A 109871-nucleotide genomic window follows, 5' to 3' on the forward strand; every position below is an offset into this window, starting at 1 on the left:
TTTACAATTATTCCTAAAATTCCTAAATTTAAATCGATCTCCAGAGAACAGCTCAGGAATAGGAATCTTAGGCTCTGACATAGGACTGCTAATAACAAAATCCTGAATGCCCTGCACACGAGCAGCAAGCTGATCCACACTAGTAATCAGAGTTTGCACATTCATGTCTGCAGCAGAGTTTCAAGCCATTCAGAGGTAAAGGGGAAGGAAGAAAAAAAACAAAAAAAACCTCAGAACTTCTTTTTCTTTTAATCCCACTTCTGCAATGCATTAACTATTCAGTGGCCTGGCATACTGTTGTGATCCTAATGGCAGAGGATCTCAGGGTCTTCAGCAAAGTCTGCAAACATAAAAACTAGCTCTTAGGGAGGTGGTAACTGAGCTGACCACATACCTGATCCTAGCCCACAACTAATAGCAGCCGGGGAACGTACCTACGTTGGTTCTAGACGTCTCGCGCCAGCCGGAGATCTAACTAACCCTTTCAGAGAAAATACAGACCTCACTTGCCTCCAGAGAAAGATACCCCAAAGTAGATACAGGCCCCCAACAAATAATAACGGTGAGGTAAGAGGAAAGGACAAACGTAAGTATGAACTAGATTCAGCAAAGAGAGGCCCACTAAATAATAGCAGAAATATAGAAAGCGGACTTATGTGGTCAGCGAAAAACCCTACAAAAATATCCACGCTGAATATCCAAGAACCCCCGTACCGACTAACGGTATGGGGGGAGAATATCAGCCCCCTAAGAGCTTCCAGCAAAAACAGGAATCACATTATGAACAAGCTGGACAAAAAACAGAATAATACAAATAAACAAAAAAACAAGAAAGCAGGACTTAGCTTATGTTGCAAAAATCAGGACCAGTAGACAAGAGCAACCAGACAAGGCCTGATTACATGGATGCCAGGCAATGGACTAAGACTCCAGTAAGTTTAAATAGAAACACCCAGAGTCTTAACGAACCAGGTGACTACCAACCTGGGGAAAGAGTATCCAAAAGCCATACCGCGAGTGACCACAAGAGGGAGCCCAAAAGTATAGTTCATAACAGTCAGCACAAGAAGCAGAACTTCAGGCTCTGTCTACTGCATGTGTTCCGGCCAAAGACAGGCGGGCTAATATATACACGGACTCACAGTATGCATTTGGTATTGCTCATGATTTCGGATTCTTATAGGCCAATCGAGGGTTTGTTACTACCGCCGGGACTCCAGTGGAGAATGCTGAAACTGTTAAAACCCTCATGGACTCAATCAAATTACCTACCCAGGTGGCCATTATCAAGGTCAAGGTGCACGGTCCTAGGAACAGTCCACAGACTGTTGGTAATGCCTTTGCGGATATGCAAGCAAAAGCTGCTGCTCTCCTACCCGTTGAACCGACCATACCAGCTATGGTGACCACACGCTTTCAGCGTAAACAGTTACGAGAAACACTGACTCTACAGGAACCTGATGATCCATGACAGACTAAAGTTTTCTGTCGGACTCCGCGAGACCACTTACTGACGATGCAGAGAATGTCCCCAAAGGAAGAGGTGAAGCAGTGGAAGGCTGATGGAGCACGTACGGACAATGGTCTCTGGAAAAATGACCAACTTGTGTGTCCCCGTAAGCGGATGTACCCTGCTATTGCCACATGGGCACATGGGACCACACATCAAGGAAAAAAAAAACCAGGCCCTAGCCCTGGTACAAAAATTCTACTGGGCTCCAGGTATTTCTACAGTCCTGACAGCACTCAACCGTGCATGTAATATCTGTCAGACCTGCAATCCCGGTCAACTTCAACATGTACCCCCGAAGCACCTTGCTAAGCCTGACTATCCTTTCCAAAGGCTCCAGGTGGAACACATCACGTTGCCTAAGTCTGGAAGGTATCAATATTGTCTGGTGGTTGTCGACATGTTCTCCAGTTGGCCAGAAGCATTTCCCGTTACCAACATGACTGCAAAGACCACAGCAAAAAAAATGGTGATGCAGATATGGTGTTCCAGAAGTCGTTGAAAGTGACCAAGGTCCGGCCTTTTCTTCTCATGTGTATCAGGAGGTTCTGACAATGCTTGGATCCACTGTAGCCCTCCATACTCCGTACCATCCACAATCCAGTGGGAAAGTTGAGAGGCTGAACGGCACACTGAAGGGACAATTGACCAAAATGATGCAGGAGACTACGGCTCCATGGCCAGAGCTCCTACCCATTGTACTGTACCACATTCGTACTACCCCTATTGCAAAACATGGCCTGTCCCCTTATGAGATATTGTTTGGTATCAGGCCCCCAGTTGCAAATTTCCAGCCTCAGCAGTTATCAGAGGAAACTGACTGTACTGTTCACTATGTTATTCAGCTTAGTAAAAATCTTGCTAACACCCATGCTCTAGTTTTTTCTTCCCTTCCAGATTCAGCAGAGACCGACACTTGTCACAACTTAAAGTCTGGTGATTTTGTGGTTGTGAAAAGGCATGTCAGAAAACACGGACTAGAACCCTTGTATGACGGTCCCTACCAAGGCCTCCTCATTACTCCTATGTCAGTAAAGCTGAAAGGAAGGTCGACGTGGATCCACACATCACACTGCAAGCTAGTTAAACAGACTAGCAGCAAATAAGGGGACATAATGTTTTGAGTTTTCGCATTTTCCATATTATTATTGTAAACCGCATGGTACAGGCTAAATTCCCCAACAAACCCTATGATTACACAATTGTGGGATAAATTGGTTAGGGCCACAGACTATCTAGATGATCAAATTTGGGATATATTGGATATACTTAATACTACTGTTGCTGTCCAAAACCAACTTATCATAGTCACTAATCAACATACTGTAGTACTGGATTACTTAACAGCAGCACAGGGTGGTACGTGTCAGGTTATTGGACCCGCTTGCTGTCATTATATAGATCCCAATAGCACTATGAAGTTAAAGTTAGAGGATATTCAAAGACTCAGAGATCAATATAATAAAGACAATGACCGTAATAAGGACAGTTGGTGGGCAGACACCTTCTCCTTTCTTAATCCAGCCATTTGGTTTAATGGACTTCGGGCTGGATAGCTGGAATCTTGCAAAGTTTGTTACACATCGCTGCCTTTATCCTTGTCATGTAAGTAATACTAAAATTTGTTCTTTATGTATTTCTATATGTATTAGGAAATTCTGCACTAAGACAACTAATGATGATATCAAAAGCGTTGCCACCCCTCTTCTCTACACCGATTTCATAAAGTTATCTGATGAAGATGTTGAAGCCAAGCACATGGCTACCTTCAAAAGATGTCCTCCACCGTCATCAAAAATTGTTATTCGTAAATTCTAGCATACAGGGGGGATGGGTATGCCGCAACAGCCATGGCTGGTAACATGGCACCAGCCATGTGAAGACCAGTACCCCTCGAGCTTATAGCTTGGGATAGTACCTCTGATGCTGGACATTAACAAAATTTATCTAGGGGGGAATGTGAAGGAACAAATAAAGAAAGATTCTCTATTTTGTGCTTTTGACTCCATTTTCTTGTTTAACCCCTTAACGACCGCCGATACGCCTTTTAACGGCGGCAGTTAAGGGTACTTAAACCACAGCGCCGTTGATTCGGGGTTTTTTTACCGACCCCCGAGTTGCGATCGCTGGTAATTAACCGTTTACCGGCGATCGCAAAAAAAACCAAAAACGCGATCTCCCTTTTAATTTCTCTGTCCTCCGATGTGATCGCACATCAGAGGACAGAGAAATGGGGTCCCCGATAGCCCCCCGATACTCATCTGTCTCCCCCAGTGCTCCTCGTGGCTCCCGATGGGCGCCGCCATCTTCTTCCGGCAAAAAAATGGCGGGCGCATGCGCAGTGTGCCCGCCGGCCGGCACCCGGAGGATCTTTTGGGTCTCGGCTGCCGGGGGTAGCCGAGACCCCAAAGAACATGATCGGGGTCGGTTCTTACCGACCCCTGTTTTGTGATCGCCGGTAATTAACTGTTTACCAGCGGTCGCTAAAAAAACCCAAAAAAAACGTGATCGCACATCAAAGGACAGAGAAATAGGGGGTTTCGGGGACCCTGCTATACTTACCGGTGTCCCTGGGTCCTCCTGCGTCCCCTCCTGCCCGCCGGCTTCTTCCTATGGTAAGAAAATGGCGGGTGCAGTGCGCCCGCTCTCTGCTGCCATCTGCCGGCCGGCAGGAGAGAGGAGTTGGGGCTAAATTTAGGGTTAGGGTTGGGGCTAAATTTAGGGTTAGGCTTCTTTCACACTTGCGTCGGTACGGGGCTGTCGCCATGCGTCGGCCCGACGTACCGACGCACGTGAAAATTGTGCACAACGTGGGCAGCGGATGCAGTTTTTCAACGCATCCGCTGCCCAGTCTATGTCCTGGGGAGGAGGGGGCAGAGTTACGGCCACGCATGAGCGGAAATGGCGGACGTGATGTACAAAAAAAAAGGTTACATTGAACTTTTTTTGTGACGGTCCGCCAAAACACAACGGATCCAGTGCACGACGGACGCCACGTGTGGCTATCCGTCGGCAATACAAGTCTATGGGCAAAAAAAGGCATCCTGCGGGCACATTTGCAGGATCCGTTTTTTGTCCAAAACGACGGACGCCACACGGCGCAAGTGTGAAAGTAGCCTTAGGGCTAGGGTTATGGTTGGGGCTAAAGTTAGGGCTAGGGTTAAATTTAGGGTTAGGGTTGGGGCTAAATTTAGGGATAGGGTTACGGCTAAAGTTAGGGTTAGGGCTAGGGTTGGGGCTAAAATTAGGGTTAGGGTTGGGGCTAAAGTTAGGGTTAGGGCTAGGGTTGGGGCTAAAGTTAGGGATAGGGCTAAAGTTAGGGCTAGGGTTGAGGCTAAAGTTAGGGTTAGAGTTGGGATTAGGGTTTGGATTAGGGTTGGCATTAGGGTTACGTTTGGGATTAGGGTTAGGTTTGGGATTAGGGTTAAGGTTAGGGTTGGGATTAGGGTTAGGGGTGTATTGGAATTAGGGTTAGGTTTGAGGTTAGGGTTGAGATTAGGATTAGGGGTGTGTTGGATTTAGGGTTTTGATTAGGGTTGAGATTAGAGTTGTTTTGGGGTTAGGGTTGTGATTATCGTTAGGGTTGTGATTAGGATTATGGATCGGGTTGGGATTAGGGTTAGGGGTGTGTTGGGGTTAGGGTTGGAGTTAGAATTGGGGGGTTTCCACTGATTAGGTACATCAGGGGGTCTCCAAACACGACAGCCAATTTTACGCTCAAAAAGTCAAATGGTGCTCCCTCCCTTCTGAGCTCTGCCGTGCGCCCAAACAGTGGTTTACCCCCACATATGGGGCATCAGCATACTCGGGATAAATTGGACAACAACTTTTGGGGTCCAATTTCTCCTGTTACCCTTGTGAAAATAAAAACTTGGGGGCTAAAAAATCTTTTTTGTGGAAAAAATATTTTTTATTTTCACGACTCTGCATTATAAACTTCTGTGAAGCTCTTGGGCATTCAAAGTTCTCACCACACATCTAGATAAGTTCCTTTGGGGGTCTAGTTTCCAAAATGGGGTCACTTGTGGGGGGTTTCTACGGTTTAGGTACATCAGGGGCTCTGCAAACGCAACATAACGCCCGCAGACCAATCTATCAAAGTCTGCATTCCAAAACGGCGCTCCTTCCCTTCTGAGCTCTGCCGTGCGCCCAAACAGTGGTTTACCCCCACATATGGGGTACCAGCATACTCAGGACAAATTGGACAACAAATTTTGGGGTCCAATTTCTCCTGTTACCTTTGTGAAAATAAAAACTTGAGGGCTAAAAAATCTTTTTTGTGGAAAAAAAAATATTTTTTATTTTCACGACTCTGCATTATAAACTTCTGTGAAGCTCTTGGGCATTCAAAGTTCTCACCACACATCTAGATAAGTTCCTTTGGGAGTCTAGTTTCCAAAATGGGGTCACTTGTGGGGGGTTTCTACTGTTTAGGTACATCAGGGGCTCTGCAAACGCAACATAACGCCCGCAGACCAATCTATCAAAGTCTGCATTCCAAAACGGCGCTCCTTCCCTTCTGAGCTCTGCCGTGCGCCCAAACAGTGGTTTACCCCCACATATGGGGTACCAGCATACTCAGGACAAATTGGACAACAAATTTTGGGGTCCAATTTCTCTTGTAACCTTTGTGAAAATAAAAACTTGGGGGCTAAAAAATCTTTTTTGTGGAAAAAAAAATATTTTTTATTTTCATGACTCTGCATTATAAACTTCTGTGAAGCACTTGGGCATTCAAAGTTCTCACCACATATCTTGATAAGTTCCTTGGGGGGTCTAGTTTCCAAAATGGGGTCACTTGTGGGGAGTTTCTACTGTTTAGGCACATCAGGGGCTCTCCAAACGCGACATGGCGTCCGATCTCAATTCCAGCCAATTCTACATTGAAAAAGTAAAACGGCACTCCTTTTCCAAGCTCTGCGGTGCGCCCAAACAGTGGTTTACCCCCACATGTTGGGTATCGACGTACTCAGGAGAAATTGCACAACTATTGTGGTCTAATTTCTCCTGTTACCCTTGTGAAAATAAAAATTTGGGGACAAAAAAATCATTTTTTGTAGAAAAAATGCAATTTTTTATTGTCACGGCTCTACGTTATAAACTTCTGTGAAGCACTTGGGAGTTCAAAGTGCTCACCACACATCTAGATAAGTTCCTTAAGGGGTCTAGTTTACAAAATGGTGTCACTTGTGGGGGGTTTCCACTGTTTAGGCACAGCAGGGGCTCTCTAAACGTGACATGGCATCCAATCTAAATTCCAGCCAATTCTGCGTTGAAAAAGTCAAACGGCGCTCCTTCACTTCCAAGCTCTGCGGTGCGCCCAAACAGTGGTTTACCCCCACATATGGGGTATCGGCGTATTCAGGAGAAATTGCACAACAAAATTTATGGTTAAGTGTCTGTTTTTACATTTGTGAAAATAAAAAAAAATTGTTCTGAAGTAAAATGTTTGCAAAAAAAAGTTAAATGTTAATTTTTTCCTTCCACATTGTTTCAGTTCCTGTGAGGCACGTAAAGGGTTAATAAACTTCTTGAATGTGGTTTTGAGCACCTTGAGGGGTGCAGTTTTTAGAATGGTGTCACACTTGGTTATTTTCTATCATATAGACCCCTCAAAATGACTTCAAATGTGATGTGGTCCCTAAAAAAAAAATGGTGTTGTAAAAATGAGAAATTGCTGGTCAACTTTTAACCCTTATAACTCCCTAACAAAAAAAAATGTGTTTCCAAAATTGTGCTGATGTAAAGTAGACATGTGGGAAATGTTATTTCTTAACTATTTTTCGTGACATTTCTCTGTGATTTAAGGACATAAAAATAAAAATTTTGAAAATTGCAAAATTTTTAAAATTTTCGCCATATTTCCGTTTTTTTCATAAATAATCGCAAGTAATATTGAAGAAATGTTACCACTAACATGAAGTACAATATGTCACGAAAAAACAATCTCAGAATCAGCGGGATCCATTAAAGCGTTCCAGAGTTATAACCTCATAAAGTGACAGTGGTCAGAATTGTAAAAATTGGCTCGGTCATTAAGTACCAAATTGGCTCTGTCACTAAGGGGTTAAAGATAAATTCTGTTATTTAATTAGGTAAAAGGTTATAGCTGTCATGAAGTAACTTTATCTTGTTGTTCACAAGTCTGTTATTCAACTAGGCTATTATGTTCTGCTACAAGGCCAGAGTGTTCTAACTTGAACCAGATAATGGACTCGGGGGTGTATCGCTATACAAGACTCTGAGGCACCTGTTGGTATGCTTTTTCTATGCCAAGAAGACACGACCATATATGTAGTTTCCGTTTTTTCTGTATCCTCATAGGTTAAGTTTTTCCTGCATTTTTATAGGTTAAGTGCTGAAAGTGTGTTCTTATGCTGATTGGTTGAAGTATAACTTCTATGATTATGAAAAGTGATACATAATAAACGGGGGCCAGAGATCTGCTCGATCTCCCCCAAACAGAGACACACGTCTCCGTCTGGTCATTTTCAGTTGCCGGCAACGCCCTGTAGATTAATTTGGAAATCACTGAGTCAACCGTGAATGATCACTTTAGATTCTCCCTCAACAAGAATATGAAGGGGAAGATCAGTGATGATGAGAAGAGGATAATCTCAGACAAGTGTAAGGAGACCATCCCCTGGATGGAAAACAACCAACTTGCTGAGAGACTATACCCATAAACAAAAGGAGCTGGAGAACGTGTGCCATCTCATCATCACCAAGATGTACCAGGGAGGTATGCCAGGGGGAATGCCCAGCTCGAGCTGTGGTGCACAGGCCAGAAAGAGTAGCAGCTCTGGGCCCATTACTGAGGTGAATTAAGAACTGTATTGTGAAGGTTCAAATATAAAGCGCAAATGCACACAGACTTGCTGCCGAGTGGTTGCCTGACTGATCTTTTAACTTAATTAAAAAATTTTTTTTTGACATAACAATTTAAAAAATTCATACATTGCAATATTGCTGGTTAGTGTGGAGGATACTATGCATTGTAAATTGTCATAACTAAATTGTAAACTGTGCTTTCATTAAATGTATTTCTTATGCCTGATGAGCGTTTTATTTGCACAGGAATACCGTTACTCAATGTGTAAATCGTAAAAGGCTTTTCGAGTATCAAGGGCTTTATCTATTGCAGTGATATCTTATCACAAGAAAATGTTAGACTGAAAAAAAACCAGACTAAAACAGAAAGGTACCCAGGGGTGAACCTCTTTTTCTGGCTTATGGTTCACATTGCAAAATTGATGCAATCTTAAAAGGGAGTATTAGTATGTAACGAATGTATAGCATGATGAAAGTATGGGGTTTAGGTACCAGTTTCACATCAGGGTCCATCTATTGGGGTCACCTTCTTCCACGTGCCTACTTCTGCAGGGAAGATACCATGCATGAGGCACTCTCCATAGTACAGTAAGGGATTTGCTGAAAGTTTCATTGTGTAATCTGCAAAGAAGATGGCCATCTTGTCTAATGTCTGGAGTACCACCCAAGAAGACCCCTATTGAGGCTATATAGGCTGTGGCCAGAGATTGAAACACAGTGCACACTGAGTATTTGCCCATCCCTTCTCCCACCCAACGTGACATTTCTCTGTGGCTTGGAAAATACCTGTTGGCAGCAACCACAAACATGAGACTGGATGGTTGGGGGATGAATACAATAACATCGGAGGCTGTGTATGGCTCCCAGAAATTCATTTGGACCTGCTAATTTTGTCAGAAGTGGCTAACCACGTAATGTGTAATAGGGGAGTGCCAAGACTCCTGGGCAACTTATGTTTTGGAGTAGGGAGGATAGGATATGTTGGATTCCAACATAGCTGATCCTTTGTTCTCAGGAAGATGGGACAGCCCATAGGTGCCTGGCACTGGGTTATTCCCCATGACCATGCATGTGCCTGGGGGAATAAAAAGGAATAGTTGTCAGCGGAACAACTGTTTTGCCAAGTCTGAAAGGGATAACCAAGCACTTCAAACTTCTACAGTGAGAAGAGAGCTGGACCATCCATTGACGTTTATGGAAAGTGGATTGCATGTGACCTAAACTATCTGAAAGTGTCACATTCATCACGCTAATCAAAGAGTAATTGAGGACATCATATGCAAAGATTAATTTGCAACGAGCAGCACGGTGGCTCAGTGGTTAGCACTGCAGCCTTGCAGCGCCGGTGTCCAAATCCCACCAAGGACAACATCTGCAAGGAGTTTGCGTGGGGTTCCTCCCACCCCCCAAAAGACATACTGATAGAGATTCTGGATTGTGAGCCCCAATGGGGACAGTGCCAATACTTTATGTAAAGCACTGTGGAGTTAATGGTGCTATATGAGTAAAATAAATAAATAAAACCTATCAAGTTGAATTCCTGTACAATTAGGCTGCCAAAACCCGGGATGTATAAAAAATCAGCTGCAAATTAGTTAAAACCGCAACTGTTTCCCTCACGGTTCTCGTTTGTAAAGAATACAACTGTACATTCAAGGAAAGAACATTCAAATGGATGTTTTAATAATTTCACAATCCTTATTAAATATTTATTTACATGGACGAAGTAACATTGTCACATAGAAATCGAGGGATTTACACGATTTCAATGTTTCTCAACGAAAATTGTCTTCACAGAAGGTGCCATAAGCAGCCCACAACTTTATCACAAGTGTCCTCGCAGGGGGCTTACAATTAATCTGCATTTTTGAACATATCAAATATAACCAAAGTTTTCCCCCTTAGTCCAGTTTGTGTGCGGCCGATGTCTGGGGGCCCAAGAGCTAGTATAAGTTTACACGGGGTACATTTACTCCATGCTGTGATCAGCACCTCGTGGCTAGTCGTCTTTGTCGTCATCCACATCATCAGCAAGCACAGTGGCTCCAAGGCTTTGCAGATTGGCGAGCATGCAGGATATAGACGCTATGTATATATATAAAAAAAAAAAAAAAGTTAAAATTGAAAAACAATCCCAAGATAAAAACTTCAAACACAGACAATCCACTTTGTCTTTGATTGAAAACACCAAGGTCTCAACCACATGGTCACTGCCTGCGTGTCTTTTTTTCAGCATTGTGCCTGCAGGCCTTTGTTCTGTACAGCAGCAACTATTATCCACATAGGAACTACCTATCATGGGTTGGTTTTTTTTCAAGTGCTACTGACCAGAGGGGTCCTGATTCTGAGACCCCAACCAATCGCTCATAAGTACGCACTGTACATTTACAGTGTATAGGCACAACCAAGTAAGGGTATGTGCACACGTCAGGATTTCTTGCAGAAATTTTCCTGACAAAAAACGGACAATTCTGCCAGAAAACCGCATGCGTTTTTGGCGCGTTTTTTTTCCAAATGCATAGAATTGCGGGAAAAACGCGGAAAATCCGCAAAATTAATGAACATGCTGCTTTTTTTACTGCGATGCGTTTTTTTGCGGAAAAAAACACACCATGTGCACAAAACATGCAGAATGCATTCTAAACGATAGGATGCATAATGTATGCGTTTTTAATGAGTTTTTATAGCGTTTTTATCGCGAAAAAACCTGAACGTGTGCACATAGCCTAAAGGTTTTTTTTCCCAGTAGTATTCTGCAGAAATATGAATCTAATTCACCTTTGACAGCTGGAGTACAACTGGATCTTGCATCCTCTTCCCGTCTCTGTACTTTCTCGTTTCCAATATCTATGGACTGGATGGCTGACGACCGGGTTTTCTGGTATGAGGCAAACAATCCTTCCTGCCGCAGAGTTGCCTGGAAGGACAAATGCACAAATTCCATTTTTTTAAATCTAGTTTTACAATGCATAATATACCGTCAAGAAAAACTACGGTAGTTAGCTTGGTACTAGTTGTGATTTTTGTTTCTCCAATTAGCAAAGTCATTTTGCAACCTGGTTTGACGAACCTCATGAATGTCAATAACACATCTACATTTATGAGGAGTTCCCAGTTTATTTTACAAGATGATTATCACAATAATACTCCAGATTTTTTTTCAATTGGTTTGGCAATGTTATTAGACTGATTTCTCTATCGCTTTAGTGGGAGACACAGGAAACCATGGGTGTATACTGCTGCCACCAGTAGTCTGACACTATGCATCAAAAATTAGCAGTGTACACCCCACCGACTGGCACTAAGTTAATATTCATTATGCAAACTAGGGGGCAGGTCAGTGAGGGATCAGTGACCTTTCAGCAGTCTGTATTATGAATATATAATCAGGTCATGACATACACCAACCCCACCCTGGAGCACGAGCATATCATTAACACACAACTTAAAATAAACATTAACAACCACAAGACGGATTTCATCAGCCCAGGTATCATTTTATTCAGTATAACAGCGCCAACCTGACTGTCTGTAGGTTACTATACACAATCCTGCTGACAGGATAAGACGACCCTGCTCGGAAAAGCTTACAATCTACAATGAGGTGGGGGAAGACACAAAGTACAGGTGCGTATTTACAATGATGATCCAGCCATCTTGAGGGAGTGGGGGATAAATAAAGTCTGCATGAGCTGGTCACCAGCCAGTATCTGTGGTGCTGTTGGGTGCGGTGAAGTTTGATGGAGGGTTATTCTCAGTGAATTTTCACACACACACACACACACACACACACACACTTACTTTGATTAGGGAACGTGGTAGGCCGCTCTGAACAGATGTGTTTTGAGCGAGCGCCTAAAACTGTGCAAGCTGTGGATAGCCCTAATTTCTTGGGGTAGAGCATTCCAGAGGATTGGCGCAAAGCAGGAGAAGTCTTGGAGCCGGGAGTGGGAGGTATGGATTAGTGCAGAGGTTAGTCGAAAGTAATTTGCAGAGCGTAACGAGCGGGTAGGCAGATAAACAAATGAGGGAGGAGATGTAGGGTGGTTACGCACTGTGGAGAGCTTGGTCAGTGAGAACAAGCAGTTTGAATTGGATCCTATAATGAACAGGTAGCCAGTGCAATGACTGGCGAAGAGCGGACGCATCAGAGTACCGAATAGTCAGATGGACGACCCAGGCTGCTGCATTAAGGATGGACTGGAGAGGGGAAAGTCAAGTGAGGGGGAGGACAATTAATAGAGCGTTACAGTAGTCCAGGCCGGAGAGGATCAGGGCAACAGTGAGGGTTTTTGTGGTTTCCATGGTGATCAAGCAGCGGATTCTAGACATGTTCTTTAGGTGTAAGCGGTTTGTAAGATTGTATATGGGAGGTGAAGTAAAGATTGGTGTCAAACATTACACCCAGACAGCGTGCCTGGGCGTTATTATGGTGTCACCCACGTGAAGGAGATGTCAGATTTAGGGAGCTTAAGGGTATGTTTCCACGGTCAGTAAACGCTGCATCCTCATCCACAGTGTCCAATCCGCAGCAGCCAGATGTTACAGCATAGTGGATGGGATTTTATGAAATCCCATCTCCACTATGCGTGCAGGGACGCCTCCGGCATCCCTGCGTAACCGGACATGTGGTGCGTCTTTCTAGACCGCAGCATGTCAATTTATCTTACGGAAATGCTCAGTCTCCGCAAGATAAATATCACCGTTCTATGTACAGGATGCGGTGATTCCGCATGGTTCAATAAACACATGCGGAATCACCGCACGTACAAAAACCGGCGGCACTTTGGACGGAGCTGGGTCCAAAGCGCTGCCAATTCGGACAGTGGAAGCATACCCTAATAGACGATGGGAGCAAACAAAGTTCAGTTTTGGAAAGGAGGAGTTTCAGATAGAGAGCGGACATGATTTTGGAGACTGCGGACAGACAGTCACTGGCGTTGTGTAGTACAGCGGGGGTAAGGTCAGGGGATGACGTGTATTAGTTGTATATCATCGGCATAAAGATGGTACCGAAAGCCAAATCTGCTGATGGTCTGTTCATTTGGGGCCATGTAGAGAGAGAAGGGGGCCAAGGACTGAGCCCTGAGGGACCCCAACAGTGAGAGGAAGAGGAGATGAAGTGGAACCAGTGATCGATACACTGAAGGAGCGGACAGAAATATAGGAAGAGAACCAGGAGAGACCAGTGTCCTTTATGCCTATTGACTGGAGCATAGAGAGTAGGAGATAGTGGTCAAGTGTCGAAAGCTGCAGAGAGGTAGAGAAGAATGAGCAGAGAGTGGTCACCGTTACATTTTGCTGTCAGAATGTCATCGGCCACTTTGATGGGTGCAGTTTCTGTAGAATGTAGGGGGCGGAAGCCAAACTGTGAAGGATCTAGGAGGAAGTGAGTGGAGAGGTAACGGGTAAGGCGGAAGTAGACCAGGCGCTCCCAAAGTTTAGAGATGAAGGGGGAGGTTGGAGACTAGTCTGTAGTTATTTGTGCAGGATGGATCAATAGACTTATTATTTTTTTTTAATAATGGAGTAATGATAGAGTGAAGGAGGAGGGGAAAATGCCAGAGGAGAAGGACAGATTAAAGATTGTAGTTAGGCGAGTAGTGATGACTGGAGGACATGTAAAGGAATCAGGTCGGTAGTGCATGTAGTCGGATGAGAAGAACAGAGGAGCCTGGAGACGACTTCTTCTGTGAGGGGATCAAATGTGGAGAGTGAGCGAGAGGAGATGCAGGGAGGAATGGGAATCACAACACTTAGTAGCTGGGAGCGGATTTCCTGACGGATGTTATCTATTTTCTCTATAAAGTGGGAGGCCAGGTCATCAGCACAAATGTCCGTGATAGGGGCCTGTGCTTTAGGACTGAGGAGGGAGTGAAAGGTGTCAAAAAGTTTTATGGGGTGTTAAGATACTAAGGAGATCAGGGTGGTGTAGTAGGTCCCTTTGGCGAGGTGAAGGGCAGAGTTATTGATCCTTAACATAAATTTGTAGTGGATGAAGTCTTCTGGTGTGCGAGTTTTCCTCCATAGGCGTTCAGCACTCCTAGAGCATCGGTGGAGAAATCAAGTTTGCGATGTGAGACAGGGCTGTTTTACTCTGTGCTTGGAGATTCTGAGGGTGAGGGGTGCTGCTTGGTCCAGGGTGCTTCTGAGAGTGTCATTGTAGTGGTGGAAAAATATTTAGAATTGAGAGTCCCCAGTGGTTGATACCTTTTAATGGCTAACTGAAAAGATGGTAACAAATTGCAAGCTTTCAAGACTACATACGTCTCTTCATCAGGCAAAGACTAAAACAAATTCTGAAGAATCACATATTTATGCACAACATAGTATAGAAGAAAAAAAAAAAAAAAAAAAAGGGGAAAAAAACCATGGATAAGCCAGGTGACATGAAGCAGAATTACCATGGGTGATAAACAGTTACGTCCATAAATATTGGACCAATTCTTAGATAAGGATTGTTTTATTGTCCTGTGATTAGGGTCTCTGTTGTGATGACCCCACATGGTCTGATGGGCAGGTTCCTTAGTTGATGTAAAAAGACATAAATCCGTGTGACACATTCATTCCTGCAGTTAAGAGTGTCAAAGGTCGTCATCAGTTTATATTCCCAGACTCTCCTGTCTTTCTGCGATTTGAAGTTGCCTTTTAACACAAGTAATTTCATGTCCATAATGTTATGATTTGGGAGACAGAAATGTATTGCCACAGGTATATCCATTCTTTTTTCTCTTATTGTATGGTGGTGAGAGTTCATCCTTGTTCTCAGTTTCTGCCCTGTCTCCCCTACATACAGACCCCAATTGGACATTTAGTACATATAATTAGGTACACCACATTAGATGTGATGCAGCTGAAAGAACCTGGGATCTTGTAGTGCTGATGTGAGTTGGGGATCTTTATCTTGTTCGTGGTCATTATAAATGGACAGGTTTTACATTTTTTCTGATTGCAAGGAAAGGTACCTGCAGCTGTTGGAGAGGACAGGGAGCTCATGACAATGATGCTTCTTACATTTGGGGGCTGCCTAAAACACAGTAGTGGGGGGTCTGGAAAAATTGATTGTAATCGGGCATCTTTTTGTAGTAAAGGTTGTAATTTCCATGCAGCTCCCCTTAGCGCCTCCAGATTTGGATTGTAGGTAACTACTAGAGGTACCCGGTTATTTTCTTCTTTAGTTTTGTAATGTAGCAGGTGATTGTAGTGGTGTACAGCCAGATCAGGACAGGAAAAATAGGATAATGAGGACAGTAATGAGTGTAGGGAATCTAAGTGAATGAATGTTAACAGCTTGTAAATTTCTGCAAGTGCGGTAGGTAGGAGTGTGGTGGAGTGGGCGAGGATTTGTGAGCGTTAAGTAGAGAATGTTGTGGTCAGAGAGGGGAAGCAGTGAGTTATCTAGGTAGGAGACTGAACAGAGCCGGACAAAGACCAGATCAAGGTGTCAGGACGAGCTACCTGACGGGCACTCACCAGCAACAGAGCAGGAGGCTAACCTGGACGTCTGGTACCAGGGACAGCCTGTGACTCCGAGGAGCTGTGAACGAGAGCGGTAGCAGCGGTACTGCAAGGGTTAGCCGTCCTCCAGAGCAGGCAGACAGGACCTGTAGTCACGTGACCGCGTGTCAGAGGGGTGGGTGGAGCTTAGCGTTGCTGTTTGAGCCTGCAGCGCGAGGGTGCAGCGGCTCTGGGAGAAAGTGTAAGAAGGAGAGGAATCTCCAAGGATGTTAAAAGGGATGACAGGAAAAAACGTAGTCACACAAGACAAAATCATACAGAGAGGTCGGAGCAGTACACAGGGGCAGTTAACCCTGCAACTACCTGACAAGAGAGCCCAGTAAACCATGACACAAGGGTGTTACGGTCTTTGTTTGTCTCAAAGGTTGAGAGCTGTGAGAGGCTGAGAGAAGTGGTTAGTGATAGAAGCTGGGATGCAGATGTAGAAATGGGGCCGTTGATGGGGGATGTTGAAGACTCCCAAGATCAGGGTTGGTAGTTCTGAGGACATGAAGTGTGAGCCTGAGGGCCGGTATATGACAGCTACTGTGAGGGAGAGGGGACAGAAGAGCCTGATGGTGTGGACCTCAAAAGAAGGGAATGAGAGTGATGGAACTGGGGGGGAGGGCGACCTGGAAAGTGCATTGTGGGGACAGGAGTATGCCACTCCACCACCAAGTCTGTTTGCGTGTCTCGGGTAATGAGAGAATTGTAAACCACCATGAGAAATGGCAACAGGGGAGACAGTGATCAGAATCCTGAATCCAGGTTTCAGTGAGGGCCAACAGATTAAGAGAGTTATTCAGAAAGTAATTGTGCAGGAAAGAAAGCTTATTGCATGCAGACCATGGATTCCAGGCCATCAGAGATTCATGCTGTTTGCGGTCTGGAAGGACTACTTTCAATTCATTGCCCTGCACTTCAGTCTCGCAACCGCTCCCAGGGTCTTCGCAAAGATAATGGCAGCTGTGATGGCCATCCTTCGGGTCATAGGGTCAAGGTACCTTCACACTAAACGACTTTGCAACGATAACGATAGCGATCCGTGACGTTGCAGCGTCCTGGATAGCGATATCGTTGTGTTTGACACGCAGCAGCGATCTGGATCCTGCTGTGATATCGCTGGTCGTTGCTGAAAGTCCAGAAATGTATTTGGTCGTCAGATCGGCGTGTATCGTCGTGTTTGACAGCAAAAGCAACGATGCCAGCAATGTTTTACAATGGTAACGTCACCGCTGTGCTCTGCTTTTACTTTACGGCCGGCCGGCGCTCACAGTCAGTGCGGGAAGCAGACGGCCAGGGACCTGACGGACATCAGAAGGGGAGTATGTACTTTTTTTTTTACATTTACAATGGTAACCGAGGTAAACATCGGGTTACTAAGCGCGGCCCTGCGCTTAGTAACCCGATGTTTACCCTGGTTACCCGGGGACTTCGGCATCATTGGTCACTGGAGAGCTGTCTGTGTGACAGCTCTCCAGCGACCACACAGCGACGCTGCAGCGATCGGCATCGTTGTCGATATCGCTGCAGCGTCGCTTAATGTGACGGTACCTTTAGTAGTCACACCTTATCTCGATGATATCCTCATCAAGACTCCCACCATTCGCCTAGCTCAGCAAAGTCTGTCCATCACTTGATACCATCTCGACTCGGCTCGATAATCAACAAGTCAAAATCCCGTCTAGTCCCTTCCCAGCGGCTTGAATTCCTGGGCATGTTTTTTGACACCCTTCGTGGGAGGGTCTTCCTCCCCGAGGAAAAGAGAGCAGCTCTCCAACGGGGAATTCATTCTCTTCAGGCACCGCAGTCTCCATCCCTCAGCTCGGCAATGGCGGTTCTGAGAGCAGCGGACCATCCTGTCCCAATGGAACAGATCTCTTCTTTCTCTGGACTGTCCAGTTTGGATCTAGTCTCAAATCAAGAGTCCCTAAACTAGTGGCTGTCCTTCCTCATTCTTCAGGGCCGATCCCTCCTCCCCACTCCCTGGTAAGCGGTTACAATGGTTGCCAGTTTCCTCGGCTGTGGAGCGGTTTTCCAACACCTCACGGTCCAGGGCAATTTGTCCCTGGAAGAGACTTCTCTGCCAATCAACATACTCAAGATCAGAAACATCCTTCTGTCCCTTCTACTTTGGCAGGACCTCCTCAAGGGCCTTCCAGTCAGCGTTCAGACAGACAACGCCACGGCAGTGGCATATGACAATCACCAGGGAGGAACCCAGAGTCCTTTGGCCTTGACAGAAGTATCGAATATCTTCCTCTAAGCAGAGAAGTCAGTTCCTCCAATATCTGCAGTGCATATTTCTGGCGTAGACAATTTGGCTGCCGACTTTCTCCCTCGTGATGGTCTCACAGTGGGAGAATGGTTCCCGCATCAGTACGTTTTCTGTCAGATCTGCCTACGGTGGGGCACTCTGGACGAGTATCTCATGGCGTTACGGTTGAGCAGAAAAGGTCACGCAATTGGTTTCCAGTACCCACAATCCCCTCACGGTGGGTGCTGATGCATTGGCAATATCCTGGTCACAGTTCGCTCTTCCCTATCTGTTCCATCCTCTTTCCCCTACTGCACAGGCTGTTGAAGATCAAGGCAGAAGGTGTACCAGTTATTCTCATAGCACCGGATTGGCCCAGCAGGGCCTGGTATGCAGAGTTAGTCAATCTCCTCGCAGACGTCCCCTGGAGACTCCCGTACAGACCTGATCTACCTTCTCAGGGTCCCATCTTCCACCAGAATTCTCAGTCCCTCAATTTGACGGTGTGGCTATTGAGACCAAAATTCTTAGAGAGTCCGGGTTCTCGGGGCCTGTGATTCAGACAATGATCTGGGCCCAGCAGCCAGCTTAGTCTCGAGTCTATTACCGGACTTGGAAAGCCTTCTTCCGTTGGTACAAAGCTGATCACTCCACACCTATGGTTTTCTACCTTCTATTTTAGCTTTCTTTCAAGCAGGGCTCGACTCAGGACTAGCCTTCAGTTTTCTGAAAGGCCAAGTTTCTGTGCTCTCGATTCTTTTTCGGAAGACCCCAGCTTCTCGTTCTTAGGTTAGAACTTTTCTTCAGGGAGTGGCTCAAGCAGTCCCTCCGTACCAAACTCCAGTAGATCCCTGGGATCTCAACTTAGTTCTGGAGGCTCTCACGAGTTCCCCCTTTGAACCGCTGCGAGAGGTCTCGCTAAATTTTCTTTTGTGGAAAGTGTTTTTTCTAGTGGCAATCGCTTCCATCACGTGTGTTTCAGAGCTGGTGGCTCTTTTTTGTCGCTCACTAGTGATGAGCGAGTATACTCGTTGCTCGGGTTTTCCCGAGCACGCTCGGGTGGTCTCCAAGTATTTGTGACTGCTCGGAGATTTCATTTTCCTTGCCACAGCTGCATGATTTGCTGCTACTAGACAGCTTGATTACATGTTGGGGTTGCCTGCTTGCTAGGGAATCCCCACATGTAATCAAGCTGTCTAGTAGCCGCAAATCATGCAGCTGTGTCAACAAAAACTAAATCTCCGAGCAGACACAAATACTCGGGAGACCACCCGAGCGTGCTCGGGAAAACCCGAGCGACGAGTATACTCGCTCATCACTATCGCTCACCTTTCTTGGTTCTTCACCAGGATAAGGTGGTCTTGTAGCCTATGCCTTCCTTTCTTCCTAAGGTAGTCACCGCCTTTCATCTCAATGAGGACATTGTCCTACCATCCTTTTACCCATCTCCGACTCACCCTCTGGAGCGTTCATTGAACAAGTTGGACCTAGTAAGGGCATTTTGCATTTACCTTGCTAGGGCCGCCCCCTTCCAGAGGACGGATTCTCTCTTTGTTATCCCTAAAGGTGCGCGTAGAGGTCTTCCGCCTTCTAAGGCTACAATTGCTCACTCCAGACATCAATCTTGTAGGCGTACTGGGTTAAGAACAGAACGCCTCCCCGTGAGGTTAAGGCTCACTCTACCCAAACGGTGGGAGCCTGCTGGGCAGTTCATCATTGGGCATTTGCCCTACAGCTTTGTAAAGCTGCACACTGCGACACAGCACCCTCCCATGTTTGCCATCTGTGTTTAATTGTGTTTTCTTGTTACAGCTTTCTGTGTTCTTCTTTCACATGTTGCTTCTCCTACTGCTTTCTCACTAAACTGATTAACTTGGTGCCAGTCGATGGGGTGTACACTGCTGAGGAGCTAATTTTTTTTTGCATAGTGTCAGCCTCCTTGTGACAACGGCATACACCCATGGTTTCCTGTGTCCTCTAATGAAGGCCCCGAGAAAACAGATTATATGGTGAGTAACTATAAATGCTGTTTTCCGGCTCATGGTCCTTGGAGGTATATTTCCAATATACAGATTAGATAATCTCACCATCATCAGATTTTTATCCCTTTCTGCCTCCCGTAGTTGGCGGGTAAGTTGTTCCTCTCGCACTCGAGCTGCGTCCTCTAATGTACTTATGGTTTCTTGGCTCCGGGTCTTCTCTCGCTGTATCTGGCGCTCAGTCTGTCTGAACGTCACAACTGGAAAGAGAAGCAGGAATTAAGGTCGTGGACGTAAAAGTACTCTGTTAATAAAGTGTTCTCTTACAGTGTTAACCTTGCGTACAATTCAGGCTGATCTGATTGGATGATGCAAGCATTAAAGGGGCATCCAGGAATTTTGTTTTCTTTTTTTTTTTTTAATTCTCTAAGTGCAGGAAATGTGTTAAAATAATTACCGGTATTACTCATCTATTCAATCCAGCTACTGTACGTCCCAGCCCAGGAGTTTAATGTCACATTCACTCCGCTGCTGCAGCCAATCACTGACCTGATGCCTGGATGTACGGCACGTGACGTCATAGTGGCCAAATGGGGGATACCACCAGTGCTGTAGTGGCAAGGGATTCAGTAGGGGAGTAACAATTATTTTTTTATTTTAGCACTTTTCCTGCTCTTAGTCTTTGCCCTTGTATGTGATTAAAAAAAAAAAGCCGCCTCTCCCAGAAATGGTGCGAATCTGGTCTGTGAAGCCTAGTCCCATTGACAAGGGCGTCATTAATGTGGGACAGACTTACCTGCTTTTGTGTGCTCTCTCCTGGCCTCATGTAGATGCTTCTCCATCCGCGCCAGCTGCTGTGTTGCCTTCTCCTCCACGGCTCTCACCTTGTCCTGTAGTTCTTAAAAAAAAAAAAAAAAAAACACACACATCACGCAGATGATTCTACCCTCGAACTACTCGCCATGCCCCAGTACCAAAGCTGCCCACATCGGACGTTTTCTACCTTTCTCATGTTCCTCCTTCTGATCGCACAGTTGTTCTTGCAGTCGTGTAGTGGTCTCACAAGCTTCTTGAAGTCTCCTCTCGAGATCCAAACTTTGCTCTCTCAGGGCGCGCTCCCGCTCTTCCGTCTCATGGAGTGAAGAGCGTAAAAGGGATGCCGTCTGGCGAGTGACCTCTATTTCCGCTTCCACTGCACAAAGAAACACAAAGATGGTCGTATTCATGGAAATACATTTTTATCTGGCACAAGTAGAAAAAAAACAGCCAAGCAACAAAACTCCACTGTCCGTCGTGTGCGGTGATTAACCCGTTATGTCCCAGACATATTCCTCACATATGCCACTGACCTGATAGGGGGCCAAAGGGATGTAAAGCGGAATTTTTCTACGCCACTGTCCTACTTACATTTCTCTCTGGTCTCAGTCACTCTTCCCTCGATGATTAGAGCGCTGCGCTTCAGTTCGCCGCTCAGACGGTCTCTTTCCTCATTTAGGAGGCTCACTTCAGCCATTAAATCCTCATATGATGGACGACATCTGCAGAAGGCATATGAAAGTTAATAAAAGGAGCAAATACGACACTTACCCCAGCCCTGGTTTTAGGACACATGCTCCAGGAAAAAAGCGCCACGTCGAGAATGACAGCTTTGTAGGGAAAATCTGCTTGATGAAGTGTAGCCAACTCATTCTAGGCCTTGTGGGGGTCCCCGCATTTACATCACAACAGTCAGTATTAATGTTATGTGCCTTCTATGCTTACACTAGGAAAACCCTTAGGCCCCATTCCTCCATATGGTTCTGACTCTAATCACTTACATGGTGTCATCTGTCACCGTGTCACTGGGCTGTTCTTCTTGTCTCAGCTTCACCAGCGCCAGCCTCTGGGCCATCAAACCTGACAAAAGGGTAGAATACAAAAAAATAAAAATAAAAAATAATCACAATGAGGTCTTGCACTCCTTTTCCTGTCGAGTTTTCTGATAATTCAGCTCTCATATAAGAGTATATTTTATTCCGCGCTTTCAGTTTTTGATTTATGGCATCAGCTTACTTTACTCATTTACTATAACCCCTTCTTACCCTGTATCGTGTCCACTCTTTTGGTAGCAAATGAGACCCTCTGTCCTAGGGTGACCAGTCGCTGCAGTGCCCCCCGGAAGGAGTTTTCCTGGGTGTAGAAAACCTGCACAAAACTGACGACACAATCAACTTTTAAAAGTCACTTTTAAGTAATGCAAAGTAATTGCTTATTAATAGGATACACCAGGACTCCGTTATCGGTAAAATAAAGCTGGGACCCTCAACGATCCTGAGAATGAAGGGGCTGCAGAGCTGTGGTCGATGCCCACCAGGCTATGCCGGGAACTGCAGCCGGCCCTGATCACTATGCTGCCTTCTCCTGCACTCCTGAGGTTGGCTCCCCACTGACCATTTAATAGCTATATGCCATTGTCTTAAGACAAGGAAATACCCTTTAAGAGCAGGTTGCAGCTTCCTTTGCATTAGTTCTTCGTCCCCTGGGATATTTCACAGCCCGGCTTCTGTGCAGTCATAATGAGAGGTGTTCATACCTGTCTATCATTTGCTTTAGTTGCAGCACAGTCTGTTCTGCTTTTTCCGCTCGGCCGGACAGAGAGGCGGCTGTGGCTTGGGCAGCAGTCATCTTGTCTTGTAAACACTAGAAAAGTGGATATCATAGCCAGAATAATGTATAAATAAAATTATTATATATATATATATATATATATATATATATATATATATATAACAATCAACTAACATTTCTTGCTCTCTTTCTAAAAAGTTTGCTAAAAAGTTTGGTATTTCAGGCATTTAAAAGGGGTTAAGGGGTTATCCCATGATTTTAATCATGAATGCATCATTCCTCCCAGCTTGCGGCATGCCCGGCAGCAACGTGCTCCTAAATGATTGACAGACTGGACCAGCGGCATGGTTGTGCGTCTGTCCCGCACTGTGCGATCGCCAATGCTGCGATCAGAGGTAGCTTTGCATCTGCAGTATCGGGGGGGGGGGGGAGCGCAGCTTCAGAGCAGCGCTTAAGGAATTTGTAAGAGCTGCACTCCTCGCCAAGAAGATCAGCCACCGCTGATATTCTGCAGTGGTGGCCAGTCATCTAAACAATGAGCAGTAAACAATAAAAGTCAATACTACATTTCAAAGTTGCTCATTTTACCAAGCATTTTGCAATGTTATCCAAATTATGAGAACTCCTTTAAGTCCTATAGAAAAGTTTATGGACAGAAAGCCAGAAAAAAGCTGTATCCAGGGCATGTGATGAGAACTCTGGACTGTCCGATATCTCGCTATAGACTGTAAAGTGACATCTGTCTTTGAAATGAGGAAACAGGAAAAAAGTTTTAGCCGAATGTGAACGATTCTATTGGTGACTTATCCCTCACAGAAGTGGAGGGGGGATGGGAAAACGACCACGTTAAAACCTAACATGCCCAAGCCTTCTTTCCCCTGACATCAGTATTCCACCTTCTTTAGCTTTTCTTACTTTGTTTCGGACCCTCTCCATCTCCACCTCTGCTGTGCGGTCTTGCATGGCGTGCGAGTAGAGCGCCAACTGCTGATTGCTTTCTTGAAGAGAATTTTCCAGAGCGCAGATCTGGTGACATATACAATGTGATTGAGAACTGCATGACTAAATGATTGATGACACATACCCCGCCGCAGTTCTGCGCCCACCTTGTCATGTATCTTCCTATCATCATTCTCCTTGTTGATATCTTCTGACTTGAGCTGAACCATCAAACTGAAGACCTTTTCCCTCCAGAGCTTCAGCAGCTGCTGCGTCTTCTGTCCATCCAAGTGCTTATCCTGAAAAATATCACATACCGTATTTTTCGGACTACAGGACGCACCGGACTATAAGGCGCACCCAGGTTTTAGAGGTGGAAAATAGGGAAAAAAATATTTGAAGCAAAAAAAAGTGGTAAAATATTTAATAACATAAATGACATACTATTATATGTGGTGGTGTTATTATATATAATAGTACGTTATTATGTTGGAAGCTGCGGAACCAGTGTGGTGTCTGTAAAGTACTATATGAAGACACTGGAGGGCGAGTATAAGAATGGGGGCACAGGGCTTATATTGAAAGCACCACTCCAGCACTGCAAAATAACACTGGAGTGCTGCTTTAAAATCCCATGGGAGAACTATAACTCCCAGCATGTCCTGCAGATCCTATGACATGCTGGGAGTTATAGTTCACCAAAGGAGTGGCAGAGTGCTTTATTGTGTTTTGTAAAGACTGACCTCTTAATTGTGGCAGCCAGCCACACTGTGGTGAGGTAAAAGCTGGAGCATCCCATGGCTGCACACACACAGAGCCCTCCCTGTTGTTGTTGCCTTTCCACAGCGCAGGACATAAGAGGAAGCTGCAGATTCTAGGTGGGAGTCTGAAGGACCTGTGATGATGTCAGAAGAGGGAGGGCTCTGAGCTGCCATGTGATGCTCCAGCCCGCCCACTTCTGACATCACACAGATCCTCCCTGTGCACCAGACAGCTCAGCGTCCAGCACAGGCAGGTATGCAGCGATCTCCTGGCCCCTGCTGCTGCCTCCTCCTCCCCCGGACACACAGATTCTCCCCAGAATCAGTGCTGGGGAAACTGTGTGTGGCTGCTTAAGTGCAGTATTCATTTGCTGCTCCCCGCTCAGCTGATTGGTGGGCGGGGAGCCGCTAATGAATATTCACTGAACTTAATCAGCGGTGCCATGTGCTTTCCCCAGCAGCTGATTCGGGCAGCGGGGACATCCTCAAGTGGAATATCATTGCGATCCCACTCGCTGCTGCCCCCCTCCCCACATGCTATATCCGTACTATAAGACGCACCCACACTTTCCTCCCAAATTTGGAGGAAAAAAAGTGCGTCTTCTAGTCGGAAAAATACGGTATACTGTATGAATAGTGTGGAAAAAATGACCGGCAATGAAAACCGCAATTACCACTTCCCTTCATGCAAGATTAAAGGGGTTTTAAAGCCTAAATTTAGGCATACACAACCTACTGCTAAACATAACGCCTCCTGACTGCAAAGGGGAGATGGTGGAGGAAACCCACCCCGACCAGAGATCACCCATTCAGTAGATGGATGGGCTGACAAATCCTTTAGGCTGGAATACCCCTTTATCAGTTATACTGATTATAACTAATAGATCGCGACGGACCCCCTTGAAACAGAAGTACTCGTTCTCCCATGGGAGCAAGATCACATCCAGGAATTGAATGAGGCATCAGATCGTGAATGCTTAAACTGCCAAGTTCCCTGTAGGAATAATATATATATATATATATATATATATATATATATATATATATATATATATATTTTTTTTTTTAATTAAAATCACCTCCTTTCTCTCAACCTCATCCCCTATATTGGTATATTCAATATCACTGTGCCTGTAAAAGTCTGATATATCAAAGTATAACCTTTATTAACCCATAAGATAAACACTGTAAAAGGGAAATAAAAAAGTGAAAATGTTGTCTCTCCTTAAAAAAAAAAAATTCAATAAAAAACTAAATGTATTATATACCCCACAATCGTGCACAGAAAACAATTCCCCATACAGCTCCATCAATAGAAAATTGTAATAAAAAAAAAAAAAATTGATAAAACGGAATGATGTTTGTACTTACTGCTTTTCTACAGAGATCAGTTTCCTGCAGGGATAAAATGTGCGTAAGTGATGACAACCGGGTCTGCAGGAGCGACATAGAAGTCTGCAGAGTGTCTCTCTCTCTCTCCAGAAGCTGAAAAGATCCAGAAGGACCAGATGTAAAGAGATCTGTGTGGTCAGACGTACATCCCGCAATCACATGCATGTCACCTGTATTGTCTTCTGCAGCTCCGTCCTCTCCCTCTTCTGCTCCTCCGCCTGTCGATTATCCGGCACGAGCTCCCCTATGTAAGTCCTCAGCTGCAGCACTAAGGCATTCTGAGATTCCAGCTTTACATGGGACTGACTAGAAATGACAGAACGACGGCACTAATGACTATTGTGACTATGGTAGGAGGCTACGTCACCTTCCAGGAACCATTATTGGGGCAAGTCGTACCTCAGCTCTGCTTCCGCGGCCGCTCTCTTCTCGTTAACCACCTGAAGTTCTTCTCTCAGACGCTTCACTTCCAGCGTTTTCTCTTCCCGTTCTTCTTGCAGCTGTGATTCCAGGGTGGAGGCCCGGACCGCCAGCTCGTCAGACTCCATCTTGTGACTCTCCGCCAACGTCTGCAGCTGAGAATGGGAGATTGCATACACGTTAAACACGAGGCTGATTCACGCTACACGTATGCAGATCAATTCATTAATTGATTAATAGGAGAAATAAATATAGGTTTGTGGTCCTGCCGGCGTGTGCTTACTCCCTGCACCAATCACTTGCTCGCTGCAGCCAATCGCTAGCATGTACAGCACATGACCACTGAGGCTGGCAATTGGCTATGTAATAGGATTGCAAAAAGTCAGCAGACGCCATCATAGAGGAGGCGATAGACGCCATCATAGAGGAGGCGGATAGACGCCATCATAGAGGCGGCGATAGACGCCATCATAGAGGAGGCGGATAGACGCCATGATAGAGGAGGCGGATAGACGCCATGATAGAGGAGGCGGATAGACGCCATCATAGAGGAGGCGCTTGGGAAAACGATGGATATATGTATTTCCTCAATTACGCATTTTTTTGTTCCATTTTAATGAATCCTGGATAACTTGAAGCACTTAGTAAAAGCAATCAGCATAAGGCCTCGTTTAGGCAGTCGCATGTTTGCACAAGTCTTGGCCCGGCGGCAGGTCTTATGCCTTAGGTCCCCATCACTTGCCTCCTGCATCTTCTGTATTTCTGCCTTTTTCTCTGCCTGCCTTTTCCTTTCTTCTTCTTGTCTTCTCCTCTCTTCTTCCTCCTTGGCTTCTCTACAGGCCAGCTTCAAAGCTTCAATCTCTTGTGCCATCCTCAGCATTTCCTCCTCCTTTTCTCGAGCAATGGCAACCTCCTTCTCCAGTTTCTGGATATCTTTCATCTGATGGGCAATAATTTCCAGAGCCTTGGACTCCGCTGGTGGAGCCTCAGATGGGTGACGATCCAGAGACCTGTAGGGAAAAGAAAAAGTGCTAACGGATAAGAATACCAATCAACCGGATGTATAATATAATGGCTTTGTATGTTCGGAGATGGTGTATTATATTGCCTTAAAGGGGTTATCCTGGCATCGCCAAAGCTAATGATCTCTGATTGGTGGGGGAGCTGGGTGTCACAACGATCTGTTCAGAATAAGCAGTCGCGTGTACATGAGGAATAACACTTTGTGACCATTATATGAGTTGTATCCTGCATTTTTCACCAGTTTTCCCCCTCGGCAGGTTCTCTCTGAGCTAGTGGGTGTACACAGCACACACAAACATGAGGGAATCCTGCTCTCCTCTCTATGTAGCACCTGCTCAGAAGCAGCAGCAGTCTGGTGGATATTATTCACCAATAAAGAGCAGTGTAGCTGTGAATCCAGATCAGGAATGAGATAAACACTTACTAGAAAGCAGAAGCACAATATCTCTGCTTCTCCATCCTCTTCCCCTCTCCATAGACTGGACGGGCAGCTGTAAACTGCAGTCAGCGCAGTAGCAGCTATAGGATCACAGCTATATACACCGATAGCTGCTACTGTGCATGCGCCATCTTATTGGAGAAGAAAAAAAAAATCCTCCTCCAAGATGAATAACATGTATTATTGGCACATAAAACATAAGATTATGCTGCAGAGCAGGTGACATGGCCGAGATGGCCACTAGACAAGTCCTTGAGGGGAAATATGTGTTATCACGGCTGTTAGCTGCGGTGATGTGAGCACGGAAGTATGCTCCAGAACCTATAGTGCTGAGAGTTATTTGGGACATTCCAGGGCCAGGTTTTACGAGCGGTCATAAGAGATGGGTGGGAATGACCGCTCACATATCCCAACCCCAGGGGCATGGTTTGGCAGATAAAATGGAGGCCGAGTATGTATTCATTATGCAAACTAGGGGGCAGGTCAGTGAGGGATCAGTGACCTGTCAGCACGCTGCATTATGAATACCTAATAGAAGCACCACATACCTTGCCCCGGAGCACGGGCATGTCATTAACACAAAACTGAAAATAAAGATTAAACAACAACCACAAGATGGATTTCATCACCAGGTATCATTGTAATCAGTATAACGGCACCGACCTGACAGTGTCTGTAGGTTACTCTGCACAATCCTGCTGACAGGGGCACTTTAAGTGACATCAAATCAAAAGAACTATACTACATTTCTAAGTGGAGGTATTTGCTAATATTATTCTTAGTACACCTACTACATATTGGGATAGGATTTCATCCACATTGTAAAAAAGCAAAAAGCAAACAGTGCTATAACATTAAGCCCCAATTGGCCCCAATCTTCTCCATCTCATGTCCCGATTCTGCTCTGAAGCATTACAATGAAACCCTGCAAAGTGCCCTGGATGAAGCTGCACCTCCTATACATAGAACAACTCAGCACAGACGGCGACAACCGTGGCACACGCTGCAAACACGTTTCCTGCAGCGGTGCTCCAGGTGCGCCGAACGTCTGTGGAGAAAATCTAATCTACCCGAAGATTTCCTCCATTATAAGTTCATGCTAAAAACATACAACTCTGCCCTTCACCTCTCCAAACAAACCTATTTCAACACCCTCATCACCTCACTGTCAAATAACCCTAAACGTCTCTTTGACACTTTCCAGTCCCTACTCAACCCAAGAGAGCAGGCCCCAACCATGGATCTCCGCGCTGACGATCTGGCCAATTACTTCAAAGAAAAAATTGACCACATTCGACAGGAAATCATCTTCCAATCTCTTCATACCATGCACTGTCCTCCCTCCCCCACTGCATCTAGTTCACTCTCTGACTTTGAACCAGTTACAGAAGAAGAAGTAATCAGGCTCCTTGCATCTTCTCGCCCGACCACTTGCACCAGTGACCCCATTCCGTCACATCTCCTCCAGTCCCTTTCCCCGGCTGTCACCTCTCACCTAACAAAAATATTCAACCTTTCTCTCACTTCCGGTATTTTTCCCTCTTCATTTAAGCATGCCATCATACATCCATTACTTAAAAAACCCTCCCTCGACCAAAATTGTGCCGCTAATTATAGACCTGTCTCTAATCTTCCCTTCATCTCTAAACTCCTTGAACGCCTGGTCCACTCCCGTCTTATCCGCTATCTCTCAGATAACTCTCTTCTCGACCCTCTTCAATCTGGCTTCCGCTCATTACACTCTACTGAAACTGCCCTCACTAAACTCTCTAATGACCTACTAACAGCTAAATCTAATGGTCACTATTCCATGCTAATTCTCTTGGATCTCTCCGCAGCATTCGACACTGTGGATCATCAGCTCCTCCTCACTATGCTCCGCTCCATCGGCCTCAAGGACACCGTTCTCTCTTGGTTCTTCCTCCTGTCTCTCTGACCGATCCTTCACTGTATGTTTTGCTGGTTCCTCCTCCTCTCACCTTCCCCTTACTGTTGGGGTTCCTCAAGGATCAGTCCTAGGCCCCCTCCTCTTCTCTTTGTATACTGCCCCTATTGGACAAACAATCAGTAGATTTGGTTTCCAGTACCATCTCTATGCTGACGACACCCAATTATACTCTTCTCCTGTTTTCACGCTGATCTTTTTAGAAAACATCAGTGATTGTCTTACCGCTGTCTCTAACATCATGTCCTCCCTCTATCTGAAACTAAACCTGTCAAAAACTGAACTCCTCGTGTTCTCTCCCTCTACTAACCTACCTTTGCCTGACATTGCCATCTCCGTGTGCGGTTCCATCATTACTCCAAAGCAACATGCCCGCTGTCTAGGGGTCATCCTTGATTCCGAGCTTTCATTCACCCCCCACATCCGATCACTGGCTCGCTCTTCTTATCTGCATCTCAAAAACATTTCTAGAATTCGCCCTTTTCTTACTTTCGACTCTGCAAAAACTCTTACTGTCTCACTTATTCATTCTCGTCTGGACTATTGTAACTCTCTACTAATCGGCCTCCCTCTTACCAAACTCTCCCCGCTCCTATCTGTCCTGAATGCTGCTGCCAGGATCATATTCCTCACCAACAATTACACCGATGCCTCTACCTTGTGCCAGTCATTACACTGGCTACCCATCCACTCCAGAATCCAGTACAAAACTACTACCCTCATCCACAAAGCACTCCATGGCTCAGCACCACCCTACATCTCCTCTCTGGTCTCAGTCTACCACCCTACCCGTGCCCTCCGCTCCGCTAATGACCTCAGGTTAGCATCCTCAATAATCAGAACCTCCCACTCCCGTCTCCAAGACTTTACACGTGCTGCGCCGATTCTTTGGAATGCACTACCCAGGTTAATACGATTAATCCCCAATCCCCACAGTTTTAAGCGTGCCCTAAAAACTCATTTGTTCAGATTGGCCTACCGCCTCAACGCATTAACCTAACTATCCCTGTGTGGCCTAATTAAAATTAAAAAAAAACAAAAAACAACAATCAGGTTCCTCGCATCGTGTTCTCATACACTTTATGCAGTTAATAGCACTCTGTGTCTGTACTGCTACATACTTAGGCAGTTAACCAGTTCATGCAGCTTTATATGAACACCCGAGCCTTACACTATGGCTGGTCCAAATAACTAAAGCAATTGTTACCATCCACCTCTCGTGTCTCCCCTTTTCCTCATAGTTTGTAAGCTTGCGAGCAGGGCCCTCATTCCTCCTGGTATCTGTTTTGAACTGTGATTTCTGTTATGCTGTAATGTCTATTGTCTGTACAAGTCCCTTCTATAAGTTGTAAAGCGCTGCGGAATATGTTGGCGCTATATAAATAAAAATTATTATTATCATTATAAGCCTTTAACGACAACCCATAATTGTGTAAGTGGTTATAGGCGAGGTAATTAGAGCCATTTCTTTAAGTACCTGGCCCTCGCGCCATCTCCTTTTTCTTGCTTTCTTTTCAGCAACTCATTTTCCTGCTTCAGCTTTGCCAGCTCTTTCGTCAGTTCTGCTACAACCTGGGGCTCAGTAGATGGCGGTGGTGGAACAGGTGGAGGAGCAGAGTGCTGGCGAGGGGTCTCGAAGTGAGAAGGTGGGATGAGTCCAGTGACACCTGCGCGGACAGCACACATAAGGATTTCAAAAAAACTGACTGTCACATCCAAACAGACTAAGTGTGAACAGGTGCTGAACCTTAGAGTCACCAACTCTTATACAGTCAAATAAATAAGGCAGCACTGAAACATACAAACATGAAACTTGAACTGCATTACTGCAATAGAAATATGAAAAAATGACAGCATTTGCCTTCTGACTGAGCACTCCTCCACCTCTTAGCCGCAGGTGTTTTAATCGCAACAGGTCCATTACTCCTCCACAGAGAGAGAGAATGTTAGTCTAAGAAGAGGTTTCACAGGTTCCCATTCAGATGAAGACGTTTATTCTCAGCGAGGAAAGGAAAGCGTAGGACCTGGTATACGAGAGATGCCTTAATGTGGCTACCAGGTACACATAAATTGGCCAACTTATGCGCTAAACGCTCTCATTTTTTCATATTTCTAGTGCAGTAATGCAGTTACATTTTCAGGTTTGCATGTTTTAGCGCCGCAGTGTGCTGCCTTATTTGCCAGCACACATAAGGATACTGGCAGATGGGAAATGGCGCAGCCACAGACAGAATTTCCTGACGTGACCGGGGGTGACAGCTATGACAGCAAGCGCATAAACTGTGGGAATGTGACATCACACATGGCATGGATGCGCAGACTGCCTGTCTATGGCCCTGCAGCACCCGGCCAGTGCAGTCACTACACAGATACTAAGAAAAGTAATACAATGCTTCATTCCTCCTGTGGTGGCGCTGCAGGGAAAGCGAACACTTCTCAGCAGGGCACCATGCCGCCGATTGCTGCCGGGACTATGATTAATCTTACCGGGTCCCCTGGATGTCAGGAACGCAGACGGCGGATTTAGGCTCCTCTTCTCCATCACTATCCAGGACACTGCAGGACCCAAGCACACAAGTGTTACACTCTGCGTAAATCATCACCCCCCATTTCTAAGTCATGGCACCCTGCCACATACCAGGGTCAATGACGAATGCCACTGACTAACAAAACAGGACAATCCCTTTAACCAGTTCAGGACCAAGCTCTTTCCTCCCTCCCATTCATATTCTAGACTGCTTTTCTACTTTTTTTCTCCTACTGTTACTTAGTTTTTTTTCATGATACGTGACATTTGTGTCATTTTTACATTCATGGTGTTTTTATTTCCCAGCATCAGGAGGAAATGTAAAGGAAAAAAAAAAAAAGATAGATAGCTGCGTGTCAGTTTTTCATATTTTTTTAGATTTTAAATTGTCTTCCTGTTCCCATAACAATTACTTTTATATTATCGGACACCATTTTTCTTTACTTTTGTTGAGCTGATGTCGCTTCTCGTGACGATACTGAAGTCGCTTCTTCACCTTTTTTCTGGACACCGTTCCAGACTTGTGTAACGCGCGTCACGGACATTGTGATTTCACCATTACGACACATGCGAACCACCTCCGATGCTGGGTTTGTCGCTCCAGAAGTGATAGACCTCGGGATGAGCCGACTTGTTCACTCCAATATCTTGCCTGGACGTTCACCTCTTGCCTTCTGAATGGACGGACTTCATTTCATATTCTTACAACAGTCATGGCGCTCACATGATGCAGTTTGGCGGAGAGACTGCTACCGATGAGCTGGATGATGCGCTTTGTCTTTTCTTGGGAAATCTTCTTCATGGCGGCTCCTCAATTCGAACCACTGACCTTTCATTTTGGAATCGACCTAATAACACACGGAGCTATTAGGGAATGTGAGAACAGGTTGTGTTTTGTAGTATTCAGGAAGGGAAAGATTTTTCCACCACCACAGTAACAATGTAGTGACATCACAGAAATCTGCATAACTAATCATATGCTAAATAGCTGCAAGTCACATTTATGTATGAGATAGCCAAGATGATTGTCTATCAAATGATGGTAATCGGACGTTCAAAGCTGTAGTGGACGGTGAGATATGGAACCTGAAAGTCAGAAGTTCAAAACATTATTACCCTTTTGCTCTTCACTGTATGTCAGCCCCAGATACAAGAAAACACCCCGAGGAAGCGATACTATCAATACGTGAAACGCGCGTCGGGGTACAAGGTCGAAGCCAAGGAGGGACCTAACGCTTATGGGTAATTATTCCCTATTACATTGATCTTATATTATGGGTGAATGAAGGTCATATAGGGGACACAGTACCTGATACAATATGGTGGTGTGACCTAAAGGTAACGTTTCTTTGCAGGGTGTGAACTTCATAATACCTCTAGGCACATGCAATTGTTATAAGTGAAGTTCGTTATCTGTAATCTCATTTTCATCCCTAACAGTTTTCATTCATACATTCTCCCCTACCTTCTCTTCGGCCTATACATCTATAGACTCCATCACTGATTTGTAAACCCATGTTACTATTGTTTATAATCTCTATTGAATTTGTTTTTCAAATAAAATGTTGTAATTTTTAGATAAGTTCTGACTATTTTTCTCATTATGCAATTATTCAAGAGTTATAAGTTTGGGTATTAGTTATTTGTTCTGGTACTTCTATAAATCCAGTTACAAGAAAAGTTCACTTTCCTGCCTGCACTGAAGAGCAGATTTGAATCTGCTAAGACTCGGCAGCTCTTGCTCCGTCCCCGCACCCGACCCGGCAGCTCTTGCTCCGTCCCCGCACCCGAACTGGCAGCTCTTGCTCCGTCCCCGCACCCGAACTGGCAGATCTTGCTCCGTCCCCGCACCCGACCCGGCAGCTCTTGCTCCGTCCCCGCACCCGACCCGGCAGCTCTTGCTCCGTCCCCGCACCCGACCCGGCAGCTCTTGCTCCGTCCCCGCACCCGACCCGGCAGCTCTTGCTCCGTCCCCGCACCCGACCCGGCAGCTCTTGCTCCGTCCCCGCACCCGACCCGGCAGCTCTTGCTCCGTCCCCGCACCCGACCCGGCAGCTCTTGCTCCGTCCCCGCACCCGACCCGGCAGCTCTTGCTCCGTCCCCGCACCCGACCCGGCAGCTCTTGCTCCGTCCCCGCACCCGACCCGGCAGCTCTTGCTCCGTCCCCGCACCCGACCCGGCAGCTCTTGCTCCGTCCCCGCACCCGACCCGGCAGCTCTTGCTCCGTCCCCGCACCCGACCCGGCAGCTCTTGCTCCGTCCCCGCACCCGACCCGGCAGCTCTTGCTCCGTCCCCGCACCCGACCCGGCAGCTCTTGCTCCGTCCCCGCACCCGACCCGGCAGCTCTTGCTCCGTCCCCGCACCCGACCCGGCAGCTCTTGCTCCGTCCCCGCACCCGACCCGGCAGCTCTTGCTCCGTCCCCGCACCCGACCCGGCAGCTCTTGCTCCGTCCCCGCACCCGACCCGGCAGCTCTTGCTCCGTCCCCGCACCCGACCCGGCAGCTCTTGCTCCGTCCCCGCACGTGACCCGGCAGCTCTTGCTCCGTTCCCGCACGTGACCCGGCAGCTCTTGCTCCGTCCCCGCACCCGATCCGGCAGCTCTTGCTCCGTCCCCGCACCCGACCCGGCAGCTCTTGCTCCGTCCCCGCACTCGACCCGGCAGCTCTTGCACCGTCCCCGCACCCGACCCGGCAGCTCTTGCTCCATCCCAGCACCCAACCCGGCAGCTCTTGCTCCGTCCCCGCACCTGACCCGGCAGCTCTTGCACCGTCCCTGCACCTGACCCGGCAGCTCTTGCACCGTTTTAATACAGCAGAAAAGGAACTGCAGTACTTACCTGCCCAGGTCTCCGAACAAATGCACTATCAGGATGCAGCAAACCCATGTAGTAAAGATGGCAGCAACACAGGTGCAAAATACTAATAGACAACTACTCACAGCCACTTTTGTGCAATCGTATACTGAGCAATCCCCCCTCCATGAGTTGGTAGGCTGGGAGTACTTGTCTTATTAGTATTTTGCACCTGTGTTGTCGCCATCTTTACTACATGGGTTTAATCCGTCCTGATCCTGCATTTGTTCGGAGACCTGGGCAGGTAAGCACTGCAGTCCCTTTTCTGTTGTATTAATTTTTTAGTCCTCTTTTTGTGGCTTTGCTATTAAGTTTAGTGTTAAGACTGGCAAGTGTGAGGACCCTTGGCGCGGGTTGTGAGCTTCATATCAACCAATACCTCACATATTTATATGTATTTTTTTGCACTTTATTTTTCAGGGTGCAGCCAAGCCCAGCACGTTAGGTCTTGTAACCTGGGGTGTCCACATGAGATGCATTTAGTGCTGGTCAGCCAACCTGATCTAATAGTATGGGCGTCACTAATAGGCTGAGAACCAGACACTGTGCACGTACCTGAATGTGAACAGCGCCCTATACAAGCCTCTTTCGTGCACTCATATAGTGAGCAATCCCCCCTCCATGAGTTGGTAGGCTGTGAGTGGTTGTCTTTGCACCTGCGTTGCCGCCATCTTTACTGCATAGGTTTGATGCATCCTGAGAGTGCACTAGTTCAGAGACCTGGACAGGTAAGCACTGCTGCCCCTTTTTAAGTTGTATGTATTCTTGATTTACTTTTTTTTGTGGCTTCGCTATTATGTTTAGTTCTTGCTCCTTCCCGGTGATCACTAAGGCTGGAGAGGCGCCATTATGGCGGCTTCCTAAACTGTATATTTGGGGCTCGTTCAGCGATCAGGAAGGCAGAGACGGTAATAAACCCCTTCTTGTTTCTACGAGGGATCTGCCGGCCGGCTCTTTGCTCCCAAAGGGATCGCCGTGCAGCTCCGGACTCTGGAATGACCTGTGTGATCCGCGAATAGTTACGTCAATGGAGAAAATCAATTTGGAGAGAGGAGATCGGAGCGTAACGGGAAGACTTGGTGATTTTTCACCCTTCCGGCTGCTTCTGTAGCTTCTTACGCATTTGTGCGCCACAATCCGGATGAGAGAACCTTGGATTTCTTGTTCCCCGCGCCGCCTCCTCGGTGTGCGTCATCCCAATGCCAATGTCTGTGCCGAACTACCAAAAACCAGTACCGTAAACTTGTGCAGCTTCATGGAGGGCGACAAGAACGCAAAGTCTCGGACTTTTTACAGCTATTGCATAATTCAGCCATTGGCCACCTACTAGTTCCCTACTTTACTGATCCAGTGTTGCATTAAGGCATGCTGGGACATGTAGTCCCCCAGCTGCTGAGATAATACCCTTACCTGCAGTATATCTCACCTTTTCCACTCTCAGTCCCGTCTCACTTGTTACATTTCATCCAGGCGGGCGGCTGACCCGGGGATCATAACTCAAACTGCCGCCATTACTATTACTTTTTTCTTTTCCACTCCCCTTAGCAACCAAGCTGCCAACATAGCAACGACACCGGCCATTTGTCAACAAAAGTGTTCATTGAGCAATAAAGTTTATTCAAAAGAACGTGTCAGCAGTGATAAAAAAAAAAGAGGACGGGGTTAAAATACGTCAACCAATGAGAGTGCCAAATAAAAGGCGTGGTTAACAAGACCAATCACTGAAAAGAGGGGCGGGGTTTCTCGAGCGAGTCAGAAAGTGTTCCGCCAATGGGGAAGCGTGGGAGTGTCCCACGCTGGAAACACGCGCCAAATTTCAAAGGCGCGCTTCCTTCCTCTGACTTTCCCGCCGTTATTCCCGGCGCTGGTGAGCGGCGGTGGCGGGGACGGTGGTTCCGTGGGCTCCGTGACGTCACAGTCCGGGATCCCCTCTCGCGCTCTCCAGTGTCCTCCCTCCTCCCCCCGCTGCCGGGCACAAGCTGAGGAGCTGGATTCCTGGAGGGAGAGGTTATAGGTAGAGCAGCTGGAGCAGCTGACGTCAGCAGTAGTGGAGGCCACGCCCATTCTGTATCTTTTGGGGTTCTTTTAAAGGGGTAGAGAATATGATGCTGTTTTAAAGGGATAGTGTGACCTGGAAACTTCTTAAAGGCAGTAGTTTTAGTTGGTTATGATATTGGTGGTGTAAGGTTAAAGGTCATTGCCAATAATTAGACGTCACTGTAACAGCCGCCATGGTGGGGTCAGATGTGTCGCGGGTGCAGCCCTGTTTTCAGCTGCTTCGCATGGGCTCTGACCACGGGGCGGTCCCGTCCTCCTCCTCGCAGGACCTGTACACCTTCCTGCCGGACTCCTCCCGCTGCACCTATCGGCTCGGGGCGCGGCCGGACCTGTGTGACGTCCCCCTGCCCGGGAAACCCGGCGTCCAGGTGGAACTCCACGCGGAGCGAGAACCCAGCGGAGACTGGCGGGTGAAGCTGGAGAGCTGCTCCAACTGCGGTGACTATCTCCGTGTGTCGTCTCGTCCTTCTTCTCTATTCTAGGCTTTGTGTAGACGGCGCCGCGCTGACGTGTTTCCAGACGTCCGATCCATCGCCGCATGCGGCAACCTGGGGAAAACCGACGGCAAGATCCTCACCGTGAAGGGCGACATCGTACATGGCCGCCGGCCATCAGGTCATGGCGTAGTCACACGGTGCCCCGGTCCAACATGGATGGTGACGGCAGCTGTAGAAATATGGCTACTTGCGGTACAACCACACGGCCTGCTAGAGGTGGGAGAATCGATTCTCAGGGCTTGGTCAGTCATCTGTGGGCCGGAGCCATGACAACCGCCTCCTACACCTGTCATTGGTCGGATCTTCTGGTGTGACGTCACACCAAGCCGGCCAATGAGAAGAGGAGCCACTGATGCCAGGAGGAGGGAGGCGGTTCTCAGGGGTCCAGTGGCCACCGGTTCACACCATGTGCCGACTCCTGATCTCACAGGTTTGCATGAGACTATAAGTTCGGGTCGAGAGACCCACAGGCCGTCCTAAGGCCACGTTCACACGATCAGTATTTGTAAGCCAAATCCAGTAGTGGAATGAATCATGGCATCACTTAAGTGAGGGGCCGACCTCTGAGCCGCGGTGCAGTGATCTGCCCCCTTCTAACTTTTCCTAGCACGGTGGCGCTCCTTTAAAACTACGTAACGACTGACTGTGAAAGGGGCAGGACACTGAATAGCCCTTTAAGTGTATGTTGTCGTCTTTGTAGATGGATATTGTCGTACAGTGGTCTTGAACACAAACACTTTTGCAATTACTGTTTGTTAAAATTAGTAGTCCTTCATGAGATATTAACACTATTATTTTCAGCTCGTCACCTAGGAGACCGACCACTGCTGCTAGAGGGCAGAACAAGTGCAGCACTTAGAAGCTCTATTGATCTTGTAAGCACTGTTTTGAAGCTGCGATTGTGCTCCGGTACCTTGTAATCTCTGCCAGCTTTATCGCAGCGCTTAAAAGCTAGATAGCAGCAGTGGTCGTTTCCTAGGTGATGGTGACGTGTAAAGAAAAGTGTTAATATCTGTAGAATGGCGAAAAGATTTCATAAACAGTAAATTAAGTGCTCTGTTTTCCAAACCACAATGATGATGGGAAAAGGCCTTTAAAGTTTTACACTTATGGGTGCTACCGCTTTACAGTAGAGATATCCAACCCGTCTGCTATAGTTGTATCCTAGGTGCTGCCTGTCTGTAGCAGTAATGTTATGGCACTTCTTCGTCTTTCTGAGCTTCCTATAAATGTATACAGGAAAGATATATATCTTGGTACCGTGTTAGCCAGTAGATAGAAAAAATGTTTAGTATTGAGAGTCCTCAGTGGTTGATACCTTTTAATGGTAACTGAAAAGATGATAACAAATTGCAGCTTTCGAGACTACACAGGTCCCTTCATCAGGCATAGACTAATACAAATTCTGAAAAAACACATTTATGCACAATACAGCCCAGAAAAAATGCCATAGATAAGACAGGTGACGTGAAGTAGAACTACTGGTATGTGAGAGTGCTAAAAAGTTTATGTCCATAACTACAGTTCATAGATAAGGAGTGAATGTTTTATTGTCCTCTGATTGGGGTCTGGTTATGTGTTATGATGACCCCACACGGTCTGAGGAGCAAATTCCTTAATTGATGTAAAAAGACATAATTCCATGCGACACATTCATTCCTGCACTGAGAATGTTAACCCCTTCCCGACCCATGACGCCACGTAGGCGTCATGAAAACCTGTGCCAATCCGACCCATGACGCCTATGTGGCGTCATGGAATGATCGCGTCCCTGCAGATTGGGTGAAAGGGTTAACTCCAATTTCACCCGATCTGCAGGGACAGGGGGAGTGGTACTTCAGCCCAGGGGGGGTGGCTTCACCCCCCCGTGGCTACGATCGCTCTGATTGATTGGCTGTTGAAAGTGAAACAGCCAGAGCGATTTGTAATATTTCACTATGAAAACTGGTGAAATATTACAATCCAGCCATGGCCGATGCTGCAATATCATCGGCCATGGCTGGAAAACCTAATCTGTCCCCCCCACACCCACCGATCGCCTCCCCAGTCCTCGGTTCTGTCCCGTGCTCCCCTCCGTCCTCCTGTCCGCTCCGATCCCACCCCCCCGTGCTCCGATTTCCCCCCCCCCCCCCCCCCCCCCCTCATACTTGCCGAACCTCCCGGTGTCAGTCCATCTTCTCCACGGGCGCCGCCATCTTCCAAAATGGCATGCGCAGTGCGCCCGCCGAATCTGCCGGCCGGCAGATTCGTTCCAGCTACATTTTGATCACTGTGATAAAACCTATCACAGTGATCAAAATAATAAAAAAAAATAGTAAATGAAACCCCCCCTTTATCACCCCCATAGGTAGGGACAATAATAAAATAAAGAAAATATTTTTTTTTTTTTACCACTAGGGGTAGGGTAAGGGTTAGGGGTAGGGTTAGAACTAGGGTTAGCGTTAGAATTAGGATATGTGCACACGGTGCGGATTTGGCTGCGGATCCGCAGCGGATTGGCCGCTGCGGATTCGTAGCAGTGTTCCATCAGGTTTACAGTACCATGTAAACCTATGGAAAACCAAATCCGCTGTGCCCATGGGCGGAAACGCTGCATTGTATTTTCCGCAGCATGTCAATTCTTTGTGCGGATTCCGCAGCGTTTTACACCTGCTCCATAATAGGAATCCGCAGGTGAAATCCACACAAAAAAACACTGTAAATCCGCAGGTAAAACGCAGTGCCTTTTACCTGCGGATTTTTCAAAAATGGTGCGGAAAAATCTCACACGAATCCGTAACGTGGGCACATAGCCTTAGGGTTGGAATTAGAGTTAGGGTTGGAATTAGGGCTAGAGTTGGAAATAGGGTTAAGAATAGGCTTGTGGTTAGGGTTATGGTTAGGGGTTTGTTGGGGTTAAAGTTGTGGTTAGGGTTGGGGTTAGAGTTAGGGTTGGGATTAGTGTTAGGGTTGGGATTAGTGTTAGGGTTGTGGTTAGGGGTGTGTTGGGATTAGGGTTGTGATTAGGGTCATGGTTAGAGTTGGGATTAGGGTTAGGGGTGTGTTGGGGTTAGTGTTGGAGTTAGAATTGAGGGGTTTCCACTGTTTAGGCACATCAGGGGTCTCCAAACGCAACATGGCGCCACCATTGATTCCAGCCAATCTTGCGTTCAAAAAGTCAAATGGTGCTCCCTCCCTTCCGAGCCCCGACGTGCGCCCAAACAGTGGTTTACCCCCACATATGGGGTACCAGCATACTCAGGATAATCTGGGCAACAATTGTTGGGGTCCAATTTCTCCTGTTACCCTTGCGAAAATAAAAAATTGCTTGCTAAAACATATTAGAGGAATTAAAAATTAATTTTTATTTTCACAGCTCTGCGTTATAAACTTCTGTGAAGCACTTGGGGGTTCTAAGTGCTCACTACACATCTAGATAAGTTCCTTGGGGGGTCTAGTTTCCAAAATGGGGTCACTTGTGGGCAGGGTGGATTGATTTAAATCACGCCGATTTAAATCATGATTTAAATCACGATTTAAATCAAAAGATTTTTTTCTATTTAAATCGGATCGATTTAAATCATGATTTTAATCATGATTTAAATCACTGATTTAAATCAAAAGGTTTTTTTAATATAAATCACGATTAAAATGAGAAGTGAGAGCAGTGCGCATGTGCGCCCATAGTTACACGGACGAAACTAGGGGCAACGATCTAACGCCAGGGTGAGGGGGGGACCCCAAAGTAAGTAAAAATCTTTTTTGTTTTACTATATGGCAATAGGTAGGTGTTTAAAAGCAGCATGTCTTAATTGTATAAACTATTAATAGCCTCCACATTTTGTTCATACTGCCCCTTTAATTCCACACTTCTAGCTTGGTTTCACTTTTGGTTTAGTTTCTTTTTCCATTCAGTTGACATGCCCAAACTTGTTGGATAGTCAGCATCCTACAGAAACCTCTGGAAGAGCATGGCATTGTGAATGTTACACATATACAGCCTTTATTCTACTGAGTTAAACAACTCAGCTTTATCTCATGATGGAAGAACCTTTGGATGGTAAAATATTTTCCTCAAAAAGCAGTTTATTGAAAAAAATCCGATTTAAATCAAAAAAATCCGATTTAAATCAAAAAAATCCGATTTTTTTGATTTTTTTAAAAAAACATTGATTTTTATCCACCCTGCTTGTGGGGGGTTTCCACTGTTTAGGCACATCAGGGGCTCTGCAAACGTAACGTGATGCCCGCAGACCATTCCATCAAAGTCTGCATTCCAAAACGTGACTACTTCACTTCCGAGCCCCAGAATGTGCCCAAACAGTGGTTTACCCCCACATATGGGGTATCAGCGTACTCAGGAAAAACTGGGCAACAAATTTTGGGGTCCAATTTCTCCAGTTACCCTTGGGAAAATAAAAAATTGTGGGCTAAAAAATCATTTTTGAGAAAAGAAAAATTATTTTTTATTTTCATGGCTCTGCGTTATAAACTTCTGTGAAGCACTTGGGGGTTCAAGGTGCTCACCACACATCTAGATAAGTTCCTTGGGGGGTCTAGTTACCAAAATGGGGTCACTTGTGGGGGAGCTCCAATGTTTAGGCACACAGGGCCTCTCCAAACGCGACATGGTGTCCGCTAATGATTGGAGCTAATTTTCCATTCAAAAAGCGTGCCTTCCCTTCCGAGCCCTGCCGTGCGCCCAAACAGTGGTTTACCCCCACATATGGGGTATCATCGTACTCAGGAAAAACTGGACAACAACATTTGGGGTCCAATTTCTCCTGTTACCCTTGGGAAAATAAAAAATTCCGGGCTAAAAATCATTTTTGAGGAAAGAAAAATTATTTTTTATTTTCACGGCTCTGCGTTATAAACTTCTGTGAAGCACCTGGGGGTTTTTCACTATGCATCTAGATAAGTTCCTTGAGGGGTCTAGTTTCCAAAATGGGGTCACTTGTGGGGGAGCTCCAATGTTTAGGCACACAGGGGCTCTCCAAACGCGACATGGTGTCCGCTAACGATTGGAGCTAATTTTTCATTCAAAAAGTCAAATGGCGCGCCTTCCCTTCCGAGCCTTGCCATGTACCCAAACAGTGGTTTACCCCCACATATGAGGTATCAGTGTACTCAGGAGAAATTGGACAACAACGTTCGTGGTCCAGTTTCTCCTTTTACCCTTGGGAAAGTTAATAAATTGTTGCTAAAAGATCATTTTTGTGACTAAAAAGTTAAATGTTCATTTTTTCCTTCCATGTTGCTTCTGCTGCTGTGAAACACCTGAAGGGTTAATAAACTTCTTGAATGTGGTTTTGAGCACCTTGAGGGGTGCAGTTTTTAGAATGGTGTCACTTTTGGGTATTTTCAGCCATATAGAACCCTCAAACTGACTTCAAATGTGAGGTGGTCCCTAAAAAAAAATGGTTTTGTAAATTTTGTTGTAAAAATGAGAAATCACTGGTCAAATTTTAACCCTTATAACTTCCTAGCAAAAAAAAAAATGTGTTTCCAAAATTGTGCTGATGTAAAGTAGACATGTGGGAAATGTTATTTATTAACTATTTTGTGTCACATAACTCTCTGGTTTAACAGAATAAAAATTCAAAATGTGAAAACTGCGAAATTTTCAAAATTTTCGCCAAATTTCCGTTTTTTTCACAAATAAACGCAGAAATTATCTACCTAAATTTACCACTAACATGAAGCCCATTATGTCACGAAAAAACAGTCTCAGAACCGCTAGGATCCATTGAAGCGTTCCTGAGTTATTACCTCATAAAGGGACACTGGTCAGAATTGCAAAAAACGGCCAGGTCATTAATGTCAAAATAGGCTGGGTCATGAAGGGGTTAAAGGTCATCATCAGCTTATATTCCCAGACTCTTCTGTCTCTCCTGAGATTTGAAGTTACCTTTTAATACAAGTAATTTCATGTCCATAATGCTATGATTGGGGAGACAAAAATGTATTGCCACAGGTAGATCCATTCTTTTATTTCTCTTATTGTGTGGCGATGAGAGTTCATCCTTGTTCTAAGCTTTTGCCCTGTCTCCCCTACATACAGACCCCCAGTTAGACATTTGGTACATATAATTAGGCACACCATTTTAGAAGTGTCGTAGCTGAACGTACCTGGGATCTTGTCCGTTTTTTTCCTGACACCCCCCCCCCCCCCAACTGCTGTGTTTTAGGCAGCCCCCAAATCTAAGAAGCATCATTGTCAGAAGCTCCCTGTCCTCTCCAATAGCTGCAGACACCCTTCTTTGCAACCAGAAAAAATGTAAAACCTGTCCATTTATAATTACCACGGACAAGATAAAGATCCCCAACTCACATCAGGACTACAAGATCCCAGGTTCTTTCAGCTGCATCACATCTAATGTGGCGTACCTAATTATTTGTACTAAATGTCCAATTGGGGTCTCTATGTTGGGGAGACAGGGCAAAAGCTTAGAACAAGGATGAATTCTCACCGCCACACAATAAGAGAAAAAAGAATGGATCTACCTGTGGCAATACATTTGTCTCCCAAATCATAGCATTATGGACATGAAATTACTTGTATTAAAAGGTAACTTCAAATCTCAGAGACAGAAGAGTTTGGGAATGTAAACTGATGATGACCTTTGACACACTCAGTGCAGGAACGAATGTGTCACATGGATTTATGTCTTTTTACATCAATTAAGGAATCTACTCCTCAGACCGTGTGGGGTCATCATAACACCAGACCGCAATCAGAGGACCATAAAACATTCACTCCTTATCTATGAACTGTTCCAATATTTATGGACATAAACATTTTAGCACTCTCACATACTGGTAGTTCTGCTTCACGTCACCTGTCTTATCTATGGCATTTTTCTGTGCTGTGTTGTGTATAAATGTGTTTTTTCAGAATTTGTATTAGTCTATGCCTGATGAAGGGACCTGCATAGTCTCAAAAGCTTGCAGTTTGTTACCTTTTAATGGCTAACTAAAAGGATGGTATCAACCACTGAGGACTCTCCATTCTAAATATTCTTCTGTAAGTGTATAGAAACTCTGACTTACAAAGGAGTCGGGGTTCTTACCGGATAGGTAAGGTGATCATTTGGTCTGACCGCTGGGACCCCCACTCACCCTAAGAAAGGGTCTCTGAAATGCCCCATCGGAAAGAAGGGAATGTCGCTCCTCGTTCCTGGGATGAGATCCATCCTAAAGAGAATGAATCCTTGTCACCGCTCTACTCCAACAGGGCATTTCGGTGTCCTTCTTGGCATCACTGGGGGTCCCAACGATTGGACTCCACCAGTATGCAAGTTAAGATTTTAAAATGACTTCTGTGCTAGAAGGGGTTGTCCAGCGCTGCTTCCTTCCACATCAGGAGGAGAGCTGCTGTGATAACGTTGCGGTTTCCTGCCAGGACGCGTGCGTGATCGGTGGATGTTGTGCCCATGTCCAATGAAGCGACTTCTCTTGAGTTTACTGTAGGTTCATCATGCGTTCTCACTAAAGATGTCACATTTGCTCCTTTTTTTTTTTTTACTTCATCTTTGCTGTCCTCTCACCTTTCCTTCCATTATCCCCCTGCATTCTTTTGCACTTAAAAGGGTTTTCCCAAGTTGGAAAACAATGGCTTCTTTCTTGCAAAAAAAAATAGCGCCACACCTGTCTGTAGGTTGTTTGTGGTACTGCTTCTTAGCCCCATTCAAATCAGGAGTGGAGTTGCAATAGCAAGCACAACTAGTCTCCTGACGATAATTTTTGGACTCAACTCGTGGTGATAATTTTTGGAGAAAGCAGCCGTGTTTTCCTAACCCTGGACAACCCCTATTGAAGACGTTGTATATTGATGTTCCCTTTTATATTTTATCCTAGGTATTTACATCAACGAGGTTCAGCTCCAGTGTCGTCAGAGGATAGAGCTGTGTGACGGAGACCTTCTCCGCTTCCAAGAGGGTCCTCCTTCACTATCGCCTCCTTCTGCATCCCCCGACACATACTTCCTGTTCCAGCGGGTTCACGTGCGTCCTTTGGACTTCTGCGCCATCACAGCTCCACGTGCCCAGGCCACCCCTTCCACTGGTTTCACCCCCGTACTAGGAACGCGGCGGCTCGGAGGGGAACGCGGGGTCTCTCCTCATTACACGTCCGGAGCCACGGTCATCCTCAACTCCATCGGTAGCATCAGCAAGATGAAGCGTGAGAGGATGCACAATGTCGGACTGACAGGAGGTACAGTAGAACTGACCAAGCCGCCAACTCCAGACTTACCACTGCCGTCTCGTACTGGTCTGGAAAGAAGGAGCAGTCGCAGGAAAGCGCAGCACAAGGTCCTCTGTGAACTGGAGGAAGATGAGGAGGAGCGGCAGGTGCAAGATGAAGATGGAAAGAGGAAGAAAAAAAGAGGAAGGCGGAAGGAAGACGAAAAAAAGACGACACAACAGGTGGAAATGGGAAGGTGAGGAGAGGGCTGTTTTTAAGAAAAAGTATTAAGGTTTCCTGGCTGCAAGTTTTTGTTTTTTTTTTTTTAAACTTGTTCTTTACTACCCCCTTCTCAGGTCCGGGGCTGAGTCTTGCCCACTGCTCCTAGTGTCTGCTATTGTCTGCAGCGCTGACGTCATGTCGACAGCACTGCAACCAATCTGTGAGTTCACAGCACAAGCTGTTCAGAGTCGCAGTGCTGTCAAGGTGACGCCAGCGCTACAGACCCCGGGAGCAGCGATGGAGACTCGGCGCTGGACCCAGGTAGGGTGAATAAAGCACAGCATTTTTTTTTTTTCCCTTTTGTAGCCTAGAGAGTGAGGGACTGGGTAACCTTTACATTTAATTTTAATCTTTGTTCTGTAAATCATTGTATCTTTCCCTAATCCTGAGTTATACAGAACCAACCAGGGTGAGATTTTTGTTATGTAAAGTTGGGGGGAGATCTCCATACAACTCCAATGGCATTCACTGCTACACATAATCTCATTGCCTGAGCTGCGCTCATAATTCTTCCGGTGCCTAGTGGAAACCATCAACAAGTTTGTCAGATCTCCTTTAATGGATTTTTTTTTCCCAGATTTCTGTACAGTCCATGGTGTAAAAACAACACATCCCAAACAGTATCCAGCCAGAGAGAAATTCTGTTTGCTTTAAGTTACGATTGTTAATATGTCGCACCATGGGTCGGGCTCAGACGGGCATTGTGATAAAAGGGCCGGCTGTGCCCACAGTGCAGGAGCTGCCGGCCGTTACTTGCATTATATTCACCCGTGATCGCACTTGTCAGGGTTTCTAACACAGAGGCTACAATTGTCAGCGTGACGTCCATGGTGCACGTCTGGTCGTATGAAACCGTAATGCTCCTCTTCTCCTGTCTGAGAAGGTAGTGGTAAATGACTGTTATGCCATCACTTTCTGATTGGCGGGGCCCCTACTGTTCCTGAAAATAAAGGGGCCCCTGACAGTTTTTCTCTGCACATCAGACATGGCGCCATTCTAGTGACTCATGAGACGTAGGCTATGTGCACACGATGCGGATTTTGATGCGGATCCGCTGCGTTTCCGCAGCTGCGGGTCTGCAGCAGATTCCCATGAGTTTACAGTACAATGTAAACCTATGGAAAACAAAAAACGCAGTGCACATGCTGCGGAAAAAAACGTGCGGAAATGCAGCGGTTTACATTCCGCAGCATGTCACTTCTTTCTGCGGATTCCGCAGCGGTTGTACAGCTGCCCCTATGGAAAACCGCAGGTGTAAAAACCACGATAAATCCGCAGTGGTTTTTGCGCTGCGGAAAAATCCACAATGGACCAGAATACGTGTGCACATAGCCTTAGTGTTTGTAATCTGCAGCAATCGGACGGTATAGAGTGGTATAACTGTTGCCGTTTTCTTCATGCAGGCAGGTCGCTGTTGTCCTTTTTTCTCGATGTCGTTCTTGCTCATTTCACTTGATTCCTTTTTACAGGAAGCCTCGTGGTCGTCCAAGAAAGAACCCGGCGGCTCCGACGGTCGTGTCCCAGACGGTGTCCAGTGCGGAACCTTGCGCCTGGCGGTCGTGCTGCCTCCCGCAGGAAGACACCGTGAGCTGGGTGCAGTGCGACCGCTGCGACTCCTGGTACCACGTCGTGTGCATCGGGCGCAGCCTCAACTCCCTGCAGAACACAGACTTCCACTGCGGCTGCACGTGACCTGACATCGCTACTTTCTTTTCCCACCTCTCCTTTTAACCAAGCAACCATTTTTATTTTAACACTTCTTTCTCTGTACTGTGAGCCCCGGCCCCGTCTTTCCCCCTTGGCTGTAGCACATTGTACGGTTTTGTGCATTATTCTATCATGTACAATAGGGACCTTATTTTACCCCAATTCCCTTCATTATTTAACCCGTTTCCCTGGTCCGAGTCCAGGTCACAAATGACGATAATGAAACCACAAAACTTCTGATATCGGACAGATCGTCACCAGAGACTGTAATGATCATTTTTCGCTTTCCTAGATTGAGACTGGCATAAAAACACACAAATATTTATATATTTTACCATTCCGTAAAGAGATTCTTGATGTTAAAGGAGGTTCAGGTTCCCCGGCTTTAGTGTATTTTTATTTAATTTTTTTTAATCAAACCAACTGTGCTTTACTCCCTTTCCCCAGGTCCGGCAATGAGTCTCTGCCGCCGATCCCAGTGTCTATTATTGTCTGCAGCACTGATGTCACACTTCTTAAGCACTGCAGACGATCACTGAGCTCAGTGGCAATAACAGCTCAGAGTTGCTGACTGACTGCAGCGCTGTCAACATGATGCCCATTATGGTTTTCAGCGCCGACACCAGAAGCAGCGGTGGAGACTCGGCATTGGACCCAGGAGAGGGGTGAATAAAGCGCAGGGTTTTTTTTTAATTATTTTTATTTTATTTTAAGCTAGAGCTGGGGACAAGGGTTATAGAAAATGGGAAACCCCTGTTTATATGGTGAAAGTGCGATGCTTTGTACAGGACTGGGCACGAGGGGGAGCTGTGTATAAAAGCTGGCAACCATAAAATGTCTGTCCCTTCCTATAGCGATCGATCCGGTCACAAGAATGCTTGATTCTGCGTTTTGTTTTTTTTTTTTTTTTAATTTATGACGTCTGATAAATCATCATTATAGGAGCCATTTTTCCCCATGCAGAAGAGATCTGGGTTTTGTCGATCTGCAGGGTTTGACCTCTGCTAAACACAATAATCAGAATTTTCTGCCTTGGATTTACATGCGGAAAATCTACAAATTAAAGTAGCACCAAAGTGGAATCTGCTGTGTATATCAGTCGAGGCCACGTTATGCCCGGCTTAGATGGCCGCCAAGTGAATTGGTCCTTTCATGGCCTGATCATTATGTGAGCATATTATATCACTTTACTCAGCAGCATGTCTTCTCTTTACACAGGACGATATTCTGCTGCCTAAAAATCATTGCACCCGATAAACGAGTATTCATTGGGGGTGATTGACCGCCGGGAACGGGCATTAGTAACGGCTATTCCTTAATTATCGGCCAAGATAGAACCAACATTAATTTTTATAACGTTTTTGCAAGGAAATTCTCACTTTTTTTTGTGTGCATATTTATCACCGTGGATAAGATCACGTGTTTTAACCTAACAAGTAATTTTTATAAGGAGGGGGTCTAATTCAAGGAATTGAAATTATATTTTATTCTTCACTTCTGGATCACCCAGCGATAGACCTTCCCTGCGCAGAGTTCACTAATGATATATTCTGGCTGCCTGCAGCCACCACTAGGGGGAGCTCCCTGCTCACAGTGATACATAAGATCCTGCCTGCAGCCACCACTAGGGGGCGTTCACTGCGTACAGAGATACATAAGATCCTGCCTGCAGCCTCCACTAGGGGGAGCTCCCTTCGTACAGTGGTACATAAGATCCTGCCTGCAGCCTCCACTAGGGGGAGCTCCCTTCGTACAGTGGTACATAAGATCCTGCCTGCAGCCACCACTAGGGGGGAACTCCCTGCATACAGTTATCCACTCCAGTTTCCAGCAGATTTTGCCCAACTATTACAAATTTTTTTTCTCAAATTTTCCGACACTCTTAAAACTTTTTTGGAAAATGGTCTTAGTATGAGGAAAATGGAAATATATGTTCCCCCACTGACTTCACACAACCGTACGGTAGTGAACAATTTCACTTTTTTTTTTTTTTTTTTCTTTAACAGTCCATGTTACAGACCCAATCGTGGGTCTCCCGACCTAAACTAAACGGGTGAATATTTTTTTCCAATCTGCCCCTATTGGTACTGGATTATAGGAATTTTAGTGTTTTATTTAAAAAATGAAATTACCTGCTGAGGAACCACAACTTGTTAATGTTTCCTTCTCGCAGCTGGCAAGTGTTCCCTCATCAGGAGAAGCATGTCGGCAGCCGCTATGGGGGGTAGCAGGGTATCGTCTACTTCCTTGGGTGACTGTGCTTTTGTATTATTTTTGCACTTTTTATAGTGATTTTTCTTGTTATTGTAATATAATACGGAATTATGGGAGTCGATTGGCTCAAAATTACTGTTCAAACCAAGCACATGAGCTCAGTGCACCCTTGGCGTAGCCACAAAGTTTAGTCCATCTTCTTGCTTTCCATCTATCTCCACCCTTCTCGGATTGCTCTGACTTTACAAGAAACAGTCAGGGAAGAAGGGCGACGAGATAGGTGGGAAGGTGCCCTGAACTGTTTGGTGAAGCCAAGGGTGCGCTGAGCGCATGTGTTTGGTTTGAGCAGTCATTTTGTGCTGACAGATTCTCTAAAGGTCGGCATGCCAATGAACCGTCATCGCTTCCTTCCTCAAGTATTAAAAAGGATGTCAATTTTTGGGGTAAATGTTCTTATTGCCTAAAGGGCTATTCTCATGTTGTTAAGTTGCTTTAGTTAGTTAGCATAAAAATAAGCAAGTTTGCAATTGATCTGCTGCTGTGAGCGTTTTTATCTTACATAGTGTACAGCTGGATTCTAAGGAGCTCGGCCACCAGAACCTGGCTGAATGCGCGCAGAAGTTACATTCCAGGAGAGGGAGTTAACTCCTGACAGCCCAGTCAGCTCTCTCCAGCCCATTTTTTTTTTTTTATACAGCAGTTAGCTGCTCATCTCGCTTCTTCTCTACTCATCAAACCTCTAAAATCACCAGCATCAGAAGTTTCCAGAGCAGATCTCTTAATCATGGCTCTCACTGTCCGAATGTGTGTGTTTGTTCAAAGACCCAGTTATTTCTATGTGTATATACAGTGATAATGGTGCCAATTCAGAACAAAAATAATAGACCAGTATCTAGTAGCAGAACAAAACTTCTGACCAGAAGGAGACAACGTGATAATACTGGGGCAATTTTTATGCAACTGCAAAAATGAACCTTGTGTTAATGGAGCAATGGTCGATCATGCACCCTGCCGCTACATTCATTCTTATGGGGATGCTGTAGACCTGGTGAACACTGCGCTCTGCTATGTCCGGTGGTCCCATTAAGAATGAATAGAGCAGCGATGCATATGATCTCAGAGGTTGGATCCCCAGAGATCAGGATGTTAACCCCTCTTATTAATGGGGAATAACTTCCAAACCTGAGAATACCCCTTTAAGAGAGCGCACCGATACAGTTGAGGCATTTGGTGTGCGGCACAAATTGTACAGTGAAATCTCTTCATATTCAGCATTTTGCGTCCCCCCTTTCCCCTCTGTTTCGTTCATGGGTATTAAATGTTTGTAACTCCCTCTCAAATTAATATATGTTCCTTATTTTGGGCGAGCTATTCCCTTCCTATGAATTGCAATAAACTAAGCGCACTATTTACTATTAATTTTGCCTGTTTTTATTTTTGGCTGCGAATAGTGGCCTTGTGATATATTTTACCTATAATAGCCACAGCTACATCCTTGGGGAAAATCAGCTGTTTGTCGGAATCATGGCCAGGTGGGTGATCAGTTGATTCTAACTTTTTGTTAAAAGGTTCTTCTAAAAATTACTGTGGGAATTAATAGGTAAATGACAATCATGGGGAAAACTGTTCAATTTCCCTGCAGCACTCCTACAGGAGAAAAGAAGTATTGCATGGTGCTTTTTTGGCTTCTATATTCAATCTATAAAATTAATGGGACCTTTCCAGCTAAATAACTTCTCTGTATAATTGATTAAGGTCCTAAGTGATGGAAGATTATTCTATAAAATCTTCTAATGGGCCATTTGCTAAAAAGAGCAATCCCCCTTCAGAAGTAAATGAAGTCATACAAAAGTCTCAGCTGTCCGTACTAGCGCTAGTGTGAGGCATACTGGACTAATGAGGTAAACTCGTTCCACATCATTTATTGGGCCAGTGGTTTAATAAAGTTTGGGAAGTGACAACTCGTTATTCTTGAACAGTTTGTCTGGGATCAACAAAAATTAGGTTCAAGTGAACCAAAAAAAAGGGATCTGATACGCTGTGATTGCCTGCAGTGGTCACAAGTGTAGAACAGACCAGCGTAGTAAACATACATCTTTTAGGAAATCTACCAGGTGGGGCTGATAATTTCCCTTAAAGATCTATTTTTACTACACTGGTCTGTTTCCTACTCATGTGACCACTGCAGGCAGTCACCGATCTGAGGTCTCTTGCTATACACGGGCGTATCTTGCACTAAGTATATATATTGCAAAACCTATAATGACGGGATATCTCCTGACCAACACTTACAACCTGATATGTATCTATGCGTTTAAGTTCGGGGTCAGTCTGTATACAGATCGTGAAATACGCCCATGTGAAACAGGCCTAAGGGTACGTGTCCACGTTCAGGATGGCCGGCGGTTTGGACGGAGCGGCAAACTTGCTCTGCCCCCTTGATGCCGGATGTGTTCATTGCACACATCCGGAATCATCACACCCCACACATAGGGCCCTGTGTTTCACCTTGCAGCGGCGCCGCAAGGTAAACGGACATGCTGCGATCTAAAAAGACGCGCCGCATGTCTGGAATCACAGGGCTGCCGGATGCGTGTTACCACACATAGTGGAGACGGGATTTCATAAAATCCCCTCCACTATGCTGTAACATCTGGACGCTGCGTGTTTGACACTGTGGCTCTGCGCAGCGTCAAACGCAGCGTTTCCTGAATGTAGAAACATGTAACAGTCGAGACATATATAATATATATATATATATATATATATTTTACAGACCAAAAGTTTGGACACACCTCATTTAAAGATTTTTCTGTATTTTCATGACTATAAAAATTTTACATTCACACTGAAGGCATCAAAACTATGAATTAACACATGTGGAATTATATACTTAATTTCAGTTGTTTCACACTTTTTTGTTATGTCATACAGTCTAGGTTCTTCAAAGTAGCCACCTTTTGCTTTGATGACTGCTTTGCACACTCTTGGCATTCTCTTGATGAGCTTCAAGAGGTAGTCACTGGAAATGGTCTTCCAACAATCTTGAAGGAGTTCCCAGAGATGCTTAGCACTTGTTGGCCCTTTTGCCTTCATTCTGCGGTCCAGCTCACCCCAAACCATCTCGATTGGGTTCAGGTCTGGTGACTGTGGAGGCCAGGTCATCTGGCGTAGCACCCATCACTCTCCTCCTTGGTCAAATAGCCCTTACACAGCCTGGGGGTGTGTTTGGGGTCCTTGTACTGTTGAAAAATAAATGATGGTCCAACTAAACGCAAACCGGATGGAATAGCATGCCTCTGCAAGATGCTGTGGTAGCCATGCTGGTTTAGTATGCCTTCAATTTTTAATAAATCTCCAACAGTGTCACCAGCAAAGCACCCCCACACCATCACACCTCCTCCATGCTTCATGGTGGGAACCAGGCATGTAGAGTCCATCCGTTCACCTTTTCCGCGTCACACAAAGACACAGTGGTTGGAACCAAAGATCTCAAATTTGGACTCATCAGACCAAAGCACAGATTTCCACTGGCTAATGTCCATTCCTTGTGTTCTTTAGCCCAAATAAGTTTCTTCTGCTTGTTGCCTGTCCTTAGCAGTGGTTTCCTAGCAGCTATTTTACCATGAAGGCCTGCTGCACAAAGTCTCCTCTTAACAGTTGTTGTAGAGATGTGTCTGCTGCTAGAACTCTGTGTGGCATTGACCTGATCTCTAATCTGAGCTGCTGTTAACCTGCGATTTCTGAGGCTGGTGACTCGGATAAACTTATCCTCAGAAGCAGAGGTGACTCTTGGTCTTCCTTTCCTGGGGCGGTCCTCATGTGAGCCAGTTTCTTCGTAGCGCTTGATGGTTTTTGCAACTGTACTTGGGGACACTTTCAAAGTTATCCTGAATTTTTCGGACTGGCTGACCTTCATTTCTTAAAGTAATGATGGCCACTCGTTTATCTTTAGCAGCTTTTTTCTTGCCATAATACCAATTGTAACAGTCTATTCAGTAGGACTATCAGCTGTGTATCCACCAGACTTCTGCACAACACAACTGATGGTCCCAACCCCATTTATAAGGCAAGAAATCCCACTTATTAAACCTGACAGGGCAAACCTGTGAAGTGAAAACCATTCCTGGTGACTACCTCTTGAAGCTCATCAAGAGAATGCCAAGAGTGTGCAAAGCCGTCATCAAAGCAAAAGGTGGCTACTTTGAAGAACCTAGAATATAAGACATAATTTCAGTTGTTTCACACTTGTTAAGTATATAATTCCACGTGTTAATTCATAGTTTTGATGCCTTCAGTGTGAATGTACAATTTTCATAGTCATGAAAATACAGAAAAATCTTTAAATGAGGTGTGTCCAAACTTTTGGTCTGTACTGTGTGTGTGTGTGTGTGTGTGTGTGTGTGTGTGTGTATGTATGTGTGTATATATATATATATATATATATATATATATGTGTGTGTGTGTATATATATATATATATATATATATATATATATATATATATGTGTGTGTATGTATGTATGTATGTATGTATGTATGTATGTGTGTATATATATATATATATATATATATATATATATATATATATATGTGTGTGTGTGTGTGTGTGTATATATATATATATATATATATATATATATATATATATTCCCTGTTTGCAGCTCAGTGTCGCCCCCTGCTGACCTGAAAAGAACCTTCCCTTTGCATTTCTATACATGATGCGCTTAGCTGAAATAAAAGGGTGTAGTTAATATTTTTTTATCAATTACTGTCCAAAGAAAAAGAAGAGATCTATCGTGAAATAGAAACAATTCTTTATTGAAGATAAAAAAAGAAAAGAAAAATCAGTGCCGTATGGAGGGGACACTGCGGTATCTGGCCAAAGATAATGATATTATATTACTGATGCTATAGCCAGAAGTGATTATCAAAAATAAGCTAGAATGTGCACATGTGATACCAACTGACAATGAAATCTACCAGACAAAAAAGGAAGGGAACAAAACCCAAGCAGTAAATACTGATACTGTTAGGTTTTCATTGGGTAAACATAAGAATCCCATATCTAGAGTACTACAAAGCATATATAGTATCAAATAATGCCATCACATAACCAGATTGACGATGAAAGGGATAACTATCCTGAGTATTGGAATGGAACAACCATGTCTCAACGGGTATATTATGGTAATCTATAAAGTATCAAATAGCTCATGAAATTTTACTTATATGTAGCAAAAATGCAAGAATAGTCAGTAGAGATCAGATGTGGCATCCCCACACTACAACGCGCGTTTCGCCACTAGTTTCTTCCAGGGGCGTCGGAGTTGGTACTGTGTATCCTTTGTACTCTAGATATGGGATAGTTAAGTTTACCCAATGTAAACCTAGGATAGGATTAGGCGTATCATTATTATTATCGTATTACATGTGCACATTCTAGTTTATAAGGTGTATTGGATATGTGATTAATCTTGCGGATGAGTCACTTGACTGTCTATACAGCACCTTATTTTTTTATCACCTCGCTCTATATCAGCAGTAATATAATATTATCTTTATCAGGATACAGCAGTGTCGCTTTCATGAGTCACTCTGTGATTTTAATGGCTTTTTGTTTTTATTATTATTAATAAAGTCTTTAATTCATGATGGATCTCTCTTTACTTTGGACAGTAATTGGTAGCCAAAGGATGGGCGTAATTGATTGGATGAAGTGCCATGAACCCTATTGTTTGGACAGTGCGGTAATTGACTTTAAAAAATATTGCAGAATCCTTTTCACATTAACGACTGTGCCTTATGAGACTGGTCGCTCCCTATGTCTGCTCAGAATAAGATCATTACAGAAGATGTTGATTGAAGGTATATTTAACCAATTGAAGCAGTGACTGAGGAGAAGCTGTCAGAATGGTCAGGGCCGGGAGGAATGGAAATAACGACATGTCCACTATACTGAGAGTTTAATGCACATAACTGGGGGACGCTCGCCGATACACTAAATAAATATAGCCTGTAAGATATATGATGTCTGTATTTCACTTTCTCACTGCTTGGTCCGTGATGGGTCGAATAGAGGATTGTGGACTTCCATCTCTCCTGTCTGTAGAGAAAAAAATAGGACACGTTTGATTAGTACTTGGTTTAGAGAAGTATTTATTAGAGGGGGACTTTCATGGCTTTACGCACTGGGGCAAGTCCTGGACACTCGTAGATGGCAAATTCTTCCCCGTCTGCCTCCGAGTCGGTGGACAGTTGATGGCAGGGCTTCTTCTCTGAGCTTCTGGGAGTAATGGGAATTATTAGATTAGAAGACAAGAGACCATCATGCTGGTGACTGACGCTCATTCGCACTCTGTTCCTTACCTCTCCTGCACCTGGAAGTGCTTCTTCTGAGCACTATAATGCTGTTTATAATGAGACATCTGATCCGGTGACTGATGGGAAGGAGAAAAAATAAAATTATAGGATTTATAATCCATTGTATGAGGTGATGACCAGAAAAAAAGCCCACAGGCATGGATGCCCATAGGAATATTACTGCACCCACATGGAAAACTGGCCACTTTCTATGTACACTGACAGCTTTCTATCAATATACAGTCAGTGTCGGGGGCGGGATGGACCAGGAGGCACGAGACACCTAGTCCTTTAAAACATCTGATAGCTCTCAACCCAACCCCCAATGACAAACAAAAAATGAATAAAATTGACAAGAATAAGGCACAAAAGAAAAATAAGTGAGAAAAACACCAAAAAAGAGACAAAAAAGGTGCAAGTGTAATACTGAATCGGCCCTTTTGTATACAGTTTGGTGTGGACCATGTCTTACCCTCTGGCACGGGTGCTGCCTGCTGCCCTTACAGGCTGTATAGGCCATCTCTTGTGCCAGCCTGACTTCTTTTTGCAGCCTGAATAAACATGGAGAATACAGATTAATGGGTAAAATCAGGCTATAGTGAGGAATAATCTGCATAAAATCCACATTAATAACTAGAAGCCATAGGTGTAAGATAAGCACTGAATGATAAGCCCTGGTGCCATGAGAGATGCAAATAACGCTATTAATCTCTCTCTGTGGACTAATTGTAGAGTTATTATTTATGGCCATAATATGGATGTAAAATGTATAATGAGCCCTAACACTGCCGCTAGTCTTGTGCCACTTATCTCCAAAGAACTTGGCAATTTATTTTATTTTTTTTAGCATCAAACTTTTTGCATTACGTACCTGTACCAACACATTGCCACAACAAGTATTCCAGATAAAGCGGTCAGGCTGCAGATAACTATCAGAGCTGAAACAAAAAACACAATATACAAGAACAATGTGATGGAAGGTGAGATGCTGAAATAAGTAACACTCCAGAGCTGAACTCACTATTCTGCTGGTGCAGTCACTGTGTACACATATTACATTACTGATCCTGAGTTACATCCTGTATTATACCCCAGAGCCACACTCACTATTCTGCTGGTGCAGTCACTGTGTACATACATTACATTACTGATCCTGAGTTACATCCTGTATTATACCCCAGAGCTGCACTCACTATTCTGCTGGTGCAGTCACTGTGTACATACACTCACCGGCCACTTTATTAGGTACACCATGCTAGTAACGGGTTGGACCCCCTTTTGCCTTCAGAACTGCCTCAATTCTTCGTGGCATCGATTCAACAAGGTGCTGGAAGCATTCCTCAGAGATTTTGGTCCATATTGACATGATGGCATCACACAGTTGCCGCAGATTTGTCGGCTGCACATCCCAAAGATGCTCCATACAAGGCAGGATGGATCCATGCTTTCATGTTGTTTACGCCAAATTCTGACCCTACCATCCGAATGTCGCAGCAGAAATCGAGACTCATCAGACCAAGCAACGTTTTTCCAATCTTCTACTGTCCAATTTCGATGAGCTTGTACAAATTGTAGCCTCAGTTTCCTGTTCTTAGCTGAAAGGAGTGGTACCCGGTGTGGTCTTCTGCTGCTGTAGCCCATCTGCCTCAAAGTTCGACGCACTGTGCGTTCAGAGATGCTCTTAGGCCTACCTTGGTTGTAACGGGTGGCGATTTGAGTCACTGTTGCCTTTCTATCAGCTCGAACCAGTCTGCCCATTCTCCTCTGACCTCTGGCATCAACAAGGCATTTCCGCCCACAGAACTGCCGCTCACTGGATTTTTTTTCGTTTTCGGACCATTCTCTGTAAACCCTAGAGATGGTTGTGCGTGAAAATCCCAGTAGATCAGCAGTTTCTGAAATACTCAGACCAGCCCTTCTGGCACCAACAACCATGCCACGTTCAAAGGCACTCAAATCACCTTTCTTCCCCATACTGATGCTCGGTTTGAACTGCAGGAGATTGTCTTGACCATGTCTACATGCCTAAATGCACTGAGTTGCCGCCATGTGATTGGCTGATTAGAAATTAAGTGTTAACAAGAAGTTGGACAGGTGTACCTAATAAAGTGGCCAGTGAGTGTACATTACATTACTGATCCTGAGTTACATCCTGTATTATTCCCCAGAGCTGAACTCACTATTCTGCTGGTGCAGTGTCTCCTGTACATTACATCCTGAATTCTATATGATGACCAGATTAATATCTGTAAAGAGCAGAAATTACTTAGCGACATTGTCTGGTTCATCTCGCTCTTCCTCCTCCTGCCCAGCTTCCCATCTTTCATCTGCGGTGGGAGTGTGGAGGTGAGCAGTGATGGGGCTCGAGCATCGGAGCTACTTTTGAGAAGTTTGGGTTTATCTCCAGTAGATGTAAGATGGACGGAGGCAGCTGCGGTGCTGGTGGATTCTGCAAGAGAAAGCGAGTAAAGGCTGAAAGGGCAGGATCAGGCAGTAGGATGGAGATTGGGCGCTTTGGGTGAAATACTGACCTGTGTGCATTGGATTTATTCTATGTCCTTTGCTGATCCTGTATTCCTGAATGATGTCGATCATTGCGTCCGGTCCCTTGATCTTTAGTCTCCGGCTCGCTAAAAGAAGAAAATGCACAAAAACATTCAGCGAGCTGGCTCAATTTACAGCACAAGGGTGCTATAATAATAATAATAATAACAATAATAATTTTTATTTATATAGCGCCAACATATTCCGCAGCACTTTACAATTAAGCGGGGACATGTACAAACAATAAATTCGGTACGAGTTAAGACAATTTAAACAGTGACATTAGGAGTGAGGTCCCTGCTCGCAAGCTTACAATCTACAAGGAAATGGGGGGACACAATAGGTGAAAAGTGATTGTGCTCTGACTTCATCACATGAGCTCTTCACCATGGCTATATCATAATGGCCCAGAGAAAAGACCTACGGCTGCAGTCAGATCGCCAGGTCATATTGATCGACTTCTGCCGAGCAGAGTAAAATCTAAGGCAACGCTGCCCCCTATGGACAACAACATGCAAGACTAATATTACCTTTTAATTCACATTTTCCAAAACTTGATTCCTCAAAGTTGGATATGCAGGGGCCACATTTTTGGCTGCCTGGAGGGCACATTTCTCTGTTCTTCATAACACAATCCAGGTTCGAAAGACAGCGACTTTGCCCTGCAAGTAGATGCACTCTATAACATAGTAAATGTTTCAATTCATAGCTGTATATCAGATGGAAAATATAGATAGAGCTAAATGGGCAAAGCTGAAGTGTAAAGCAAGGGGAACCTTTAGAGGAAAAGCCTATGGGCTCATACTCATCCGGGAGGAAAACGGACGAGTGCAATCCAATAAAAAAAATAAGATTGCACTCTGACCAATATTATTCTATGAGTCCCAGCCTATCTGCAATATTTTTTGGTCAGCTCGCATGAAAAAAATATTGCAGCATGCTGCGAATGGCCGCGTATATCAGATGAGACTAGCCAATACAAGTCATTGGGTAAAAGAAAAAAATTGCACGGCATTCAGACCAAGCGTGTGCCTTCCGATTTTTACACACCAATGTCCTTTGAAAGTCGGCAATTCATAAGTCGCGTACAGTAAAATCACAGCGTGACCCGACATATATATACACATATATATATACCCGTATATATATATATACTGCTCAAAAAAAATAAAGAGAACACTTAAACAACACAATATAACTCCAAGTAAATCAAACGTCTGTGAAATCAAACTGTCCACTTAGGAAGTCGGAATAGACAACAGATGGAAATTATTGGCAATTATCAAGACACCCTCAATAAAGGAGTGGTTCTGCAGATGAGGACCACATACCACATCTCAGTACCAATGCTTTCTGGCTGATGTTTTGGTCACTTTTGAATGTTGGTTGTGCTTTCACACTTGTGGTAGCATGAGACGGACTCTACAACCCACACAAGTGGCTCAGATAGTGCAGCTCATCCAGGATGGCACATCAATGCGAGCTGTGCCAAGAAGGTTTTCTGTGTCTGTCAGCGTAGTGTCCACAGGCTGGTGGCGCTACCAGGAGATAGACCAGTACACCAGGAGAAGTGGAGGGGGATGTAGGAGGGCAACAACCCAGCAGCAGGACCACTACGTCCGCCTTTGTGCAAGGAGGAACAGAAGCACTGCCAGAGCCCTGCAAAATGACCTCCAGCAGGCCACAAATGTGCATGTGTCTGCACAAACGGTTAGAAACCGACTCCATGAGGATGATGAGTGCCCAATGTCCACAGATGGGGGTTGTGCTCACAGCCCAACACCGTGCAGGACGCTTGGCATTTGCCACAGAACACCAGGATTGGCAAATTCACCACTGACACCCTGTACTCTTCACAGATGAAAGCAGGTTCACACTGAGCACATGTGACAGATGTGACAGAGTCTGGAGATGCCATGGAGAGCGATCTGCTGCCTGCAACATCCTTCAGCATGACGGGTTTGGCAATGGGTCAGTAATGGTGTGGCATGGCATTTCTTTGGAGGGCCACACAGCCCTCCATGTGCTCACCAGAGGTAGCCTGACTGCCATAAGGTACCGAGATGAGCTCCTCAGACCTCTTGTGAGACCATATGCTGGTGCGGTTGGCCCTGGGTTCCTCCTAATGCAGGACAATGCCAGACCTCATGTGGCTGGAGTGTGTCAGCAGTTCCTGCATGATGAAGGCATTGAAGCTATGGACTGGCCCGCCCATTCCCCAGACCTGAACCCGATTGAATACATCTGGGACATCATGTCTCAAACCATTCACCAACGTCACGTTGCATCACAGACTGTCCAGGAGTTGGCGGATGCTTTAATCCAGGTCTGGGAGGAGATCCCTTAGGAGACTATCCGCCGCCTCATCAGGAGCATGCCCAGGCATTGTAGGGAGGTTATACAGGCACTACAGGCACGTGGTGGCCACACACACTACTGAGCATCATTTCCTTGTCTTGAGGTATTTCCACTGAAGTTGGATCAGCCTGTAACTTCATTCTCAACTTTGACTTTGAGCATCATTCCAACTCTAGACCTCCGTGGGATATTAGTTGTGATTTACGTTGATAATTTTTAGGTTTTACTGTTCTCAACACATTTCACTATGTAATGAATAAAGATTTACAACTGGAATATTTCATTCAGTGATATCTAGGATGTGGGATTTTAGTGTTCCCTTTATTTTTTAAGTAGCGTTTATATATGTATGTAAATCCGCTGCTGCATGTTAAAAACTGGATTGTACTCGCATGAAAATTGCATGCCACCTGCATGACACTCGTCCCACTTTTCTGGACCGAAATGGAACAAGTTTTCTTTTAACAGTGATAGGTATGAGCCCTAAAGCTGACCATACATGTGGTAGCTATGAGACGAATGTTCGTTCACCAGAAAGCTCTCTTTTCAAGACTTAAAGTGCCGGATCAAAGCTTTTCTGTTGTACAAAAAAAATAACTTGCATAAAAAAAGAATCAAATAAAATGGAAAATGCAACAAAAAAATCACAGCAAAATGCAAGAATCAGAAAATATTATTATTAAATGTTATGGTGTGGACACCTGCAAAAAAAAACACGAAGATAAAAAACATCAGAAAAAAACGCAGCATTTAAACTATGACCACAACCTCAAGGTGTAAAGTTATTTAAGCCATAAAGGCCGGACTGGTGGAGGGCTGCAGTGACAGTTGACTTTGTGGAACTTTCTCCCATCTCCCTACTGCATCTCTGGAGATCAGCCACAGTGATCTTGGGGTTCTTCTTTACCTCTCTCACCAAGGCTCTTCTCCCATGATTGCTCAGTTTGGCTGGACGGTCAGGTCTAGGAAGACTTCTGGTGGTCCCAAACTTCTTCCATTTAAGGGTTATGGAGGCTACTGTGCTCTTAGGAATCTTGAGTACTGCAGATATTCTGTTGTAACCTTGGCCAGATCTGTGCCTTGTCACAATTCTGTCTCTGAGCTCTTTGGCCAGTTCCGTTGGCCTCATGATTCTTATTTGGTCTGACATGCACTGTGAGCTGTGAGGTGTTATACAGACAGGTGTGTGCTTTTCCAAATCAAGTCCTATCAGTTTAACTAAACACAGCTGGACTCCAATGAAGGAGTAGAACCATCTCAAGGAGGATCACAAGGAAATGGACAGCATGTGACTTAAATATGAGTGTCTGAGCAAAGGATCTGAATACTTATGACCATGTGATATTTCAGTTTTACTTTGTTATTAAATTTGCAAAAATGTCTATGTTTCTGCTTTCTTCTGTCAAGATGGGGTGCAGAGTGTACATTAAAGGGAACCTGTCACCTGAATTTGGCGGGACCGGTTTTGGGTCATATGGGCGGGGTTTTCGGGTGTTTGATTCACCCTTTCCTTACCCGCTGGCTGCATGCTGTCCGCAATATTGGATTGAAGTTCATTCTCTGTCCTCCGGATTACATGCCTGCGCAAGGCAATATTGCCTTGCGCAGGCGTGTAATCCGGAGGACAGAGATAAGGAAAGGGTGAATCAAAGGAAAGGGTAAGGAAAGGGTGAATCAAACACCCGAAAACCCCGCCCATATGACCCAAAACCGGTCCCGCCAGATTCAAGTGACAGGTTCCCTTTAATGTGAAATAAAATGAACTTTTCTGAATTCACCAAATGGCTGCAATGAAACAAAGAGTGAAAAATTTAAAGGGGTCTAAATGCTTTCCGTACCCACTGTATGTGTGTATATATATATATATATATACAGTATATATATATATATATATATATATACTGTATATATACCACTTTATAAGTTAATTAGCGACTAGCTAACTTTTTCTGAAAAAGCAAACTTTTAAGGTGTTCTTCCTCATTAGCATATATGTGCTACATCAAACGTGAAGATAACTGTCCCTAAGGCAGACAGTCGTCTCTAGCCCATACCTGGGACAACACATAACCATGGAAATGCAATATTTCCATGCTATAGCAATAATAATCTGATATTAACACCATATGATGGTCAAATTGGTCCACTACTGGGTGGACAATAGTATCACTGTCTGCCATTCATACTATTGTCCTATCCCTTGATGACGCCGCATCTGCGGTGAAACATGTTGGGGGGACGTGTCTGCTAAATACATGTCCTGTTCTTTTAGATAGTGATGGCAATCCGGGTTCTTATCATTCATTAATATAGGCAATAGTACTTCCTATTCAGAATTTATTAAAAGCAGACTAGGGACATAAATATATATTTTTTTAACAAGTATTTCTATTATCACCCAGCTCATTTTAATAATAATAGAGGTTACGTTTTATGGCTGGCTAAATAGGGATAAAATTTGGGGTTCTTTCCTCTGTATCACCATTTTGATATATGGAACATATAACTCCAAGAGCTGACACTCATTCAAGATTGCTGCTGTGGATGTGAAACTAGATCCCCATTAGTGACGAGCGAACGTGCTGGGATAAGGTGTTAACCATGCTCGTGTGCTAACCGGGTGACTTCGGCGTGTTGGAAATATATGTTTGAGTCCCCGCGGTTGCCTGTCTCGTGGATGTTCGACAGCCGCAACGCATGCAGGGGTTGACTATCAAACAGGTAATCCTTGCATTTGTTGGGGCTGTCGAACAGCCGCGAGACATGCAGCTGCGGGGACTCAAAAATATTTTTTGAGCACGCTGAAGACACTCTGTGAGCCGGGCTTTCAATGGGTTAATAGTTATATTGACACAAGATAATGCAACTATGAGGTTATAAAAGCCATGTGGGGTCTTTTTAGCGCTACCAGTTGCATTTTGAGAGATGTAGTTCATCAAGTCTTGGGTTGCAGACCACATCTTCAGTTTCCATGGTGCTTTTCACCGACGCACAACCTCAATGTCGCCTCTAACATGACTTCTTTCATCTGAATGCTGTCACTCCGCACGTACTAAACAGACGATAATGTACTTTACTCATTAGATTCTGCCTTCAGATGACGTTTTTTTTTGCGTTTCCTTGGCAACAGAATCACAGTCTAGATACAGGAAATGGTTAGTGAGGTCAGAAGTGGCGGTGTCGGAGGGGGGGTTGGAGAAAAGGAGATAGCAAACAGGTAATAAAAAGAATCATACAACAATACCAATATAATTTGCGAGCTTACCTGAGACAGCGACCAGGAGCAGAAAAACATGAAGTCCAGTGATCACCATCCTGTGCTTAGACTAACACATGAAGATGACCGCTCGATGATATGGCAGCAGTTGCGTCAATGCACAATACAATGCTACCACTCGAAAGTACCCCCTCTTATACTAGGTGACCGACCATACACTTACATGCATATAGGATATCTATGGGTGCATGCAACAGGTGTCCGCAAGACTGCGGCGGGTAGATTTGCATGCACTGTAAGGGTTAATGTGCAAATATAGTTGCATAAAGTGAGATAATATTTGCAGAAAGTAATACAGATCTTCATACAGTACGTAGTTCTAAATGACCGCTGCCGTACGTCGCTGCTACCCGACAGTCTCTATCCATGTGATATATTCTTGCGCTGTCTAATTTTGTCCCTCGCCTCCCCTCGGTGCCATGCTCTCCCTCTGTGAGTGCCCTGGTCCTTCTGCGGAGTCCTGGTGAGGAGTGTTTTTTTTCCCTGCGCACTGATATTTCTTTATGAATGGAGAGATGCGTGGGAGGGGGCCGTGTGTCTGTGTGCAGAGCCTTGTGTCATCCATGAGACAGGCCAATGGGAGGTGGGATACAGCAGAATGGATGCAGACCTGCGGCGTCTCTGATGCCCGCTCTTGCAAAATCATATCAATGCTCATAAAGTATCTTCTCCTTTTAGGGAGGTATTGTTCACACTACTTTTTTTTTTGTACAAGGATTTTGAAGCAGATCCTCTTTGAGTTTTTTATCACAGATTTTGAAGATGATCAGCTTCAATATACACACAAAAAAACACTTAAAATATTATTCGATGTGGATTTTGAAGACTTAAAAAAAAAAAACCCTATGTGTCAGCCCAAGACACTTCAGTTTCAGCCTTTTTTCTGCTGTGGATTGATTTTTTTTTTTATTGCCGATTTTGAATGGTTTGTTCTCCTGGAATTTTTCAATGTGAATTATTCTGGCATAAAAAAAAGGAAACAGAAACTATGTAAAGAAACAGACCAACATTTTTCGCCACTTTTTTTTGTATATGCATTTTTCCGCTTTCAACTAATTTTAACGTCAAATGTGATCAGTTTTCCTGCTAAGGGCTCCCTCCCACTTGTGATTGAATCAGACGAATGCAACCCGATTAAAAATCGGACTGCATTATGACCAGTGCTATTCTATCATTGAGTGTTAATCTGAGATTTAATTTCCAGCATGAATCGGATCACGATCGGACTAGAAAAAAATTGCAGCATGCTGCGATTGTAATCGGAAATCGTATCGCATTCGGCAGTAGAAGTCAATGGGCGTGAGAAAAAAATCACACAACACTCAGATCATACAAATGCCGTCTGATTTTTACACACCAATGTCCTTTGAAAAGCCGGCAATCCATCTGCAGCATACAGTAAAATCACAGCGTGACCCAACAGAATAGAATAAATAGACAGATAGACAGGCCACGCCATGTGGACCTAATAAAGTCCACCTTATTTTGAAACTACTTTTTTGAGTGCTGCCTTCCGTTTTTTACTACTTCCAGATAGACAGATAGATAGAAAGATATCAGTGACATATATAATTAGTACAGTGCTTGTGTAGCTTACAACATATGTATTTTATTACTAAATAAATGATTTTCTGGAAAAAAAAATGGCGTGGGATCCCCTGACATTTTATTAACCTGCAGAGGGAAAGCGGACAGCTGGAGGCAAATATTTAGCCTGGGAAGGGGGTAATACCGATGGAGCTTCCCAGGCTATTAATATCAGCTCACAGCTGTATACTTTGCCTTTCCTGGTTATTAAAATAGGGGACTCCACAAAAAATGATGTAGGGTTCCCCTATAATTAATAACCAAACTACCAGCATCAGGTGCTTATCTACAGAATTCTGGAATGCTGTAGATAAGCCCCCGATGTATCCTGAAAGATGAGAAAAAGAGGTTATATTATACTCACCCAGGGGCGTTCCCGCTGCGGTCCGGTCCGACGTATACTCACTGCAACGCCCAATCCACTGAAGTCAATGTCTCCTGTAAAAGAATTAAAATAATAAACAACCATATCAGGAGTAAGTATACATCTGTGAGCTGATATTAATAGCCTGGAAAGTTCCATGGGTATTACCCCCTTCCCAGGCTACAAACATCAGTCCATAGTGTCACGGTTCCACTCTGACTTACGGCTGGGCCGTGAGAAGTGACTAGCGTCACACATAGCTGTCGGCTTTCCCTCTTCTGGTTAATAAAATTCCGGGGGGACATCATGTAATTTTTTACAGAAATTATTTTATTTAGTAATAAAATACTTTAAATAATAATTTATATAATAAAATATATATAATAAATATATAATAATAATTTAAATAATTTATTTAGTAATAAAATACATTGTACAATTGCTTGGAAAAGTGATTGACAGGTTGGTCACACTTGTGAAGCATAGTGCTTGACAAGTGTGACCAACTTTTTACTATTAATGCTGCCTATGCAGCATTAACAGTAAAAGACAGAATGTTAAAAATAATAAAAGAAAATAAAAATTATGGTTATTCCCACCTTCCGACGGCCCCCGATCTCCTCAGCGGCTCCCGGTACGTACCCAGGGATGCTTTGCGTGAAGGACCTTTGTGACGTCACGGTCGTGCAACCGCAATGTCATCTCAGGTGATTCGCACAATGCATCCCATTGAACGGAAGAAAACAATGGGAAAATCCAAGTGCGGTGAAATTGCGGAAAAAAAAAGCAATTCTGACATTTTTTTTAAAGTGTAACTCTTGTGCTAAAATTCACCTCGCAATATGATTCTCCTCATTAATGCAATTACAGCGATGCCCAACATGTCCATTTTTTTTATTATTATTATTTGAGTGTTTAAAAAGAAAAAAATTGGTAACAAAATAATTTGTAGTTTGTGTCATTATTTTCCAAGACCACTGACGCATTTTTTTTTGGCCTATGGAGCTGTGTGATGGCTTATTTTTTGCGGGTGAGACAACATTTTTATTAGAACCATTTTGGGATAGATGTAGGTTTTTGAATGCTTGATACAGCCTTTTTTTGGAATTGCGGTGACCCAAAAAACTTAACTTTGGCGTTCTTGAATGTTTTCCATTTACGGTGTTTACTGATCGGGAAAACAGTTTTTTTTGTATTTTGATAGATTGGACTTTTCTGAATGTGGCAACACCACATACCATATTTTTCGTATTATAAGACACACTTTTTTCCTCTGAAAATTGAGATCTTGGTTCCTGAGATCTCAAACTGCGCATGTGCCACCTCTTGAAGCCATTTTCCCAAAGTCCACCACAGTGGAAAAGATGGGAAGTGCGGGGATTCACAAAATTTTCCGAAAACCTACAGTCCGCTGCAGCCTCACATTGCCGAACACCCTCTCCTCCCAGCCTGGGGCCCGCAGCATCGCCACACTCCTGTTGCCACCACTGTCAGCTTCCTGCATATGCGACCCTGCCTCCTGGGACCCCGCTCCACCATAGCACCCCTCCACCCGGCCTTAACCCCTTCACCCCCGGAGCTTTTTCCGTTTTTCCGTTTTCGTTTTTCGCTCCCCTCCTTCCCAGAGCCATAACTTTTTTATTTTTCCGTCAATTTGGCCATGTGAGGGCTTATTTTTTGCGGGACGAGTTGTACTTTTGAACGACATCATTGGTTTTAGCATGTCGTGTACTAGAAAACGGGAAAAAAATTCCAAGTGCAGTGAAATTGCAAAAAAAGTGCAATCCCACACTTGTTTTTTGCTTGCCTATTTTGCTAGGTTCACTAAATGCTAAAACTGACCTGCCATTATGATTCTCCAGGTCACTACGAGTTCATAGACACCTAACATGACTAGGTTATGTTTCACCTAAGTGGTGAAAAAAAAATCCAAACTTTGCAAAAAACAAAACAAAACAAAATTGCGCCATTTTCCGATACTCGTAGCGTCTCCATTTTTCGTGATCTGGGGTCAGGTGAGGACTTATTTTTTGCGTGCCGAGCTGGCGTTTTTAATGATAGCATTTTAGTGTAGATACGTTCTTTTGATCGCCCGTTATTGCATTTTAATGCAATGTCGTGGCGACCAAAAAAACGTAAATCTGGCGTTTCAAATTTTTTTCTCATTACGCCATTTAGCGATCAGGTTAATACTTTTTTTTTATTGATAGATCGGGCGATTCTGAACGCGGCGATACCAAATATGTGTAGGTTGGGTTTTTTTTTTATTGATTTATTTTGATTGGGGCGAAAGGGGGGTGATTTAAACTTTTATATTTTTTTTATTTTTTTCACATTTTTAAAAACTTTTTTTTTTAACTTTTGCCATGCTTCTATAGCCTCCATGGGAGGCTAGAAGCAGGCACAGCCCGATCGGCTCTGCTACATAACAGCGATCATCAGATCGCTGTTATGTAGCTAAAATGCAGGTGTGCTGTGAGCGCCGACCACAGGGGGGCGCTCACAGCCACCGGCAATCAGTAACCATAGAGGTCTCAAGGACCTCTATGGTTACAATGGAGGAGCATCGCCGACCCCCGATCATGTGACGGGGGTCGGCGATGCGCTCATATCCGGCCGCACGGCCGGATGCGGTAGTTAAATGCCGCTGTCTGCGTTTGACAGCGGCATTTAACTAGTTAATAGCGGCGGGTGATCGCGATTTCACCCGCCGCTATTGCGCGCACATGTCAGCTGTAAAAAACAGCTGACATGTCGCGACTTTGATGTGCGCTCACCGCCGGAGCGCACATCAAAGCGGGGGTCCCGACATGTGACGTACTATTCCGTCACATGTCGGGAAGGGGTTAAGCTACACTAAAAGTGGACTATAAGATGCACCACCATTTTATTAAAAAATGTTTTCCTTTTTGTTCGACCCAAAATTCGGGATGAGTCTTATAGTCCAGTGCATCTTATAATTCGTAAAATACAGTATGTGTATTTCTTTTTTTTCTTTTTTTCATATCTTTACTTTCAAGGGGGGGAAAAAGAGTGATTTGAATTTTTAGCTTTTTGGGGTGTTTTTCTTTTTTTTTTTTTACTTTTTACGGTTATTGTTAGCCCTTGGGGACTTGAACATACAATCGTCCGATCAGTTGTTCTATATACAGCGATGCGCTGTATACAGCAGGAATCACGGTCTGTTTTGAAGTCCGGCCACATGCATGGTTTTACAGTAGCTCCTTAATGACAGGCACAGGGGTCATCAGCCGACCCCCGGCTGTCATGTCAACCAATCGGCGGCCCACGATCACGTCATGGGAGCGCTGATGGGCGAAGAAAATGAGAAACGGGGGGCATCTTGGTGCATGTTAAATGCCGCTGTATTGACAGTTCACCATTGTTCCACCCACGATTGTTAGCGACAGGTCCTGGCTGTAATACATAGACATCACCTGCCAGGTATGGGGCGGGCTCATTGGAGGAGCCTGCTCCATACTCCCACTTACCATGTGCAACATACTTTTATGGCAGATGTTGTGAAGGGGTTAATAAACTGTTATTTTGTACATGTGGGCATTCATGTCTGTGAACATTTTTCATTAAACTGTTTTGAAGGTCATATACACACTACATTTGTGCCCTTAGCCTACAGTATGTATCTGGAGCTTTTCCCGATGTATACTGTATCGTTGCCATAGTCCCCCATTTACCAGATGAAAGTCAAAATTGTTATTTTGGTCTGCTTTTGGCCAGTAAGCATCTGCATGCTGTTTTTGACTGCACTTTTAGGCCGGCGTCACACTCAGCGTATGTAAATACGGTCCGTTTATTACGGCCGTAATACGCAAAAATGTTCCCAAAATAGTGATCCGTATGTCATCCGTAGACAGGGTGTGGCAGCGTATTTTGCGCATGGCATCCTCCGTATGTAATCCGTATGGCATCCGTACTGCGATATTTTCTCGCAGGCTTGCAAAACCAACATCTAATGGATTTATGTGCTCAAATGTTCGTTAAAACATATATACAGTATGTATATATATATATATATATATGTCATTGAGACACACACATATATATATACTGTATTTATATTTAATTCAGCGCGAGATATGTGAAAAGCCGGTAATTCAATTGCCAGCTTTTCATTTCTCCTTCCCAAACCCGACAGGATATGAGACATGGTTTACATACAGTAAACCATCTCATATCCCTTTTTTTTTCATATTCCACACTACTAATGTTAGTAGTGTGTATGTGCAAAATTTGGGCGCTGTAGCTTGTAAAATAAAGGGTTAAATCGCGGAAAAAAATGGCGTGGGCTCCCGCGCAATTTTCTCCGCCAGAGTGGTAAAGCCAGTGACTGAGGGCAGATATTAATAATATTAATAGCCTAAAGAGGGTCCATGGTTATTGCCCCCACCCCTGGCTACAAACATCTGCCCCAGCCACCCCAGAAAAGGCACATCTGGAAGATGCGCCTATTCTGGCACTTGGCCACTCTCTTCCCACTCCCGTCTAGCGGTGGGATATGGGGTAATGAAGGGTTAATGTCACCTTGCTATTGTAAGGTGACATTAAGCCAGATTAATAATGGAGAGGCGTCAATTATGACACCTATCCATTATTAATCCAATAGTACGAAATGGTTAATAAAACACACACACACACATTATTTAAAAGTATTTTAATGAAATAAAGACACAGGGTGTTGTAATATTTTATTATACTGGTAATCCACCTGAAGACCCTCGTTCTGTAACAAAGGAAAAATAAAAAAACAACAATATCTCATACCTTCCGTCGCTCAGATCAAGTCCCACGAAGTAAATCCATCTGAAGGGGTTAAATCATTTTACAGCCAGGAGCTCTGCTAAAGCAGTGCTCCTGCCTGTAAAACCCCCGTGGAATGAATGGAAAGCGGGGTGACCTGTAGTCCACTACTAACATTAGTAGTGTGGAATATGCAAAAAAAAAAGGGATATGAGATGGTTTACTGTATGTAAACCATGTCTCATATCCTGTCGGGTTTGTGAAGGAGAAATGAAAAGCCGGCAATTGAATTACCGGCTTTTCTATAGAACACCGCTGCGTATTTCTCGCAAGTCACACTGCTGGTCCGTGTGTAATCCGTATTTTTCTCGCCCCCATAGACTTTCATTGGCGATTTTTTTGCGCAATCTGGTGACAAAAGCAGCATGCTGTGATTTTCTACGGCCGTAGAAGACCGTATAATACGGATCCGTAAAATACGGCTGATAGGAGCTGGGACATAGAGAATCATTGGGCCGTGTGTTATGCTTATTTTACGGATGTATTTTCTGCGCTCATACGTCCGTAAAACTCGCTAGTGTGACGCCGGCCTTATATAGAGGCTATGTATACCATGCAAATATAATTTTTTTTTTTTTACAGAATGACTCCCTCTGGTGCACAGATGCCTCGGCATTAGTGATGGGCGAATGTGGGCGGATATCGCCATATCTGATCATGCTCGGATGTTATCTTGGGAGTGCTCGTATATTATGCTCTAATCCCTGGGGCTGCATGATTTGAGGATGTTAGAGGAGCCTCAACACATGCAGGGTTTGCCTGTTTGTTACGGAATCCCTGTGTGTTCAGACTGTCCAACAACCGCAAATCATGCAGCCCCAGAAAAGCAAACATAATACACGAGCACACCCGAGATACTCGGATAACACCCAAGCATGCTCGGGTAAGACATTATCCGAGCACATTCGCCCATCACTAATCAGCAGCCATCCTGACCGTGGCCACTGTTGGACACATACCTCCTGAACATATGTGACGGACACAGGCAAAGGGACCTAATCTTATGAATCGTATGCCTGAAAAAGAATGTGCTTTAAGATGATCTGCCAGCTCTCCTGACATCTTTATTAGTAATTAATTGTGATATATTGATTCTCGAGCATTTTGTCTTAAAACTCATATTGTTCCTCTATTATTCCACTTAGAAACGTATGAGAAAAAGAAAATGAAATTACAACTCAGATGATAGTACATACGTATTGAACAGTAGGCACAGTGACTAGAAGGCATCCATCACCCAATGGCTATAGTTCAAAACGTATTGATTAAGCAAATCCAATATTAGTCTATGAGTGAAAGATGTCACTGTTAGGCATCCACCACTGTCCCTAACAGTCATAAGCATCACATCAGGAAGGGGTTGGTGGTTTGGGGTCTGACACCTGCATCCCCACTGCGCAACCATTCTCAGCTCATGTAAACAGCTGGAACTAGTGAGCGAGTATACTCGTTGCTCGGATGGTCTCCGAGTATTTGTAAGTCCTCTGAGATTTAGTTTTTTTTTACGCAGCTGCATGATTTACAGCTGCTAGCCAGGCTGAGTACACGTGGGGGTTGCCTGGTTGCTAGGGAATCCCCACGTATTCAAGCTGTCTAGCAGCTGTAAATCTTTCAGCTGCGGCGACGAAAACTAAATCTCTGAGCAGTCATAAATACTCGGAGACCACCCGAGCGTGCTCTGGAAAACCCGAGCAACGAGTACACTCACTCATCACGAGCTGGAACAGCACAGCTCTTTACATTGTATAGTGGCTGTTAACAAGACCTGAATCTCAGTTCTGGTTCACTTTAGTAAGACCTAAAGATCTTTAGGATAGAACCTCAGTATCGTTGGCCTGAAAAAGATCTTTCAAGGGATTTCATCAGACGGTGCTAAAGTTGGTTTCTTAGGCTGGAGTCATACACAACGTATAAAAATACGGTCCGTTTTTGATGGCCGAGATACGCAGAAAATTTCCTGAACAGTGATCTGTATTCAATGCGAGGATGCGATTTTTCTCCAAAAATTATCCATGTGTATATCCGTATGGCATCCGTACAGCGAGATTTTCTCGCCGGCTTGCTAAACGGACATAGAATGGATCCATGGCCTCAAATATTCGTAAAAACATATATACAGTCTAAATAAATATATGTCATTGAGACACATATATATATACATATATTTATATTTCATATACCACCTACAAATAGACTGAAGCATACGCCAAGTAAAAATTCAAAAAAAATTTTTTATTTAACAAATATTGACTCACAACTGTTTAAAGGGAACCTGTCACCCCCAAAATCGCGGGTGAGGTAAGCCCACTGGCATCAGGGGCTTATCTACAGCCTTCTGTAATGCGGTAGATAAGCCCATGATGTATCCTAAAAGATTAGAAAAAGACGTTAGATTATACTCACCCAGGGGCAGTCCCGTTGCTGGTCCGGGTCCGGGTCCAGCGCCTCCCATCCTCATCAGATGACGTCCTCTTCTGGTCTTCACTCTGTGGCTCCAGCGCAGGTGTACTTTGTTTGCCCTGTTGAGGGCAGAGCAACGTACTGCAGTGCGTAGGAGCTGGGCCTCTCTGACCTTTCCCGGCGCCTGCGCACTGCAGTACTTTGCTCTGCCCTCAACAGGACAGACAAAGTACACCTGCGCAGGAGTCGCAGCGTGAAGACCAGAGGAGGACGTCATCTGATGAATATGGGAGGCCCCGGACCCGGACCAGCAGCGGGACCGCCCATGGGTGAGTATAATCTAACGTCTTTTTCTCATCTTTTAGGATATTACATCGGGGGCTTATCTACAGCATTCCAGAAGGCTGTAGATAAGCCCCTGATGCTGGTGGGCTTACCTCACCCCCGATTTTGGGGGTGACAGGTTCCCTTTAAAAAGATTCAGTGGATGAATACACACATATGGACCTGAGAACACAGGGCATAATATACCCATGCCATAAACATTAAAAAAAAATGGATAAATATCCAGAGTGTATAAAGAAAAAAAATTATTTAGCACTATGCACTTTAATGTTATCTATTGTCTTTAGAGATAGCAAGTAATCTTATATGTAGTGAAGAGCCACAAAGATTTTCACATAGAGCCATAAGCTATATGGGCATCTAAATAGAGATGTATGAAAAACTCTTTTCCTTATTTATGTGTTTATGCTTTATGAATGTTATATTGAATACCAAATTTGGTTGACATATGAGTTCAGAAGCACTGTTTGCAAAGTGAAATATATTGAATTTATAACATTGATTAACACTCAAGAAAGCTTTTCTCTCCATATGGCCGGCGTCACACTAGCGAGTTTTACGGACGTATGAGAGGTGCAGAAAATACGGATTGCATACGGTACAATGATTCTCTATGGCCCAGCTCCTATCAGCCGTATTTTACTGATCCGTATTATACGGTCTTGTACGGCCGTAGAAAATCGCAGCATGCTGCGTTTGTCACCGTATTGCGCAAAAAAAATCACCAATGAAAGTCTATGGGGGCGAGAAAAATACGGATTACACAAGGACCAGCAGTGTGACTTGCGAGAAATACGCAGCGGTGTTCTATAGAAAAGCCGGCAATTCAATTGCCGGCTTTTTCTTTCTCCTTCACAAACCCGACAGGATATGAGACAAGGTTTACATACAGTAAGGCCATGTGCACACGTTGCGGATTCTGCTGCGGATTTTTCCACAGCGGATTTGGAAAATCTGCAGTGCAAAACCACTGCGGTTTTCACTGCAGATTTTATCGCAGTTTCTTCTGCGGATTCCTCTGCGGGTTTTCAACTGCACTTTCCTATTGGTGCATGTTGAAAACCGCTGCGGAATCCGCAGAAAGTAGTGACATGCTGCGGAAAATAATCTGCTGCGTTTCCGCGCGGAATTTTCTGCAGCATGTGCACAGCGGTTTTTTTTCCCCATAGGTTTACATGGTACTGTAAACTTTGGGAAAACTGCTGCGGATCCGCAGGACATTCCCCTGCACTCCATTCATTCACAACATTTTACAGACAGGAGCGACTGCTTTAGCACAGCTCCTGGCTGTAAAATGATTTAACCCCTTCAATGGATTTACATCGTGTGACTGACAGAACGACGGAAGGTATGGGATATTGTTGATTTTTTATTTTACCTTTTTTACAGGACGAGGGTCTTCAGGTGGATTACCAGTATAATAAAATATTACAACACCCTGTGTCTTTATTTCATTAAAATACTTTTAAATAATGTGTGTGTGTTTTATTAACCATTTCGTACTATTGGATTAATAATGGATAGGTGTCATAATTGACGCCTCTCCATTATTAATCTGGCTTAATGTCACCTTACAATAGCAAGGTGACATTAACCCTTCATTACCCCATATCCCACCGCTACACGGGAGTGGGAAGAGAGTGGCCAAGTGCCAGAATAGGCGCTTCTTCCAGATGTGCCTTTTCTGGGGTGGCTGGGGGCAGATGTTTTTAGCCAGGGGGGGCCAATAACCATGGACCCTCTCTAGGCTATTAATATCTGCCCTCAGTCACTGGCTTTACCACTCTGGCGGAGAAAATTGCGCGGGAGCCCACACCAATTTATTCTGCGATTTATCCCTTTATTTTACAAGCTACAGCGCCCAAATTTTGCACATACACACTACTAACATTAGTAGTGTGGAATATGCAAAAAAAAAAAGGGATATGAGATGGTTTACTGTATGTAAACCATGTCTCATATCCTGTCGGGTTTGTGAAGGAGAAAGAAAAAGCCGGCAATTGAATTACCGGCTTTTCACATATCTCGCGCTGAATTAAATATAAATACAGTATATATATATATATATACATATATATATATATATATGTGTGTGTGTGTGTGTGTGTGTGTCTCAATGACATATATATATAATAATAATAATAATTTTTATTTATATAGAGCCAACATATTCCACAGCGCTTTACAAATTATAGAGGGGACTTGTACAGACAATAGACATTACAGCATAACAGAAATCACAGTTCAAAACAGATACCAGGAGGAATGAGGGCCCTGCTCGCAAGCTTACAAACTATGAGGAAAAGGGGAGACACGAGAGGTGGATGGTAACAATTGCTTTAGTTATTTGGACCAGCCATAGTGTAAGGCTCGGGTGTTCATGTAAAGCTGCATGAACCAGTTAACTGCCTAAGTATGTAGCAGTACAGACTCAGAGGGCTATTAACTGCATAAAGTGTATGAGAGTGCAGCGCCCCAGAGTCCTGGTCGTTGCAGTACTGTGGCTCCGCCACTAAGGGGAGCTATGGTACGTCTGATGGCACTGAAGGAGTTCATCTGACCAGGTATCACAGACACCAATACATTTCACAGCCGGGCCTCCAGGGGGAGCTAAGGGTTCTATTCATTAGGCCACTCCTCACATACTGGTAAAACTGGGGGTCAGGCAGGAAGTTAGAACAGAAAGCTGACTGGGTTGGAACCAGGCAACACCTTGTGGCAGAGGGTGTTGTGGGAGAAGATTCGGTAGGGTCCCTGTCAGGGGTGGGATCCTGACAGAGGCCTGGCAACTTGAGAGAACGTAACGGGACCGTGCCTGCTCAGCATAGCGGCGGTGCCCAAGGAGGGATTGGAAGCGAGATAGATTGTGCTGAGTGAGAAACGAGATCAAAGCAAGAAGGAGAATACCAGTAGGAGTCGTGCTGTGAGACCGAGGCAACATCCTACTGAGGCGCACAACCGGCGGCCGGAACGCCGAGGAAGTATTCATACACCTAGCTTCAAGCACTACTTCAAACCAACGGCAGGACAGTCAGTCATAGGCGGGCTGTCTCACCTAAATCACCTACGAAGACATAGGGGGCAACTTGTGGAGAGGGGCGACTCTAGGGTCCCGGAAGAGCTCCGAGCCTACCCGTCATACGGGTGCCGTCCTAACCGTAACATCAGGGAGGGACGGAAGATTAGCAGAACATCATCTAATCGAGTTGTGAGGGAACTTAAGAAACGGACACAACAGTTGTGGGGACTTTCCGTAAGCACAGCAGGGAAGGATCGCAACACATAGCGCTAGCAGGAAGGCACAGATTTCCACCTGCAAGGAGAACTCTGGAGGTGCCATTGGACCGGCCGGACTTGCGCAGCCTGGTTAACCGTATTCCGGATTGAGGACCCAGAGATCTTCAGTAAAGAGGTAAAGAGACTGCAACTTGGTGTCCTTGTTATTTACTGCACCGCACCACCACCACCATCCACATCAATCATTCACTGTACGCCCCTCAGCAGGGTCACGGACCGGGCCTAGCCACCGTGACAACCCCAGAGCAGAGACTCAGAGGCCCGGTATCGGGTACCCCTTGGCCCTGCGGCAGTGGGGGCGCTACAACTTGGCGTCACGAACAGGATCTACTTAAGCCTGAAGAATCAGGTCATGTGTGCCTTGGAACTGTGATTTATCGTGCTTGGACTGTGCTTTATTGAGAGGATTGTGTATTGCCGTTTGCCGCCAGAAGTTCCCGCCAAAAACCGCCGCCATTGCTACACCAAAGAAGAAGGAGGGCGTGCCATGGGAGGAGACTACCAAAGTGGCGCCAGAAGCGGCGACCGCCCCCTGCGCCTCTTGCTGCAAAGCGAAGACCTGCCTCAAAGCAGAGGACGACCCCTTGATTTGCAACGGCGGGAAGCGGGTGACGGAGAAGCTCGACCCCGGAGAAATGGCGGAGCCAGGTGCATGCACTGCCACCGACTATCAGGCAGCGATGATGAACAGCAAGTGCCTGAACGAGGAAGGAGCAATCCCGGCTTGCCCTCACCCACCAGAGGCGGACCCACGTCCACCGCAGCGGAAGGACCTGAAGTCCTTGGAACCGGCAGCGGAGCTGAGCCTACCCATCCCGACCTCGGAGCCAGCGGAGGTGGAACCATGGAGGGCGGAGCCGCATCCAGAGAACACATTGGAGGAGCCGCGTTCCGGGCTGCAGCCGACTCCAGCGTCCTCGTTAGTGGACCGGATCGACATCGGTGGAATCACATCAGGCGCAGGTATGGAAGACGCCCCTGCTCCCCCGCTCGATCCCGCTCCCGCGACCGACCCTCACCCCAGTAAAAGCCGTCTCCTCTCGGCAGAGCTAGTGGTGTTACCCCCCGACGTAATGGGGAAGCTGGTACCACCGCTGCCGACCAGGATGGGAGAACCCATAGACGTGGGCCCAGACGGGGTGATTCTCCAGTGGGACACCCCCCGGATTGGGCCAGATGGGGCTCGGGAGGAAGGTTTCACCCTTGCTGTGCTTACCTGGGAACAATACAAACAATGCTTGATCCTACATTGGAAAAGACAAAAAGAGGCAGAACTGACTGACCCACCGAGAGTACAACAATCGCCTCTTGCGTGTGGTAAGAAGGACGAGGTAAAGCGGGGAACTGTGTTGGCCTTCCACCCGAAGAGGGGATGGGGCTCCATACAGGAACCGGGGCTACCAACTGACGTCTTCGTTACTAGTTGCAACGTGAAGACTCCCTGCTGCAGCCGAGATGGTGATCCATTGCAAAAGGGGGATCAGGTGACCTACACCCGTCATCGGAATGCATACGGATGGTACGCTCGGAACGTTCGCCGATGTGAGCTTGGGGGAGCGTCATCTGTTACTTCAACCATGATGGAACCAGACGTGACAGATCTTACCACTATTGCCGCCGTACGTCTCATTGCAGCAACTGAGCTGGCGGCTAGAGTCCGCCTTCAGATTCAGACATCAGGTGGTCTGACTGCACCCGGGAAATCCACCAGTGACACTGGTGCGGCATCAGCCGTCGACCAAGGATCGAAGCCTGCACAGTCAGGAGGTGTCCACTTTCGGCTGATGTCGTGCACCCTACTATGAGGATAAACCTCGATACCATGAGAATGTAAATAGTTACTGTTCTACTGTTTTGCTGCTAAACCCGTCTAGGGTTAACTCTTAAAGGGATCCCTTTGTTGACCCGGGATCCCTACTGCTTGTTTTTTGGTTATTTTCTATTTGCTTCTTTGTTATCAAGAACTGCCGCAATCATGAACAGTGCATGATACAAACTGCTTGTAAATAGTTTGCACCTTCTTAAAGATGCTCCCTACTGGTTTTACTTAAAGAAGGACTCTTTGTGAAGATACCGCACCGGAGCCTTTGCTGAGTATGGACTGGTAGCTTGAGAAGATGTGCTACCTCATAAAGACTTGGTCCCCTCTTAAAGGGGATGTTCACTTGTTGCACTTAAAGAATGGTATTGCTTTAAGACTGATAGATAGCAATAATGTCTTGACAAAAAGAAAGTGATGATGATGCTTACATGAAAAAGTTATATGTATCCAACCAGTTGATTGTAAGAAATGATTGATAATGTTGATAGAAAATGAGGACAGAGAGTGAACCCGTACGGGGTTAGTCAGTGAGTCCTCTTAGGAGCCATGTAAGGATGGCTGTGATTTCAAACCGAAAGTAAATGTTATGTTCTATACTGTGTATAGTAGTTGAAAAGGCAGTAGGCCCGGGCTGAAAGGGGCGGTCCTGTAAAGAAAGGAGAGGCAGTAGGCCTGGAGCAGTTAGGACAGGCGGTCCTGCAGATTTAACGAAGGAGAATGAAAGAGAAAGAGTTAATTAATATTATAATGTTCAGAATAATTCTTTAGTGGGTTAGCTTGCACGCCCTTAAAGAAGAAGTCAGTTTCATAATGTTTTATAAGTAAGTCTTTAGTGGATAGGGAGTATACGTCCTTAAAGGCAATGTCAACTTGTTATTCAAAAGTTTGCACTGAGTAGAATACCCGGTTGGGTAACAGGAGTTATTTATAGCCTGTAATTTATAATGTTTAACCATGTTTGTAACGTTCAAGTGTCCTCACCTCCCATAAAGGGAAGCTCTGTTCAAGCTTACTTATTGTTATTGCATTTTCAAAATTGTATGTCTTTTTGCTAACCTGTATTGTTGTTTTCTTCCCAGTCCAGGAGTACTGGATTTAACCGGGGGGGAGTGCAGCGCCCCAGAGTCCTGGTCGTTGCAGTACTGTGGCTCCGCCACTAAGGGGAGCTATGGTACGTCTGATGGCACTGAAGGAGTTCATCTGACCAGGTATCACAGACACCAATACATTTCACAGCCGGGCCTCCAGGGGGAGCTAAGGGTTCTATTCATTAGGCCACTCCTCACATACTGGTAAAACTGGGGGTCAGGCAGGAAGTTAGAACAGAAAGCTGACTGGGTTGGAACCAGGCAACACCTTGTGGCAGAGGGTGTTGTGGGAGAAGATTTGGTAGGGTCCCTGTCAGGGGTGGGATCCTGACAGAGGCCTGGCAACTTGAGAGAACGTAACGGGACCGTGCCTGCTCAGCATAGCGGCGGTGCCCAAGGAGGGATTGGAAGCGAGATAGATTGTGCTGAGTGAGAAACGAGATCAAAGCAAGAAGGAGAATACCAGTAGGAGTCGTGCTGTGAGACCGAGGCAACATCCTACTGAGGCGCACAACCGGCGGCCGGAACGCCGAGGAAGTATTCATACACCTAGCTTCAAGCACTACTTCAAACCAACGGCAGGACAGTCAGTCATAGGCGGGCTGTCTCACCTAAATCACCTACGAAGACATAGGGGGCAACTTGTGGAGAGGGGCGACTCTAGGGTCCCGGAAGAGCTCCGAGCCTACCCGTCATACGGGTGCCGTCCTAACCGTAACATCAGGGAGGGACGGAAGATTAGCAGAACATCATCTAATCGAGTTGTGAGGGAACTTAAGAAACGGACACAACAGTTGTGGGGACTTTCCGTAAGCACAGCAGGGAAGGATCGCAACACATAGCGCTAGCAGGAAGGCACAGATTTCCACCTGCAAGGAGAACTCTGGAGGTGCCATTGGACCGGCCGGACTTGCGCAGCCTGGTTAACCGTATTCCGGATTGAGGACCCAGAGATCTTCAGTAAAGAGGTAAAGAGACTGCAACTTGGTGTCCTCGTTATTTACTGCACCGCACCACCACCACCATCCACATCTATCATTCACTGTACGCCCCTCAGCAGGGTCACGGACCGGGCCTAGCCACCATGACAACCCCAGAGCAGAGACTCAGAGGCCCGGTATCGGGTACCCCTCGGCCCTGCGGCAGTGGGGGCGCTACAAGAACATGATGCGAGGAACACGATTATGGTTTTTTATTTAATTAATTTATTTTTTTATTTAATAGGCCAAACAGGGATAGTTAGGTTAATGCGTTGAGGCGGTAGGCCAATCTGAACAAATGAGTTTTTAGGGCACGCTTAAAACTGTGGGGATTGGGGATTAATCGTATTAACCTAGGTAGTGCATTACAAAGAATCGGCGCAGCACGTGTAAAGTCTTGGAGACGGGAGTGGGAGGTTCTGATTATATATATATATATATATATATATATATATATATATATACATATATATATATATATATATATATGTATATATACTGTATATATGTTTTAACTAACAATTGAGCCCATAAATCCATTAGATGTCGATTTTGCAAGCCTGCGAGAAAATATCGCAGTACGGATGCCATGCGCAAAATACGCTGCCACACCCTGCCTACGGATCACAATTTTTGTAACATTTCTGCGTATTACGGCCGTAAAATACGTACCGTATTTTCATACGCTGAGTGTGACGCCGGCCTATAAGGTAGCCCTTTCTGAGGAACCCTAGAGAAAACATTTTTTCTTTATACACTCTGGATATTTATCCATTTTTTTTGAATGTTTATGGCATGGGTATATTATGTCCTGTGTTCTCAGGTCCATATGTGTGTATTCATCCACTGAATCTTTTTAAACAGTTGTGAGTCAATATTTGTTAAATATATATATATACACTCACTGGCCACTTTATTAGGTACACCTGTCCAACTTCTTGTTAACACTTAATTTCTAATCAGCCAATCACATGGCGGCAACTCAGTGCATTTAGGCATGTAGACATGGTCAAGACAATCTCCTGCAGTTCAAACCGAGCATCAGTATGGGGAAGAAAGGTGATTTGAGTGCCTTTGAACGTGGCATGGTTGTTGGTGCCAGAAGGGCTGGTCTGAGTATTTCAGAAACTGCTGATCTACTGGGATTTTCACGCACAACCATCTCTAGGGTTTACAGAGAATGGTCCGAAAAAGAAAAACATCCAGTGAGCGGCAGTTCTGTGGGCGGAAATGCCTTGTTGATGCCAGAGGTCAGAGGAGAATGGGCAGACTGGTTCGAGCTGATAGAAAGGCAACACTGACTCAAATCGCCACCCGTTACAACCAAGGTAGGCCTATGAGCATCTCTGAACGCACAGTGCGTCGAACTTTGAGGCAGATGGGCTACAGCAGCAGAAGACCACACCGGGTACCACTCCTTTCAGCTAAGAACAGGAAACTGAGGCTACAATTTGCACAAGCTCATCGAAATTGGACAGTAGAAGATTGGAAAAACGTTGCTTGGTCTGATGAGTCTCGATTTCTGCTACGACATTCGGATGGTAGGGTCAGAATTTGGCGTAAACAACATGAAAGCATGGATCCATCCTGCCTTGTATGGAGCATCTTTGGGATGTGCAGCCGACAAATCTGCGGCAACTGTGTGATGCCATCATGTCAATATGGACCAAAATCTCTGAGGAATGCTTCCAGCACCTTGTTGAATCTATGCCACGAAGAATTGAGGCAGTTCTGAAGGCAAAAGGGGGTCCAACCCGTTACTAGCATGGTGTACCTAATAAAGTGGCCGGTGAGTGTATATATTTTTACTTTTTACTTGGCATATGCTTCAGTTTATTTGTAGGTGGTATGTTATTTTGGAAGCGCCATTTGTGACTAGGTCATTTCTTTTTTGGTTATATTTCTATTTCATATATGTGTGTTTTTAACCCTTTATTAATATTGGACCCTTTATTACCCCATATCCCAGAATAGGCGCATCTTACAGATGTGCGTTTTCTGGGGTGGCTGGGGGCAGATGTTTTTAGCCCGGGGGGGTCCTATAATCATGGTCCCTCTGTAGGCTATTAATATCTGCCCTCAGTCACTGGCTTTTCCACTCTGGCGAAGAAAATTGCGTGGGAGCCCACGCCAGTTTTTTTTCCGCGATTTAACCCTTTATTTTAACAGCTAGAACCCCCACATTTTGCACACATACACTTCTAACTTTACTAGTGAGGAATATGTAAAAAATAAGGGATATGAAATGGTTTACTGTATGTAAACCATGTCTCATATCCTGTCGGGTTTGATAAGGAGAGAGCAAAAGCCGGAAATTGAATTACTGGCTTTTCTGCTATCTAGCGCTATATGAAATATAAATATATATGTCTCACTGATAGATATATATATAAACAGTATATATATATACAGGTACTTCTCAAAAAATTAGCATATAGTGTTAAATTTCATTATTTACCATAATGTAATGATTACAATTAAACTTTCATATACTATAGATTCATTATCCACCAACTGAAATTTGTCAGGTCTTTTATTGTTTTAATACTGATGATTTTGGCATACAACTCCTGATAACCCAAAAAACCTGTCTCAATAAATTAGCATATCAAGAAAAGGTTCTCTAAATGACCTATTACCGTAATCTTCTGAATCAACTAATTAACTCTAAACACATGCAAAAGATACCGGAGGCTTTTAAAAACTCCCTGCCTGGTTCATTACTCAAAACCCCCATCATGGGTAAGACTAGCGACCTGACAGATGTCAAGAAGGCCATCATTGACACCCTCAAGCAAGAGGGTAAGACCCAGAAAGAAATTTCTCAACAAATAGGCTGTTCCCAGAGTGCTGTATCAAGGCACCTCAATGGTAAGTCTGTTGGAAGGAAACAATGTGGCAGAAAACGCTGTACAACGAGAAGAGGTGACCGGAACCTGAGGAAGCAGTGGACTGAGTCTGGTGTGGAAACATCCAGAGCCACTGTGCACAGGCGTGTGCAGGAAATGGGCTACAGGTGCCGCATTCCCCAGGTAAAGCCACTTTTGAACCATAAACAGCGGCAGAAGCGCCTGACCTGGGCTACAGAGAAGCAGCACTGGACTGTTGCTAAGTGGTCCCAAGTACTTTTTTCTGATGAAAGCAAATTTTGCATGTAATTCGGAAATCAAGGTGCCAGAGTCTGGAGGAAGACTGGGGAGAAGGAAAAGCCAAAATGCCTGAAGTCCAGTGTCAAGTACCCACAGTCAGTGATGGTGTGGGGTGCCATGTCAGCTGCTGGTGTTGGTCCACTGTGTTTCATCAAGGGCAGGGTCAATGCAGCTAGCTATCAGGAGATTTTGGAGCACTTCATGCTTCCATCGGCTGAAATGCTTTATGGAGATGAAGATTTCATTTTTCAGCACGACCTGGCACCTGCTCACAGTGCCAAAACCACTGGTAAATGGTTTACTGACCATGGTATTACTGTGCTCAATTGGCCTGCCAACTCTCCTGACCTGAACCCCATAGAGAATCTGTGGGATATTGTGAAGTGAAAGTTGAGAGACGCAAGACCCAACACTCTGGATGAGCTTAAGGCTGCTATTGAAGCATCCTGGGCCTCCATAACATCTCAGCAGTGTCACAGGCTGATTGCCTCCATGCCACGCCGCATTGAAGCAGTCATTTCTGCCAAAGGATTCCCGACCAAGTATTGAGTGCATAACTGAACATTATTATTTGATGGTTTTTTTGTTTGGTATTAAAAAACACTTTTATTTGATTGGTCGGGTGAAATATGCTAATTTATTGAGACAGGTTTTTTGGGTTATCAGGAGTTGTATGCCAAAATCATCAGTATTAAAACAATAAAAGACCTGACAAATTTCAGTTGGTGGATAATGAATCTATAGTATATGAAAGTTTAATTGTAATCATTACATTATGGTAAATAATGAAATTTAACACTATATGCTAATTTTTTGAGAAGGACCTGTATATACAGTGGAGCAAAAAAGTATTTAGTCAGTCAGCAATAGTGCAAGTTCCACCACGTAAAAAGATGAGAGGCGTCTGTAATTTACATCATAGGTAGACCTCAACTATGGGAGACAAACTGAGAAAAAAAAATCCAGAAAATCACATTGTCTGTTTTTTATCATTTTATTTGCATTTTATGGTGGAAAATAAGTATTTGGTCAGAAACAAAATTTAATCTCAATACTTTGTAATATATCCTTTGTTGGCAATGACCGAGGTCAAACGTTTTCTGTAAGTCTTCACAAGGTTGCCACACACTGTTGTTGGTATGTTGGCCCATTCCTCAATGCAGATCTCCTCTAGAGCAGTGATGTTTTTGGCTTTTCGCTTGGCAACACGGACTTTCAACTCCCTCCAAAGGTTTTCTATAGGGTTGAGATCTGGAGACTGGCTAGGCCACTCCAGGACCTTGAAATGCTTCTTACGAAGCCACTCCTTCGTTGCCCTGGCGGTGTGCTTTGGATCATTGTCATGTTGAAAGACCCAGCCACGTTTCATCTTCAATGCCCTTGCTGATGGAAGGAGGTTTGCACTCAAAATCTCACGATACATGGCCCCATTCATTCTTTCATGTACCCGGATCAGTCGTCCTGGCCCCTTTGCAGAGAAACAGCCCCAAAGCATGATGCTTCCACCACCATGCTTTACAATAGGTATGGTGTTTGATGGATGCAACTCAGTATTCTTTTTCCTCCAAACACGACAAGTTGTGTTTCTACCAAACAGTTCCAGTTTGGTTTCATCAGACCATAGGACATTCTCCCAAAACTCCTCTGGATCATCCAAATGCTCTCTAGCAAACTTCAGACGGGCCCGGACATGTACTGGCTTAAGCAGTGGGACACGTCTGGCACTGCAGGATCTGAGTCCATGGTGGCGTAGTGTGTTACTTATGGTAGGCCTTGTTACATTGGTCCCAGCTCTCTGCAGTTCATTCACTAGGTCCCCCCGCGTGGTTCTGGGATTTTTGCTCACCGTTCTTGTGATCATTCTGACCCCATGGGGTGGGATTTTGCGTGGAGCCCCAGATCGAGGGAGATTATCAGTGGTCTTGAATGTCTTCCATTTTCTAATTATTGCTCCCACTGTTGATTTCTTCACTCCAAGCTGGTTGGCTATTGCAGATTCAGTCTTCCCAGCCTGGTGCAGGGCTACAATTTTGTTTCTGGTGTCCTTTGACAGCTCTTTGGTCTTCACCATAGTGGAGTTTGGAGTCAGACTGCTTGAGGGTGTGCACAGGTGTCTTTTTATACTGATAACAAGTTTAAACAGGTGCCATTACTACAGGTAATGAGTGGAGGAAAGAGGAGACTCTTAAAGAAGAAGTTACAGGTCTGTGAGAGCCAGAAATCTTGATTGTTTGTTTCTGACCAAATACTTATTTTCCACCATAATATGCAAATAAAATGATAAAAAAACAGACAATGTGATTTTCTGGATTTTTTTTTCTCAGTTTGTCTCCCATAGTTGAGGTCTAACTATGATGTAAATTACAGACGCCTCTCATCTTTTTAAGTGCTGGAACTTGCACTATTGCTGAATGACTAAATACTTTTTTGCCCCACTGTATATATACCTATTCTATGTGTAGACATTTATTCTATCTATTCTAGTCTAACCTGTCAGTGTGATTTTACTGTACACCGCACTGAATTGCCGGCTTTTCTATAGAACACCGGTGCATATTTCTCGCAAGTCACACTGATGGTCCGTGTGTAATCCAATTTTTTCTCACCCCCATAGACTTTCATTGGCGACTCTCGGCCGAGATATGCTGACAATCGCAGCATGCTGCAATTTCACTCGGATCCTGAATACGGCCGAGAAAACAACGGATAACAGGAGCTGCCCCGTAGATTAACATTGGGCCGAGTGCTAAGCGATTTTTTATCGCATTGCACTCGGCCGTATTACAGACTAGTGTGACTCCGGCCTTATTCATCAGTTTCAGCCCAAAGTCATTTAACCCCTTCACCCACGGAGCTTTATTCGGTTTTTCGTTTTTTGCTCCCCTCCTTCCCAGAGCCATAGCTTTTTTATTTTTCTGTCAATATGGCCATGGAGGGCTTATTTTTTTGTGGGACGAGTTGTACTTTTGAACGACACCATTGGTTTTACCATGTCGTGTACTAGAAAACGGGAAAAAAATTCCAAGTGCTGTAAAATTGCAAAAAAGTGCAATCCCACAGTTGTTTTTTGTTTGGCTTTTTTTGCTAGGTTTGCTAGATGCTAAAACTGTCCTGCCATTATGATTCTCCAGGTCATTACAAGTTCATAGACACCAAACATGTATAGTTTGTTTTTTTATCTAAGTGGAGAAAAAACAATTCCAAACTTTGCTTAAAAAAAAAAGCAATTTTCCAATACCTGTAGCGTCTCCATTTTTCATGATCTGGGATTGGGTAAGGACTTATTTTTTGTGCGCCGAGCTGACATTTTTAATGATACCATTTTGGTGCAGATATGATATTTTGATCGCCCGTTATTGCATTTTAATGCAATGTCACGGTGACCAAAAAATGTAATTGTGACTTTTTCTCGCGACGCCATTTATCGATCAGCTTAATCCTTTTTTTTTTATTGATAAATCGGGCGATTCTGAACACGGCGATACCAAATATGTGTATTTGTTTGATTTTATTTTTTTATTTTGAATGAGGCGAAAGGGGGGTGATTTGAGCTTATGTATTTTTGTATATATTTTAAAGGGGTTGTCCACTACTTTTAATTATCCCCCCAATGTATCCCCCCGGGGTCCCTGATGAATTGTGTAAATACCTTCCGTTGCCGTTTTCGCCTGTGAGCGGCGCTATGCTGGCGGCTGAGTCCGGGTCACGTGACCCCCAGGCTGCAGCCACCGCTAATTTCCGCCGACGTCACGTCAATTTCCAGACTCTGGAAATTGACGTGACGTCATGAGCAGGCGTGACCCCAGGCTCCACAGACAGCAGTCACTCATCAAGAGTGACTGGGCTGTGGGCGGCGCTGGGGCCTGCAGGGCTGTGCTGGGGCGGGCGGGGCTAGGTAGTAGGTAGGGATGTGAACGCTGTGTTCTGGGATGGGCGGGCGTGGGGAAGTCTGCGGGATATGCCAGTGCCTGCGCCGTGGTGCCGGTATGTGCTGGCGCCGGCATGTGCCGATGCCTGCACCGTGATGTGCCGTGGTGACGGTATGTGCTGGCGCCGTGATGTGCCGGTGCCTGCGCCGTGATGTGCCGTGGTGCCAGTATGTGCTGCCGCTGGGATGTGCCGGTGCCTGCGCCGTGATGTGTCGGCATCGGGATGTGCCATGGGGCTGCGCCGGGCTGTGCGGTGGGTCTGCTGGCCGTGCTGGGGTCTGCGGCGTGCGGGTGTTATTGCAGTATGTCTCTGTGTGCAGGCTTCGTCCGATGGGACTACAAGTCCCATCGGGCTCTGCCTGCTACAGTGACAGTGAATGACACATTAGCCAATGATGGGACAGTAGTAGTCCCATCATCCGGCTAATGTGTTGAATGTAAAAAAAAAAAAAAAACACATATACAGTGCATACATGCAACACACACCATGTGACATGTAACATGTGACATCATGCGACAACATGCGACAACATGCAACATACGACATGCAATGACATGCGACATGTGACAACATGCAATATGTGACATGCACCATGCGACATGCAACATGCGACGACATGCAACATGTGACATGCACCATGCGATGACATGCGACATGCAACATGTGACATGCACCATGCGATAACATGCGACGACATGCACCATGCGATAACATGCGACAACATGCGGCGACATGCAACATATGTCATGCAACATGCGATGACATGCAACATGTGACATGCACCATGCGACAACAGCGGGGAAATGAAACATGTGACGATATGCAACATGCACCATGCGACGGCATGCGGCGACATGCAACATGCGACGACATGCAATATGCACCATGCGACGACATGCACCATGCGGCGACATGCACCATGAGATGACATGCAGCATGCAATGACATGTGACATGCGACGACATGCAACATGTGACATGTGCCATGCAATGACATGCAGCATGCACCATGCGACGACATGCGACATGCAGCATGCAATGACATGCGACGACATGCAACATGTGACATGCGCCATGCGACGACATGCAACATGTGACATGCGACATGCTGCGACATGCAACATGCGATGACATGCAGCATGCGACATGCAATGACATGCACCATGTAACATGCGACGACATGCAACATGTGTCATGCAACATGCCACATACAGTACATACATACATACAACATACATACAGACATACAGTACATATTAGAGTACATACTCACCATCACTTGTCACTTTGATCCCCGAAGCCAGTGTCATCTGTAAAAAATATTAAAATAATAAACAAACACTATAATCCCTGATCCGCAGAAATCCAATTAAAACGAGTGTCCCTCGACGATCTCCCGTGGAGAGGAGGATCAGCTGATGCGACCGCTCTCCAGGGGCTCCAGGAATACAATGATGGAAGGTATCCTTCCACAATGTATTCCTCACAATGTATTCCTACGCCCCTGTGAGAAAATAGTCCCTAGTCTCACTGTATGCCATTGCTGTGTGAGAAGTTTTCCCAGGCAGCAATTCCCATAAAGAGAGACTTTGTCCTAAGGTAACCTCTCTGTGATGCACTGCTGGAGCCATTGTCTCCTGTCAGTGTGTCACTGAAGGTCCTATAGAGCAGTGACATCACCCGATGTCACTGTTCTATAGGGGAGATCGTCGTAGGACACTTGTTATTAATTGGACTACGGCGGACAGGTAGTATACGGTTTATTATTTTACTTTTTTGCAGGCGCTGAAGTATGGTAAGTATGGTTAAATGAAGAATATTAAAATACTTTTTTCCTAATGTGTGTGTTTTATTAACCCTTTATTAGTATTGGATTAATAATGGATAGGCGTCTTATTGACGCCTCTCCGTTATTAACCCGGCTTAATGTCACCTTACAATAGCAAGGTGACATTAACCCCTTATTACCCCATATCCCGCCGCAACATGGGAGTGGGAAGAGAGGGGCTAAGTGCCGGATTTGGCGTATCTGTAAGATGCGCCATTTCCGGGGCGGCTGTGGACTGGTATTTGTAGCCGGGGGGGACCAATATCCATGGCCCCTCTCTAGGCTATGAATATCAGCCCGCAGCTGTCTGCGTAGCCTTTCTGGCTATAAAATATAGGGGGACCCCACGTCATTTTTTGGGGCCTGATCCCCCTATTTTAATAGCCAGTAAAGGCTACGCAGACAGCTGTGGGCTGATATTCATAGCAGGCTACAAATATTGGCCCCCAGCCGTCGGCTTTCCCCCTCTGGTGCAGAAAATTGTGCGGGAGCCCACGCCGTTCTTTTTATTAAATTAAACGCTCATTAAGGCCTTTTTCACACTTGCGTCGGTACGGGTCCGTCGCTATGCGTCGGGCCGACGTACTGACACACGTTGTGAAATTTGTGCATGACGTGGGCAGCGGATGCAGTTTTTCAACGCATCCGCTGCCCATTCTGAAGTCCGGGGAGGAGGGGGCGGAGTTTTGGCCACGCATGCGCGGTAGAAAATGGCGGACGCAGCGGACAAAAAACATTCATTTGAACCTTTTTTCGTGCCAACGGTCCGCCAAAACACGACGGATCCATTGCACGAGGGATGCGACGTGTGGCCATCCATCGCGATCCGTCGCTAATACAAGTCTATGGGTAAAAAACGCATCCTGCGAGCACATTTGCAGGATCTGTTTTTTTTCCCAAAAAGACGGATTGCGACAGATTGCTAAAAACGCAAGTGTGAAAGTAGCCTTAGAAACATTGGCCTTTCTATTGCATATCTATGGATATATCTATCTATAGATATATCTATAGATACATAGATGTATCTATCCAAATATCTGGCTGCTTTCACACATCAGGTTTTTGCCATCAGGCACAATCCGGCGAGTTTTGTAAAAAACGGATCCATTTTTTTTCCGCCGGATCCGTTTTTTTCTCATAGAGTTGTATTAGCGCTGGATTGCGCCTGATGGCCATACGTTTCACCCGTCTTTTGCCAGATCCGTCAAAAAAGCTGTTTCCGCCGGATGGAAAACACATACAGAGGAACGTTTTTTCTGTCCGGCAAAAAAACGCATAGCGACGGATCCGGCAAAAAACATATGAAACTGAGATGTGAAATGATGAATCCGGCCTCCAAATCCGTTTTTTCATGCATGTTTCCATTCAAATCATGCACATTTTCCGTTCATTTATTTCCAAAAACTGCATCAAACCGCGCAAAAACCGCACCAAAAACAGCATCAAAACTACACTAAAAACTGCATCAAAACTGCACCAAAAACTGCATCAAAACCTGGTGCAGTTTTGGTGCGGGTTTGATGCAGTTCTTGGTGTGGTTTTTGCGCGGTTTTGATGCAGTTTTTGGGGCAGTTTTGATGCAGTTTTTGGTGTGGTTTTGGTGCAGTGTTGATGCAATTTTGGTGCGGTTTTGATGCAGTTTTTGGTGCGGTTTTGATGCAGTTTTTGGTGCAGTTTTGATGCATTTTTTATGCAGTTTTTTGCGCGGTTTTGATGCATTTTTTAAATTCGCTTTTGGTGCGGTTTTTGCGCGGTTTTTATGCGTTTTCGAAAGCTAAATAAAGATGTATTATTGAACAAAAAAAAAAGATTTGTGATGTCATTATTGTCCAACATCCTCTTTTACATTTGTCCAACCCACACTCCATTACATACACAGATAGACATATAGATGATAGATGAAATGGATAGACAGATCTATGTTATGGACCTGGTGGTTAGGAGCACCCGGAATGACCTGATGGTTAAACTATCACACAGGACAAGCTCTGGGAAGTGGGAGCTCTGCTGACCGCAAGCTAATCCTATCACACACACACTAGAAATAGCCGTGGAGCGTACCTAACTCTGCCTAGACGCCTCTTCACAGCCTAAGAGCTAACTACCCCTAAAGATAGGAAATAAAGCCTACCTTGCCTCAGAGAAATTCCCCCAAAGGAAAAGGCAGCCCCCCACAAATATTGACTGTGAGTTAAGATGAAAGTCACAAACATAAGAATGAAACAGGTTTTAGCAAAGGAGGCCAGACTTCACTAAACAGACTGAGGATAGAAAAGGTATCTTTGCGGTCAGCATAAAACACTACAAAAAGCCACGCAGAGTGTGCAAAAAGACCCCCGCACCGACTCACGGTGCGGAGGTGCCACTCTGCATCCCAGAGCTTCCAGCTAGCAAGGCAATATCATGATAGCGAGCTGGACAAGAAAACAAAGATCAGCAAATAAACTAGCAGGGACTTAGCTTCTGCTGGAGTAGACAGGTCCTCAGAAAGATCCAAGAGAGATCTGAACCAGTACTAGAACATTGACAGCTGGCATCAAGTAACGATCTGAGTGGAGTTAAATAGAGCAGCCAGCCTAGGACCAAACGAGGTCAGCTGAGGAAGGAACCTCAGAACCAGCAGCTCCACTCACAGCCACCAGAGGGAGTCCATGGACAGAACTCGCCGAAGTACCATTCATGACCACAGGAGGGAGTTCGAGAACAGAATTCACAACAGATCTACATATAGATAGATCTATATATGCATACATCTATCTATTCATATATCTACCTATAGATATATCTGGATAGATATATCTATTGATAGATGTATGGATAGTGTAGGGTGCGTGTCCACTGTCCAGATTACATCCGAATTAGCTGATTGGATGCTGCGTACTTGTAGTCCCATCGGATGATGCCTGCACACACACCCCAAAAGACCCCCCGCACACACCCAAACAGTCCCGCACACACCCGAACAGCCAGGCACCCACCCGAAAAGCCCCACACACCCGAAAAGCCCCGCACACTCCCGAACAGCCCCGCACACACCCGAACAGCCCCGCACACACACGAACAGTATCACACACATCCAAACAGCCCGCAGACCCAGCACCCACATACACGCACATAGTCACTGCCCACATTCCGCCCACACACTTCCCTCCTCCCGAACTGCAGCGTTTCTCGGACCCACATCCGCAGCAAAACTGCAGATCTTTTTTACATCTGCGGTTTTGCTGCGGATGTGCCCGACTCAATGAAAGTCTAAGGGTGCAGAAACGCTGCAGTTCCGCACAAAAGAAGTGACATGCTGCAAGAAAAAAAAGCTGCGTTTCGGTGCGGCTTTTTCCGCAGCATGTGCACAACAAGTCTGCGGCTCCCATAGACTTACATTGGTTGTGCACTACACTGCGGATTTGATGCATTTCTGTGCGGCAAAAAATGCTGCGGATCTGCAATTAAATCCGCAACGTGTGCACAGCCTTAGCATTTAGTGAACCTAGCAAAAAAGCCAAGCAAAAAACAAGTGTGGGATTGCACTTTATTTGCAATTTCATTGCACTTTGAATTTTTTTCACATTTTCTGTTACACGACATGCTAAAACCAATGGTGTCGTTCAAAAGTAGAACTTGTCCCGCAAAAAATAAGCCCTCACATGGCCATATTGACGGAAAAATTATGGCCCTGTAAAGAAGGGGAGCGATAAACGAAAAAAGCTCCAGGGGTGAAGGGGTTTAGAAACATGGATATGGACATATCTATGGAAATAGACATAGATATATAGATACTGACGAGTTTGCATCAGGAGCGGCGGGGCAGGTGAGGTGGGAGGAGCAATACCTCCCTGCACCTACTTCCTCCGTCGCCCTGAACGCTCACTCACTGACCCGTGGAAGTGCCAGGTGGGCGCGAAACGGCCGTCGTCAGGCTTGCCGCACTCAGTTCATCTGCACCCCCGGCCGTGAAGAGTTTTATGTAAGTTAAGAAAATAAAGTTACCTCTCGTATAAGGATCGGTGAGTACTGCCTTTTCTTTGCTACTTGGATGGACTTTGAGATATATAGATATATCTGTATGTATTCATCTATCTGTTTGTTATCTATCTATCTATCCATCTGTGTGTAATGGAGTGTGGGTTGGACAAATGTAAAAGAGGTTGGACAGAAATGACATCACAAATCTTTTTGAAGATAGAGGAGCGAGAGGTTGGGGTGTGTTTTGGAGTGGGTGTGCCAGGTGCAGAGTTACAGGCGAGTGTAATGCATCATGGAACTTGTAGTATTAGAGCACAATAACTCAGGAGAAAAGAAGTTGTTGATTAACCCCATGAGAGCTGGATCCAGCACTAAAGATGTGCTGCTACTGCATGATAAAAGGTAATATTGCTAAAATAAACACAGTAGATGTTTTCAGTGGCACATAATAGCAAGATTTATGAAAAAAAAAAGTTATAGTAGTGGACAACTTCTTTAAGCAATTTTTTTTTTCTTTTGCCATGCTTCAATAGTCTCCATGGGAGACGACGGTCAGAACGCCTCTATGTAGTAGAATTGCTGACTTGCTATGAGTGCCGACCATTGGGTGGCACTCATAGCAATCCTGTGCTGACAACCACAGAGATGACTGGAAGGGCGATTTAAGTGTCGCAGTCAGAGTTTGACAGCGGCATTTAACTAGTTAATAGTGATTCCACCCGCAGCTATTGCGGGCACATGTCAGCTGTTCAAAACAGCTGACATGTCCCAGGAAAGATGTGGGCTCACCGTCAGAGCCCACATCAAAGGGAGTGATACTGACATTGGCCTACTATTACACCCAATGTCAGTAAGGGGTTAAAAACATCAGTTACTTATTCAAATATGAGAAAATGGGCTGTTTGCCCACTTTGATGCTAATTTTGATGCCCAGAACCCATTTGGGCCAAGCTGGAGAGACCTGGTTTTGATGTGGGGTTCCCTGTTGTATATGTCTGCAATGTGCTATAACTGGCCCAAAGTCATTTAACACTTTCATTAACGCCCTTCGGTGCCCATTTTGATGCCCATTTTTGTGCCAGTTTTATGATTTCTGTAGCTGTTTTTAAGTGTATTCACATCAGGGCACCTCGCTGCGTTGTATGTTATTACTGTGATGCTTATTTTTTGTTATTAAGCCTATAAAAAAATAAAATAAAAACACAAAACAAAAAATTGTCGAATAAGAAACCAACTTCAGCATTGTCTTCGTCAGCACAGAATAACTGTTCAAAGCAAGTAAAGGCGTTTGGTGCTTCATGGCATGGCCAAACATTTATAGACATTGTCCCACTTGCTTATTTTCCATTTACGATATGTCCACCCTTTTCTGCCTCTATTAAGCCATAGCTGTCAATCAAAAAAGGGTGGGTAACGATAGGTTGATAAGAAGCAGGTGTGATGGTGCACTTAGGGTGCGTGTCCATGGTCCGTAGTGACAGCACTTTGGACAGGGTGGAAAACCCGCTCCGCCCAAAGCGCCGCCCCCTTCTGTACGCGCGGCGATTCCGGATGTGTTCATTGCACACATCCGGAATCTCTGCACCCCATACATAGGGCCCTGTGATTTACCTTGCGGCGACGGAGTGTCGCCGCAAGGTAAACAGACATGCTGCGTTCTAAAAAGATGCACCGCATGTCCCTAAACTAAGGGCCGCTAGATGCATGTTCTCATTTCATAAAATCCCCTCCACTATGCTGTAACATCTGGACGCTGCGGCTGTACGCAGCTTTCAATCTGCAGCTAACCTGGATGTAATCCTGAACGTGGACAAATACCCTTAAATGTTTAGCCACGCCAAGGGTGAACCGAGTACATATGCTTGCTTTCAACAGTCATTCTGCATTTTTGGGCTTTAACCAGTGTAAATACCAAATTTACACTTCCATACACACACACACACACACACACACACACACACAAAAAAAAAGGGGGGGGGGGGAAGGCTGATTGGAACACTTCACCGACTCCTTTAGTAGATATGCCCCCAAGATCATTAGCTTAAAAAAGCAACTTATGAACCAGAATACTGAAAATGATCAATTTCTATAAGAACATCAGCTCTTTGAAAAAGGGGGTCCAGCAAGTACAACTACCCACCATCACAGTGCTATGGCACATCTTAGTCACCCTTCCCCAAAAAAGTACTGAAATAGAGATCATCAATTAATGGTATATAAAGCCAATCTATGGCATAGAAAAATCAACACCCAAAAAATAAATAGAAAAAAAAAATATGCATGTCAATTCATCAAAATAAGTTTAATAACAGATTTAAAAAAATCCAAAACAGACATGTAAAACATAGCAAAGTCACCACAAATACATAGTTACAGTACCATTTCTCCTACATAGACTATAAAGGACAAGTTGTTTTCAAAAATAGAGGTCATATATCCAATAGCAAGTTTGTTTATCTACACCAATTCTATTCCACACAAAAATTAAAAGTTATGGTCCTTAGCATATGTAACTTAGAATAAACAGAACAGTCTTAATGGTTTCTCTTTTGCAGAAATTCTGAGTGTGAAAAAGAAGAAAAAAAAAAGTTCAAAGTTCTCAATCCACCTCCTCAATAGTGGGCCCAGAGCTGCTACTCTGCCTGGCCTGTGCACCACAGCTGGAGCTGGGCATTCCCCCTGGCATACCTCCCTGGTACATTTTGGTGATGATGGGTTGGCACACCTTCTCCAGCTCCTTTTGCTTATGGGTATATTCCTCTTTCTCAGCAAGTTGGTTCTTCTCCAGCCAGGTGACAGTCTCCTTACACTTGTCTGAGATTAACCTCTTCTCATCATCACTGATCTTCCCCTTCATATTCTCATCTTCCACCATACTCTTTATGTTGAAGGCATAGGACTCCAGGGACTTTTTGGCAGTAATTTTCTCTCTCTGTGCATCATCATCAGCTTTGTATTTCTCTGCCTCTTGCACCATCTTCTCGATATCCTCTTTGCTCAGTCGGCCTTTGTCATTAGTAATTGTGATCTTGTTCTGTTTGCCTGAGCTCTTGTCCTCAGCAGACACATTGAGAATACCGTTAGCATCTATGTCAAAAGTCACCTCAATTTGGGGTACACCTCGTGGAGCTGGAGGGATTCCACGGAGGTCAAATTTACCCAGCAGGTTATTATCCTTGGTCATGGCTCTCTCACCTTCGTACACCTGAATGAGGACACCAGGCTGGTTGTCAGTGTAGGTGCTGAACACTTGGGTCTGCTTGATAGGAATGGTAGTGTTGCGTTTGATGAGGACAGTCATAACCCCTCCAGCTGTCTCCAGACCCAAAGACAGAGGAGCCACATCTAGAAGAAGGAGATCCTGCACAATATCAGACTTGTCTCCTATGAGGATGGCAGCCTGAACAGCAGCCCCATAAGCTACAGCTTCATCTGGATTGATGCTCTTGTTCAGATCTCGCCCATTGAAGAAGTCCTGTAGCAGCTTCTGCACCTTGGGGATACGGGTGGAGCCCCCCACTAGGACAATCTCATGGACCTGTGATTTGTCAAGCTTGGCATCTCGCAAGGCTTTCTCGACAGGCTCCAGAGTACCACGGAAGAGGTCAGAACACAGCTCCTCAAAGCGAGCTCTAGTGATGGAGGTGTAGAAGTCAATGCCCTCATAAAGGGAGTCAATTTCAATGCTTGCCTGGGTGCTGGAGGACAGAGTGCGCTTGGCCCTCTCACAGGCAGTTCTCAGTCTCCTCAGAGCCCTCTTGTTTTGGGTAATGTCCTTTTTATGTTTGCGTTTGAATTCTTCAACAAAGTGGTTAACCATTCTGTTATCAAAGTCCTCTCCACCCAGATGAGTGTCACCCGCTGTGGCCTTCACCTCAAAAATGCCCTCATCAATGGTGAGGATGGAAACATCAAAGGTACCACCGCCCAGGTCAAAGATGAGGACGTTGCGCTCCCCACGGGTTCCCTTATCCAGGCCGTAGGCAATGGCGGCTGCTGTTGGCTCATTGATGATCCTCAGCACATTGAGCCCGGCAATGACACCGGCATCTTTGGTGGCCTGGCGCTGGGAGTCGTTGAAGTAGGCTGGCACAGTGATGACGGCATTGGTAACTTGATGACCCAGATAAGCCTCTGCAGTCTCCTTCATCTTCTGCAGCACCATAGAGGAGATCTCCTCTGGGGAGAACGTCTTCTGCTCTCCTTTATACTCCACTCTCATCTTAGGCTTTCCCCCATCACTCACCACCTGGAAGGGCCAGTGCTTCATGTCTCCCTGCACCACAGGATCATCAAACCTTCTGCCAATCAGCCTCTTGGCATCAAACACCGTGTTCTGGGGGTTGAGCGCCACCTGGTTCTTGGCGGCATCTCCGATCAGTCTCTCGGTGTCAGTGAAGGCCACGTAGCTGGGGGTGGTGCGGTTTCCCTGGTCATTGGCGATGATCTCCACTTTGCCATGCTGGAAGACCCCCACACAGGAATAGGTGGTGCCCAGGTCAATGCCAATCGCCACTCCTTTAGATGCCATCTTCTGTCAGGATGTGTGCAGTCAGAGAAGTCAGGACAGGTGGCTCAGCCAGGAAGAGCTGCAGAGCTTGTATCAGAATGTGACCGTCTTCAGTAACTGTCTGATCCTCTGTACTACTCCGGCTCTCTATATATGTGTAAAGTGCAGACACGTCACAACCCTTCTAACGAATCAGAACGCGGTTTTTACACGCTGCTATCGTCGCTAGGCAACACTCCCGAAGTTTCCCGAGTGTTCCCAGCAGAGACAGCCAATCACGGCGCAACTTACCTCATAGACTACGGAGAATATTCGCGAGAGTTCAAGCAATTCCAACACTCGTCTAATCAGCGGCGGTAGCTGTTACTGACGTCATATCTCTGGGAGAATTTTCTCGATAGTTCCATGCAGGGCAGTTCAGTCAGGGAGCTGCTCAACCAATCAGCGTGAGGACTGAGGGCGGGCAGCGCCTATCAGTGCTGGAAGATTCTGGAAACTGCGCGGGAACTCGGAAAGGCAATTCACTGACTGACACTGACAGGACTTTAGTCAGGCGTGTTAGTAACCGCCCGTCGTGTGTGAGGTGAGGACGCTGAGGTACGAGACGTGTGAGGAATAAAGTCATGACTGGAAATTTGTAGATTAATTAAAGCGACATTTTGGGGATCTAGTTGTGCATCCACAGCAGCAATCTTGCGTTTCATTCTTTTAGCTCTGACGCAGTAGTGTGTATTAGGCTAAGTTCACATTAGCGTTGCGTCAGGCGCAGCCACGGTGACGCATGCGTCATGCGCCCCTATATTTAAGGCTACGTTCACATTTGCGTTGTGCGGTGCAGCATCGGCGACGCAACGCAAATGTAAACGCATGCACAACGCAGCGTTTTGTGATGTATGCGTCCACTTTTGTATGATTTTTGGCGCACAAAAAAAATGCATCTTGCAGCGTCCTCCGTGCCCTGACGCATGCGTCACAAAACGCAAGTGCAACGCATGTCCATGCGCCCCCATGTTAAATATAGGGGCGCATGACGCATGCATCGCCGCGGCTGCGCCTGACACAACGCTAATGTGAACGTAGCCTAACATGGGCGCATGGACATGCGTTGCACTTGCGTTTTGTGACGCATGCGTCACTGGTGGTGGTGGTATGTATTATGCACACGCTGTAAGGCGGGGGACCTGGGTGAGTGGCTGACACACGCAGTGCTCGTGCCCAGGAATCCCAGCCCCGCACTGTGTATAATGCATAACACACTGCGGGGCTGGGATTCACAAGCTGGGTGGCCGCACAGGCGCAGTCTGTGAGACTGCATCTGAGGTCAGAAGGGCAGCGCTCACTGCGCCTGCCCCAGGCAGGACAAAACGGTGCAGGTGCCGGATTTGATTTGAAAACCGCGCGGACGGGGCAGCGCCCGGCGCCGAAGAAGCCTTGACTGACGGCAGGTGGCGTGTGCAGCAGGGGGGTTAAGACTTGCCTCCAGGACTAAAGACAGGTATTTTTGCTAAATTATAAAATGCTTTATTTCTGCTTTGACTGCACCAATAACTAAAAGAGCCACCTTGTCAGAATGCAGCATTACTGCTGCACAAGGTGGCTCTTTTAGTTTCTAACGGCTGGAGGGGGTGACAGAGTCCCTTTAAGAATTAAAAACTAGTGTATTATAAATACTGGTGATGAGTGAACGTGCTCGGCTAACGTATTATCCATGCTCAGGTGTTATCAGAGTATCTTGGGCGTGCTTGGATAATGTTCGAGTCTCTGCAGCTGCATGTTTTGTGGCTTTTAGACAGCCGCAACACATACGGGGATTGCCTAAGGCCGGAGACACACTGGTGCGAGATACGGCCGAGTCTCGCTGGTTAAAAACAAGCTGTGGCACTGGCACTCCGGTGCGGAGCGTGCAGCTGCATAGCAATACATGGAGCCGCACGCTCCGCTCCGGAGTGCCGGTGCCACAGCTTGCTTTTAACCAGCGAGACTCGGCCGTATCTCGCACCAGTGTGTCTCCGGCCTTACAATCTCCGCAGTGACTAACAGCCACAAAACATGCAGCCGCAGGGACTCGAACATATCCGAGCACGCCCAAGATACTCACATAACACCAGAGCATTACTTATATTCGTTATCCAAGCATGTTCGCTCATCACTTTAAAATACAACTTCATATAAAATATTAGAATATATTTTTACCCTGACTAGCTCCCTTGGAAATTTTCAAGATCTCCCATACAAGTGACTAGAGCGCTGTGAAGGGGCTGCTACCTCTTCGTTTCTGACACCTTGAGCCAGGTTGTTATAAATATCCCTGATGTCACTGCTCATTCAAGGTCCAAAGCAGAGATGTTGAAACTGGGGCCAAAAAAAAAAATCCCATAGGCCCTGTTCAGTGTGTTCCATAAAAGTAGAACCAGTATCATGAGAACAATGTGATTTTTCTCAACTGGTATCCGTATGATAAGCGTTTAGATCATGTTTTACATACTGTAAGGCTAAATGGTGTTTAGGCTTATTAAACCTATTAAATAATAAAAAAATGATGTGCAGTCTCGCTTTTCATAACCATCCAAGGTAAAGCAGATGGCTGTAGGGTTCTATTAGCAGGCTGGAAAAGTCCCTGGTTATTGGGCCCTTCCCAGCCTAAAAATACAAGGTCACAGCTGCTCATCAGAGACCCTGGGTCTCGTGGGAGTCGACAGCGCAGATTCAGTACTGCAACCATTAGTGACACCGTCATGTCTCACGAGTGAGGACATTACAGAGTTACTGACATCGCTCGTGAGACTTGATCAGGAGTGACCCCTGAAGTATTGTTCTCGAACGACATAAGTTTCTGTACAGAATCGTGGGATTTCGATGTCTTACGTCTGAGCCACGGGAATTTAAAAAAAAAAAAAAAAAAAAAAAAAAATTGGTGAATGAGGGAATGTTTGTATTTATTTCTTTACCTGTTTTGATGTCTTTCAGGTTCTCATTTTTGGACTACTTCAAATTCAATGGACTATATCAGATGTTCATGGGTCTTTTATTAAATTGGTGATCTAAGGTGTTACGGAGTAATTTTATTTTAGATTACTAGGTTAGTAATTGGGATGTCGGATAGTCACCTTTCTGTTATTAACTCCTGGGTTTCTTGCAGCAGACATTACAAAACTGACAACAGTCCCATAAACAATTAGCCCAATTGCCACCACACCAGGGCAATCAAGCAAAATGCCAGAAGACCAGGCAACACACCAGAATTGGTGCATCTTTTAGATGTGCCAATTCTGGGGTGGCTTCTGGATGGTATTTTTAGGGTGATAAGGGCAGATAACCAAAGAGCTTCACTGCCAGCTGTGTGCTTGTCCATGGCTTGTTATCAAAAATACCCCCCCCCCCCATGTTTAAACAAAGGCAAAGCAGACAGCTATGAGCTGATATTAATAGGCTGGGAAGGTCCATGGTTATCTGGTCTTTCACAGCCTGAAATTAACTTTCCAGCTGCCTGCTTTCCCTTAGCTGGTTCTTAAAAATAAAGGGGACCCGTCATTTATCTAAATTATTTAATAGGTTTAAGAAGGCTAAACACCCTTTAGTGCCACATAAATTGCACTAAAGGGTGCAAAGTTTATTATTGGTACGGGACATTAAATTTCTACGTGACTGCTATCTATATTCCGATGGTTCAGGCTGTGAATTTACTGTACTTGGCTGATGAAGTGTCAAGTTTCCTTTCAGATGTGTGCCTAACATCCTAAAGGCATATGCATAATAAGTGGATGTGCAAATTTTTTCCGCACCCATTGACTTGCATTGGCCAGCTGATTCTTTCATCCATAGTAACATAGTTAGCAAAGCCGAAAAAAGACATTTGTCCATCCAGTTCAGCCTATATTCCGTCAGAATCCCCAGATCTACGTCCTTCTAAAGAACCTAATAACTGTAAGATACAATATTGTGACGCTCCAGGAAGACATCCAGGCCTCTCTTGAACCCCTCAACTGAGTTCGCCATCACCACCTCCTCAGGCAAAGAATTCCAGATTCTCACTGTCCTAACAGTAAAGAATCCTCTTCTATGTTGGTGGAAAAACCTTCTCTCCTCCAGAGGCAGAGAATGCCCCCTTGTGACAGTCACCTTCCTTGGTATAAACAGATCCTCGGAGAGATATTTGTATTGTCCCCTTTTATACATGGTTATTAGATCGCCCCTCAGTCGTCTTTTTTCTAGACTAAATAATCCTAATTTTGCCAATCTCTCTGGGTATTGTGTAGTTCCCAATCACCATTATTAATTTTGTTGTCCTCCTTTGTACTAGCTCATTTGGCTTCCATTATATCGTTCCTGAGCATCGGTGCCCAAAACTGTACACAGTACTCCATGTGCGGTATAACCATGGATTTGTGCAGAGGCAGTATAATGCTCTCATCATGTGTATCCAGTCCTCTTTTAACTCCCAAGGGTTGTTTGCATATTAATGACTGGGCCAATTTTTAGAATTCTGACCACTGTCCCTTTATGAGGTAATAACTCTGGAACGCTTGCATGGATCCTGGTGATTCTGACTTTGTTTTCTCGTGACATACTGTTCTTCATGTTAGTGGTAAAATTTCCTTGACATTACTTGCGTTTGTGAAAAAAAAAACGGAAATTTGGCGAACATTTTCAATTTTCCAACTTTGAATTTTCATGCCCTTAAATCACAAAGATGTCAAACAAAATACTTAATAAGTAACATTTCCCACATGTATACTTAACAACAGCAAAATTTTGGAACCAGAAGTTGACCAGCAATTTCTCATTTTTACACCATTTTTTTTAGGGACCACATCACATTTGAAGTCACTTTGAGGGGTCTATATGATAAAAAATACCAAGTGTGACACCATTCTAAAAACTGCACCCCTCAAGGTGCTCAAAATCACATTCAAGAAGTATATTAACCCTTCAGGTGTTTTACAGGAATTTTTGGAATGTTTAAAAAAATAAACATCAAAATTTTTTTCACAAAAAAATTAATTCAGATCCAATTTGTTTTATTTTACCAAGGGTAACGGGAGAAATTGGACCCCAAAAGTTGTTGCACAATTTGTCCTGAGTACGCCGATGCCCCATATGTGGGGGTAAACCACTATTTGGGCGCATGTCAGAGCTCGGAAGGGAAGGAGCGCCGTTTGACTTACCAATGCAAAATTGACTGGAATTAAGATAGGAAGCCATGTCGCGTTTGGAGAGCACCCTGATGTGCCTAAACAGTAGAAACCCCCAACAAGTGACACCATTTTGGAAAGTAAACCTCCTAAGGAACTTATCTAGATGTGTGGTGAGCAGTTTGACCCACCAAGTGCTTCACAGAAGTTTATAATGTAGAGCCGTAAAAATAAAAAATCATATTTTTTCACAAAAATATTTTCGCCCCCAATTTTTTATTTTCCCAAGGGTAACAGAAATAATTGGAGCCCAAAAGTTGTTGTGCAATTTGTCCTGAGTACTTTGATACCCCATATGTGGAGGGGGGGACCACCATTTGGGCGCATGGCAGAGCTCGGAAAGGAAGGAGCGCCATTTGGAATGCAGAATTAGATGGAATGGTCTGCGAGCGTCACATTGCGTTTGCAGAGCCCCTGATGTACCTAAACAGTAGAAACCCCCACAAGTGACCCCATATTGGAAACTAGACACCCAAGGAACTTATCTAGATGTGTTGTGAGAACTTTGAACCCCCAAGTGTTTCACTACAGTTTATAATGCAGAGCCGTGAAAATAAAAAATCTTTTTTTTTTCCCACAAAATTGATTTTTTTAGCCCCAAAATTTTTATTTTCCCAAGGGTAAAAAGAGAAATTGGACCCCAAAAGTTGTTGTCCAATTTGTCCTGAGTACTCTGATACCCCATATGTTGGGGTAAACCGGTTTGGGCGTACGGGAGAGCTCAGAAGGGAAGGAGCACTTTTTTACTTTTTCAACGCAGAATTGGCTGGAATTAAGATCAGACGCCATATCGCATTTGGAGAGCCCCTGATATGCCTAAACAGTGGAAACCCCCCAATTATAACTGAAACCCTAACCCCAACACACCCCTAATCCCAACCATAACCCTAACCACACCCCTAATCCCAACCGTGAATGTAATCCTAACTTTAGCCCCAACCCTAACTTTAGCCCTAACCCTAACGGGAAAATGGAAATACATTTTTTTTTTTATTATTTTTCCCTAACTAAGGGGGTGATGAAGGGGGGTTCGATTTACTATTTATTTTGGGTTTTTATGATTGGCAGCTGTCACGCACTAAAAGACGCTTTTTATTGCAAAAAATAGTTTTTGCATTACCACATTTTGAGAGCTATAATTTTTCCATATTTTGGTCCACAGAGTCATGTGAGATCTTGTTTCTTGCGGGACGAGTAGACGTTTTTATTGGTACCATTTTTGGGCACATTACTTTTTTTATTGCTTTTTATTCCGATTTTTGTTAGGCAGAATGAACAAAAAACAGCTATTCATGAATTTCTTTTGGGGGGGTGTTTATACCGTTCCGCGTTTGGTTAAATTGTAAAGCAGTTTTATTCTTCGGGTTAGTACGATAACAGCGATACTTGGGAAATTAAGGAATATTTCAAAATTAATGCTGGGTCGGCTTCGGTATTGACGGTATGGGAGACCATGAAGGCCTATTTCAGAGGGCTCTGTATTGGGGGGATATCCCTAGTCAAGGCAGGAAGGATCAGTTGTTGATACAAGAGTTGGAGGAGGCTGAGGAGGCATTAATCAACGATCAATCCCCAGAGGCACAGGGGAGGTTGAAGGTTGCGCAGAATAGAGTATGTCAGATGGCAATGAAAAAAGCGGAACGTAAGAGGATGTTTCAACCTGCTAAATACTTTGAAGAGGGGGACAAGGGCGGGCCATCTCCTTTGCAGAATAGTGACTGCGCAGAGAGACTCCACACATATAGTCGCTTTGAAGGGAAGGGATGGGAAGCAGCACACTGGTTGCAAAGCAATTTTGGAGGTGATGACGGAGTATTAGGCCGGCGTCACACTAGCGAGTTTTTTATGGATGTATGAGCGCATAAACTACGTCCGTAAAATACGCATTACACATGGCCCAATGAATCTATGGCCCAGATCCTATCTGCCGTATATTACGCATCCGTAATATACGGTCTTGTACGGCCGTAGAAAATCGCAGCATGCTGCGTTTGTCACCGTATTGCGCAAAAAAAATCGCCAATGAAAGTCTATGGGGGCGAGAAAAATACGGATTACACACGGACCAGCAGTGTGACTTGCGAGAAATACGCAGCGGTGTTAGTGAAAAACCGGTAATTCAATTGCCGGCTTTTTCTCCCTCCTTCACAAACCCGACAGGATGTGAGACATGGTTTACATACAGTAAACCATCTCATATCCCTTTTTTTTTTTTGCATATTCCACACTATTAATGTTAGTAGTGTGTATGTGCAAAATTTGGGCGCTGTAGCTTGTAAAATAAAGGGCTAAATGGCAGAAAAAATTGGCGTGGGCTCCGGCGCAATTTTCTCCGCCAGAGTGGTAAAGCCAGTGACTGAGAGCAGATATTAATAGCCTAGAGAGGGTCCATGGTTATTGGCCCCCCCCTGGCTACAAACATCTGCCCCCAGCCACCCCAGAAAAGGCACATCTGGAAGATGCGCCTATTCTGGCGCTTGGCCACTCTCTTCCCACTCCCGTGTAGCGGTGGGATATGGGGTAATGAAGGGTTAATGCCACCTTGCTATTGTAAGGTGACATTAAGCCAGATTAATAATGGAGAGGCGTCAATTATGACACCTATCCATTATTAATCCAATAGTACTAAATGGTTAATAAAACACACATTATTACAAAGTATTTTAATGAAATAAAGACACATGTTGTTGTAATATTTTATTAGACTCTTAATCCACCTGAAGACCCTTGTCACCTGGAACAAAGTTACAAAAAAACAAACAACAATATTCCATACCTTCCGTCGTTATGTCCCATGATGTAAATCCATCTGAAGGGGTTAAATCATTTTACAGCCAGGAGCTCTGCTAATGCAGCTGTGCTCCTGCCTGTAAAACCCCGGATACTGAATGGAAAGCAGGGTGACCTGTAGTTACCTTGAGTCGCGGTGAGGCGCCCCCTCCTGGATGTCCTCATATGAACTCGAGCGTGTGAACTTTTCCAAGGCTCCAGTTCATGAGGACATCCAGCAGAGGGCGCCTCACCACAATTCAAGGTAACTACAGATCACCCAGCTTTCCATTCAGTACCCGTGGTTTTACAGGCACTGAGCGAGTGCATTAGCACAGCTCCTGGCTGTAAAATGATTTAACCCCTTCAGATGGATTTACATCATGGGACATAACGACGGAAGGTATGGAATATTGTTGTTTGTTTTTTTGTAACTTTGTTCCAGGTGAAAAGGGTCTTCAGGTGGATTAAGAGTCTAATAAAATATTACAACATGTGTCTTTATTTCATTAAAATACTTTGTAATCATGTGTGTGTGTTTTATTAACCATTCAGTACTATTGGATTAATAATGGATAGGTGTCATAATTGACGCCTCTCCATTATTAATCTGGCTTAATGTCACCTTACAATAGCAAGGTGACATTAACCCTTCATTACCCCATATCCCACCGCTACACGGGAGTGGGAAGAGTGGCCAAGTGCCAGAATAGGCGCATCTTCCAGATGTGCCTTTTCTGGGGTGGCTGGGGGCAGATGTTTGTAGCCGGGGGGGGCAATAACCATGGACCCTCTCTAGGCTATTAATATCTGCTCTCAGTCACTGGCTTTACCACTCTGGCGGAGAAAATTGCGCGGGAGCCCACGCCAATTTTTTCCGTGATTTAACCCTTTAACAGCTAGAGCGCCCAAATTTTGCACACGGACACTTGGACCATTATTAGTGAGGAATATGCAAAAAAAAAAGGGATATGAGATGGTTTACTGTATGTAAACCATGTCTCATATCATGTCGGGTTTGTGAAGGAGAAATGAAAAGCCGGCAATTGAATTACCGGCTTTTCACATATCTCGCGCTGAATTAAATATAAATCCTGTATATACTGTATATATATATATGTGTGTGTGTGTGACTCAATGACATATATATATATATATATATATATATATATATATACACATACTGTATATATATTTTAATGAACATTTGAGCACATAAATCCATTAGATGTCGGTTTTGCAAGCCTGCGAGAAAATATCGAAGTACGGATGCCATTAGGATTACATACGGAGGATGCCATGCGCAAAATACGCTGTCACACCCTGCCTACGGATGACATACGGATCACTATTTTGGGAACAGTTCTGCGTATTACGGCCGTAATAAACGGACTGTATTTACATACGCTGAGTGTGAGGCCGGCCTTACTCGGATCTTTATAAATCGCGGGTACAATCAACGATGGAGGAGGTGGACGGTTTCTTGACAGAGGTTCAGCTTCCCAGGCTCTCAGTGGCCGATCAGGGACTTCTCAAGGAGTCGTTTAATTTGGAGGAGCTTGACGCCGCATTGGTCTCTATGCCTAATGATAAAGCCCTGGGGGTAGATGGGATCCCGGGGGAGGTGTATAAAAAATATAAAGAGATATTGCTTCCTGCCTTATTGAAGGTGTATGCTGCTGGTCTGGTGGAAGGGGAGCTGCCGAGGTCTATGCGGGAGGCAATAACTGTTGTCCTGCCAAAACAGGGTAAGGATCCCCGGGATCCAGCTTCTTATCGCCCAATCTCGTTATTAACAACAGATATTAAAATCTTGGCCAAGATGTTGGCTAACCGTCTTAAGGTGATAACGGAACTAATATATCGGGACGAATCCAGATTTATGCCCAATAGTTCTACAGCATGTAATCTTTGACGATTGTTTCTCAATATGCAGGTAAAGGCGGATAATATGGGTCGGAGGGTTGTGGTGTCTTTAGATGCCGCTAAGGCGTTTGATAGTGTGGAGTGGCGGTAATTGTGGGCGGTCATGAAGGCTATGGGTTTTGGTGAGAGGTTTATATGTTGGGTGCAGCTGATGTATGTGTCTCCAAGAGCCAGGATACGGGTAAATGGAGTCTTGTCGGGGGATTTCCCTTTATATAGGGGAACGCGGCAGGGGTGCCCTTTTGTCTCCTCTGCTGTTTGCAATTGCTGTTGAGCCCTTTGCGGCGGCAATACGAAGGGACAGGGACGTAAAGGGGTTTCGGTATGGAAACTATGAAGAAAAAATAGCCCTGTACGTGGACGACGTGTTATTGTTCTTGGAGGATGCACAGGAGTCTTTGGGGGCTGTTATGAACAGTATTTCTAAATTTGGGGCTCTTTCCGGATTATTTATTAACTGGGATAAGTCTGTGTTGTCGCCCATGGACATGGCGGCTCCTCTGACACTAGACCCTGGGGTTCCCTTAAGAGTAGTACATGACTTTAAATATCTTGGCATCGTAGTTTCGGACAAAATAGAGGACTATGTGCTGCTCAACCTAACTCCTTTGCTTGGGAAGTTCCAGCAGAATATTGGGCCCTGGAAGAAGCTATTTCTGTCGGTCGCAGGCAGAGCCAATTTGATCAAAATGATACTTATGCCTCAGCTCCTCTACATATTGCATAATGCTCCAGTGTGGCTGCCTCAGAGTAAATTTTATAGGATCAATACTCTATTTAGGGATTTAATTTGGAAGGGTGGACGGGCGTGCATCAAATTGGAACATCTGCACAGGATAATCCATGAATCTACTATATAGCATCTCAATGGTAGGTTGGGGAGAACCAGAACAAAGCTCTTCAGCGGGGATAATCATTGAACACGCGGTAGGGAAAGGCCCATTGTTAGCCAGTCTTGAAGCAGGTAGATTCAGAATTAACCCCCAAAAATTCCCAACAATAGCTATGCTGGGGAAAGTCTGGCAGAAAATTAAGCAATGGAGGGGAGTAACGGAATTTACGAGATATACGCTGATTTGGTTTGATCCTAGGTTAGCAGAGCTTACAAGATTGCGGGGGTTCTGTCAGTGGAGGCGCATTGGCATTTGGTTCGTGTCTCAGTTGCTTGATGGGGATGTTATCAAAACATTTGAGACACTTGGGACTGAGTTTTCTTTGCCCCAGAAGACGTTTTTTCAGTACCTGCGGTTGAGACACGCCCTAAACTGTCAAAATGAGGGGTTGCACATGATTCTGCAGTCCGATAGCTTGTTGAATCTTATCGGGCCTCGGAGGAGTATGAGGGGGTTCATTACCTTGATGTACAGGGGTCTGATGGATACCTTTTTATTGAAGCATCCGTTAAGGATTAAGGAGAAATGCGTGGTGGACGTGGGCCCCTTGTCGGAGTCCCAGTGGG

At 45.0% G+C, this 109871-nt stretch overlaps 4 protein-coding genes and 1 long non-coding RNA gene across 11 annotated transcripts; 2 read left to right on the plus strand and 3 right to left on the minus strand.

The window, feature by feature from the left end:
* Positions 1-10003: 10003 nt before the first annotated feature.
* On the minus strand, positions 10004-36544 carry CCHCR1 (coiled-coil alpha-helical rod protein 1). Of its 3 annotated transcripts, none has more exons than XM_077285950.1 (18): positions 36406-36544; positions 32088-32156; positions 31078-31267; positions 26936-27203; positions 26173-26348; positions 25944-26079; positions 25753-25866; positions 23788-23919; positions 23597-23707; positions 22647-22753; positions 22156-22268; positions 21892-21970; positions 21482-21612; positions 21078-21266; positions 20871-20972; positions 20183-20334; positions 11120-11258; positions 10004-10426 (listed from the first exon to the last, which is right to left on the minus strand). In XM_077285950.1, exons 2-18 carry the CDS (start codon positions 32140-32142, stop codon positions 10341-10343), a joined length of 2280 nt encoding a protein of 759 aa, XP_077142065.1. In that variant the 5' UTR covers positions 32143-32156; positions 36406-36544; the 3' UTR covers positions 10004-10340. The 3 variants fall into 3 exon arrangements, with proteins under 3 accessions (XP_077142065.1, XP_077142066.1, XP_077142064.1); XM_077285951.1 differs by having other exon boundaries at positions 36390-36526; XM_077285949.1 differs by lacking the exon at positions 36406-36544 and adding an exon at positions 32624-32689.
* A 155-nt stretch (positions 36545-36699) lies between these two features.
* Positions 36700-51315, plus strand: TCF19 (transcription factor 19). The gene is made up of 3 exons (XM_077285952.1): positions 36700-37475; positions 45374-45956; positions 47452-51315. The coding sequence occupies exons 1-3, from the start codon at positions 37211-37213 to the stop codon at positions 47672-47674; spliced, it is 1071 nt and encodes a 356-aa protein (XP_077142067.1). The 5' UTR covers positions 36700-37210; the 3' UTR covers positions 47675-51315.
* A 4442-nt stretch (positions 51316-55757) lies between these two features.
* On the minus strand, positions 55758-98971 carry LOC143809455 (neural proliferation differentiation and control protein 1-like). 5 transcript variants are annotated; one of them, XM_077292530.1, is made up of 9 exons: positions 98817-98971; positions 59341-59472; positions 58798-58896; positions 58533-58715; positions 57138-57204; positions 56739-56817; positions 56273-56343; positions 56096-56189; positions 55758-56009 (listed from the first exon to the last, which is right to left on the minus strand). In XM_077292530.1, exons 2-9 carry the CDS (start codon positions 59435-59437, stop codon positions 55953-55955), a joined length of 747 nt encoding a protein of 248 aa, XP_077148645.1. In that variant the 5' UTR covers positions 59438-59472; positions 98817-98971; the 3' UTR covers positions 55758-55952. The 5 variants fall into 5 exon arrangements, with proteins under 5 accessions (XP_077148645.1, XP_077148641.1, XP_077148644.1 ...); XM_077292526.1 differs by lacking the exon at positions 98817-98971 and adding an exon at positions 64434-65070; XM_077292529.1 differs by lacking the exon at positions 98817-98971 and adding an exon at positions 64434-65034 and having other exon boundaries at positions 56096-56186.
* Positions 96303-98703, minus strand: LOC143806042 (heat shock 70 kDa protein). Its single transcript, XM_077285953.1, has one exon. It carries the CDS (start codon positions 98544-98546, stop codon positions 96615-96617), a length of 1932 nt encoding a protein of 643 aa, XP_077142068.1. The 5' UTR covers positions 98547-98703; the 3' UTR covers positions 96303-96614.
* A 20-nt stretch (positions 98972-98991) lies between the features above and the next one.
* Positions 98992-101574, plus strand: LOC143806043 (uncharacterized). The gene is made up of 2 exons (XR_013221374.1): positions 98992-99122; positions 101493-101574. It is a non-coding gene; the product is annotated as an uncharacterized LOC143806043 (long non-coding RNA).
* Positions 101575-109871: the final 8297 nt, after the last annotated feature.

The sequence above is a fragment of the Ranitomeya variabilis genome, chromosome 2 (assembly GCF_051348905.1).
Source record: "Ranitomeya variabilis isolate aRanVar5 chromosome 2, aRanVar5.hap1, whole genome shotgun sequence".
Classification (NCBI taxonomy): domain Eukaryota; kingdom Metazoa; phylum Chordata; class Amphibia; order Anura; family Dendrobatidae; genus Ranitomeya; species Ranitomeya variabilis.

What these genes read in the sequence shown, in the direction of transcription:
- CCHCR1 (XM_077285949.1), bottom strand. Translation starts at nt 32,672, where the DNA reads ATGTCCGTGACGCGCGTTACACAAGTCTGGAACGGTGTCCAGAAAAAA. An exon ending in TGGAGAGGGTCCGAAACAAA is followed by an intron (nt 22,754 to 23,596) that starts GTAAGAAAAGCT and finishes CCACTTTTCTAG; the next exon opens with TGTTTACAAGACAAGATGAC. An exon ending in GAAGGAGGAACATGAGAAAG is followed by an intron (nt 20,973 to 21,077) that starts GTAGAAAACGTC and finishes TTTTTTTTTAAG; the next exon opens with AACTACAGGACAAGGTGAGA.
- TCF19 (XM_077285952.1), top strand. Translation starts at nt 37,211, where the DNA reads ATGGTGGGGTCAGATGTGTCGCGGGTGCAGCCCTGTTTTCAGCTGCTT. An exon ending in GGAGAGCTGCTCCAACTGCG is followed by an intron (nt 37,476 to 45,373) that starts GTGACTATCTCC and finishes ATTTTATCCTAG; the next exon opens with GTATTTACATCAACGAGGTT. An exon ending in CAACAGGTGGAAATGGGAAG is followed by an intron (nt 45,957 to 47,451) that starts GTGAGGAGAGGG and finishes TCCTTTTTACAG; the next exon opens with GAAGCCTCGTGGTCGTCCAA.
- LOC143809455 (XM_077292531.1), bottom strand. Translation starts at nt 64,128, where the DNA reads ATGTGGTCTGCAACCCAAGACTTGATGAACTACATCTCTCAAAATGCA. An exon ending in CATCTCTCAAAATGCAACTG is followed by an intron (nt 59,473 to 64,076) that starts GTAGCGCTAAAA and finishes ATCTACTTGCAG; the next exon opens with GGCAAAGTCGCTGTCTTTCG. An exon ending in GAACCAGACAATGTCGCTAA is followed by an intron (nt 57,205 to 58,532) that starts GTAATTTCTGCT and finishes TTTTTGTTTCAG; the next exon opens with CTCTGATAGTTATCTGCAGC.
- LOC143806042 (XM_077285953.1), bottom strand. Translation starts at nt 98,546, where the DNA reads ATGGCATCTAAAGGAGTGGCGATTGGCATTGACCTGGGCACCACCTAT.